At 45.4% G+C, this 121,896-nt stretch overlaps 259 pseudogenes; all 259 read right to left on the bottom strand.

The window, feature by feature from the left end:
* LOC140099395 (5S ribosomal RNA) overlaps positions 1–104 on the bottom strand; it is a 119-nt pseudogene extending 15 nt beyond the window's left edge.
* Positions 105–174: 70 nt separating this feature from the next.
* LOC140084198 (5S ribosomal RNA) lies at positions 175–293 on the bottom strand (annotated as a pseudogene).
* Positions 294–552: 259 nt separating this feature from the next.
* On the bottom strand, positions 553–671 carry LOC140084199 (5S ribosomal RNA; annotated as a pseudogene).
* A 70-nt stretch (positions 672–741) lies between these two features.
* LOC140087849 (5S ribosomal RNA) lies at positions 742–860 on the bottom strand (annotated as a pseudogene).
* A 251-nt stretch (positions 861–1,111) lies between these two features.
* LOC140080200 (5S ribosomal RNA) lies at positions 1,112–1,230 on the bottom strand (annotated as a pseudogene).
* A 251-nt stretch (positions 1,231–1,481) lies between these two features.
* Positions 1,482–1,600, bottom strand: LOC140080201 (5S ribosomal RNA; annotated as a pseudogene).
* Positions 1,601–1,670: 70 nt separating this feature from the next.
* Positions 1,671–1,789, bottom strand: LOC140099396 (5S ribosomal RNA; annotated as a pseudogene).
* A 70-nt stretch (positions 1,790–1,859) lies between these two features.
* LOC140084200 (5S ribosomal RNA) lies at positions 1,860–1,978 on the bottom strand (annotated as a pseudogene).
* Positions 1,979–2,237: 259 nt separating this feature from the next.
* Positions 2,238–2,356, bottom strand: LOC140078643 (5S ribosomal RNA; annotated as a pseudogene).
* A 70-nt stretch (positions 2,357–2,426) lies between these two features.
* Positions 2,427–2,545, bottom strand: LOC140099397 (5S ribosomal RNA; annotated as a pseudogene).
* A 251-nt stretch (positions 2,546–2,796) lies between these two features.
* LOC140085234 (5S ribosomal RNA) lies at positions 2,797–2,915 on the bottom strand (annotated as a pseudogene).
* Positions 2,916–2,985: 70 nt separating this feature from the next.
* On the bottom strand, positions 2,986–3,104 carry LOC140096312 (5S ribosomal RNA; annotated as a pseudogene).
* Positions 3,105–3,355: 251 nt separating this feature from the next.
* Positions 3,356–3,474, bottom strand: LOC140080202 (5S ribosomal RNA; annotated as a pseudogene).
* Positions 3,475–42,363: 38,889 nt separating this feature from the next.
* LOC140089765 (5S ribosomal RNA) lies at positions 42,364–42,482 on the bottom strand (annotated as a pseudogene).
* Positions 42,483–42,552: 70 nt separating this feature from the next.
* Positions 42,553–42,671, bottom strand: LOC140091659 (5S ribosomal RNA; annotated as a pseudogene).
* A 70-nt stretch (positions 42,672–42,741) lies between these two features.
* On the bottom strand, positions 42,742–42,860 carry LOC140093652 (5S ribosomal RNA; annotated as a pseudogene).
* A 70-nt stretch (positions 42,861–42,930) lies between these two features.
* Positions 42,931–43,049, bottom strand: LOC140099398 (5S ribosomal RNA; annotated as a pseudogene).
* A 70-nt stretch (positions 43,050–43,119) lies between these two features.
* LOC140082273 (5S ribosomal RNA) lies at positions 43,120–43,238 on the bottom strand (annotated as a pseudogene).
* A 251-nt stretch (positions 43,239–43,489) lies between these two features.
* LOC140090637 (5S ribosomal RNA) lies at positions 43,490–43,608 on the bottom strand (annotated as a pseudogene).
* A 70-nt stretch (positions 43,609–43,678) lies between these two features.
* LOC140090638 (5S ribosomal RNA) lies at positions 43,679–43,797 on the bottom strand (annotated as a pseudogene).
* A 70-nt stretch (positions 43,798–43,867) lies between these two features.
* Positions 43,868–43,986, bottom strand: LOC140088189 (5S ribosomal RNA; annotated as a pseudogene).
* Positions 43,987–44,056: 70 nt separating this feature from the next.
* LOC140090639 (5S ribosomal RNA) lies at positions 44,057–44,175 on the bottom strand (annotated as a pseudogene).
* A 70-nt stretch (positions 44,176–44,245) lies between these two features.
* Positions 44,246–44,364, bottom strand: LOC140099399 (5S ribosomal RNA; annotated as a pseudogene).
* Positions 44,365–44,434: 70 nt separating this feature from the next.
* Positions 44,435–44,553, bottom strand: LOC140084201 (5S ribosomal RNA; annotated as a pseudogene).
* A 259-nt stretch (positions 44,554–44,812) lies between these two features.
* LOC140090091 (5S ribosomal RNA) lies at positions 44,813–44,931 on the bottom strand (annotated as a pseudogene).
* A 259-nt stretch (positions 44,932–45,190) lies between these two features.
* LOC140097497 (5S ribosomal RNA) lies at positions 45,191–45,309 on the bottom strand (annotated as a pseudogene).
* A 70-nt stretch (positions 45,310–45,379) lies between these two features.
* On the bottom strand, positions 45,380–45,498 carry LOC140094923 (5S ribosomal RNA; annotated as a pseudogene).
* A 70-nt stretch (positions 45,499–45,568) lies between these two features.
* On the bottom strand, positions 45,569–45,687 carry LOC140099401 (5S ribosomal RNA; annotated as a pseudogene).
* A 70-nt stretch (positions 45,688–45,757) lies between these two features.
* LOC140082274 (5S ribosomal RNA) lies at positions 45,758–45,876 on the bottom strand (annotated as a pseudogene).
* Positions 45,877–45,946: 70 nt separating this feature from the next.
* LOC140094924 (5S ribosomal RNA) lies at positions 45,947–46,065 on the bottom strand (annotated as a pseudogene).
* A 70-nt stretch (positions 46,066–46,135) lies between these two features.
* LOC140099402 (5S ribosomal RNA) lies at positions 46,136–46,254 on the bottom strand (annotated as a pseudogene).
* Positions 46,255–46,324: 70 nt separating this feature from the next.
* Positions 46,325–46,443, bottom strand: LOC140082275 (5S ribosomal RNA; annotated as a pseudogene).
* A 70-nt stretch (positions 46,444–46,513) lies between these two features.
* Positions 46,514–46,632, bottom strand: LOC140094925 (5S ribosomal RNA; annotated as a pseudogene).
* Positions 46,633–46,702: 70 nt separating this feature from the next.
* On the bottom strand, positions 46,703–46,821 carry LOC140099403 (5S ribosomal RNA; annotated as a pseudogene).
* Positions 46,822–46,891: 70 nt separating this feature from the next.
* Positions 46,892–47,010, bottom strand: LOC140082276 (5S ribosomal RNA; annotated as a pseudogene).
* Positions 47,011–47,261: 251 nt separating this feature from the next.
* Positions 47,262–47,380, bottom strand: LOC140090640 (5S ribosomal RNA; annotated as a pseudogene).
* A 70-nt stretch (positions 47,381–47,450) lies between these two features.
* Positions 47,451–47,569, bottom strand: LOC140090641 (5S ribosomal RNA; annotated as a pseudogene).
* Positions 47,570–47,639: 70 nt separating this feature from the next.
* On the bottom strand, positions 47,640–47,758 carry LOC140086080 (5S ribosomal RNA; annotated as a pseudogene).
* Positions 47,759–47,828: 70 nt separating this feature from the next.
* Positions 47,829–47,947, bottom strand: LOC140080204 (5S ribosomal RNA; annotated as a pseudogene).
* Positions 47,948–48,017: 70 nt separating this feature from the next.
* Positions 48,018–48,136, bottom strand: LOC140090642 (5S ribosomal RNA; annotated as a pseudogene).
* Positions 48,137–48,206: 70 nt separating this feature from the next.
* On the bottom strand, positions 48,207–48,325 carry LOC140099404 (5S ribosomal RNA; annotated as a pseudogene).
* A 251-nt stretch (positions 48,326–48,576) lies between these two features.
* Positions 48,577–48,695, bottom strand: LOC140099405 (5S ribosomal RNA; annotated as a pseudogene).
* A 251-nt stretch (positions 48,696–48,946) lies between these two features.
* On the bottom strand, positions 48,947–49,065 carry LOC140080206 (5S ribosomal RNA; annotated as a pseudogene).
* A 70-nt stretch (positions 49,066–49,135) lies between these two features.
* On the bottom strand, positions 49,136–49,254 carry LOC140099407 (5S ribosomal RNA; annotated as a pseudogene).
* A 251-nt stretch (positions 49,255–49,505) lies between these two features.
* On the bottom strand, positions 49,506–49,624 carry LOC140080207 (5S ribosomal RNA; annotated as a pseudogene).
* A 70-nt stretch (positions 49,625–49,694) lies between these two features.
* On the bottom strand, positions 49,695–49,813 carry LOC140099408 (5S ribosomal RNA; annotated as a pseudogene).
* A 70-nt stretch (positions 49,814–49,883) lies between these two features.
* LOC140091525 (5S ribosomal RNA) lies at positions 49,884–50,002 on the bottom strand (annotated as a pseudogene).
* A 259-nt stretch (positions 50,003–50,261) lies between these two features.
* Positions 50,262–50,380, bottom strand: LOC140095256 (5S ribosomal RNA; annotated as a pseudogene).
* Positions 50,381–50,638: 258 nt separating this feature from the next.
* LOC140089766 (5S ribosomal RNA) lies at positions 50,639–50,757 on the bottom strand (annotated as a pseudogene).
* Positions 50,758–50,828: 71 nt separating this feature from the next.
* On the bottom strand, positions 50,829–50,947 carry LOC140080208 (5S ribosomal RNA; annotated as a pseudogene).
* A 70-nt stretch (positions 50,948–51,017) lies between these two features.
* Positions 51,018–51,136, bottom strand: LOC140093653 (5S ribosomal RNA; annotated as a pseudogene).
* A 70-nt stretch (positions 51,137–51,206) lies between these two features.
* On the bottom strand, positions 51,207–51,325 carry LOC140099409 (5S ribosomal RNA; annotated as a pseudogene).
* Positions 51,326–51,395: 70 nt separating this feature from the next.
* Positions 51,396–51,514, bottom strand: LOC140082278 (5S ribosomal RNA; annotated as a pseudogene).
* A 251-nt stretch (positions 51,515–51,765) lies between these two features.
* On the bottom strand, positions 51,766–51,884 carry LOC140090644 (5S ribosomal RNA; annotated as a pseudogene).
* Positions 51,885–51,954: 70 nt separating this feature from the next.
* On the bottom strand, positions 51,955–52,073 carry LOC140090645 (5S ribosomal RNA; annotated as a pseudogene).
* A 70-nt stretch (positions 52,074–52,143) lies between these two features.
* Positions 52,144–52,262, bottom strand: LOC140082961 (5S ribosomal RNA; annotated as a pseudogene).
* Positions 52,263–52,332: 70 nt separating this feature from the next.
* LOC140095257 (5S ribosomal RNA) lies at positions 52,333–52,451 on the bottom strand (annotated as a pseudogene).
* Positions 52,452–52,710: 259 nt separating this feature from the next.
* Positions 52,711–52,829, bottom strand: LOC140099410 (5S ribosomal RNA; annotated as a pseudogene).
* Positions 52,830–53,088: 259 nt separating this feature from the next.
* LOC140091610 (5S ribosomal RNA) lies at positions 53,089–53,207 on the bottom strand (annotated as a pseudogene).
* Positions 53,208–53,277: 70 nt separating this feature from the next.
* On the bottom strand, positions 53,278–53,396 carry LOC140080209 (5S ribosomal RNA; annotated as a pseudogene).
* Positions 53,397–53,466: 70 nt separating this feature from the next.
* Positions 53,467–53,585, bottom strand: LOC140091435 (5S ribosomal RNA; annotated as a pseudogene).
* A 70-nt stretch (positions 53,586–53,655) lies between these two features.
* LOC140082279 (5S ribosomal RNA) lies at positions 53,656–53,774 on the bottom strand (annotated as a pseudogene).
* Positions 53,775–54,025: 251 nt separating this feature from the next.
* On the bottom strand, positions 54,026–54,144 carry LOC140090647 (5S ribosomal RNA; annotated as a pseudogene).
* Positions 54,145–54,214: 70 nt separating this feature from the next.
* On the bottom strand, positions 54,215–54,333 carry LOC140099412 (5S ribosomal RNA; annotated as a pseudogene).
* Positions 54,334–54,403: 70 nt separating this feature from the next.
* On the bottom strand, positions 54,404–54,522 carry LOC140099413 (5S ribosomal RNA; annotated as a pseudogene).
* A 70-nt stretch (positions 54,523–54,592) lies between these two features.
* LOC140090648 (5S ribosomal RNA) lies at positions 54,593–54,711 on the bottom strand (annotated as a pseudogene).
* A 70-nt stretch (positions 54,712–54,781) lies between these two features.
* On the bottom strand, positions 54,782–54,900 carry LOC140099414 (5S ribosomal RNA; annotated as a pseudogene).
* A 70-nt stretch (positions 54,901–54,970) lies between these two features.
* Positions 54,971–55,089, bottom strand: LOC140095258 (5S ribosomal RNA; annotated as a pseudogene).
* A 259-nt stretch (positions 55,090–55,348) lies between these two features.
* LOC140099415 (5S ribosomal RNA) lies at positions 55,349–55,467 on the bottom strand (annotated as a pseudogene).
* A 259-nt stretch (positions 55,468–55,726) lies between these two features.
* Positions 55,727–55,845, bottom strand: LOC140091611 (5S ribosomal RNA; annotated as a pseudogene).
* A 70-nt stretch (positions 55,846–55,915) lies between these two features.
* LOC140080210 (5S ribosomal RNA) lies at positions 55,916–56,034 on the bottom strand (annotated as a pseudogene).
* A 70-nt stretch (positions 56,035–56,104) lies between these two features.
* Positions 56,105–56,223, bottom strand: LOC140091436 (5S ribosomal RNA; annotated as a pseudogene).
* Positions 56,224–56,293: 70 nt separating this feature from the next.
* Positions 56,294–56,412, bottom strand: LOC140082280 (5S ribosomal RNA; annotated as a pseudogene).
* Positions 56,413–56,663: 251 nt separating this feature from the next.
* On the bottom strand, positions 56,664–56,782 carry LOC140090649 (5S ribosomal RNA; annotated as a pseudogene).
* A 70-nt stretch (positions 56,783–56,852) lies between these two features.
* LOC140090650 (5S ribosomal RNA) lies at positions 56,853–56,971 on the bottom strand (annotated as a pseudogene).
* A 70-nt stretch (positions 56,972–57,041) lies between these two features.
* LOC140099416 (5S ribosomal RNA) lies at positions 57,042–57,160 on the bottom strand (annotated as a pseudogene).
* A 70-nt stretch (positions 57,161–57,230) lies between these two features.
* Positions 57,231–57,349, bottom strand: LOC140099417 (5S ribosomal RNA; annotated as a pseudogene).
* A 70-nt stretch (positions 57,350–57,419) lies between these two features.
* On the bottom strand, positions 57,420–57,538 carry LOC140082281 (5S ribosomal RNA; annotated as a pseudogene).
* Positions 57,539–57,789: 251 nt separating this feature from the next.
* Positions 57,790–57,908, bottom strand: LOC140090651 (5S ribosomal RNA; annotated as a pseudogene).
* Positions 57,909–57,978: 70 nt separating this feature from the next.
* LOC140090652 (5S ribosomal RNA) lies at positions 57,979–58,097 on the bottom strand (annotated as a pseudogene).
* Positions 58,098–58,167: 70 nt separating this feature from the next.
* On the bottom strand, positions 58,168–58,286 carry LOC140086092 (5S ribosomal RNA; annotated as a pseudogene).
* Positions 58,287–58,356: 70 nt separating this feature from the next.
* LOC140080211 (5S ribosomal RNA) lies at positions 58,357–58,475 on the bottom strand (annotated as a pseudogene).
* Positions 58,476–58,545: 70 nt separating this feature from the next.
* LOC140090653 (5S ribosomal RNA) lies at positions 58,546–58,664 on the bottom strand (annotated as a pseudogene).
* A 70-nt stretch (positions 58,665–58,734) lies between these two features.
* LOC140099419 (5S ribosomal RNA) lies at positions 58,735–58,853 on the bottom strand (annotated as a pseudogene).
* A 251-nt stretch (positions 58,854–59,104) lies between these two features.
* On the bottom strand, positions 59,105–59,223 carry LOC140099420 (5S ribosomal RNA; annotated as a pseudogene).
* Positions 59,224–59,474: 251 nt separating this feature from the next.
* On the bottom strand, positions 59,475–59,593 carry LOC140080212 (5S ribosomal RNA; annotated as a pseudogene).
* Positions 59,594–59,663: 70 nt separating this feature from the next.
* On the bottom strand, positions 59,664–59,782 carry LOC140099421 (5S ribosomal RNA; annotated as a pseudogene).
* Positions 59,783–60,033: 251 nt separating this feature from the next.
* On the bottom strand, positions 60,034–60,152 carry LOC140080213 (5S ribosomal RNA; annotated as a pseudogene).
* A 70-nt stretch (positions 60,153–60,222) lies between these two features.
* LOC140099423 (5S ribosomal RNA) lies at positions 60,223–60,341 on the bottom strand (annotated as a pseudogene).
* A 70-nt stretch (positions 60,342–60,411) lies between these two features.
* Positions 60,412–60,530, bottom strand: LOC140091526 (5S ribosomal RNA; annotated as a pseudogene).
* Positions 60,531–60,789: 259 nt separating this feature from the next.
* On the bottom strand, positions 60,790–60,908 carry LOC140095260 (5S ribosomal RNA; annotated as a pseudogene).
* A 259-nt stretch (positions 60,909–61,167) lies between these two features.
* LOC140099424 (5S ribosomal RNA) lies at positions 61,168–61,286 on the bottom strand (annotated as a pseudogene).
* A 259-nt stretch (positions 61,287–61,545) lies between these two features.
* On the bottom strand, positions 61,546–61,664 carry LOC140091612 (5S ribosomal RNA; annotated as a pseudogene).
* Positions 61,665–61,734: 70 nt separating this feature from the next.
* On the bottom strand, positions 61,735–61,853 carry LOC140080214 (5S ribosomal RNA; annotated as a pseudogene).
* A 70-nt stretch (positions 61,854–61,923) lies between these two features.
* LOC140091437 (5S ribosomal RNA) lies at positions 61,924–62,042 on the bottom strand (annotated as a pseudogene).
* Positions 62,043–62,112: 70 nt separating this feature from the next.
* On the bottom strand, positions 62,113–62,231 carry LOC140099425 (5S ribosomal RNA; annotated as a pseudogene).
* Positions 62,232–62,301: 70 nt separating this feature from the next.
* LOC140082282 (5S ribosomal RNA) lies at positions 62,302–62,420 on the bottom strand (annotated as a pseudogene).
* Positions 62,421–62,671: 251 nt separating this feature from the next.
* Positions 62,672–62,790, bottom strand: LOC140090654 (5S ribosomal RNA; annotated as a pseudogene).
* Positions 62,791–62,860: 70 nt separating this feature from the next.
* LOC140090656 (5S ribosomal RNA) lies at positions 62,861–62,979 on the bottom strand (annotated as a pseudogene).
* Positions 62,980–63,049: 70 nt separating this feature from the next.
* On the bottom strand, positions 63,050–63,168 carry LOC140086105 (5S ribosomal RNA; annotated as a pseudogene).
* A 70-nt stretch (positions 63,169–63,238) lies between these two features.
* Positions 63,239–63,357, bottom strand: LOC140080216 (5S ribosomal RNA; annotated as a pseudogene).
* Positions 63,358–63,427: 70 nt separating this feature from the next.
* On the bottom strand, positions 63,428–63,546 carry LOC140090658 (5S ribosomal RNA; annotated as a pseudogene).
* A 70-nt stretch (positions 63,547–63,616) lies between these two features.
* On the bottom strand, positions 63,617–63,735 carry LOC140099426 (5S ribosomal RNA; annotated as a pseudogene).
* A 251-nt stretch (positions 63,736–63,986) lies between these two features.
* Positions 63,987–64,105, bottom strand: LOC140099427 (5S ribosomal RNA; annotated as a pseudogene).
* A 251-nt stretch (positions 64,106–64,356) lies between these two features.
* LOC140080217 (5S ribosomal RNA) lies at positions 64,357–64,475 on the bottom strand (annotated as a pseudogene).
* Positions 64,476–64,545: 70 nt separating this feature from the next.
* On the bottom strand, positions 64,546–64,664 carry LOC140099428 (5S ribosomal RNA; annotated as a pseudogene).
* A 251-nt stretch (positions 64,665–64,915) lies between these two features.
* LOC140080218 (5S ribosomal RNA) lies at positions 64,916–65,034 on the bottom strand (annotated as a pseudogene).
* A 259-nt stretch (positions 65,035–65,293) lies between these two features.
* LOC140095261 (5S ribosomal RNA) lies at positions 65,294–65,412 on the bottom strand (annotated as a pseudogene).
* A 70-nt stretch (positions 65,413–65,482) lies between these two features.
* Positions 65,483–65,601, bottom strand: LOC140080219 (5S ribosomal RNA; annotated as a pseudogene).
* Positions 65,602–65,860: 259 nt separating this feature from the next.
* LOC140089767 (5S ribosomal RNA) lies at positions 65,861–65,979 on the bottom strand (annotated as a pseudogene).
* A 70-nt stretch (positions 65,980–66,049) lies between these two features.
* Positions 66,050–66,168, bottom strand: LOC140080220 (5S ribosomal RNA; annotated as a pseudogene).
* A 70-nt stretch (positions 66,169–66,238) lies between these two features.
* On the bottom strand, positions 66,239–66,357 carry LOC140093654 (5S ribosomal RNA; annotated as a pseudogene).
* A 70-nt stretch (positions 66,358–66,427) lies between these two features.
* On the bottom strand, positions 66,428–66,546 carry LOC140099429 (5S ribosomal RNA; annotated as a pseudogene).
* Positions 66,547–66,616: 70 nt separating this feature from the next.
* On the bottom strand, positions 66,617–66,735 carry LOC140082283 (5S ribosomal RNA; annotated as a pseudogene).
* A 251-nt stretch (positions 66,736–66,986) lies between these two features.
* LOC140090659 (5S ribosomal RNA) lies at positions 66,987–67,105 on the bottom strand (annotated as a pseudogene).
* A 70-nt stretch (positions 67,106–67,175) lies between these two features.
* Positions 67,176–67,294, bottom strand: LOC140090660 (5S ribosomal RNA; annotated as a pseudogene).
* A 70-nt stretch (positions 67,295–67,364) lies between these two features.
* Positions 67,365–67,483, bottom strand: LOC140095262 (5S ribosomal RNA; annotated as a pseudogene).
* A 259-nt stretch (positions 67,484–67,742) lies between these two features.
* LOC140099431 (5S ribosomal RNA) lies at positions 67,743–67,861 on the bottom strand (annotated as a pseudogene).
* Positions 67,862–68,120: 259 nt separating this feature from the next.
* On the bottom strand, positions 68,121–68,239 carry LOC140091614 (5S ribosomal RNA; annotated as a pseudogene).
* A 70-nt stretch (positions 68,240–68,309) lies between these two features.
* Positions 68,310–68,428, bottom strand: LOC140080222 (5S ribosomal RNA; annotated as a pseudogene).
* A 70-nt stretch (positions 68,429–68,498) lies between these two features.
* On the bottom strand, positions 68,499–68,617 carry LOC140091438 (5S ribosomal RNA; annotated as a pseudogene).
* Positions 68,618–68,687: 70 nt separating this feature from the next.
* LOC140099432 (5S ribosomal RNA) lies at positions 68,688–68,806 on the bottom strand (annotated as a pseudogene).
* Positions 68,807–68,876: 70 nt separating this feature from the next.
* Positions 68,877–68,995, bottom strand: LOC140089411 (5S ribosomal RNA; annotated as a pseudogene).
* A 251-nt stretch (positions 68,996–69,246) lies between these two features.
* LOC140090661 (5S ribosomal RNA) lies at positions 69,247–69,365 on the bottom strand (annotated as a pseudogene).
* Positions 69,366–69,435: 70 nt separating this feature from the next.
* Positions 69,436–69,554, bottom strand: LOC140090662 (5S ribosomal RNA; annotated as a pseudogene).
* A 70-nt stretch (positions 69,555–69,624) lies between these two features.
* Positions 69,625–69,743, bottom strand: LOC140086117 (5S ribosomal RNA; annotated as a pseudogene).
* Positions 69,744–69,813: 70 nt separating this feature from the next.
* LOC140080223 (5S ribosomal RNA) lies at positions 69,814–69,932 on the bottom strand (annotated as a pseudogene).
* Positions 69,933–70,002: 70 nt separating this feature from the next.
* LOC140090663 (5S ribosomal RNA) lies at positions 70,003–70,121 on the bottom strand (annotated as a pseudogene).
* Positions 70,122–70,191: 70 nt separating this feature from the next.
* On the bottom strand, positions 70,192–70,310 carry LOC140099434 (5S ribosomal RNA; annotated as a pseudogene).
* Positions 70,311–70,561: 251 nt separating this feature from the next.
* Positions 70,562–70,680, bottom strand: LOC140099435 (5S ribosomal RNA; annotated as a pseudogene).
* Positions 70,681–70,931: 251 nt separating this feature from the next.
* On the bottom strand, positions 70,932–71,050 carry LOC140080224 (5S ribosomal RNA; annotated as a pseudogene).
* A 70-nt stretch (positions 71,051–71,120) lies between these two features.
* LOC140099436 (5S ribosomal RNA) lies at positions 71,121–71,239 on the bottom strand (annotated as a pseudogene).
* A 251-nt stretch (positions 71,240–71,490) lies between these two features.
* LOC140080225 (5S ribosomal RNA) lies at positions 71,491–71,609 on the bottom strand (annotated as a pseudogene).
* Positions 71,610–71,679: 70 nt separating this feature from the next.
* On the bottom strand, positions 71,680–71,798 carry LOC140099437 (5S ribosomal RNA; annotated as a pseudogene).
* A 70-nt stretch (positions 71,799–71,868) lies between these two features.
* LOC140091528 (5S ribosomal RNA) lies at positions 71,869–71,987 on the bottom strand (annotated as a pseudogene).
* A 259-nt stretch (positions 71,988–72,246) lies between these two features.
* On the bottom strand, positions 72,247–72,365 carry LOC140095264 (5S ribosomal RNA; annotated as a pseudogene).
* Positions 72,366–72,624: 259 nt separating this feature from the next.
* On the bottom strand, positions 72,625–72,743 carry LOC140099438 (5S ribosomal RNA; annotated as a pseudogene).
* A 259-nt stretch (positions 72,744–73,002) lies between these two features.
* Positions 73,003–73,121, bottom strand: LOC140093688 (5S ribosomal RNA; annotated as a pseudogene).
* A 70-nt stretch (positions 73,122–73,191) lies between these two features.
* On the bottom strand, positions 73,192–73,310 carry LOC140080226 (5S ribosomal RNA; annotated as a pseudogene).
* Positions 73,311–73,380: 70 nt separating this feature from the next.
* LOC140091439 (5S ribosomal RNA) lies at positions 73,381–73,499 on the bottom strand (annotated as a pseudogene).
* A 70-nt stretch (positions 73,500–73,569) lies between these two features.
* LOC140099439 (5S ribosomal RNA) lies at positions 73,570–73,688 on the bottom strand (annotated as a pseudogene).
* Positions 73,689–73,758: 70 nt separating this feature from the next.
* LOC140082284 (5S ribosomal RNA) lies at positions 73,759–73,877 on the bottom strand (annotated as a pseudogene).
* A 251-nt stretch (positions 73,878–74,128) lies between these two features.
* LOC140090664 (5S ribosomal RNA) lies at positions 74,129–74,247 on the bottom strand (annotated as a pseudogene).
* Positions 74,248–74,317: 70 nt separating this feature from the next.
* Positions 74,318–74,436, bottom strand: LOC140090665 (5S ribosomal RNA; annotated as a pseudogene).
* Positions 74,437–74,506: 70 nt separating this feature from the next.
* On the bottom strand, positions 74,507–74,625 carry LOC140080228 (5S ribosomal RNA; annotated as a pseudogene).
* Positions 74,626–74,695: 70 nt separating this feature from the next.
* On the bottom strand, positions 74,696–74,814 carry LOC140090666 (5S ribosomal RNA; annotated as a pseudogene).
* Positions 74,815–74,884: 70 nt separating this feature from the next.
* LOC140084202 (5S ribosomal RNA) lies at positions 74,885–75,003 on the bottom strand (annotated as a pseudogene).
* A 251-nt stretch (positions 75,004–75,254) lies between these two features.
* On the bottom strand, positions 75,255–75,373 carry LOC140080229 (5S ribosomal RNA; annotated as a pseudogene).
* Positions 75,374–75,443: 70 nt separating this feature from the next.
* Positions 75,444–75,562, bottom strand: LOC140099440 (5S ribosomal RNA; annotated as a pseudogene).
* A 251-nt stretch (positions 75,563–75,813) lies between these two features.
* Positions 75,814–75,932, bottom strand: LOC140080230 (5S ribosomal RNA; annotated as a pseudogene).
* Positions 75,933–76,002: 70 nt separating this feature from the next.
* Positions 76,003–76,121, bottom strand: LOC140099441 (5S ribosomal RNA; annotated as a pseudogene).
* Positions 76,122–76,191: 70 nt separating this feature from the next.
* LOC140091529 (5S ribosomal RNA) lies at positions 76,192–76,310 on the bottom strand (annotated as a pseudogene).
* A 259-nt stretch (positions 76,311–76,569) lies between these two features.
* On the bottom strand, positions 76,570–76,688 carry LOC140095265 (5S ribosomal RNA; annotated as a pseudogene).
* A 259-nt stretch (positions 76,689–76,947) lies between these two features.
* LOC140082043 (5S ribosomal RNA) lies at positions 76,948–77,066 on the bottom strand (annotated as a pseudogene).
* A 259-nt stretch (positions 77,067–77,325) lies between these two features.
* On the bottom strand, positions 77,326–77,444 carry LOC140089768 (5S ribosomal RNA; annotated as a pseudogene).
* A 70-nt stretch (positions 77,445–77,514) lies between these two features.
* On the bottom strand, positions 77,515–77,633 carry LOC140080231 (5S ribosomal RNA; annotated as a pseudogene).
* A 70-nt stretch (positions 77,634–77,703) lies between these two features.
* LOC140094459 (5S ribosomal RNA) lies at positions 77,704–77,822 on the bottom strand (annotated as a pseudogene).
* Positions 77,823–78,073: 251 nt separating this feature from the next.
* LOC140090669 (5S ribosomal RNA) lies at positions 78,074–78,192 on the bottom strand (annotated as a pseudogene).
* A 70-nt stretch (positions 78,193–78,262) lies between these two features.
* LOC140090670 (5S ribosomal RNA) lies at positions 78,263–78,381 on the bottom strand (annotated as a pseudogene).
* Positions 78,382–78,451: 70 nt separating this feature from the next.
* Positions 78,452–78,570, bottom strand: LOC140086129 (5S ribosomal RNA; annotated as a pseudogene).
* Positions 78,571–78,640: 70 nt separating this feature from the next.
* Positions 78,641–78,759, bottom strand: LOC140080232 (5S ribosomal RNA; annotated as a pseudogene).
* A 70-nt stretch (positions 78,760–78,829) lies between these two features.
* On the bottom strand, positions 78,830–78,948 carry LOC140099443 (5S ribosomal RNA; annotated as a pseudogene).
* A 70-nt stretch (positions 78,949–79,018) lies between these two features.
* LOC140095266 (5S ribosomal RNA) lies at positions 79,019–79,137 on the bottom strand (annotated as a pseudogene).
* Positions 79,138–79,396: 259 nt separating this feature from the next.
* Positions 79,397–79,515, bottom strand: LOC140099445 (5S ribosomal RNA; annotated as a pseudogene).
* A 259-nt stretch (positions 79,516–79,774) lies between these two features.
* Positions 79,775–79,893, bottom strand: LOC140091615 (5S ribosomal RNA; annotated as a pseudogene).
* Positions 79,894–79,963: 70 nt separating this feature from the next.
* LOC140080233 (5S ribosomal RNA) lies at positions 79,964–80,082 on the bottom strand (annotated as a pseudogene).
* A 70-nt stretch (positions 80,083–80,152) lies between these two features.
* On the bottom strand, positions 80,153–80,271 carry LOC140091441 (5S ribosomal RNA; annotated as a pseudogene).
* A 70-nt stretch (positions 80,272–80,341) lies between these two features.
* On the bottom strand, positions 80,342–80,460 carry LOC140099446 (5S ribosomal RNA; annotated as a pseudogene).
* Positions 80,461–80,530: 70 nt separating this feature from the next.
* On the bottom strand, positions 80,531–80,649 carry LOC140082285 (5S ribosomal RNA; annotated as a pseudogene).
* Positions 80,650–80,900: 251 nt separating this feature from the next.
* LOC140090671 (5S ribosomal RNA) lies at positions 80,901–81,019 on the bottom strand (annotated as a pseudogene).
* A 70-nt stretch (positions 81,020–81,089) lies between these two features.
* Positions 81,090–81,208, bottom strand: LOC140090672 (5S ribosomal RNA; annotated as a pseudogene).
* Positions 81,209–81,278: 70 nt separating this feature from the next.
* Positions 81,279–81,397, bottom strand: LOC140080234 (5S ribosomal RNA; annotated as a pseudogene).
* Positions 81,398–81,467: 70 nt separating this feature from the next.
* LOC140090673 (5S ribosomal RNA) lies at positions 81,468–81,586 on the bottom strand (annotated as a pseudogene).
* A 70-nt stretch (positions 81,587–81,656) lies between these two features.
* On the bottom strand, positions 81,657–81,775 carry LOC140099447 (5S ribosomal RNA; annotated as a pseudogene).
* Positions 81,776–82,207: 432 nt separating this feature from the next.
* On the bottom strand, positions 82,208–82,326 carry LOC140099448 (5S ribosomal RNA; annotated as a pseudogene).
* Positions 82,327–82,577: 251 nt separating this feature from the next.
* Positions 82,578–82,696, bottom strand: LOC140080235 (5S ribosomal RNA; annotated as a pseudogene).
* Positions 82,697–82,766: 70 nt separating this feature from the next.
* On the bottom strand, positions 82,767–82,885 carry LOC140099449 (5S ribosomal RNA; annotated as a pseudogene).
* A 251-nt stretch (positions 82,886–83,136) lies between these two features.
* LOC140080236 (5S ribosomal RNA) lies at positions 83,137–83,255 on the bottom strand (annotated as a pseudogene).
* A 70-nt stretch (positions 83,256–83,325) lies between these two features.
* LOC140099450 (5S ribosomal RNA) lies at positions 83,326–83,444 on the bottom strand (annotated as a pseudogene).
* Positions 83,445–83,514: 70 nt separating this feature from the next.
* LOC140091530 (5S ribosomal RNA) lies at positions 83,515–83,633 on the bottom strand (annotated as a pseudogene).
* A 259-nt stretch (positions 83,634–83,892) lies between these two features.
* LOC140095267 (5S ribosomal RNA) lies at positions 83,893–84,011 on the bottom strand (annotated as a pseudogene).
* Positions 84,012–84,270: 259 nt separating this feature from the next.
* On the bottom strand, positions 84,271–84,389 carry LOC140082044 (5S ribosomal RNA; annotated as a pseudogene).
* Positions 84,390–84,648: 259 nt separating this feature from the next.
* Positions 84,649–84,767, bottom strand: LOC140089769 (5S ribosomal RNA; annotated as a pseudogene).
* A 70-nt stretch (positions 84,768–84,837) lies between these two features.
* On the bottom strand, positions 84,838–84,956 carry LOC140081824 (5S ribosomal RNA; annotated as a pseudogene).
* Positions 84,957–85,026: 70 nt separating this feature from the next.
* Positions 85,027–85,145, bottom strand: LOC140093656 (5S ribosomal RNA; annotated as a pseudogene).
* Positions 85,146–85,215: 70 nt separating this feature from the next.
* Positions 85,216–85,334, bottom strand: LOC140099451 (5S ribosomal RNA; annotated as a pseudogene).
* A 70-nt stretch (positions 85,335–85,404) lies between these two features.
* On the bottom strand, positions 85,405–85,523 carry LOC140092567 (5S ribosomal RNA; annotated as a pseudogene).
* Positions 85,524–85,774: 251 nt separating this feature from the next.
* Positions 85,775–85,893, bottom strand: LOC140090674 (5S ribosomal RNA; annotated as a pseudogene).
* Positions 85,894–85,963: 70 nt separating this feature from the next.
* LOC140090675 (5S ribosomal RNA) lies at positions 85,964–86,082 on the bottom strand (annotated as a pseudogene).
* A 70-nt stretch (positions 86,083–86,152) lies between these two features.
* Positions 86,153–86,271, bottom strand: LOC140086141 (5S ribosomal RNA; annotated as a pseudogene).
* A 70-nt stretch (positions 86,272–86,341) lies between these two features.
* LOC140080238 (5S ribosomal RNA) lies at positions 86,342–86,460 on the bottom strand (annotated as a pseudogene).
* A 70-nt stretch (positions 86,461–86,530) lies between these two features.
* On the bottom strand, positions 86,531–86,649 carry LOC140090676 (5S ribosomal RNA; annotated as a pseudogene).
* Positions 86,650–86,719: 70 nt separating this feature from the next.
* On the bottom strand, positions 86,720–86,838 carry LOC140099452 (5S ribosomal RNA; annotated as a pseudogene).
* Positions 86,839–86,908: 70 nt separating this feature from the next.
* LOC140095268 (5S ribosomal RNA) lies at positions 86,909–87,027 on the bottom strand (annotated as a pseudogene).
* Positions 87,028–87,286: 259 nt separating this feature from the next.
* On the bottom strand, positions 87,287–87,405 carry LOC140099453 (5S ribosomal RNA; annotated as a pseudogene).
* A 259-nt stretch (positions 87,406–87,664) lies between these two features.
* On the bottom strand, positions 87,665–87,783 carry LOC140091616 (5S ribosomal RNA; annotated as a pseudogene).
* Positions 87,784–87,853: 70 nt separating this feature from the next.
* Positions 87,854–87,972, bottom strand: LOC140080240 (5S ribosomal RNA; annotated as a pseudogene).
* A 70-nt stretch (positions 87,973–88,042) lies between these two features.
* Positions 88,043–88,161, bottom strand: LOC140091443 (5S ribosomal RNA; annotated as a pseudogene).
* Positions 88,162–88,231: 70 nt separating this feature from the next.
* On the bottom strand, positions 88,232–88,350 carry LOC140099456 (5S ribosomal RNA; annotated as a pseudogene).
* Positions 88,351–88,420: 70 nt separating this feature from the next.
* On the bottom strand, positions 88,421–88,539 carry LOC140082286 (5S ribosomal RNA; annotated as a pseudogene).
* A 251-nt stretch (positions 88,540–88,790) lies between these two features.
* LOC140090677 (5S ribosomal RNA) lies at positions 88,791–88,909 on the bottom strand (annotated as a pseudogene).
* Positions 88,910–88,979: 70 nt separating this feature from the next.
* On the bottom strand, positions 88,980–89,098 carry LOC140090678 (5S ribosomal RNA; annotated as a pseudogene).
* A 70-nt stretch (positions 89,099–89,168) lies between these two features.
* On the bottom strand, positions 89,169–89,287 carry LOC140080241 (5S ribosomal RNA; annotated as a pseudogene).
* A 70-nt stretch (positions 89,288–89,357) lies between these two features.
* LOC140090681 (5S ribosomal RNA) lies at positions 89,358–89,476 on the bottom strand (annotated as a pseudogene).
* Positions 89,477–89,546: 70 nt separating this feature from the next.
* On the bottom strand, positions 89,547–89,665 carry LOC140099457 (5S ribosomal RNA; annotated as a pseudogene).
* Positions 89,666–89,916: 251 nt separating this feature from the next.
* LOC140099458 (5S ribosomal RNA) lies at positions 89,917–90,035 on the bottom strand (annotated as a pseudogene).
* Positions 90,036–90,286: 251 nt separating this feature from the next.
* Positions 90,287–90,405, bottom strand: LOC140080242 (5S ribosomal RNA; annotated as a pseudogene).
* A 70-nt stretch (positions 90,406–90,475) lies between these two features.
* LOC140099459 (5S ribosomal RNA) lies at positions 90,476–90,594 on the bottom strand (annotated as a pseudogene).
* A 251-nt stretch (positions 90,595–90,845) lies between these two features.
* Positions 90,846–90,964, bottom strand: LOC140080243 (5S ribosomal RNA; annotated as a pseudogene).
* Positions 90,965–91,034: 70 nt separating this feature from the next.
* Positions 91,035–91,153, bottom strand: LOC140099460 (5S ribosomal RNA; annotated as a pseudogene).
* A 70-nt stretch (positions 91,154–91,223) lies between these two features.
* Positions 91,224–91,342, bottom strand: LOC140091532 (5S ribosomal RNA; annotated as a pseudogene).
* Positions 91,343–91,601: 259 nt separating this feature from the next.
* Positions 91,602–91,720, bottom strand: LOC140095269 (5S ribosomal RNA; annotated as a pseudogene).
* Positions 91,721–91,979: 259 nt separating this feature from the next.
* LOC140082045 (5S ribosomal RNA) lies at positions 91,980–92,098 on the bottom strand (annotated as a pseudogene).
* Positions 92,099–92,357: 259 nt separating this feature from the next.
* LOC140089771 (5S ribosomal RNA) lies at positions 92,358–92,476 on the bottom strand (annotated as a pseudogene).
* A 70-nt stretch (positions 92,477–92,546) lies between these two features.
* On the bottom strand, positions 92,547–92,665 carry LOC140090836 (5S ribosomal RNA; annotated as a pseudogene).
* A 70-nt stretch (positions 92,666–92,735) lies between these two features.
* LOC140093658 (5S ribosomal RNA) lies at positions 92,736–92,854 on the bottom strand (annotated as a pseudogene).
* A 70-nt stretch (positions 92,855–92,924) lies between these two features.
* Positions 92,925–93,043, bottom strand: LOC140099461 (5S ribosomal RNA; annotated as a pseudogene).
* A 70-nt stretch (positions 93,044–93,113) lies between these two features.
* LOC140092568 (5S ribosomal RNA) lies at positions 93,114–93,232 on the bottom strand (annotated as a pseudogene).
* Positions 93,233–93,483: 251 nt separating this feature from the next.
* Positions 93,484–93,602, bottom strand: LOC140090682 (5S ribosomal RNA; annotated as a pseudogene).
* Positions 93,603–93,672: 70 nt separating this feature from the next.
* Positions 93,673–93,791, bottom strand: LOC140090683 (5S ribosomal RNA; annotated as a pseudogene).
* A 70-nt stretch (positions 93,792–93,861) lies between these two features.
* On the bottom strand, positions 93,862–93,980 carry LOC140086154 (5S ribosomal RNA; annotated as a pseudogene).
* A 70-nt stretch (positions 93,981–94,050) lies between these two features.
* Positions 94,051–94,169, bottom strand: LOC140080244 (5S ribosomal RNA; annotated as a pseudogene).
* A 70-nt stretch (positions 94,170–94,239) lies between these two features.
* On the bottom strand, positions 94,240–94,358 carry LOC140090684 (5S ribosomal RNA; annotated as a pseudogene).
* A 70-nt stretch (positions 94,359–94,428) lies between these two features.
* On the bottom strand, positions 94,429–94,547 carry LOC140099462 (5S ribosomal RNA; annotated as a pseudogene).
* A 70-nt stretch (positions 94,548–94,617) lies between these two features.
* Positions 94,618–94,736, bottom strand: LOC140095271 (5S ribosomal RNA; annotated as a pseudogene).
* Positions 94,737–94,995: 259 nt separating this feature from the next.
* Positions 94,996–95,114, bottom strand: LOC140099463 (5S ribosomal RNA; annotated as a pseudogene).
* Positions 95,115–95,184: 70 nt separating this feature from the next.
* LOC140091617 (5S ribosomal RNA) lies at positions 95,185–95,303 on the bottom strand (annotated as a pseudogene).
* A 70-nt stretch (positions 95,304–95,373) lies between these two features.
* LOC140080245 (5S ribosomal RNA) lies at positions 95,374–95,492 on the bottom strand (annotated as a pseudogene).
* Positions 95,493–95,562: 70 nt separating this feature from the next.
* LOC140091444 (5S ribosomal RNA) lies at positions 95,563–95,681 on the bottom strand (annotated as a pseudogene).
* Positions 95,682–95,751: 70 nt separating this feature from the next.
* LOC140099464 (5S ribosomal RNA) lies at positions 95,752–95,870 on the bottom strand (annotated as a pseudogene).
* A 70-nt stretch (positions 95,871–95,940) lies between these two features.
* LOC140082287 (5S ribosomal RNA) lies at positions 95,941–96,059 on the bottom strand (annotated as a pseudogene).
* Positions 96,060–96,310: 251 nt separating this feature from the next.
* On the bottom strand, positions 96,311–96,429 carry LOC140090685 (5S ribosomal RNA; annotated as a pseudogene).
* Positions 96,430–96,499: 70 nt separating this feature from the next.
* On the bottom strand, positions 96,500–96,618 carry LOC140090686 (5S ribosomal RNA; annotated as a pseudogene).
* A 70-nt stretch (positions 96,619–96,688) lies between these two features.
* On the bottom strand, positions 96,689–96,807 carry LOC140080246 (5S ribosomal RNA; annotated as a pseudogene).
* A 70-nt stretch (positions 96,808–96,877) lies between these two features.
* On the bottom strand, positions 96,878–96,996 carry LOC140090687 (5S ribosomal RNA; annotated as a pseudogene).
* A 70-nt stretch (positions 96,997–97,066) lies between these two features.
* LOC140099465 (5S ribosomal RNA) lies at positions 97,067–97,185 on the bottom strand (annotated as a pseudogene).
* A 251-nt stretch (positions 97,186–97,436) lies between these two features.
* On the bottom strand, positions 97,437–97,555 carry LOC140099468 (5S ribosomal RNA; annotated as a pseudogene).
* Positions 97,556–97,806: 251 nt separating this feature from the next.
* On the bottom strand, positions 97,807–97,925 carry LOC140080247 (5S ribosomal RNA; annotated as a pseudogene).
* A 70-nt stretch (positions 97,926–97,995) lies between these two features.
* Positions 97,996–98,114, bottom strand: LOC140099469 (5S ribosomal RNA; annotated as a pseudogene).
* A 251-nt stretch (positions 98,115–98,365) lies between these two features.
* On the bottom strand, positions 98,366–98,484 carry LOC140080248 (5S ribosomal RNA; annotated as a pseudogene).
* Positions 98,485–98,554: 70 nt separating this feature from the next.
* LOC140099470 (5S ribosomal RNA) lies at positions 98,555–98,673 on the bottom strand (annotated as a pseudogene).
* Positions 98,674–98,743: 70 nt separating this feature from the next.
* LOC140091533 (5S ribosomal RNA) lies at positions 98,744–98,862 on the bottom strand (annotated as a pseudogene).
* A 259-nt stretch (positions 98,863–99,121) lies between these two features.
* On the bottom strand, positions 99,122–99,240 carry LOC140095272 (5S ribosomal RNA; annotated as a pseudogene).
* Positions 99,241–99,499: 259 nt separating this feature from the next.
* LOC140082046 (5S ribosomal RNA) lies at positions 99,500–99,618 on the bottom strand (annotated as a pseudogene).
* A 259-nt stretch (positions 99,619–99,877) lies between these two features.
* Positions 99,878–99,996, bottom strand: LOC140089772 (5S ribosomal RNA; annotated as a pseudogene).
* Positions 99,997–100,066: 70 nt separating this feature from the next.
* LOC140080249 (5S ribosomal RNA) lies at positions 100,067–100,185 on the bottom strand (annotated as a pseudogene).
* Positions 100,186–100,255: 70 nt separating this feature from the next.
* Positions 100,256–100,374, bottom strand: LOC140093659 (5S ribosomal RNA; annotated as a pseudogene).
* Positions 100,375–100,444: 70 nt separating this feature from the next.
* Positions 100,445–100,563, bottom strand: LOC140099471 (5S ribosomal RNA; annotated as a pseudogene).
* A 70-nt stretch (positions 100,564–100,633) lies between these two features.
* Positions 100,634–100,752, bottom strand: LOC140084204 (5S ribosomal RNA; annotated as a pseudogene).
* A 259-nt stretch (positions 100,753–101,011) lies between these two features.
* Positions 101,012–101,130, bottom strand: LOC140099472 (5S ribosomal RNA; annotated as a pseudogene).
* Positions 101,131–101,200: 70 nt separating this feature from the next.
* On the bottom strand, positions 101,201–101,319 carry LOC140091618 (5S ribosomal RNA; annotated as a pseudogene).
* A 70-nt stretch (positions 101,320–101,389) lies between these two features.
* Positions 101,390–101,508, bottom strand: LOC140080251 (5S ribosomal RNA; annotated as a pseudogene).
* A 70-nt stretch (positions 101,509–101,578) lies between these two features.
* On the bottom strand, positions 101,579–101,697 carry LOC140091445 (5S ribosomal RNA; annotated as a pseudogene).
* A 70-nt stretch (positions 101,698–101,767) lies between these two features.
* LOC140099473 (5S ribosomal RNA) lies at positions 101,768–101,886 on the bottom strand (annotated as a pseudogene).
* Positions 101,887–101,956: 70 nt separating this feature from the next.
* Positions 101,957–102,075, bottom strand: LOC140082289 (5S ribosomal RNA; annotated as a pseudogene).
* A 251-nt stretch (positions 102,076–102,326) lies between these two features.
* Positions 102,327–102,445, bottom strand: LOC140090688 (5S ribosomal RNA; annotated as a pseudogene).
* Positions 102,446–102,515: 70 nt separating this feature from the next.
* LOC140090689 (5S ribosomal RNA) lies at positions 102,516–102,634 on the bottom strand (annotated as a pseudogene).
* A 70-nt stretch (positions 102,635–102,704) lies between these two features.
* Positions 102,705–102,823, bottom strand: LOC140082091 (5S ribosomal RNA; annotated as a pseudogene).
* Positions 102,824–102,893: 70 nt separating this feature from the next.
* On the bottom strand, positions 102,894–103,012 carry LOC140090691 (5S ribosomal RNA; annotated as a pseudogene).
* Positions 103,013–121,896: the final 18,884 nt, after the last annotated feature.

Genomic DNA, 121,896 nt, shown 5'->3' on the forward strand with positions numbered 1-121,896 from the left:
GGATTCCCAGCCAGTCTCCCATGCTGGTACTTGCCAAGCCTTAAGCTGCATTGCTGCTGCGATCTGACGAGAGCAGGCACATTCAGCTTAGAATGGCCGTTGACAGCAGCTGTTCAATTTGAACCTTCTTTTACTATCTCATAGAGAAACTAACACAATTTTCAGGTTCAAAAAGGTCAACGGAACTTGGGATTCCCAGCCAGTCTCCCATGCTGGTACTTGCCAAGCCTTAAGCTGCATTGATGCTGCGATCTGACGAGAGCAGGCACATTCAGCTTAGAATGGCCGTTGACAGCAGCTGTTCAGTTTGAACCTTCTTTTACTATCTCATAGAGAAACTAACACAATTTTCAGGTTCAAAAAGGTCAACGGAACTTGGGATTCGCAGCCAGTCTCCCATGCTGGTACTTGCCAAGCCTTAAGCTGCATCGCTGCTGTGATCCGACAAGAGCACGCACATTCAGCTTAGAATGGCCGTTGACAGCAGCTGTTCAATTTGAACCTTCCTTTACTATCTCATAGAGAAACTAACACAATTTTCAGGTTCAAAAAGGTCAACGGAACTTGGGATTCCCAGCCAGTCTCCCATGCTGGTACTTGCCAAGCCTTAAGCTGCATTGATGCTGCGATCTGACGAGAGCAGGCACATTCAGCTTAGAATGGCCGTTGACAGCAGCTGTTCAATTTGAACCTTCTTTTACTATCTCATAGAGAAACTAACACAATTTTCAGGTTCAAAAAGGTCAACAGAACTTGGAATTCCCAGCCAGTCTCCCATGCTTGTACTTGCCAAGCCTTAAGCTGCATTGCTGCTGCGATCTGACGAGAGCAGGCACATTCAGCTTAGAATGGCTGTTGACAGCAGCTCTTCAATTTGAACCTTCTTTTACTATCTCATAGAGAAACTAACACAATTTTCAGGTTCAAAAAGGTCAACGGAACTTGGGATTCCCAGCCAGTCTCCCATGCTGGTACTTGCCAAGCCTTAAGCTGCTGCGATCTGACGAGAGCAGGCACATTCAGCTTAGAATGGCCGTTGACAGCAGCTGTTCAATTTGAACCTTCTTTTACTATCTCATAGAGAAACTAACACAATTTTCAGGTTCAAAAAGGTCAACAGAACTTGGGATTCCCAGCCAGTCTCCCATGCTGGTACTTGCCAAGCCTTAAGCTGCATTGCTGCTGCGATCTGACGAGAGCAGGCACATTCAGCTTAGAATGGCCGTTGACAGCAGCTGTTCAGTTTGAACCTTCTTTTACTATCTCATAGAGAAACTAACACAATTTTCAGGTTCAAAAAGGTCAACGGAACTTGGGATTCCCAGTCAGTCTCCCATGCTGGTACTTGCCAAGCCTTAATCTGCTGCGATCTGATGAGAGCAGGCACATTCAGCTTAGAATGGCCGTTGACAGCAGCTGTTCAATTTGAACCTTCTTTTACTATCTCATAGAGAAACTAACACAATTTTCAGGTTCAAAAAGGTCAACAGAACTTGGGATTCCCAGCCAGTCTCCCATGCTGGTACTTGCCAAGCCTTAAGCTGCATTGCTGCTGCGATCTGACGAGAGCAGGCACATTCAGCTTAGAATGGCCGTTGACAGCAGCTGCCTAATTTCTACTTTCTTTTACTATCTCATAGAGAAACTAACACAATTTTCAGGTTCAAAAAGGTCAACGGAACTTGGGATTCCCAGCCAGTCTCCCATGCTGGTACTTGCCAAGCCTTAAGCTGCATTGCTGCTGCGATCTGACGAGAGCAGGCACATTCAGCTTAGAATGGCCGTTGACAGCAGCTGTTCAATTTGAACCTTCTTTTACTATCTCATAGAGAAACTAACACAATTTTCAGGTTCAAAAAGGTCAACGGAACTTGGGATTCCCAGCCAGTCTCCCATGCTGGTACTTGCCAAGCCTTAAGCTGCATTGATGCTGCGATCTGACGAGAGCAGGCACATTCAGCTTAGAATGGCCGTTGACAGCCGCTGTTCAGTTTGAACCTTCTTTTACTATCCCATAGAGAAACTAACACAATTTTCAGGTTCAAAAAGGTCAACGGAACTTGGGATTCGCAGCCAGTCTCCCATGCTGGTACTTGCCAAGCCTTAAGCTGCATCGCTGCTGTGATCCGACAAGAGCACGCACATTCAGCTTAGAATGGCCGTTGACAGCAGCTGTTCAATTTGAACCTTCTTTTACTATCTCATAGAGAAACTAACACAATTTTCAGGTTCAAAAAGGTCAACAGAACTTGGAATTCCCAGCCAGTCTCCCATGCTGGTACTTGCCAAGCCTTAAGCTGCATTGCTGCTGCGATCTGACGAGAGCAGGCACATTCAGCTTAGAATGGCTGTTGACAGCAGCTGTTCAATTTGAACCTTCTTTTACTATCTCATAGAGAAACTAACACAATTTTCAGGTTCAAAAAGGTCAACGGAACTTGGGATTCCCAGCCAGTCTCCCATGCTGGTACTTGCCAAGCCTTAAGCTGCATTGCTGCTGCGATCTGACGAGAGCAGGCACATTCAGCTTAGAATGGCCGTTGACAGCAGCTGTTCAGTTTGAACCTTCTTTTACTATCTCATAGAGAAACTAACACAATTTTCAGGTTCAAAAAGGTCAACGGAACTTGGGATTCCCAGCCAGTCTCCCATGCTGGTACTTGCCAAGCCTTAAGCTGCTGCGATCTGACGAGAGCAGGCACATTCAGCTTAGAATGGCCGTTGACAGCAGCTGTTCATTTTGAACCTTCTTTTACTATCTCATAGAGAAACTAACACAATTTTCAGGTTCAAAAAGGTCAACAGAACTTGGGATTCCCAGCCAGTATCCCATGCTGGTACTTGCCAAGCCTTAAGCTGCATTGCTGCTGCGATCTGACGAGAGCAGGCACATTCAGCTTAGAATGGCCGTTGACAGCAGCTGCCTAATTTCTACTTTCTTTTACTATCTCATAGAGAAACTAACGCAATTTTCAGGTTCAAAAAGGTCAACGGAACTTGGGATTCCCAGCCAGTCTCCCATGCTGGTACTTGCCAAACCTTAAGCTGCATTGCTGCTGCTATCTGACGAGAGCAGGCACATTCAGCTTAGAATGGCCGTTGACAGCAGCTGTTCAATTTGAACCTTCTTTTACTATCTCATAGAGAAACTAACACAATTTTCAGGTTCAAAAAGGTCAACGGAACTTGGGATTCCCAGCCAGTCTCCCATGCTGGTACTTGCCAAGCCTTAAGCTGCTGCGATCTGATGAGAGCAGGCACATTCAGCTTAGAATGGCCGTTGACAGCAGCTGTTCAATTTGAACCTTCTTTTACTATCTCATAGAGAAACTAACACAATTTTCAGGTTCAAAAAGGTCAACAGAACTTGGGATTCCCAGCCAGTCTCCCATGCTGGTACTTGCCAAGCCTTAAGCTGCATTGCTGCTGCGATCTGACGAGAGCAGGCACATTCAGCTTAGAATGGCCGTTGACAGCAGCTGTTCAGTTTGAACCTTCTTTTACTATCTCATAGAGAAACTAACACAATTTTCAGGTTCAAAAAGGTCAACGGAACTTGGGATTCCCAGTCAGTCTCCCATGCTGGTACTTGCCAAGCCTTAATCTGCTGCGATCTGATGAGAGCAGGCACATTCAGCTTAGAATGGCCGTTGACAGCAGCTGTTCAATTTGAACCTTCTTTTACTATCTCATAGAGAAACTAACACAATTTTCAGGTTCAAAAAGGTCAACAGAACTTGGGATTCCCAGCCAGTCTCCCATGCTGGTACTTGCCAAGCCTTAAGCTGCATTGCTGCTGCGATCTGACGAGAGCAGGCACATTCAGCTTAGAATGGCCGTTGACAGCAGCTGCCTAATTTCTACTTTCTTTTACTATCTCATAGAGAAACTAACACAATTTTCAGGTTCAAAAAGGTCAACGGAACTTGGGATTCCCAGCCAGTCTCCCATGCTGGTACTTGCCAAGCCTTAAGCTGCATTGCTGCTGCGATCTGACGAGAGCAGGCACATTCAGCTTAGAATGGCCGTTGACAGCAGCTGTTCAATTTGAACCTTCTTTTACTATCTCATAGAGAAACTAACACAATTTTCAGGTTCAAAAAGGTCAACGGAACTTGGGATTCCCAGCCAGTCTCCCATGCTGGTACTTGCCAAGCCTTAAGCTGCATTGATGCTGCGATCTGACGAGAGCAGGCACATTCAGCTTAGAATGGCCGTTGACAGCAGCTGTTCAGTTTGAACCTTCTTTTACTATCTCATAGAGAAACTAACACAATTTTCAGGTTCAAAAAGGTCAACGGAACTTGGGATTCGCAGCCAGTCTCCCATGCTGGTACTTGCCAAGCCTTAAGCTGCATCGCTGCTGTGATCCGACAAGAGCACGCACATTCAGCTTAGAATGGCCGTTGACAGCAGCTGTTCAATTTGAACCTTCCTTTACTATCTCATAGAGAAACTAACACAATTTTCAGGTTCAAAAAGGTCAACGGAACTTGGGATTCCCAGCCAGTCTCCCATGCTGGTACTTGCCAAGCCTTAAGCTGCATTGATGCTGCGATCTGACGAGAGCAGGCACATTCAGCTTAGAATGGCCGTTGACAGCAGCTGTTCAATTTGAACCTTCTTTTACTATCTCATAGAGAAACTAACACAATTTTCAGGTTCAAAAAGGTCAACAGAACTTGGAATTCCCAGCCAGTCTCCCATGCTTGTACTTGCCAAGCCTTAAGCTGCATTGCTGCTGCGATCTGACGAGAGCAGGCACATTCAGCTTAGAATGGCTGTTGACAGCAGCTCTTCAATTTGAACCTTCTTTTACTATCTCATAGAGAAACTAACACAATTTTCAGGTTCAAAAAGGTCAACGGAACTTGGGATTCCCAGCCAGTCTCCCATGCTGGTACTTGCCAAGCCTTAAGCTGCTGCGATCTGACGAGAGCAGGCACATTCAGCTTAGAATGGCCGTTGACAGCAGCTGTTCAATTTGAACCTTCTTTTACTATCTCATAGAGAAACTAACACAATTTTCAGGTTCAAAAAGGTCAACAGAACTTGGGATTCCCAGCCAGTCTCCCATGCTGGTACTTGCCAAGCCTTAAGCTGCATTGCTGCTGCGATCTGACGAGAGCAGGCACATTCAGCTTAGAATGGCCGTTGACAGCAGCTGTTCAGTTTGAACCTTCTTTTACTATCTCATAGAGAAACTAACACAATTTTCAGGTTCAAAAAGGTCAACGGAACTTGGGATTCCCAGTCAGTCTCCCATGCTGGTACTTGCCAAGCCTTAATCTGCTGCGATCTGATGAGAGCAGGCACATTCAGCTTAGAATGGCCGTTGACAGCAGCTGTTCAATTTGAACCTTCTTTTACTATCTCATAGAGAAACTAACACAATTTTCAGGTTCAAAAAGGTCAACAGAACTTGGGATTCCCAGCCAGTCTCCCATGCTGGTACTTGCCAAGCCTTAAGCTGCATTGCTGCTGCGATCTGACGAGAGCAGGCACATTCAGCTTAGAATGGCCGTTGACAGCAGCTGCCTAATTTCTACTTTCTTTTACTATCTCATAGAGAAACTAACACAATTTTCAGGTTCAAAAAGGTCAACGGAACTTGGGATTCCCAGCCAGTCTCCCATGCTGGTACTTGCCAAGCCTTAAGCTGCATTGCTGCTGCGATCTGACGAGAGCAGGCACATTCAGCTTAGAATGGCCGTTGACAGCAGCTGTTCAATTTGAACCTTCTTTTACTATCTCATAGAGAAACTAACACAATTTTCAGGTTCAAAAAGGTCAACGGAACTTGGGATTCCCAGCCAGTCTCCCATGCTGGTACTTGCCAAGCCTTAAGCTGCATTGATGCTGCGATCTGACGAGAGCAGGCACATTCAGCTTAGAATGGCCGTTGACAGCCGCTGTTCAGTTTGAACCTTCTTTTACTATCCCATAGAGAAACTAACACAATTTTCAGGTTCAAAAAGGTCAACGGAACTTGGGATTCGCAGCCAGTCTCCCATGCTGGTACTTGCCAAGCCTTAAGCTGCATCGCTGCTGTGATCCGACAAGAGCACGCACATTCAGCTTAGAATGGCCGTTGACAGCAGCTGTTCAATTTGAACCTTCTTTTACTATCTCATAGAGAAACTAACACAATTTTCAGGTTCAAAAAGGTCAACAGAACTTGGAATTCCCAGCCAGTCTCCCATGCTGGTACTTGCCAAGCCTTAAGCTGCATTGCTGCTGCGATCTGACGAGAGCAGGCACATTCAGCTTAGAATGGCTGTTGACAGCAGCTGTTCAATTTGAACCTTCTTTTACTATCTCATAGAGAAACTAACACAATTTTCAGGTTCAAAAAGGTCAACGGAACTTGGGATTCCCAGCCAGTCTCCCATGCTGGTACTTGCCAAGCCTTAAGCTGCATTGCTGCTGCGATCTGACGAGAGCAGGCACATTCAGCTTAGAATGGCCGTTGACAGCAGCTGTTCAGTTTGAACCTTCTTTTACTATCTCATAGAGAAACTAACACAATTTTCAGGTTCAAAAAGGTCAACGGAACTTGGGATTCCCAGCCAGTCTCCCATGCTGGTACTTGCCAAGCCTTAAGCTGCTGCGATCTGACGAGAGCAGGCACATTCAGCTTAGAATGGCCGTTGACAGCAGCTGTTCATTTTGAACCTTCTTTTACTATCTCATAGAGAAACTAACACAATTTTCAGGTTCAAAAAGGTCAACAGAACTTGGGATTCCCAGCCAGTATCCCATGCTGGTACTTGCCAAGCCTTAAGCTGCATTGCTGCTGCGATCTGACGAGAGCAGGCACATTCAGCTTAGAATGGCCGTTGACAGCAGCTGCCTAATTTCTACTTTCTTTTACTATCTCATAGAGAAACTAACGCAATTTTCAGGTTCAAAAAGGTCAACGGAACTTGGGATTCCCAGCCAGTCTCCCATGCTGGTACTTGCCAAACCTTAAGCTGCATTGCTGCTGCTATCTGACGAGAGCAGGCACATTCAGCTTAGAATGGCCGTTGACAGCAGCTGTTCAATTTGAACCTTCTTTTACTATCTCATAGAGAAACTAACACAATTTTCAGGTTCAAAAAGGTCAACGGAACTTGGGATTCCCAGCCAGTCTCCCATGCTGGTACTTGCCAAGCCTTAAGCTGCATTGCTGCTGCGATCTGACGAGAGCAGGCACATTCAGCTTAGAATGGCCGTTGACAGCAGCTGTTCAGTTTGAACCTTCTTTTACTATCTCATAGAGAAACTAACACAATTTTCAGGTTCAAAAAGGTCAACGGAACTTGGGATTCCCAGCCAGTCTCCCATGCTGGTACTTGCCAAGCCTTAAGCTGCTGCGATCTGATGAGAGCAGGCACATTCAGCTTAGAATGGCCGTTGACAGCAGCTGTTCAATTTGAACCTTCTTTTACTATCTCATAGAGAAACTAACACAATTTTCAGGTTCAAAAAGGTCAACAGAACATGGGATTCCCAGCCAGTCTCCCATGCTGGTACTTGCCAAGCCTTAAGCTGCATTGCTGCTGCGATCTGACGAGAGCAGGCACATTCAGCTTAGAATGGCCGTTGACAGCAGCTGTTCAATTTGAACCTTCTTTTACTATCTCATAGAGAAACTAACACAATTTTCAGGTTCAAAAAGGTCAACAGAACATGGGATTCCCAGCCAGTCTCCCATGCTGGTACTTGCCAAGCCTTAAGCTGCATTGCTGCTGCGATCTGACGAGAGCAGGCACATTCAGCTTAGAATGGCCGTTGACAGCAGCTGCCTAATTTCTACTTTCTTTTACTATCTCATAGAGAAACTAACACAATTTTCAGGTTCAAAAAGGTCAACGGAACTTGGGATTCCCAGCCAGTCTCCCATGCTGGTACTTGCCAAGCCTTAAGCTGCATTGCTGCTGCGATCTGACGAGAGCAGGCACATTCAGCTTAGAATGGCCGTTGACAGCAGCTGTTCAGTTTGAACCTTCTTTTACTATCTCATAGAGAAACTAACACAATTTTCAGGTTCAAAAAGGTCAACGGAACTTGGGATTCCCAGCCAGTCTCCCATGCTGGTACTTGCCAAGCCTTAATCTGCTGCGATCTGATGAGAGCAGGCACATTCAGCTTAGAATGGCCGTTGACAGCAGCTGTTCAATTTGAACCTTCTTTTACTATCTCATAGAGAAACTAACACAATTTTCAGGTTCAAAAAGGTCAACAGAACTTGGGATTCCCAGCCAGTCTCCCATGCTGGTACTTGCCAAGCCTTAAGCTGCATTGCTGCTGCGATCTGACGAGAGCAGGCACATTCAGCTTAGAATGGCCGTTGACAGCAGCTGCCTAATTTCTACTTTCTTTTACTATCTCATAGAGAAACTAACACAATTTTCAGGTTCAAAAAGGTCAACGGAACTTGGGATTCCCAGCCAGTCTCCCATGCTGGTACTTGCCAAGCCTTAAGCTGCATTGCTGCTGCGATCTGACGAGAGCAGGCACATTCAGCTTAGAATGGCCGTTGACAGCAGCTGTTCAATTTGAACCTTCTTTTACTATCTCATAGAGAAACTAACACAATTTTCAGGTTCAAAAAGGTCAACGGAACTTGGGATTCCCAGCCAGTCTCCCATGCTGGTACTTGCCAAGCCTTAAGCTGCATTGATGCTGCGATCTGACGAGAGCAGGCACATTCAGCTTAGAATGGCCGTTGACAGCAGCTGTTCAGTTTGAACCTTCTTTTACTATCTCATAGAGAAACTAACACAATTTTCAGGTTCAAAAAGGTCAACGGAACTTGGGATTCGCAGCCAGTCTCCCATGATGGTACTTGCCAAGCCTTAAGCTGCATCGCTGCTGCGATCTGACAAGAGCACACACATTCAGCTTAGAAAGGCCGTTGACAGCAGCTGTTCAATTTGAACCTTCTTTTACTATCTCATAGAGAAACTAACACAATTTTCAGGTTCAAAAAGGTCAACGGAACTTGGGATTCCCAGCCAGTCTCCCATGCTGGTACTTGCCAAGCCTTAAGCTGCATTGATGCTGCGATCTGACGAGAGCAGGCACATTCAGCTTAGAATGGCTGTTGACAGCAGCTGTTCAGTTTGAACCTTCTTTTACTATCTCATAGAGAAACTAACACAATTTTCAGGTTCAAAAAGGTCAACGGAACTTGGGATTCGCAGCCAGTCTCCCATGCTGGTACTTGCCAAGCCTTAAGCTGCATCGCTGCTGTGATCCGACAAGAGCACGCACATTCAGCTTAGAATGGCCGTTGACAGCAGCCGTTCAATTTGAACCTTCTTTTACTATCTCATAGAGAAACTAACACAATTTTCAGGTTCAAAAAGGTCAACGGAACTTGGGATTCCCAGCCAGTCTCCCATGCTGGTACTTGCCAAGCCTTAAGCTGCTGCGATCTGACGAGAGCAGGCACATTCAGCTTAGAATGGCCATTGACAGCAGCTGTTCAATTTGAACTTTCTTTTACTATCTCATAGAAAAACTAACACAATTTTCAGATTCAAAAAGGTCAACAGAACTTGGGATTTCCAGCCAGTCTCCCATGCTGGTACTTGCCAAGCCTTAAGCTGCATTGCTGCTGCGATCTGACGAGAGCAGGCACATTCAGCTTAGAATGGCCGTTGACAGCAGCTGTTCAATTTGAACTTTCTTTTACTATCTCATAGAAAAACTAACACAATTTTCAGATTCAAAAAGGTCAACAGAACTTGGGATTTCCAGCCAGTCTCCCATGCTGGTACTTGCCAAGCCTTAAGCTGCATTGCTGCTGCGATCTGACGAGAGCAGGCACATTCAGCTTAGAATGGCCGTTGACAGCAGCTGTTCAATTTGAACCTTCTTTTACTATCCCATAGAGAAACTAACACAATTTTCAGGTTCAAAAAGGTCAACGGAACTTGGGATTCCCAGCCAGTCTCCCATGCTGGTACTTGCCAAGCCTTAAGCTGCATTGTTGCTGCGATCTGACGAGAGCAGGCACATTCAGCTTAGAATGGCCGTTGACAGCAGCTGTTCAATTTGAACCTTCTTTTACTATCTCATAGAGAAACTAACACAATTTTCAGGTTCAAAAAGGTCAACAGAACTTGGGATTCCCAGCCAGTCTCCCATGCTGGTACTTGCCAAGCCTTAAGCTGCATTGCTGCTGCGATCTGACGAGAGCAGGCACATTCAGCTTAGAATGGCCGTTGACAGCAGCTGTTCAATTTGAACTTTCTTTTACTATCTCATAGAAAAACTAACACAATTTTCAGATTCAAAAAGGTCAACAGAACTTGGGATTTCCAGCCAGTCTCCCATGCTGGTACTTGCCAAGCCTTAAGCTGCATTGCTGCTGCGATCTGACGAGAGCAGGCACATTCAGCTTAGAATGGCCGTTGACAGCAGCTGTTCAATTTGAACCTTCTTTTACTATCCCATAGAGAAACTAACACAATTTTCAGGTTCAAAAAGGTCAACGGAACTTGGGATTCCCAGCCAGTCTCCCATGCTGGTACTTGCCAAGCCTTAAGCTGCATTGCTGCTGCGATCTGACGAGAGCAGGCACATTCAGCTTAGAATGGCCGTTGACAGCAGCTGTTCAATTTGAACCTTCTTTTACTATCTCATAGAGAAACTAACACAATTTTCAGGTTCAAAAAGGTCAACGGAACTTGGGATTCCCAGCCAGTCTCCCATGCTGGTACTTGCCAAGCCTTAAGCTGCTGCGATCTGACGAGAGCAGGCACATTCAGCTTAGAATGGCTGTTGACAGCAGCTGTTCAATTTGAACCTTCTTTTACTATCTCATAGAGAAACTAACACAATTTTCAGGTTCAAAAAGGTCAACGGAACTTGGGATTCCCAGCCAGTCTCCCATGCTGGTACTTGCCAAGCCTTAAGCTGCTGCGATCTGACGAGAGCAGGCACATTCAGCTTAGAATGGCTGTTGACAGCAGCTGTTCAATTTGAACCTTCTTTTACTATCTCATAGAGAAACTAACACAATTTTCAGGTTCAAAAAGGTCAACGGAACTTGGGATTCCCAGCCAGTCTCCCATGCTGGTACTTGCCAAGCCTTAAGCTGCTGCGATCTGATGAGAGCAGGCACATTCAGCTTAGAATGGCCGTTGACAGCAGCTGTTCAATTTGAACCTTCTTTTACTATCTCATAGAGAAACTAACACAATTTTCAGGTTCAAAAAGGTCAACAGAACTTGGGATTCCCAGCCAGTCTCCCATGCTGGTACTTGCCAAGCCTTAAGCTGCATTGCTGCTGCGATCTGACGAGAGCAGGCACATTCAGCTTAGAATGGCCGTTGACAGCAGCTGCCTAATTTCTACTTTCTTTTACTATCTCATAGAGAAACTAACACAATTTTCAGGTTCAAAAAGGTCAACGGAACTTGGGATTCCCAGCCAGTCTCCCATGCTGGTACTTGCCAAGCCTTAAGCTGCATTGCTGCTGCGATCTGACGAGAGCAGGCACATTCAGCTTAGAATGGCCGTTGACAGCAGCTGTTCAGTTTGAACCTTCTTTTACTATCTCATAGAGAAACTAACACAATTTTCAGGTTCAAAAAGGTCAACGGAACTTGGGATTCCCAGCCAGTCTCCCATGCTGGTACTTGCCAAGCCTTAATCTGCTGCGATCTAATGAGAGCAGGCACATTCAGCTTAGAATGGCCGTTGACAGCAGCTGTTCAATTTGAACCTTCTTTTACTATCTCATAGAGAAACTAACACAATTTTCAGGTTCAAAAAGGTCAACAGAACTTGGGATTCCCAGCCAGTCTCCCATGCTGGTACTTGCCAAGCCTTAAGCTGCATTGCTGCTGCGATCTGACGAGAGCAGGCACATTCAGCTTAGAATGGCCGTTGACAGCAGCTGCCTAATTTCTACTTTCTTTTACTATCTCATAGAGAAACTAACACAATTTTCAGGTTCAAAAAGGTCAACGGAACTTGGGATTCCCAGCCAGTCTCCCATGCTGGTACTTGCCAAGCCTTAAGCTGCATTGCTGCTGCGATCTGACGAGAGCAGGCACATTCAGCTTAGAATGGCCGTTGACAGCAGCTGTTCAGTTTGAACCTTCTTTTACTATCTCATAGAGAAACTAACACAATTTTCAGGTTCAAAAAGGTCAACGGAACTTGGGATTCCCAGCCAGTCTCCCATGCTGGTACTTGCCAAGCCTTAAGCTGCATCGCTGCTGTGATCCGACAAGAGCACGCACATTCAGCTTAGAATGGCCGTTGACAGCAGCTGTTCAATTTGAACCTTCTTTTACTATCTCATAGAGAAACTAACACAATTTTCAGGTTCAAAAAGGTCAACGGAACTTGGGATTCCCAGCCAGTCTCCCATGCTGGTACTTGCCAAGCCTTAAGCTGCATTGCTGCTGCTATCTGACGAGAGCATGCACATTCAGCTTAGAATGGCCGTTGACAGCAGCTGTTCAATTTGAACCTTCTTTTACTATCTCATAGAGAAACTAACACAATTTTCAGGTTCAAAAAGGTCAACAGAACTTGGGATTCCCAGCCAGTCTCCCATGCTGGTACTTGCCAAGCCTTAAGCTGCATTGCTGCTGCGATCTGACGAGAGCAGGCACATTCAGCTTAGAATGGCCGTTGACAGCAGCTGTTCAATTTGAACCTTCTTTTACTATCTCATAGAGAAACTAACACAATTCTCAGGTTCAAAAAGGTCAACGGAACTTGGGATTCCCAGCCAGTCTCCCATGCTGTTACTTGCCAAGCCTTAAGCTGCATTGCTGCTGCGATCTGACGAGAGCAGGCACATTCAGCTTAGAATGGCCGTTGACAGCAGCTGTTCAATTTGAACCTTCTTTTACCATCTTTGACAGAGAAACTAACAATTTTCAGGTTCAAAAAGGTCAACGGAACTTGGGATTCCCAGCCAGTCTCCCATGCTGGTACTTGCCAAGCCTTAAGCTGCATTGCTGCTGCGATCTGACGAGAGCAGGCACATTCAGCTTAGAATGGCCGTTGACAGCAGCTGTTCAATTTGAACCTTCTTTTACTATCTCATAGAGAAACTAACACAATTTTCAGGTTCAAAAAGGTCAACGGAACTTGGGATTCCCAGCCAGTCTCCCATGCTGGTACTTGCCAAGCCTTAAGCTACATTGCTGCTGCGATCTGATGAGAGCAGGCACATTCAGCTTAGAATGGCCGTTGACAGCAGCTGTTCAATTTGAACCTTCTTTTACTATCTCATAGAGAAACTAACACAATTTTCAGGTTCAAAAAGGTCAACGGAACTTGGGATTCCCAGCCAGTCTCCCATGCTGGTACTTGCCAAGCCTTAAGCTGCTGCGATCTGACGAGAGCAGGCACATTCAGCTTAGAATGGCTGTTGACAGCAGCTGTTCAATTTGAACCTTCTTTTACTATCTCATAGAGAAACTAACACAATTTTCAGGTTCAAAAAGGTCAACGGAACTTGGGATTCCCAGCCAGTCTCCCATGCTGGTACTTGCCAAGCCTTAAGCTGCATTGCTGCTGCGATCTGACGAGAGCAGGCACATTCAGCTTAGAATGGCCGTTGACAGCAGCTGTTCAGTTTGAACCTTCTTTTACTATCTCATAGAGAAACTAACACAATTTTCAGGTTCAAAAAGGTCAACGGAACTTGGGATTCCCAGCCAGTCTCCCATGCTGGTACTTGCCAAGCCTTAAGCTGCTGCGATCTGATGAGAGCAGGCACATTCAGCTTAGAATGGCCGTTGACAGCAGCTGTTCAATTTGAACCTTCTTTTACTATCTCATAGAGAAACTAACAAAATTTTCAGGTTCAAAAAGGTCAACAGAACTTGGGATTCCCAGCCAGTCTCCCATGCTGGTACTTGCCAAGCCTTAAGCTGCATTGCTGCTGCGATCTGACGAGAGCAGGCACATTCAGCTTAGAATGGCCGTTGACAGCAGCTGCCTAATTTCTACTTTCTTTTACTATCTCATAGAGAAACTAACACAATTTTCAGGTTCAAAAAGGTCAACGGAACTTGGGATTCCCAGCCAGTCTCCCATGCTGGTACTTGCCAAGCCTTAAGCTGCATTGCTGCTGCGATCTGACGAGAGCAGGCACATTCAGCTTAGAATGGCCGTTGACAGCAGCTGTTCAGTTTGAACCTTCTTTTACTATCTCATAGAGAAACTAACACAATTTTCAGGTTCAAAAAGGTCAACGGAACTTGGGATTCCCAGCCAGTCTCCCATGCTGGTACTTGCCAAGCCTTAATCTGCTGCGATCTGATGAGAGCAGGCACATTCAGCTTAGAATGGCCGTTGACAGCAGCTGTTCAATTTGAACCTTCTTTTACTATCTCATAGAGAAACTAACACAATTTTCAGGTTCAAAAAGGTCAACAGAACTTAGGATTCCCAGCCAGTCTCCCATGCTGGTACTTGCCAAGCCTTAAGCTGCATTGCTGCTGCGATCTGACGAGAGCAGGCACATTCAGCTTAGAATGGCCGTTGACAGCAGCTGCCTAATTTCTACTTTCTTTTACTATCTCATAGAGAAACTAACACAATTTTCAGGTTCAAAAAGGTTAACGGAACTTGGGATTCCCAGCCAGTCTCCCATGCTGGTACTTGCCAAGCCTTAAGCTGCATTGCTGCTGCGATCTGACGAGAGCAGGCACATTCAGCTTAGAATGGCCGTTGACAGCAGCTGTTCAATTTGAACCTTTTTTTACTATCTCATAGAGAAACTAACACAATTTTCAGGTTCAAAAAGGTCAACGGAACTTGGGATTCCCAGCCAGTCTCCCATGCTGGTACTTGCCAAGCCTTAAGCTGCATTGCTGCTGCGATCTGACGAGAGCAGGCACATTCAGCTTAGAATGGCCGTTGACAGCAGCTGTTCAATTTGAACCTTCTTTTACTATCTCATAGAGAAACTAACACAATTTTCAGGTTCAAAAAGGTCAACAGAACTTGGGATTCCCAGCCAGTCTCCCATGCTGGTACTTGCCAAGCCTTAAGCTGCATTGCTGCTGCGATCTGACGAGAGCAGGCACATTCAGCTTAGAATGGCCGTTGACAGCAGCTGTTCAATTTGAACTTTCTTTTACTATCTCATAGAAAAACTAACACAATTTTCAGATTCAAAAAGGTCAACAGAACTTGGGATTTCCAGCCAGTCTCCCATGCTGGTACTTGCCAAGCCTTAAGCTGCATTGCTGCTGCGATCTGACGAGAGCAGGCACATTCAGCTTAGAATGGCCATTGACAGCAGCTGTTCAATTTGAACCTTCTTTTACTATCCCATAGAGAAACTAACACAATTTTCAGGTTCAAAAAGGTCAACGGAACTTGGGATTCCCAGCCAGTCTCCCATGCTGGTACTTGCCAAGCCTTAAGCTGCATTGCTGCTGCGATCTGACGAGAGCAGGCACATTCAGCTTAGAATGGCCGTTGACAGCAGCTGTTCAATTTGAACCTTCTTTTACTATCTCATAGAGAAACTAACACAATTTTCAGGTTCAAAAAGGTCAACGGAACTTGGGATTCCCAGCCAGTCTCCCATGCTGGTACTTGCCAAGCCTTAAGCTGCTGCGATCTGACGAGAGCAGGCACATTCAGCTTAGAATGGCTGTTGACAGCAGCTGTTCAATTTGAACCTTCTTTTACTATCTCATAGAGAAACTAACACAATTTTCAGGTTCAAAAAGGTCAACGGAACTTGGGATTCCCAGCCAGTCTCCCATGCTGGTACTTGCCAAGCCTTAAGCTGCATTGCTGCTGCGATCTGACGAGAGCAGGCACATTCAGCTTAGAATGGCCGTTGACAGCAGCTGTTCAGTTTGAACCTTCTTTTACTATCTCATAGAGAAACTAACACAATTTTCAGGTTCAAAAAGGTCAACGGAACTTGGGATTCCCAGCCAGTCTCCCATGCATGTACTTGCCAAGCCTTAAGCTAATGCGATCTGATGAGAGCAGGCACATTCAGCTTAGAATGGCCGTTGACAGCAGCTGTTCAATTTGAACCTTCTTTTACTATCTCATAGAGAAACTAACAAAATTTTCAGGTTCAAAAAGGTCAACAGAACTTGGGATTCCCAGCCAGTCTCCCATGCTGGTACTTGCCAAGCCTTAAGCTGCATTGCTGCTGCGATCTGACGAGAGCAGGCACATTCAGCTTAGAATGGCCGTTGACAGCAGCTGCCTAATTTCTACTTTCTTTTACTATCTCATAGAGAAACTAACACAATTTTCAGGTTCAAAAAGGTCAACGGAACTTGGGATTCCCAGCCAGTCTCCCATGCTGGTACTTGCCAAGCCTTAATCTGCTGCGATCTGATGAGAGCAGGCACATTCAGCTTAGAATGGCCGTTGACAGCAGCTGTTCAATTTGAACCTTCTTTTACTATCTCATAGAGAAACTAACACAATTTTCAGGTTCAAAAAGGTCAACAGAACTTGGGATTCCCAGCCAGTCTCCCATGCTGGTACTTGCCAAGCCTTAAGCTGCATTGCTGCTGCGATCTGACGAGAGCAGGCACATTCAGCTTAGAATGGCCGTTGACAGAAGCTGCCTAATTTCTACTTTCTTTTACTATCTCATAGAGAAACTAACACAATTTTCAGGTTCAAAAAGGTTAACGGAACTTGGGATTCCCAGCCAGTCTCCCATGCTGGTACTTGCCAAGCCTTAAGCTGCATTGCTGCTGCGATCTGACGAGAGCAGGCACATTCAGCTTAGAATGGCCGTTGACAGCAGCTGTTCAATTTGAACCTTTTTTTACTATCTCATAGAGAAACTAACACAATTTTCAGGTTCAAAAAGGTCAACGGAACTTGGGATTCCCAGCCAGTCTCCCATGCTGGTACTTGCCAAGCCTTAAGCTGCATTGCTGCTGCGATCTGACGAGAGCAGGCACATTCAGCTTAGAATGGCCGTTGACAGCAGCTGTTCAATTTGAACCTTCTTTTACTATCTCATAGAGAAACTAACACAATTTTCAGGTTCAAAAAGGTCAACAGAACTTGGGATTCCCAGCCAGTCTCCCATGCTGGTACTTGCCAAGCCTTAAGCTGCATTGCTGCTGCGATCTGACGAGAGCAGGCACATTCAGCTTAGAATGGCCGTTGACAGCAGCTGTTCAATTTGAACTTTCTTTTACTATCTCATAGAAAAACTAACACAATTTTCAGATTCAAAAAGGTCAACAGAACTTGGGATTTCCAGCCAGTCTCCCATGCTGGTACTTGCCAAGCCTTAAGCTGCATTGCTGCTGCGATCTGACGAGAGCAGGCACATTCAGCTTAGAATGGCCATTGACAGCAGCTGTTCAATTTGAACCTTCTTTTACTATCCCATAGAGAAACTAACACAATTTTCAGGTTCAAAAAGGTCAACGGAACTTGGGATTCCCAGCCAGTCTCCCATGCTGGTACTTGCCAAGCCTTAAGCTGCATTGCTGCTGCGATCTGACGAGAGCAGGCACATTCAGCTTAGAATGGCCGTTGACAGCAGCTGTTCAATTTGAACCTTCTTTTACTATCTCATAGAGAAACTAACACAATTTTCAGGTTCAAAAAGGTCAACGGAACTTGGGATTCCCAGCCAGTCTCCCATGCTGGTACTTGCCAAGCCTTAAGCTGCTGCGATCTGACGAGAGCAGGCACATTCAGCTTAGAATGGCTGTTGACAGCAGCTGTTCAATTTGAACCTTCTTTTACTATCTCATAGAGAAACTAACACAATTTTCAGGTTCAAAAAGGTCAACGGAACTTGGGATTCCCAGCCAGTCTCCCATGCTGGTACTTGCCAAGCCTTAAGCTGCATTGCTGCTGCGATCTGACGAGAGCAGGCACATTCAGCTTAGAATGGCCGTTGACAGCAGCTGTTCAGTTTGAACCTTCTTTTACTATCTCATAGAGAAACTAACACAATTTTCAGGTTCAAAAAGGTCAACGGAACTTGGGATTCCCAGCCAGTCTCCCATGCTGGTACTTGCCAAGCCTTAAGCTAATGCGATCTGATGAGAGCAGGCACATTCAGCTTAGAATGGCCGTTGACAGCAGCTGTTCAATTTGAACCTTCTTTTACTATCTCATAGAGAAACTAACAAAATTTTCAGGTTCAAAAAGGTCAACAGAACTTGGGATTCCCAGCCAGTCTCCCATGCTGGTACTTGCCAAGCCTTAAGCTGCATTGCTGCTGCGATCTGACGAGAGCAGGCACATTCAGCTTAGAATGGCCGTTGACAGCAGCTGCCTAATTTCTACTTTCTTTTACTATCTCATAGAGAAACTAACACAATTTTCAGGTTCAAAAAGGTCAACGGAACTTGGGATTCCCAGCCAGTCTCCCATGCTGGTACTTGCCAAGCCTTAAGCTGCATTGCTGCTGCGATCTGACGAGAGCAGGCACATTCAGCTTAGAATGGCCGTTGACAGCAGCTGTTCAGTTTGAACCTTCTTTTACTATCTCATAGAGAAACTAACACAATTTTCAGGTTCAAAAAGGTCAACGGAACTTGGGATTCCCAGCCAGTCTCCCATGCTGGTACTTGCCAAGCCTTAATCTGCTGCGATCTGATGAGAGCAGGCACATTCAGCTTAGAATGGCCGTTGACAGCAGCTGTTCAATTTGAACCTTCTTTTACTATCTCATAGAGAAACTAACACAATTTTCAGGTTCAAAAAGGTCAACAGAACTTGGGATTCCCAGCCAGTCTCCCATGCTGGTACTTGCCAAGCCTTAAGCTGCATTGCTGCTGCGATCTGACGAGAGCAGGCACATTCAGCTTAGAATGGCCGTTGACAGCAGCTGCCTAATTTCTACTTTCTTTTACTATCTCATAGAGAAACTAACACAATTTTCAGGTTCAAAAAGGTCAACGGAACTTGGGATTCCCAGCCAGTCTCCCATGCTGGTACTTGCCAAGCCTTAAGCTGCATTGCTGCTGCGATCTGACGAGAGCAGGCACATTCAGCTTAGAATGGCCGTTGACAGCAGCTGTTCAGTTTGAACCTTCTTTTACTATCTCATAGAGAAACTAACACAATTTTCAGGTTCAAAAAGGTCAACGGAACTTGGGATTCCCAGCCAGTCTCCCATGCTGGTACTTGCCAAGCCTTAAGCTGCTGCGATCTGACGAGAGCAGGCACATTCAGCTTAGAATGGCTGTTGACAGCAGCTGTTCAATTTGAACCTTCTTTTACTATCTCATAGAGAAACTAACACAATTTTCAGGTTCAAAAAGGTCAACGGAACTTGGGATTCCCAGCCAGTCTCCCATGCTGGTACTTGCCAAGCCTTAAGCTGCATTGCTGCTGCGATCTGACGAGAGCAGGCACATTCAGCTTAGAATGGCCGTTGACAGCAGCTGTTCAGTTTGAACCTTCTTTTACTATCTCATAGAGAAACTAACACAATTTTCAGGTTCAAAAAGGTCAACGGAACTTGGGATTCCCAGCCAGTCTCCCATGCTGGTACTTGCCAAGCCTTAAGCTAATGCGATCTGATGAGAGCAGGCACATTCAGCTTAGAATGGCCGTTGACAGCAGCTGTTCAATTTGAACCTTCTTTTACTATCTCATAGAGAAACTAACAAAATTTTCAGGTTCAAAAAGGTCAACAGAACTTGGGATTCCCTGCCAGTCTCCCATGCTGGTACTTGCCAAGCCTTAAGCTGCATTGCTGCTGCGATCTGACGAGAGCAGGCACATTCAGCTTAGAATGGCCGTTGACAGCAGCTGCCTAATTTCTACTTTCTTTTACTATCTCATAGAGAAACTAACACAATTTTCAGGTTCAAAAAGGTCAACGGAACTTGGGATTCCCAGCCAGTCTCCCATGCTGGTACTTGCCAAGCCTTAAGCTGCATTGCTGCTGCGATCTGACGAGAGCAGGCACATTCAGCTTAGAATGGCCGTTGACAGCAGCTGTTCAGTTTGAACCTTCTTTTACTATCTCATAGAGAAACTAACACAATTTTCAGGTTCAAAAAGGTCAACGGAACTTGGGATTCCCAGCCAGTCTCCCATGCTGGTACTTGCCAAGCCTTAATCTGCTGCGATCTGATGAGAGCAGGCACATTCAGCTTAGAATGGCCGTTGACAGCAGCTGTTCAATTTGAACCTTCTTTTACTATCTCATAGAGAAACTAACACAATTTTCAGGTTCAAAAAGGTCAACAGAACTTGGGATTCCCAGCCAGTCTCCCATGCTGGTACTTGCCAAGCCTTAAGCTGCATTGCTGCTGCGATCTGACGAGAGCAGGCACATTCAGCTTAGAATGGCCGTTGACAGCAGCTGCCTAATTTCTACTTTCTTTTACTATCTCATAGAGAAACTAACACAATTTTCAGGTTCAAAAAGGTTAACGGAACTTGGGATTCCCAGCCAGTCTCCCATGCTGGTACTTGCCAAGCCTTAAGCTGCATTGCTGCTGCGATCTGACGAGAGCAGGCACATTCAGCTTAGAATGGCCGTTGACAGCAGCTGTTCAATTTGAACCTTTTTTTACTATCTCATAGAGAAACTAACACAATTTTCAGGTTCAAAAAGGTCAACGGAACTTGGGATTCCCAGCCAGTCTCCCATGCTGGTACTTGCCAAGCCTTAAGCTGCATTGCTGCTGCGATCTGACGAGAGCAGGCACATTCAGCTTAGAATGGCCGTTGACAGCAGCTGTTCAGTTTGAACCTTCTTTTACTATCTCATAGAGAAACTAACACAATTTTCAGGTTCAAAAAGGTCAACGGAACTTGGGATTCGCAGCCAGTCTCCCATGATGGTACTTGCCAAGCCTTAAGCTGCATCGCTGCTGCGATCTGACAAGAGCACACACATTCAGCTTAGAAAGGCCGTTGACAGCAGCTGTTCAATTTGAACCTTCTTTTACTATCTCATAAAGAAACTAACACAATTTTCAGGTTCAAAAAGGTCAACGGAACTTGGGATTCCCAGCCAGTCTCCCATGCTGGTACTTGCCAAGCCTTAAGCTGCATTGATGCTGCGATCTGACGAGAGCAGGCACATTCAGCTTAGAATGGCTGTTGACAGCAGCTGTTCAGTTTGAACCTTCTTTTACTATCTCATAGAGAAACTAACACAATTTTCAGGTTCAAAAAGGTCAACGGAACTTGGGATTCGCAGCCAGTCTCCCATGCTGGTACTTGCCAAGCCTTAAGCTGCATCGCTGCTGTGATCCGACAAGAGCACGCACATTCAGCTTAGAATGGCCGTTGACAGCAGCTGTTCAATTTGAACCTTCTTTTACTATCTCATAGAGAAACTAACACAATTTTCAGGTTCAAAAAGGTCAACAGAACTTGGGATTCCCAGCCAGTCTCCCATGCTGGTACTTGCCAAGCCTTAAGCTGCATTGCTGCTGCGATCTGACGAGAGCAGGCACATTCAGCTTAGAATGGCCGTTGACAGCAGCTGTTCAGTTTGAACCTTCTTTTACTATCTCATAGAGAAACTAACACAATTTTCAGGTTCAAAAAGGTCAACGGAACTTGGGATTCGCAGCCAGTCTCCCATGCTGGTACTTGCCAAGCCTTAAGCTGCATCGCTGCTGTGATCCGACAAGAGCACGCACATTCAGCTTAGAATGGCCGTTGACAGCAGCTGTTCAATTTGAACCTTCTTTTACTATCTCATAGAGAAACTAACACAATTTTCAGGTTCAAAAAGGTCAACGGAACTTGGGATTCCCAGCCAGTCTCCCATGCTGGTACTTGCCAAGCCTTAAGCTGCATTGCTGCTGCTATCTGACGAGAGCAGGCACATTCAGCTTAGAATGGCCGTTGACAGCAGCTGTTCAATTTGAACCTTCTTTTACTATCTCATAGAGAAACTAACACAATTTTCAGGTTCAAAAAGGTCAACAGAACTTGGGATTCCCAGCCAGTCTCCCATGCTGGTACTTGCCAAGCCTTAAGCTGCATTGCTGCTGCGATCTGACGAGAGCAGGCACATTCAGCTTAGAACGGCCGTTGACAGCAGCTGTTCAATTTGAACCTTCTTTTACTATCTCATAGAGAAACTAACACAATTTTCAGGTTCAAAAAGGTCAACGGAACTTGGGATTCCCAGCCAGTCTCCCATGCTGTTACTTGCCAAGCCTTAAGCTGCATTGCTGCTGCGATCTGACGAGAGCAGGCACATTCAGCTTAGAATGGCCGTTGACAGCAGCTGTTCAATTTGAACCTTCTTTTACCATCTTTGACAGAGAAACTAACAATTTTCAGGTTCAAAAAGGTCAACGGAACTTGGGATTCCCAGCCAGTCTCCCATGCTGGTACTTGCCAAGCCTTAAGCTGCATTGCTGCTGCGATCTGACGAGAGCAGGCACATTCAGCTTAGAATGGCCGTTGACAGCAGCTGTTCAATTTGAACCTTCTTTTACTATCTCATAGAGAAACTAACACAATTTTCAGGTTCAAAAAGGTCAACGGAACTTGGGATTCCCAGCCAGTCTCCCATGCTGGTACTTGCCAAGCCTTAAGCTACATTGCTGCTGCGATCTGATGAGAGCAGGCACATTCAGCTTAGAATGGCCGTTGACAGCAGCTGTTCAATTTGAACCTTCTTTTACTATCTCATAGAGAAACTAACACAATTTTCAGGTTCAAAAAGGTCAACGGAACTTGGGATTCCCAGCCAGTCTCCCATGCTGGTACTTGCCAAGCCTTAAGCTGCTGCGATCTGACGAGAGCAGGCACATTCAGCTTAGAATGGCCATTGACAGCAGCTGTTCAATTTGAACTTTCTTTTACTATCTCATAGAAAAACTAACACAATTTTCAGATTCAAAAAGGTCAACAGAACTTGGGATTTCCAGCCAGTCTCCCATGCTGGTACTTGCCAAGCCTTAAGCTGCATTGCTGCTGCGATCTGACGAGAGCAGGCACATTCAGCTTAGAATGGCCGTTGACAGCAGCTGTTCAATTTGAACTTTCTTTTACTATCTCATAGAAAAACTAACACAATTTTCAGATTCAAAAAGGTCAACAGAACTTGGGATTTCCAGCCAGTCTCCCATGGTGGTACTTGCCAAGCCTTAAGCTGCATTGCTGCTGCGATCTGACGAGAGCAGGCACATTCAGCTTAGAATGGCCGTTGACAGCAGCTGTTCAATTTGAACCTTCTTTTACTATCCCATAGAGAAACTAACACAATTTTCAGGTTCAAAAAGGTCAACGGAACTTGGGATTCCCAGCCAGTCTCCCATGCTGGTACTTGCCAAGCCTTAAGCTGCATTGTTGCTGCGATCTGACGAGAGCAGGCACATTCAGCTTAGAATGGCCGTTGACAGCAGCTGTTCAATTTGAACCTTCTTTTACTATCTCATAGAGAAACTAACACAATTTTCAGGTTCAAAAAGGTCAACAGAACTTGGGATTCCCAGCCAGTCTCCCATGCTGGTACTTGCCAAGCCTTAAGCTGCATTGCTGCTGCGATCTGACGAGAGCAGGCACATTCAGCTTAGAATGGCCGTTGACAGCAGCTGTTCAATTTGAACTTTCTTTTACTATCTCATAGAAAAACGAACACAATTTTCAGATTCAAAAAGGTCAACAGAACTTGGGATTTCCAGCCAGTCTCCCATGCTGGTACTTGCCAAGCCTTAAGCTGCATTGCTGCTGCGATCTGACGAGAGCAGGCACATTCAGCTTAGAATGGCCGTTGACAGCAGCTGCCTAATTTCTACTTTCTTTTACTATCTCATAGAGAAACTAACACAATTTTCAGGTTCAAAAAGGTCAACGGAACTTGGGATTCCCAGCCAGTCTCCCATGCTGGTACTTGCCAAGCCTTAAGCTGCATTGCTGCTGCGATCTGACGAGAGCAGGCACATTCAGCTTAGAATGGCCGTTGACAGCAGCTGTTCAATTTGAACCTTCTTTTACTATCTCATAGAGAAACTAACACAATTTTCAGGTTCAAAAAGGTCAACGGAACTTGGGATTCCCAGCCAGTGTCCCATGCTGGTACTTGCCAAGCCTTAAGCTGCATTGATGCTGCGATCTGACGAGAGCAGGCACATTCAGCTTAGAATGGCCGTTGACAGCAGCTGTTCAGTTTGAACCTTCTTTTACTATCTCATAGAGAAACTAACACAATTTTCAGGTTCAAAAAGGTCAACGGAACTTGGGATTCGCAGCCAGTCTCCCATGATGGTACTTGCCAAGCCTTAAGCTGCATCGCTGCTGCGATCTGACAAGAGCACACACATTCAGCTTAGAAAGGCCGTTGACAGCAGCTGTTCAATTTGAACCTTCTTTTACTATCTCATAGAGAAACTAACACAATTTTCAGGTTCAAAAAGGTCAACGGAACTTGGGATTCCCAGCCAGTCTCCCATGCTGGTACTTGCCAAGCCTTAAGCTGCATTGATGCTGCGATCTGACGAGAGCAAGCACATTCAGCTTAGAATGGCTGTTGACAGCAGCTGTTCAGTTTGAACCTTCTTTTACTATCTCATAGAGAAACTAACACAATTTTCAGGTTCAAAAAGGTCAACGGAACTTGGGATTCGCAGCCAGTCTCCCATGCTGGTACTTGCCAAGCCTTAAGCTGCATCGCTGCTGTGATCCGACAAGAGCACGCACATTCAGCTTAGAATGGCCGTTGACAGCAGCTGTTCAATTTGAACCTTCTTTTACTATCTCATAGAGAAACTAACACAATTTTCAGGTTCAAAAAGGTCAACGGAACTTGGGATTCCCAGCCAGTCTCCCATGCTGGTACTTGCCAAGCCTTAAGCTGCATTGATGCTGCGATCTGACGAGAGCAGGCATATTCAGCTTAGAATGGCCGTTGACAGCAGCTGTTCAGTTTGAACCTTCTTTTACTATCTCATAGAGAAACTAACACAATTTTCAGGTTCAAAAAGGTCAACGGAACTTGGGATTCGCAGCCAGTCTCCCATGCTGGTACTTGCCAAGCCTTAAGCTGCATCGCTGCTGTGATCCGACAAGAGCACGCACATTCAGCTTAGAATGGCCGTTGACAGCAGCTGTTCAATTTGAACCTTCTTTTACTATCTCATAGAGAAACTAACACAATTTTCAGGTTCAAAAAGGTCAACGGAACTTGGGATTCCCAGCCAGTCTCCCATGCTGGTACTTGCCAAGCCTTAAGCTCCATTGCTGCTGCTATCTGACGAGAGCAGGCACATTCAGCTTAGAATGGCCGTTGACAGCAGCTGTTCAATTTGAACCTTCTTTTACTATCTCATAGAGAAACTAACACAATTTTCAGGTTCAAAAAGGTCAACAGAACTTGGGATTCCCAGCCAGTCTCCCATGCTGGTACTTGCCAAGCCTTAAGCTGCATTGCTGCTGCGATCTGACGAGAGCATGCACATTCAGCTTAGAATGGCCGTTGACAGCAGCTGTTCAATTTGAACCTTCTTTTACTATCTCATAGAGAAACTAACACAATTTTCAGGTTCAAAAAGGTCAACGGAACTTGGGATTCCCAGCCAGTCTCCCATGCTGTTACTTGTCAAGCCTTAAGCTGCATTGCTGCTGCGATCTGACGAGAGCAGGCACATTCAGCTTAGAATGGCCGTTGACAGCAGCTGTTCAATTTGAACCTTCTTTTACTATCTCATAGAGAAACTAACACAATTTTCAGGTTCAAAAAGGTCAACAGAACTTGGGATTCCCAGCCAGTCTCCCATGCTGGTACTTGCCAAGCCTTAAGCTGCATTGCTGCTGCGATCTGACGAGAGCAGGCACATTCAGCTTAGAATGGCCGTTGACAGCAGCTGTTCAATTTGAACTTTCTTTTACTATCTCATAGAAAAACTAACACAATTTTCAGATTCAAAAAGGTCAACAGAACTTGGGATTTCCAGCCAGTCTCCCATGCTGGTACTTGCCAAGCCTTAAGCTGCATTGCTGCTGCGATCTGACGAGAGCAGGCACATTCAGCTTAGAATGGCCGTTGACAGCAGCTGTTCAATTTGAACCTTCTTTTACTATCCCATAGAGAAACTAACACAATTTTCAGGTTCAAAAAGGTCAACGGAACTTGGGATTCCCAGCCAGTCTCCCATGCTGGTACTTGCCAAGCCTTAAGCTGCATTGCTGCTGCGATCTGACGAGAGCAGGCACATTCAGCTTAGAATGGCCGTTGACAGCAGCTGTTCAATTTGAACCTTCTTTTACTATCTCATAGAGAAACTAACACAATTTTCAGGTTCAAAAAGGTCAACGGAACTTGGGATTCCCAGCCAGTCTCCCATGCTGGTACTTGCCAAGCCTTAAGCTGCTGCGATCTGACGAGAGCAGGCACATTCAGCTTAGAATGGCTGTTGACAGCAGCTGTTCAATTTGAACCTTCTTTTACTATCTCATAGAGAAACTAACACAATTTTCAGGTTCAAAAAGGTCAACGGAACTTGGGATTTCCAGCCAGTCTCCCATGCTGGTACTTGCCAAGCCTTAAGCTGCATTGCTGCTGCGATCTGACGAGAGCAGGCACATTCAGCTTAGAATGGCCGTTGACAGCAGCTGTTCAGTTTGAACCTTCTTTTACTATCTCATAGAGAAACTAACACAATTTTCAGGTTCAAAAAGGTCAACGGAACTTGGGATTCCCAGCCAGTCTCCCATGCTGGTACTTGCCAAGCCTTAAGCTGCTGCGATCTGATGAGAGCAGGCACATTCAGCTTAGAATGGCCGTTGACAGCAGCTGTTCAATTTGAACCTTCTTTTACTATCTCATAGAGAAACTAACACAATTTTCAGGTTCAAAAAGGTCAACAGAACTTGGGATTCCCAGCCAGTCTCCCATGCTGGTACTTGCCAAGCCTTAAGCTGCATTGCTGCTGCGATCTGACGAGAGCAGGCACATTCAGCTTAGAATGGCCGTTGACAGCAGCTGCCTAATTTCTACTTTCTTTTACTATCTCATAGAGAAACTAACACAATTTTCAGGTTCAAAAAGGTCAACGGAACTTGGGATTCCCAGCCAGTCTCCCATGCTGGTACTTGCCAAGCCTTAAGCTGCATTGCTGCTGCGATCTGACGAGAGCAGGCACATTCAGCTTAGAATGGCCGTTGACAGCAGCTGTTCAGTTTGAACCTTCTTTTACTATCTCATAGAGAAACTAACACAATTTTCAGGTTCAAAAAGGTCAACGGAACTTGGGATTCCCAGCCAGTCTCCCATGCTGGTACTTGCCAAGCCTTAATCTGCTGCGAACTGATGAGAGCAGGCACATTCAGCTTAGAATGGCCGTTGACAGCAGCTGTTCAATTTGAACCTTCTTTTACTATCTCATAGAGAAACTAACACAATTTTCAGGTTCAAAAAGGTCAACAGAACTTGGGATTCCCAGCCAGTCTCCCATGCTGGTACTTGCCAAGCCTTAAGCTGCATTGCTGCTGCGATCTGACGAGAGCAGGCACATTCAGCTTAGAATGGCCGTTGACAGCAGCTGCCTAATTTCTACTTTCTTTTACTATCTCATAGAGAAACTAACACAATTTTCAGGTTCAAAAAGGTCAACGGAACTTGGGATTCCCAGCCAGTCTCCCATGCTGGTACTTGCCAAGCCTTAAGCTGCATTGCTGCTGCGATCTGACGAGAGCAGGCACATTCAGCTTAGAATGGCCGTTGACAGCAGCTGTTCAATTTGAACCTTCTTTTACTATCTCATAGAGAAACTAACACAATTTTCAGGTTCAAAAAGGTCAACGGAACTTGGGATTCCCAGCCAGTCTCCCATGCTGGTACTTGCCAAGCCTTAAGCTGCATTGATGCTGCGATCTGACGAGAGCAGGCACATTCAGCTTAGAATGGCCGTTGACAGCAGCTGTTCAGTTTGAACCTTCTTTTACTATCTCATAGAGAAACTAACACAATTTTCAGGTTCAAAAAGGTCAACGGAATTTGGGATTCGCAGCCAGTCTCCCATGATGGTACTTGCCAAGCCTTAAGCTGCATCGCTGCTGCGATCTGACAAGAGCACACACATTCAGCTTAGAAAGGCCGTTGACAGCAGCTGTTCAATTTGAACCTTCTTTTACTATCTCATAGAGAAACTAACACAATTTTCAGGTTCAAAAAGGTCAACGGAACTTGGGATTCCCAGCCAGTCTCCCATGCTGGTACTTGCCAAGCCTTAAGCTGCATTGATGCTGCGATCTGACGAGAGCAGGCACATTCAGCTTAGAATGGCTGTTGACAGCAGCCGTTCAGTTTGAACCTTCTTTTACTATCTCATAGAGAAACTAACACAATTTTCAGGTTCAAAAAGGTCAACGGAACTTGGGATTCGCAGCCAGTCTCCCATGCTGGTACTTGCCAAGCCTTAAGCTGCATCGCTGCTGTGATCCGACAAGAGCACGCACATTCAGCTTAGAATGGCCGTTGACAGCAGCTGTTCAATTTGAACCTTCTTTTACTATCTCATAGAGAAACTAACACAATTTTCAGGTTCAAAAAGGTCAACAGAACTTGGGATTCCCAGCCAGTCTCCCATGCTGGTACTTGCCAAGCCTTAAGCTGCATTGCTGCTGCTATCTGACGAGAGCAGGCACATTCAGCTTAGAATGGCCGTTGACAGCAGCTGTTCAATTTGAACCTTCTTTTACTATCTCATAGAGAAACTAACACAATTTTCAGGTTCAAAAAGGTCAACAGAACTTGGGATTCCCAGCCAGTCTCCCATGCTGGTACTTGCCAAGCCTTAAGCTGCATTGCTGCTGCGATCTGACGAGAGCAGGCACATTCAGCTTAGAATGGCCGTTGACAGCAGCTGTTCAATTTGAACCTTCTTTTACTATCTCATAGAGAAACTAACACAATTTTCAGGTTCAAAAAGGTCAACGGAACTTGGGATTCCCAGCCAGTCTCCCATGCTGTTACTTGCCAAGCCTTAAGCTGCATTGCTGCTGCGATCTGACGAGAGCAGGCACATTCAGCTTAGAATGGCCGTTGACAGCAGCTGTTCAATTTGAACCTTCTTTTACCATCTTTGACAGAGAAACTAACAATTTTCAGGTTCAAAAAGGTCAACGGAACTTGGGATTCCCAGCCAGTCTCCCATGCTGGTACTTGCCAAGCCTTAAGCTGCATTGCTGCTGCGATCTGACGAGAGCAGGCACATTCAGCTTAGAATGGCCGTTGACAGCAGCTGTTCAATTTGAACCTTCTTTTACTATCTCATAGAGAAACTAACACAATTTTCAGGTTCAAAAAGGTCAACGGAACTTGGGATTCCCAGCCAGTCTCCCATGCTGGTACTTGCCAAGCCTTAAGCTACATTGCTGCTGCGATCTGATGAGAGCAGGCACATTCAGCTTAGAATGGCCGTTGACAGCAGCTGTTCAATTTGAACCTTCTTTTACTATCTCATAGAGAAACTAACACAATTTTCAGGTTCAAAAAGGTCAACGGAACTTGGGATTCCCAGCCAGTCTCCCATGCTGGTACTTGCCAAGCCTTAAGCTGCTGCGATCTGACGAGAGCAGGCACATTCAGCTTAGAATGGCCATTGACAGCAGCTGTTCAATTTGAACTTTCTTTTACTATCTCATAGAAAAACTAACACAATTTTCAGATTCAAAAAGGTCAACAGAACTTGGGATTTCCAGCCAGTCTCCCATGCTGGTACTTGCCAAGCCTTAAGCTGCATTGCTGCCGCGATCTGACGAGAGCAGGCACATTCAGCTTAGAATGGCCGTTGACAGCAGCTGTTCAATTTGAACTTTCTTTTACTATCTCATAGAAAAACTAACACAATTTTCAGATTCAAAAAGGTCAACAGAACTTGGGATTTCCAGCCAGTCTCCCATGCTGGTACTTGCCAAGCCTTAAGCTGCATTGCTGCTGCGATCTGACGAGAGCAGGCACATTAAGCTTAGAATGGCCGTTGACAGCAGCTGTTCAATTTGAACCTTCTTTTACTATCCCATAGAGAAACTAACACAATTTTCAGGTTCAAAAAGGTCAACGGAACTTGGGATTCCCAGCCAGTCTCCCATGCTGGTACTTGCCAAGCCTTAAGCTGCATTGTTGCTGCGATCTGACGAGAGCAGGCACATTCAGCTTAGAATGGCCGTTGACAGCAGCTGTTCAATTTGAACCTTCTTTTACTATCTCATAGAGAAACTAACACAATTTTCAGGTTCAAAAAGGTCAACAGAACTTGGGATTCCCAGCCAGTCTCCCATGCTGGTACTTGCCAAGCCTTAAGCTGCATTGCTGCTGCGATCTGACGAGAGCAGGCACATTCAGCTTAGAATGGCCGTTGACAGCAGCTGTTCAATTTGAACTTTCTTTTACTATCTCATAGAAAAACTAACACAATTTTCAGATTCAAAAAGGTCAACAGAACTTGGGATTTCCAGCCAGTCTCCCATGCTGGTACTTGCCAAGCCTTAAGCTGCATTGCTGCTGCGATCTGACGAGAGCAGGCACATTCGGCTTAGAATGGCCGTTGACAGCAGCTGTTCAATTTGAACCTTCTTTTACTATCCCATAGAGAAACTAACACAATTTTCAGGTTCAAAAAGGTCAACGGAACTTGGGATTCCCAGCCAGTCTCCCATGCTGGTACTTGCCAAGCCTTAAGCTGCATTGCTGCTGCGATCTGACGAGAGCAGGCACATTCAGCTTAGAATGGCCGTTGACAGCAGCTGTTCAATTTGAACCTTCTTTTACTATCTCATAGAGAAACTAACACAATTTTCAGGTTCAAAAAGGTCAACGGAACTTGGGATTCCCAGCCAGTCTCCCATGCTGGTACTTGCCAAGCCTTAAGCTGCTGCGATCTGACGAGAGCAGGCACATTCAGCTTAGAATGGCTGTTGACAGCAGCTGTTCAATTTGAACCTTCTTTTACTATCTCATAGAGAAACTAACACAATTTTCAGGTTCAAAAAGGTCAACGGAACTTGGGATTCCCAGCCAGTGTCCCATGCTGGTACTTGCCAAGCCTTAAGCTGCATTGATGCTGCGATCTGACGAGAGCAGGCACATTCAGCTTAGAATGGCCGTTGACAGCAGCTGTTCAGTTTGAACCTTCTTTTACTATCTCATAGAGAAACTAACACAATTTTCAGGTTCAAAAAGGTCAACGGAACTTGGGATTCGCAGCCAGTCTCCCATGATGGTACTTGCCAAGCCTTAAGCTGCATCGCTGCTGCGATCTGACAAGAGCACACACATTCAGCTTAGAAAGGCCGTTGACAGCAGCTGTTCAATTTGAACCTTCTTTTACTATCTCATAGAGAAACTAACACAATTTTCAGGTTCAAAAAGGTCAACGGAACTTGGGATTCCCAGCCAGTCTCCCATGCTGGTACTTGCCAAGCCTTAAGCTGCATTGATGCTGCGATCTGACGAGAGCAGGCACATTCAGCTTAGAATGGCTGTTGACAGCAGCTGTTCAGTTTGAACCTTCTTTTACTATCTCATAGAGAAACTAACACAATTTTCAGGTTCAAAAAGGTCAACGGAACTTGGGATTCGCAGCCAGTCTCCCATGCTGGTACTTGCCAAGCCTTAAGCTGCATCGCTGCTGTGATCCGACAAGAGCACGCACATTCAGCTTAGAATGGCCGTTGACAGCAGCTGTTCAATTTGAACCTTCTTTTACTATCTCATAGAGAAACTAACACAATTTTCAGGTTCAAAAAGGTCAACGGAACTTGGGATTCCCAGCCAGTCTCCCATGCTGGTACTTGCCAAGCCTTAAGCTGCATTGATGCTGCGATCTGACGAGAGCAGGCACATTCAGCTTAGAATGGCCGTTGACAGCAGCTGTTCAGTTTGAACCTTCTTTTACTATCTCATAGAGAAACTAACACAATTTTCAGGTTCAAAAAGGTCAACGGAACTTGGGATTCGCAGCCAGTCTCCCATGCTGGTACTTGCCAAGCCTTAAGCTGCATCGCTGCTGTGATCCGACAAGAGCACGCACATTCAGCTTAGAATGGCCGTTGACAGCAGCTGTTCAATTTGAACCTTCTTTTACTATCTCATAGAGAAACTAACACAATTTTCAGGTTCAAAAAGGTCAACGGAACTTGGGATTCCCAGCCAGTCTCCCATGCTGGTACTTGCCAAGCCTTAAGCTCCATTGCTGCTGCTATCTGACGAGAGCAGGCACATTCAGCTTAGAATGGCCGTTGACAGCAGCTGTTCAATTTGAACCTTCTTTTACTATCTCATAGAGAAACTAACACAATTTTCAGGTTCAAAAAGGTCAACAGAACTTGGGATTCCCAGCCAGTCTCCCATGCTGGTACTTGCCAAGCCTTAAGCTGCATTGCTGCTGCGATCTGACGAGAGCATGCACATTCAGCTTAGAATGGCCGTTGACAGCAGCTGTTCAATTTGAACCTTCTTTTACTATCTCATAGAGAAACTAACACAATTTTCAGGTTCAAAAAGGTCAACGGAACTTGGGATTCCCAGCCAGTCTCCCATGCTGTTACTTGTCAAGCCTTAAGCTGCATTGCTGCTGCGATCTGACGAGAGCAGGCACATTCAGCTTAGAATGGCCGTTGACAGCAGCTGTTCAATTTGAACCTTCTTTTACTATCTCATAGAGAAACTAACACAATTTTCAGGTTCAAAAAGGTCAACAGAACTTGGGATTCCCAGCCAGTCTCCCATGCTGGTACTTGCCAAGCCTTAAGCTGCATTGCTGCTGCGATCTGACGAGAGCAGGCACATTCAGCTTAGAATGGCCGTTGACAGCAGCTGTTCAATTTGAACTTTCTTTTACTATCTCATAGAAAATCTAACACAATTTTCAGATTCAAAAAGGTCAACAGAACTTGGGATTTCCAGCCAGTCTCCCATGCTGGTACTTGCCAAGCCTTAAGCTGCATTGCTGCTGCGATCTGACGAGAGCAGGCACATTCAGCTTAGAATGGCCGTTGACAGCAGCTGTTCAATTTGAACCTTCTTTTACTATCCCATAGAGAAACTAACACAATTTTCAGGTTCAAAAAGGTCAACGGAACTTGGGATTCCCAGCCAGTCTCCCATGCTGGTACTTGCCAAGCCTTAAGCTGCATTGCTGCTGCGATCTGACGAGAGCAGGCACATTCAGCTTAGAATGGCCGTTGACAGCAGCTGTTCAATTTGAACCTTCTTTTACTATCTCATAGAGAAACTAACACAATTTTCAGGTTCAAAAAGGTCAACGGAACTTGGGATTCCCAGCCAGTCTCCCATGCTGGTACTTGCCAAGCCTTAAGCTGCTGCGATCTGACGAGAGCAGGCACATTCAGCTTAGAATGGCTGTTGACAGCAGCTGTTCAATTTGAACCTTCTTTTACTATCTCATAGAGAAACTAACACAATTTTCAGGTTCAAAAAGGTCAACGGAACTTGGGATTTCCAGCCAGTCTCCCATGCTGGTACTTGCCAAGCCTTAAGCTGCATTGCTGCTGCGATCTGACGAGAGCAGGCACATTCAGCTTAGAATGGCCGTTGACAGCAGCTGTTCAGTTTGAACCTTCTTTTACTATCTCATAGAGAAACTAACACAATTTTCAGGTTCAAAAAGGTCAACGGAACTTGGGATTCCCAGCCAGTCTCCCATGCTGGTACTTGCCAAGCCTTAAGCTGCTGCGATCTGATGAGAGCAGGCACATTCAGCTTAGAATGGCCGTTGACAGCAGCTGTTCAATTTGAACCTTCTTTTACTATCTCATAGAGAAACTAACACAATTTTCAGGTTCAAAAAGGTCAACAGAACTTGGGATTCCCAGCCAGTCTCCCATGCTGGTACTTGCCAAGCCTTAAGCTGCATTGCTGCTGCGATCTGACGAGAGCATGCACATTCAGCTTAGAATGGCCGTTGACAGCAGCTGTTCAATTTGAACCTTCTTTTACTATCTCATAGAGAAACTAACACAATTTTCAGGTTCAAAAAGGTCAACGGAACTTGGGATTCCCAGCCAGTCTCCCATGCTGTTACTTGTCAAGCCTTAAGCTGCATTGCTGCTGCGATCTGACGAGAGCAGGCACATTCAGCTTAGAATGGCCGTTGACAGCAGCTGTTCAATTTGAACCTTCTTTTACTATCTCATAGAGAAACTAACACAATTTTCAGGTTCAAAAAGGTCAACGGAACTTGGGATTCCCAGCCAGTCTCCCATGCTGTTACTTGTCAAGCCTTAAGCTGCATTGCTGCTGCGATCTGACGAGAGCAGGCACATTCAGCTTAGAATGGCCGTTGACAGCAGCTGTTCAATTTGAACCTTCTTTTACTATCTCATAGAGAAACTAACACAATTTTCAGGTTCAAAAAGGTCAACAGAACTTGGGATTCCCAGCCAGTCTCCCATGCTGGTACTTGCCAAGCCTTAAGCTGCATTGCTGCTTCGATCTGACGAGAGCAGGCACATTCAGCTTAGAATGGCCGTTGACAGCAGCTGTTCAATTTGAACTTTCTTTTACTATCTCATAGAAAATCTAACACAATTTTCAGATTCAAAAAGGTCAACAGAACTTGGGATTTCCAGCCAGTCTCCCATGCTGGTACTTGCCAAGCCTTAAGCTGCATTGCTGCTGCGATCTGACGAGAGCAGGCACATTCAGCTTAGAATGGCCGTTGACAGCAGCTGTTCAATTTGAACCTTCTTTTACTATCCCATAGAGAAACTAACACAATTTTCAGGTTCAAAAAGGTCAACGGAACTTGGGATTCCCAGCCAGTCTCCCATGCTGGTACTTGCCAAGCCTTAAGCTGCATTGCTGCTGCGATCTGACGAGAGCAGGCACATTCAGCTTAGAATGGCCGTTGACAGCAGCTGTTCAATTTGAACCTTCTTTTACTATCTCATAGAGAAACTAACACAATTTTCAGGTTCAAAAAGGTCAACGGAACTTGGGATTCCCAGCCAGTCTCCCATGCTGGTACTTGCCAAGCCTTAAGCTGCTGCGATCTGACGAGAGCAGGCACATTCAGCTTAGAATGGCTGTTGACAGCAGCTGTTCAATTTGAACCTTCTTTTACTATCTCATAGAGAAACTAACACAATTTTCAGGTTCAAAAAGGTCAACGGAACTTGGGATTTCCAGCCAGTCTCCCATGCTGGTACTTGCCAAGCCTTAAGCTGCATTGCTGCTGCGATCTGACGAGAGCAGGCACATTCAGCTTAGAATGGCCGTTGACAGCAGCTGTTCAGTTTGAACCTTCTTTTACTATCTCATAGAGAAACTAACACAATTTTCAGGTTCAAAAAGGTCAACGGAACTTGGGATTCCCAGCCAGTCTCCCATGCTGGTACTTGCCAAGCCTTAAGCTGCTGCGATCTGATGAGAGCAGGCACATTCAGCTTAGAATGGCCGTTGACAGCAGCTGTTCAATTTGAACCTTCTTTTACTATCTCATAGAGAAACTAACACAATTTTCAGGTTCAAAAAGGTCAACAGAACTTGGGATTCCCAGCCAGTCGCCCATGCTGGTACTTGCCAAGCCTTAAGCTGCATTGCTGCTGCGATCTGACGAGAGCAGGCACATTCAGCTTAGAATGGCCGTTGACAGCAGCTGCCTAATTTCTACTTTCTTTTACTATCTCATAGAGAAACTAACACAATTTTCAGGTTCAAAAAGGTCAACGGAACTTGGGATTCCCAGCCAGTCTCCCATGCTGGTACTTGCCAAGCCTTAAGCTGCATTGCTGCTGCGATCTGACGAGAGCAGGCACATTCAGCTTAGAATGGCCGTTGACAGCAGCTGCCTAATTTCTACTTTCTTTTACTATCTCATAGAGAAACTAACACAATTTTCAGGTTCAAAAAGGTCAACGGAACTTGGGATTCCCAGCCAGTCTCCCATGCTGGTACTTGCCAAGCCTTAAGCTGCATTGCTGCTGCGATCTGACGAGAGCAGGCACATTCAGCTTAGAATGGCCGTTGACAGCAGCTGCCTAATTTCTACTTTCTTTTACTATCTCATAGAGAAACTAACACAATTTTCAGGTTCAAAAAGGTCAACGGAACTTGGGATTCCCAGCCAGTCTCCCATGCTGGTACTTGCCAAGCCTTAAGCTGCATTGCTGCTGCGATCTGACGAGAGCAGGCACATTCAGCTTAGAATGGCCGTTGACAGCAGCTGTTCAGTTTGAACCTTCTTTTACTATCTCATAGAGAAACTAACACAATTTTCAGGTTCAAAAAGGTCAACGGAACTTGGGATTCCCAGCCAGTCTCCCATGCTGGTACTTGCCAAGCCTTAATCTGCTGCGAACTGATGAGAGCAGGCACATTCAGCTTAGAATGGCCGTTGACAGCAGCTGTTCAATTTGAACCTTCTTTTACTATCTCATAGAGAAACTAACACAATTTTCAGGTTCAAAAAGGTCAACAGAACTTGGGATTCCCAGCCAGTCTCCCATGCTGGTACTTGCCAAGCCTTAAGCTGCATTGCTGCTGCGATCTGACGAGAGCAGGCACATTCAGCTTAGAATGGCCGTTGACAGCAGCTGCCTAATTTCTACTTTCTTTTACTATCTCATAGAGAAACTAACACAATTTTCAGGTTCAAAAAGGTCAACGGAACTTGGGATTCCCAGCCAGTCTCCCATGCTGGTACTTGCCAAGCCTTAAGCTGCATTGCTGCTGCGATCTGACGAGAGCAGGCACATTCAGCTTAGAATGGCCGTTGACAGCAGCTGTTCAATTTGAACCTTCTTTTACTATCTCATAGAGAAACTAACACAATTTTCAGGTTCAAAAAGGTCAACGGAACTTGGGATTCCCAGCCAGTCTCCCATGCTGGTACTTGCCAAGCCTTAAGCTGCATTGATGCTGCGATCTGACGAGAGCAGGCACATTCAGCTTAGAATGGCCGTTGACAGCAGCTGTTCAGTTTGAACCTTCTTTTACTATCTCATAGAGAAACTAACACAATTTTCAGGTTCAAAAAGGTCAACGGAATTTGGGATTCGCAGCCAGTCTCCCATGATGGTACTTGCCAAGCCTTAAGCTGCATCGCTGCTGCGATCTGACAAGAGCACACACATTCAGCTTAGAAAGGCCGTTGACAGCAGCTGTTCAATTTGAACCTTCTTTTACTATCTCATAGAGAAACTAACACAATTTTCAGGTTCAAAAAGGTCAACGGAACTTGGGATTCCCAGCCAGTCTCCCATGCTGGTACTTGCCAAGCCTTAAGCTGCATTGATGCTGCGATCTGACGAGAGCAGGCACATTCAGCTTAGAATGGCTGTTGACAGCAGCTGTTCAGTTTGAACCTTCTTTTACTATCTCATAGAGAAACTAACACAATTTTCAGGTTCAAAAAGGTCAACGGAACTTGGGATTCGCAGCCAGTCTCCCATGCTGGTACTTGCCAAGCCTTAAGCTGCATCGCTGCTGTGATCCGACAAGAGCACGCACATTCAGCTTAGAATGGCCGTTGACAGCAGCTGTTCAATTTGAACCTTCTTTTACTATCTCATAGAGAAACTAACACAATTTTCAGGTTCAAAAAGGTCAACAGAACTTGGGATTCCCAGCCAGTCTCCCATGCTGGTACTTGCCAAGCCTTAAGCTGCATTGCTGCTGCTATCTGACGAGAGCAGGCACATTCAGCTTAGAATGGCCGTTGACAGCAGCTGTTCAATTTGAACCTTCTTTTACTATCTCATAGAGAAACTAACACAATTTTCAGGTTCAAAAAGGTCAACAGAACTTGGGATTCCCAGCCAGTCTCCCATGCTGGTACTTGCCAAGCCTTAAGCTGCATTGCTGCTGCGATCTGACGAGAGCAGGCACATTCAGCTTAGAATGGCCGTTGACAGCAGCTGTTCAATTTGAACCTTCTTTTACTATCTCATAGAGAAACTAACACAATTTTCAGGTTCAAAAAGGTCAACGGAACTTGGGATTCCCAGCCAGTCTCCCATGCTGTTACTTGCCAAGCCTTAAGCTGCATTGCTGCTGCGATCTGACGAGAGCAGGCACATTCAGCTTAGAATGGCCGTTGACAGCAGCTGTTCAATTTGAACCTTCTTTTACCATCTTTGACAGAGAAACTAACAATTTTCAGGTTCAAAAAGGTCAACGGAACTTGGGATTCCCAGCCAGTCTCCCATGCTGGTACTTGCCAAGCCTTAAGCTGCATTGCTGCTGCGATCTGACGAGAGCAGGCACATTCAGCTTAGAATGGCCGTTGACAGCAGCTGTTCAATTTGAACCTTCTTTTACTATCTCATAGAGAAACTAACACAATTTTCAGGTTCAAAAAGGTCAACGGAACTTGGGATTCCCAGCCAGTCTCCCATGCTGGTACTTGCCAAGCCTTAAGCTACATTGCTGCTGCGATCTGATGAGAGCAGGCACATTCAGCTTAGAATGGCCGTTGACAGCAGCTGTTCAATTTGAACCTTCTTTTACTATCTCATAGAGAAACTAACACAATTTTCAGGTTCAAAAAGGTCAACGGAACTTGGGATTCCCAGCCAGTCTCCCATGCTGGTACTTGCCAAGCCTTAAGCTGCTGCGATCTGACGAGAGCAGGCACATTCAGCTTAGAATGGCCATTGACAGCAGCTGTTCAATTTGAACTTTCTTTTACTATCTCATAGAAAAACTAACACAATTTTCAGATTCAAAAAGGTCAACAGAACTTGGGATTTCCAGCCAGTCTCCCATGCTGGTACTTGCCAAGCCTTAAGCTGCATTGCTGCTGCGATCTGACGAGAGCAGGCACATTCAGCTTAGAATGGCCGTTGACAGCAGCTGTTCAATTTGAACTTTCTTTTACTATCTCATAGAAAAACTAACACAATTTTCAGATTCAAAAAGGTCAACAGAACTTGGGATTTCCAGCCAGTCTCCCATGCTGGTACTTGCCAAGCCTTAAGCTGCATTGCTGCTGCGATCTGACGAGAGCAGGCACATTCAGCTTAGAATGGCCGTTGACAGCAGCTGTTCAATTTGAACCTTCTTTTACTATCCCATAGAGAAACTAACACAATTTTCAGGTTCAAAAAGGTCAACGGAACTTGGGATTCCCAGCCAGTCTCCCATGCTGGTACTTGCCAAGCCTTAAGCTGCATTGTTGCTGCGATCTGACGAGAGCAGGCACATTCAGCTTAGAATGGCCGTTGACAGCAGCTGTTCAATTTGAACCTTCTTTTACTATCTCATAGAGAAACTAACACAATTTTCAGGTTCAAAAAGGTCAACAGAACTTGGGATTCCCAGCCAGTCTCCCATGCTGGTACTTGCCAAGCCTTAAGCTGCATTGCTGCTGCGATCTGACGAGAGCAGGCACATTCAGCTTAGAATGGCCGTTGACAGCAGCTGTTCAATTTGAACTTTCTTTTACTATCTCATAGAAAAACTAACACAATTTTCAGATTCAAAAAGGTCAAAAGAACTTGGGATTTCCAGCCAGTCTCCCATGCTGGTACTTGCCAAGCCTTAAGCTGCATTGCTGCTGCGATCTGACGAGAGCAGGCACATTCGGCTTAGAATGGCCGTTGACAGCAGCTGTTCAATTTGAACCTTCTTTTACTATCCCATAGAGAAACTAACACAATTTTCAGGTTCAAAAAGGTCAACGGAACTTGGGATTCCCAGCCAGTCTCCCATGCTGGTACTTGCCAAGCCTTAAGCTGCATTGCTGCTGCGATCTGACGAGAGCAGGCACATTCAGCTTAGAATGGCCGTTGACAGCAGCTGTTCAATTTGAACCTTCTTTTACTATCTCATAGAGAAACTAACACAATTTTCAGGTTCAAAAAGGTCAACGGAACTTGGGATTCCCAGCCAGTCTCCCATGCTGGTACTTGCCAAGCCTTAAGCTGCTGCGATCTGACGAGAGCAGGCACATTCAGCTTAGAATGGCTGTTGACAGCAGCTGTTCAATTTGAACCTTCTTTTACTATCTCATAGAGAAACTAACACAATTTTCAGGTTCAAAAAGGTCAACGGAACTTGGGATTCCCAGCCAGTCTCCCATGCTGGTACTTGCCAAGCATTAAGCTGCATTGCTGCTGCGATCTGACGAGAGCAGGCACATTCAGCTTAGAATGGCCGTTGACAGCAGCTGTTCAGTTTGAACCTTCTTTTACTATCTCATAGAGAAACTAACACAATTTTCAGGTTCAAAAAGGTCAACGGAACTTGGGATTCCCAGCCAGTCTCCCATGCTGGTACTTGCCAAGCCTTAAGCTGCTGCGATCTGATGAGAGCAGGCACATTCAGCTTAGAATGGCCGTTGACAGCAGCTGTTCAATTTGAACCTTCTTTTACTATCTCATAGAGAAACTAACAAAATTTTCAGGTTCAAAAAGGTCAACAGAACTTGGGATTCCCAGCCAGTCTCCCATGCTGGTACTTGCCAAGCCTTAAGCTGCATTGCTGCTGCGATCTGACGAGAGCAGGCACATTCAGCTTAGAATGGCCGTTGACAGCAGCTGCCTAATTTCTACTTTCTTTTACTATCTCATAGAGAAACTAACACAATTTTGAGGTTCAAAAAGGTCAACGGAACTTGGGATTCCCAGCCAGTCTCCCATGCTGGTACTTGCCAAGCCTTAAGCTGCATTGCTGCTGCGATCTGACGAGAGCAGGCACATTCAGCTTAGAATGGCCGTTGACAGCAGCTGTTCAGTTTGAACCTTCTTTTACTATCTCATAGAGAAACTAACACAATTTTCAGGTTCAAAAAGGTCAACGGAACTTGGGATTCCCAGCCAGTCTCCCATGCTGGTACTTGCCAAGCCTTAATCTGCTGCGATCTGATGAGAGCAGGCACATTCAGCTTAGAATGGCCGTTGACAGCAGCTGTTCAATTTGAACCTTCTTTTACTATCTCATAGAGAAACTAACACAATTTTCAGGTTCAAAAAGGTCAACAGAACTTGGGATTCCCAGCCAGTCTCCCATGCTGGTACTTGCCAAGCCTTAAGCTGCATTGCTGCTGCGATCTGACGAGAGCAGGCACATTCAGCTTAGAATGGCCGTTGACAGCAGCTGCCTAATTTCTACTTTCTTTTACTATCTCATAGAGAAACTAACACAATTTTCAGGTTCAAAAAGGTCAACGGAACTTGGGATTCCCAGCCAGTCTCCCATGCTGGTACTTGCCAAGCCTTAAGCTGCATTGCTGCTGCGATCTGACGAGAGCAGGCACATTCAGCTTAGAATGGCCGTTGACAGCAGCTGTTCAATTTGAACCTTCTTTTACTATCTCATAGAGAAACTAACACAATTTTCAGGTTCAAAAAGGTCAACGGAACTTGGGATTCCCAGCCAGTGTCCCATGCTGGTACTTGCCAAGCCTTAAGCTGCATTGATGCTGCGATCTGACGAGAGCAGGCACATTCAGCTTAGAATGGCCGTTGACAGCAGCTGTTCAGTTTGAACCTTCTTTTACTATCTCATAGAGAAACTAACACAATTTTCAGGTTCAAAAAGGTCAACGGAACTTGGGATTCGCAGCCAGTCTCCCATGATGGTACTTGCCAAGCCTTAAGCTGCATCGCTGCTGCGATCTGACAAGAGCACACACATTCAGCTTAGAAAGGCCGTTGACAGCAGCTGTTCAATTTGAACCTTCTTTTACTATCTCATAGAGAAACTAACACAATTTTCAGGTTCAAAAAGGTCAACGGAACTTGGGATTCCCAGCCAGTCTCTCATGCTGTTACTTGCCAAGCCTTAAGCTGCATTGATGCTGCGATCTGACGAGAGCAGGCACATTCAGCTTAGAATGGCTGTTGACAGCAGCTGTTCAGTTTGAACCTTCTTTTACTATCTCATAGAGAAACTAACACAATTTTCAGGTTCAAAAAGGTCAACGGAACTTGGGATTCGCAGCCAGTCTCCCATGCTGGTACTTGCCAAGCCTTAAGCTGCATCGCTGCTGTGATCCGACAAGAGCACGCACATTCAGCTTAGAATGGCCGTTGACAGCAGCTGTTCAATTTGAACCTTCTTTTACTATCTCATAGAGAAACTAACACAATTTTCAGGTTCAAAAAGGTCAACGGAACTTGGGATTCCCAGCCAGTCTCCCATGCTGGTACTTGCCAAGCCTTAAGCTGCATTGATGCTGCGATCTGACGAGAGCAGGCACATTCAGCTTAGAATGGCCGTTGACAGCAGCTGTTCAGTTTGAACCTTCTTTTACTATCTCATAGAGAAACTAACACAATTTTCAGGTTCAAAAAGGTCAACGGAACTTGGGATTCGCAGCCAGTCTCCCATGCTGGTACTTGCCAAGCCTTAAGCTGCATCGCTGCTGTGATCCGACAAGAGCACGCACATTCAGCTTAGAATGGCCGTTGACAGCAGCTGTTCAATTTGAACCTTCTTTTACTATCTCATAGAGAAACTAACACAATTTTCAGGTTCAAAAAGGTCAACGGAACTTGGGATTCCCAGCCAGTCTCCCATGCTGGTACTTGCCAAGCCTTAAGCTGCATTGCTGCTGCTATCTGACGAGAGCAGGCACATTCAGCTTAGAATGGCCGTTGACAGCAGCTGTTCAATTTGAACCTTCTTTTACTATCTCATAGAGAAACTAACACAATTTTCAGGTTCAAAAAGGTCAACAGAACTTGGGATTCCCAGCCAGTCTCCCATGCTGGTACTTGCCAAGCCTTAAGCTGCATTGCTGCTGCGATCTGACGAGAGCATGCACATTCAGCTTAGAATGGCCGTTGACAGCAGCTGTTCAATTTGAACCTTCTTTTACTATCTCATAGAGAAACTAACACAATTTTCAGGTTCAAAAAGGTCAACGGAACTTGGGATTCCCAGCCAGTCTCCCATGCTGTTACTTGTCAAGCCTTAAGCTGCATTGCTGCTGCGATCTGACGAGAGCAGGCACATTCAGCTTAGAATGGCCGTTGACAGCAGCTGTTCAATTTGAACCTTCTTTTACCATCTTTGACAGAGAAACTAACAATTTTCAGGTTCAAAAAGGTCAACGGAACTTGGGATTCCCAGCCAGTCTCCCATGCTGGTACTTGCCAAGCCTTAAGCTGCATTGCTGCTGCGATCTGACGAGAGCAGGCACATTCAGCTTAGAATGGCCGTTGACAGCAGCTGTTCAATTTGAACCTTCTTTTACTATCTCATAGAGAAACTAACACAATTTTCAGGTTCAAAAAGGTCAACGGAACTTGGGATTCCCAGCCAGTCTCCCATGCTGGTACTTGCCAAGCCTTAAGCTACATTGCTGCTGCGATCTGATGAGAGCAGGCACATTCAGCTTAGAATGGCCGTTGACAGCAGCTGTTCAATTTGAACCTTCTTTTACTATCTCATAGAGAAACTAACACAATTTTCAGGTTCAAAAAGGTCAACGGAACTTGGGATTCCCAGCCAGTCTCCCATGCTGGTACTTGCCAAGCCTTAAGCTGCTGCGATCTGACGAGAGCAGGCACATTCAGCTTAGAATGGCCATTGACAGCAGCTGTTCAATTTGAACTTTCTTTTACTATCTCATAGAAAAACTAACACAATTTTCAGATTCAAAAAGGTCAACAGAACTTGGGATTTCCAGCCAGTCTCCCATGCTGGTACTTGCCAAGCCTTAAGCTGCATTGCTGCTGCGATCTGACGAGAGCAGGCACATTCAGCTTAGAATGGCCGTTGACAGCAGCTGTTCAATTTGAACTTTCTTTTACTATCTCATAGAAAAACTAACACAATTTTCAGATTCAAAAAGGTCAACAGAACTTGGGATTTCCAGCCAGTCTCCCATGCTGGTACTTGCCAAGCCTTAAGCTGCATTGCTGCTGCGATCTGACGAGAGCAGGCACATTCAGCTTAGAATGGCCGTTGACAGCAGCTGTTCAATTTGAACCTTCTTTTACTATCTCATAGAGAAACTAACACAATTTTCAGGTTCAAAAAGGTCAACAGAACTTGGGATTCCCAGCCAGTCTCCCATGCTTGTACTTGCCAAGCCTTAAGCTGCATTGCTGCTGCGATCTGACGAGAGCAGGCACATTCAGCTTAGAATGGCCGTTGACAGCAGCTGTTCAATTTGAACTTTCTTTTACTATCTCATAGAAAAACTAACACAATTTTCAGATTCAAAAAGGTCAACAGAACTTGGGATTTCCAGCCAGTCTCCCATGCTGGTACTTGCCAAGCCTTAAGCTGCATTGCTGCTGCGATCTGACGAGAGCAGGCACATTCAGCTTAGAATGGCCGTTGACAGCAGCTGTTCAATTTGAACCTTCTTTTACTATCCCATAGAGAAACTAACACAATTTTCAGGTTCAAAAAGGTCAACGGAACTTGGGATTCCCAGCCAGTCTCCCATGCTGGTACTTGCCAAGCCTTAAGCTGCATTGCTGCTGCGATCTGACGAGAGCAGGCACATTCAGCTTAGAATGGCCGTTGACAGCAGCTGCCTAATTTCTACTTTCTTTTACTATCTCATAGAGAAACTAACACAATTTTCAGGTTCAAAAAGGTCAACGGAACTTGGGATTCCCAGCCAGTCTCCCATGCTGGTACTTGCCAAGCCTTAAGCTGCATTGATGCTGCGATCTGACGAGAGCAGGCACATTCAGCTTAGAATGGCCGTTGACAGCAGCTGTTCAGTTTGAACCTTCTTTTACTATCTCATAGAGAAACTAACACAATTTTCAGGTTCAAAAAGGTCAACGGAACTTGGGATTCGCAGCCAGTCTCCCATGCTGGTACTTGCCAAGCCTTAAGCTGCATCGCTGCTGTGATCCGACAAGAGCACGCACATTCAGCTTAGAATGGCCGTTGACAGCAGCTGTTCAATTTGAACCTTCTTTTACTATCTCATAGAGAAACTAACACAATTTTCAGGTTCAAAAAGGTCAACGGAACTTGGGATTCCCAGCCAGTCTCCCATGCTGGTACTTGCCAAGCCTTAAGCTGCATTGCTGCTGCGATCTGACGAGAGCAGGCACATTCAGCTTAGAATGGCTGTTGACAGCAGCTGTTCAGTTTGAACCTTCTTTTACTATCTCATAGAGAAACTAACACAATTTTCAGGTTCAAAAAGGTCAACGGAACTTGGGATTCGCAGACAGTCTCCCATGCTGGTACTTGCCAAGCCTTAAGCTGCATCGCTGCTGTGATCCGACAAGAGCACGCACATTCAGCTTAGAATGGCCGTTGACAGCAGCTGTTCAATTTGAACCTTCTTTTACTATCTCATAGAGAAACTAACACAATTTTCAGGTTCAAAAAGGTCAACGGAACTTGGGATTCCCAGCCAGTCTCCCATGCTGGTACTTGCCAAGCCTTAAGCTGCATTGCTGCTGTTATCTGACGAGAGCAGGCACATTCAGCTTAGAATGGCCGTTGACAGCAGCTGTTCAATTTGAACCTTCTTTTACTATCTCATAGAGAAACTAACACAATTTTCAGGTTCAAAAAGGTCAACGGAACTTGGGATTCCCAGCCAGTCTCCCATGCTGTTACTTGCCAAGCCTTAAGCTGCATTGCTGCTGCGATCTGACGAGAGCAGGCACATTCAGCCTAGAATGGCCGTTGACAGCAGCTGTTCAATTTGAACCTTCTTTTACCATCTTTGACAGAGAAACTAACAATTTTCAGGTTCAAAAAGGTCAACGGAACTTGGGATTCCCAGCCAGTCTCCCATGCTGGTACTTGCCAAGCCTTAAGCTGCATTGCTGCTGCGATCTGACGAGAGCAGGCACATTCAGCTTAGAATGGCCGTTGACAGCAGCTGTTCAATTTGAACCTTCTTTTACTATCTCATAGAGAAACTAACACAATTTTCAGGTTCAAAAAGGTCAACGGAACTTGGGATTCCCAGCCAGTCTCCCATGCTGGTACTTGCCAAGCCTTAAGCTACATTGCTGCTGCGATCTGATGAGAGCAGGCACATTCAGCTTAGAATGGCCGTTGACAGCAGCTGTTCAATTTGAACCTTCTTTTACTATCTCATAGAGAAACTAACACAATTTTCAGGTTCAAAAAGGTCAACGGAACTTGGGATTCCCAGCCAGTCTCCCATGCTGTTACTTGCCAAGCCTTAAGCTGCATTGCTGCTGCGATCTGACGAGAGCAGGCACATTCAGCCTAGAATGGCCGTTGACAGCAGCTGTTCAATTTGAACCTTCTTTTACCATCTTTGACAGAGAAACTAACAATTTTCAGGTTCAAAAAGGTCAACGGAACTTGGGATTCCCAGCCAGTCTCCCATGCTGGTACTTGCCAAGCCTTAAGCTGCATTGCTGCTGCGATCTGACGAGAGCAGGCACATTCAGCTTAGAATGGCCGTTGACAGCAGCTGTTCAATTTGAACCTTCTTTTACTATCTCATAGAGAAACTAACACAATTTTCAGGTTCAAAAAGGTCAACGGAACTTGGGATTCCCAGCCAGTCTCCCATGCTGGTACTTGCCAAGCCTTAAGCTACATTGCTGCTGCGATCTGATGAGAGCAGGCACATTCAGCTTAGAATGGCCGTTGACAGCAGCTGTTCAATTTGAACCTTCTTTTACTATCTCATAGAGAAACTAACACAATTTTCAGGTTCAAAAAGGTCAACGGAACTTGGGATTCCCAGCCAGTCTCCCATGCTGTTACTTGCCAAGCCTTAAGCTGCATTGCTGCTGCGATCTGACGAGAGCAGGCACATTCAGCCTAGAATGGCCGTTGACAGCAGCTGTTCAATTTGAACCTTCTTTTACCATCTTTGACAGAGAAACTAACAATTTTCAGGTTCAAAAAGGTCAACGGAACTTGGGATTCCCAGCCAGTCTCCCATGCTGGTACTTGCCAAGCCTTAAGCTGCATTGCTGCTGCGATCTGACGAGAGCAGGCACATTCAGCTTAGAATGGCCGTTGACAGCAGCTGTTCAATTTGAACCTTCTTTTACTATCTCATAGAGAAACTAACACAATTTTCAGGTTCAAAAAGGTCAACGGAACTTGGGATTCCCAGCCAGTCTCCCATGCTGGTACTTGCCAAGCCTTAAGCTACATTGCTGCTGCGATCTGATGAGAGCAGGCACATTCAGCTTAGAATGGCCGTTGACAGCAGCTGTTCAATTTGAACCTTCTTTTACTATCTCATAGAGAAACTAACACAATTTTCAGGTTCAAAAAGGTCAACGGAACTTGGGATTCCCAGCCAGTCTCCCATGCTGGTACTTGCCAAGCCTTAAGCTGCTGCGATCTGACGAGAGCAGGCACATTCAGCTTAGAATGGCCATTGACAGCAGCTGTTCAATTTGAACTTTCTTTTACTATCTCATAGAAAAACTAACACAATTTTCAGATTCAAAAAGGTCAACAGAACTTGGGATTTCCAGCCAGTCTCCCATGCTGGTACTTGCCAAGCCTTAAGCTGCATTGCTGCTGCGATCTGACGAGAGCAGGCACATTCAGCTTAGAATGGCCGTTGACAGCAGCTGTTCAATTTGAACTTTCTTTTACTATCTCATAGAAAAACTAACACAATTTTCAGATTCAAAAAGGTCAACAGAACTTGGGATTTCCAGCCAGTCTCCCATGCTGGTACTTGCCAAGCCTTAAGCTGCATTGCTGCTGCGATCTGACGAGAGCAGGCACATTCAGCTTAGAATGGCCGTTGACAGCAGCTGTTCAATTTGAACCTTCTTTTACTATCCCATAGAGAAACTAACACAATTTTCAGGTTCAAAAAGGTCAACGGAACTTGGGATTCCCAGCCAGTCTCCCATGCTGGTACTTGCCAAGCCTTAAGCTGCATTGTTGCTGCGATCTGACGAGAGCAGGCACATTCAGCTTAGAATGGCCGTTGACAGCAGCTGTTCAATTTGAACCTTCTTTTACTATCTCATAGAGAAACTAACACAATTTTCAGGTTCAAAAAGGTCAACAGAACTTGGGATTCCCAGCCAGTCTCCCATGCTGGTACTTGCCAAGCCTTAAGCTGCATTGCTGCTGCGATCTGACGAGAGCAGGCACATTCAGCTTAGAATGGCCGTTGACAGCAGCTGTTCAATTTGAACTTTCTTTTACTATCTCATAGAAAAACTAACACAATTTTCAGATTCAAAAAGGTCAACAGAACTTGGGATTTCCAGCCAGTCTCCCATGCTGGTACTTGCCAAGCCTTAAGCTGCATTGCTGCTGCGATCTGACGAGAGCAGGCACATTCAGCTTAGAATGGCCGTTGACAGCAGCTGTTCAATTTGAACCTTCTTTTACTATCCCATAGAGAAACTAACACAATTTTCAGGTTCAAAAAGGTCAACGGAACTTGGGATTCCCAGCCAGTCTCCCATGCTGGTACTTGCCAAGCCTTAAGCTGCATTGCTGCTGCGATCTGACGAGAGCAGGCACATTCAGCTTAGAATGGCCGTTGACAGCAGCTGTTCAATTTGAACCTTCTTTTACTATCTCATAGAGAAACTAACACAATTTTCAGGTTCAAAAAGGTCAACGGAACTTGGGATTCCCAGCCAGTCTCCCATGCTGGTACTTGCCAAGCCTTAAGCTGCTGCGATCTGACGAGAGCAGGCACATTCAGCTTAGAATGGCTGTTGACAGCAGCTGTTCAATTTGAACCTTCTTTTACTATCTCATAGAGAAACTAACACAATTTTCAGGTTCAAAAAGGTCAACGGAACTTGGGATTCCCAGCCAGTCTCCCATGCTGGTACTTGCCAAGCCTTAAGCTGCATTGCTGCTGCGATCTGACGAGAGCAGGCACATTCAGCTTAGAATGGCCGTTGACAGCAGCTGTTCAGTTTGAACCTTCCTTTACTATCTCATAGAGAAACTAACACAATTTTCAGGTTCAAAAAGGTCAACGGAACTTGGGATTCCCAGCCAGTCTCCCATGCTGGTACTTGCCAAGCCTTAAGCTGCTGCGATCTGATGAGAGCAGGCACATTCAGCTTAGAATGGCCGTTGACAGCAGCTGTTCATTTTGAACCTTCTTTTACTATCTCATAGAGAAACTAACAAAATTTTCAGGTTCAAAAAGGTCAACAGAACTTGGGATTCCCAGCCAGTCTCCCATGCTGGTACTTGCCAAGCCTTAAGCTGCATTGCTGCTGCGATCTGACGAGAGCAGGCACATTCAGCTTAGAATGGCCGTTGACAGCAGCTGCCTAATTTCTACTTTCTTTTACTATCTCATAGAGAAACTAACACAATTTTCAGGTTCAAAAAGGTCAACGGAACTTGGGATTCCCAGCCAGTCTCCCATGCTGGTACTTGCCAAGCCTTAAGCTGCATTGCTGCTGCGATCTGACGAGAGCAGGCACATTCAGCTTAGAATGGCCGTTGACAGCAGCTGTTCAGTTTGAACCTTCTTTTACTATCTCATAGAGAAACTAACACAATTTTCAGGTTCAAAAAGGTCAACGGAACTTGGGATTCCCAGCCAGTCTCCCATGCTGGTACTTGCCAAGCCTTAATCTGCTGCGATCTGATGAGAGCAGGCACATTCAGCTTAGAATGGCCGTTGACAGCAGCTGTTCAATTTGAACCTTCTTTTACTATCTCATAGAGAAACTAACACAATTTTCAGGTTCAAAAAGGTCAACAGAACTTGGGATTCCCAGCCAGTCTCCCATGCTGGTACTTGCCAAGCCTTAAGCTGCATTGCTGCTGCGATCTGACGAGAGCAGGCACATTCAGCTTAGAATGGCCGTTGACAGCAGCTGCCTAATTTCTACTTTCTTTTACTATCTCATAGAGAAACTAACACAATTTTCAGGTTCAAAAAGGTCAACGGAACTTGGGATTCCCAGCCAGTCTCCCATGCTGGTACTTGCCAAGCCTTAAGCTGCATTGCTGCTGCGATCTGACGAGAGCAGGCACATTCAGCTTAGAATGGCCGTTGACAGCAGCTGTTCAATTTGAACCTTCTTTTACTATCTCATAGAGAAACTAACACAATTTTCAGGTTCAAAAAGGTCAACGGAACTTGGGATTCCCAGCCAGTGTCCCATGCTGGTACTTGCCAAGCCTTAAGCTGCATTGATGCTGCGATCTGACGAGAGCAGGCACATTCAGCTTAGAATGGCCGTTGACAGCAGCTGTTCAGTTTGAACCTTCTTTTACTATCTCATAGAGAAACTAACACAATTTTCAGGTTCAAAAAGGTCAACGGAACTTGGGATTCGCAGCCAGTCTCCCATGATGGTACTTGCCAAGCCTTAAGCTGCATCGCTGCTGCGATCTGACAAGAGCACACACATTCAGCTTAGAAAGGCCGTTGACAGCAGCTGTTCAATTTGAACCTTCTTTTACTATCTCATAGAGAAACTAACACAATTTTCAGGTTCAAAAAGGTCAACGGAACTTGGGATTCCCAGCCAGTCTCCCATGCTGGTACTTGCCAAGCCTTAAGCTGCATTGATGCTGCGATCTGACGAGAGCAGGCACATTCAGCTTAGAATGGCTGTTGACAGCAGCTGTTCAGTTTGAACCTTCTTTTACTATCTCATAGAGAAACTAACACAATTTTCAGGTTCAAAAAGGTCAACGGAACTTGGGATTCGCAGCCAGTCTCCCATGCTGGTACTTGCCAAGCCTTAAGCTGCATCGCTGCTGTGATCCGACAAGAGCAAGCACATCAGCTTAGAATGGCCGTTGACAGCAGCTGTTCAATTTGAACCTTCTTTTACTATCTCATAGAGAAACTAACACAATTTTCAGGTTCAAAAAGGTCAACGGAACTTGGGATTCCCAGCCAGTCTCCCATGCTGGTACTTGCCAAGCCTTAAGCTGCATTGCTGCTGCTATCTGACGAGAGCAGGCACATTCAGCTTAGAATGGCCGTTGACCAGCAGCTGTTCAATTTGAACCTTCTTTTACTATCTCATAGAGAAACTAACACAATTTTCAGGTTCAAAAAGGTCAACAGAACTTGGGATTCCCAGCCAGTCTCCCATGCTGGTACTTGCCAAGCCTTAAGCTGCATTGCTGCTGCGATCTGACGAGAGCAGGCACATTCAGCTTAGAATGGCCGTTGACAGCAGCTGTTCAATTTGAACCTTCTTTTACTATCTCATAGAGAAACTAACACAATTTTCAGGTTCAAAAAGGTCAACGGAACTTGGGATTCCCAGCCAGTCTCCCATGCTGTTACTTGTCAAGCCTTAAGCTGCATTGCTGCTGCGATCTGACGAGAGCAGGCACATTCAGCTTAGAATGGCCGTTGACAGCAGCTGTTCAATTTGAACCTTCTTTTACCATCTTTGACAGAGAAACTAACAATTTTCAGGTTCAAAAAGGTCAACGGAACTTGGGATTCCCAGCCAGTCTCCCATGCTGGTACTTGCCAAGCCTTAAGCTGCATTGCTGCTGCGATCTGACGAGAGCAGGCACATTCAGCTTAGAATGGCCGTTGACAGCAGCTGTTCAATTTGAACCTTCTTTTACTATCTCATAGAGAAACTAACACAATTTTCAGGTTCAAAAAGGTCAACGGAACTTGGGATTCCCAGCCAGTCTCCCATGCTGGTACTTGCCAAGCCTTAAGCTACATTGCTGCTGCGATCTGATGAGAGCAGGCACATTCAGCTTAGAATGGCCGTTGACAGCAGCTGTTCAATTTGAACCTTCTTTTACTATCTCATAGAGAAACTAACACAATTTTCAGGTTCAAAAAGGTCAACGGAACTTGGGATTCCCAGCCAGTCTCCCATGCTGGTACTTGCCAAGCCTTAAGCTGCTGCGATCTGACGAGAGCAGGCACATTCAGCTTAGAATGGCCATTGACAGCAGCTGTTCAATTTGAACTTTCTTTTACTATCTCATAGAAAAACTAACACAATTTTCAGATTCAAAAAGGTCAACAGAACTTGGGATTTCCAGCCAGTCTCCCATGCTGGTACTTGCCAAGCCTTAAGCTGCATTGCTGCTGCGATCTGACGAGAGCAGGCACATTCAGCTTAGAATGGCCGTTGACAGCAGCTGTTCAATTTGAACTTTCTTTTACTATCTCATAGAAAAACTAACACAATTTTCAGATTCAAAAAGGTCAACAGAACTTGGGATTTCCAGCCAGTCTCCCATGCTGGTACTTGCCAAGCCTTAAGCTGCATTGCTGCTGCGATCTGACGAGAGCAGGCACATTCAGCTTAGAATGGCCGTTGACAGCAGCTGTTCAATTTGAACCTTCTTTTACTATCCCATAGAGAAACTAACACAATTTTCAGGTTCAAAAAGGTCAACGGAACTTGGGATTCCCAGCCAGTCTCCCATGCTGGTACTTGCCAAGCCTTAAGCTGCATTGCTGCTGCGATCTGAAGAGAGCAGGCACATTCAGCTTAGAATGGCCGTTGACAGCAGCTGCCTAATTTCTACTTTCTTTTACTATCTCATAGAGAAACTAACACAATTTTCAGGTTCAAAAAGGTCAACGGAACTTGGGATTCCCAGCCAGTCTCCCATGCTGGTACTTGCCAAGCCTTAAGCTGCATTGATGCTGCGATCTGACGAGAGCAGGCACATTCAGCTTAGAATGGCTGTTGACAGCAGCTGTTCAGTTTGAACCTTCTTTTACTATCTCATAGAGAAACTAACACAATTTTCAGGTTCAAAAAGGTCAACGGAACTTGGGATTCGCAGCCAGTCTCCCATGCTGGTACTTGCCAAGCCTTAAGCTGCATCGCTGCTGTGATCCGACAAGAGCACGCACATTCAGCTTAGAATGGCCGTTGACAGCAGCTGTTCAATTTGAACCTTCTTTTACTATCTCATAGAGAAACTAACACAATTTTCAGGTTCAAAAAGGTCAACGGAACTTGGGATTCCCAGCCAGTCTCCCATGCTGGTACTTGCCAAGCCTTAAGCTGCATTGCTGCTGCGATCTGACGAGAGCAGGCACATTCAGCTTAGAATGGCCGTTGACAGCAGCTGTTCAGTTTGAACCTTCTTTTACTATCTCATAGAGAAACTAACACAATTTTCAGGTTCAAAAAGGTCAACGGAACTTGGGATTCGCAGCCAGTCTCCCATGCTGGTACTTGCCAAGCCTTAAGCTGCATCGCTGCTGTGATCCGACAAGAGCACGCACATTCAGCTTAGAATGGCCGTTGACAGCAGCTGTTCAATTTGAACCTTCTTTTACTATCTCATAGAGAAACTAACACAATTTTCAGGTTCAAAAAGGTCAACAGAACTTGGGATTCCCAGCCAGTCTCCCATGCTGGTACTTGCCAAGCCTTAAGCTGCATTGCTGCTGCTATCTGACGAGAGCAGGCACATTCAGCTTAGAATGGCCGTTGACAGCAGCTGTTCAATTTGAACCTTCTTTTACTATCTCATAGAGAAACTAACACAATTTTCAGGTTCAAAAAGGTCAACAGAACTTGGGATTCCCAGCCAGTCTCCCATGCTGGTACTTGCCAAGCCTTAAGCTGCATTGCTGCTGCGATCTGACGAGAGCAGGCACATTCAGCTTAGAATGGCCGTTGACAGCAGCTGTTCAATTTGAACCTTCTTTTACTATCTCATAGAGAAACTAACACAATTTTCAGGTTCAAAAAGGTCAACGGAACTTGGGATTCCCAGCCAGTCTCCCATGCTGTTACTTGCCAAGCCTTAAGCTGCATTGCTGCTGCGATCTGACGAGAGCAGGCACATTCAGCTTAGAATGGCCGTTGACAGCAGCTGTTCAATTTGAACCTTCTTTTACCATCTTTGACAGAGAAACTAACAATTTTCAGGTTCAAAAAGGTCAACGGAACTTGGGATTCCCAGCCAGTCTCCCATGCTGGTACTTGCCAAGCCTTAAGCTACATTGCTGCTGCGATCTGATGAGAGCAGGCACATTCAGCTTAGAATGGCCGTTGACAGCAGCTGTTCAATTTGAACCTTCTTTTACTATCTCATAGAGAAACTAACACAATTTTCAGGTTCAAAAAGGTCAACGGAACTTGGGATTCCCAGCCAGTCTCCCATGCTGGTACTTGCCAAGCCTTAAGCTGCTGCGATCTGACGAGAGCAGGCACATTCAGCTTAGAATGGCCATTGACAGCAGCTGTTCAATTTGAACTTTCTTTTACTATCTCATAGAAAAACTAACACAATTTTCAGATTCAAAAAGGTCAACAGAACTTGGGATTTCCAGCCAGTCTCCCATGCTGGTACTTGCCAAGCCTTAAGCTGCATTGCTGCTGCGATCTGACGAGAGCAGGCACATTCAGCTTAGAATGGCCGTTGACAGCAGCTGTTCAATTTGAACCTTCTTTTACTATCCCATAGAGAAACTAACACAATTTTCAGGTTCAAAAAGGTCAACGGAACTTGGGATTCCCAGCCAGTCTCCCATGCTGGTACTTGCCAAGCCTTAAGCTGCATTGCTGCTGCGATCTGACGAGAGCAGGCACATTCAGCTTAGAATGGCCGTTGACAGCAGCTGCCTAATTTCTACTTTCTTTTACCATCTCATAGAGAAACTAACACAATTTTCAGGTTCAAAAAGGTCAACGGAACTTGGGATTCCCAGCCAGTCTCCCATGCTGGTACTTGCCAAGCCTTAAGCTGCATTGCTGCTGCGATCTGACGAGAGCAGGCACATTCAGCTTAGAATGGCCGTTGACAGCAGCTGTTCAATTTGAACTTTCTTTTACTATCTCATAGAAAAACTAACACAATTTTCAGATTCAAAAAGGTCAACAGAACTTGGGATTTCCAGCCAGTCTCCCATGCTGGTACTTGCCAAGCCTTAAGCTGCATTGCTGCTGCGATCTGACGAGAGCAGGCACATTCAGCTTAGAATGGCCGTTGACAGCAGCTGTTCAATTTGAACCTTCTTTTACTATCCCATAGAGAAACTAACACAATTTTCAGGTTCAAAAAGGTCAACGGAACTTGGGATTCCCAGCCAGTCTCCCATGCTGGTACTTGCCAAGCCTTAAGCTGCATTGCTGCTGCGATCTGACGAGAGCAGGCACATTCAGCTTAGAATGGCCGTTGACAGCAGCTGCCTAATTTCTACTTTCTTTTACTATCTCATAGAGAAACTAACACAATTTTCAGGTTCAAAAAGGTCAACGGAACTTGGGATTCCCAGCCAGTCTCCCATGCTGGTACTTGCCAAGCCTTAAGCTGCATTGATGCTGCGATCTGACGAGAGCAGGCACATTCAGCTTAGAATGGCTGTTGACAGCAGCTGTTCAGTTTGAACCTTCTTTTACTATCTCATAGAGAAACTAACACAATTTTCAGGTTCAAAAAGGTCAACGGAACTTGGGATTCGCAGCCAGTCTCCCATGCTGGTACTTGCCAAGCCTTAAGCTGCATCGCTGCTGTGATCCGACAAGAGCACGCACATTCAGCTTAGAATGGCCGTTGACAGCAGCTGTTCAATTTGAACCTTCTTTTACTATCTCATAGAGAAACTAACACAATTTTCAGGTTCAAAAAGGTCAACGGAACTTGGGATTCCCAGCCAGTCTCCCATGCTGGTACTTGCCAAGCCTTAAGCTGCATTGCTGCTGCGATCTGACGAGAGCAGGCACATTCAGCTTAGAATGGCCGTTGACAGCAGCTGTTCAGTTTGAACCTTCTTTTACTATCTCATAGAGAAACTAACACAATTTTCAGGTTCAAAAAGGTCAACGGAACTTGGGATTCGCAGCCAGTCTCCCATGCTGGTACTTGCCAAGCCTTAAGCTGCATCGCTGCTGTGATCCGACAAGAGCACGCACATTCAGCTTAGAATGGCCGTTGACAGCAGCTGTTCAATTTGAACCTTCTTTTACTATCTCATAGAGAAACTAACACAATTTTCAGGTTCAAAAAGGTCAACAGAACTTGGGATTCCCAGCCAGTCTCCCATGCTGGTACTTGCCAAGCCTTAAGCTGCATTGCTGCTGCTATCTGACGAGAGCAGGCACATTCAGCTTAGAATGGCCGTTGACAGCAGCTGTTCAATTTGAACCTTCTTTTACTATCTCATAGAGAAACTAACACAATTTTCAGGTTCAAAAAGGTCAACAGAACTTGGGATTCCCAGCCAGTCTCCCATGCTGGTACTTGCCAAGCCTTAAGCTGCATTGCTGCTGCGATCTGACGAGAGCAGGCACATTCAGCTTAGAATGGCCGTTGACAGCAGCTGTTCAATTTGAACCTTCTTTTACTATCTCATAGAGAAACTAACACAATTTTCAGGTTCAAAAAGGTCAACGGAACTTGGGATTCCCAGCCAGTCTCCCATGCTGTTACTTGCCAAGCCTTAAGCTGCATTGCTGCTGCGATCTGACGAGAGCAGGCACATTCAGCTTAGAATGGCCGTTGACAGCAGCTGTTCAATTTGAACCTTCTTTTACCATCTTTGACAGAGAAACTAACAATTTTCAGGTTCAAAAAGGTCAACGGAACTTGGGATTCCCAGCCAGTCTCCCATGCTGGTACTTGCCAAGCCTTAAGCTACATTGCTGCTGCGATCTGATGAGAGCAGGCACATTCAGCTTAGAATGGCCGTTGACAGCAGCTGTTCAATTTGAACCTTCTTTTACTATCTCATAGAGAAACTAACACAATTTTCAGGTTCAAAAAGGTCAACGGAACTTGGGATTCCCAGCCAGTCTCCCATGCTGGTACTTGCCAAGCCTTAAGCTGCTGCGATCTGACGAGAGCAGGCACATTCAGCTTAGAATGGCCATTGACAGCAGCTGTTCAATTTGAACTTTCTTTTACTATCTCATAGAAAAACTAACACAATTTTCAGATTCAAAAAGGTCAACAGAACTTGGGATTTCCAGCCAGTCTCCCATGCTGGTACTTGCCAAGCCTTAAGCTGCATTGCTGCTGCGATCTGACGAGAGCAGGCACATTCAGCTTAGAATGGCCGTTGACAGCAGCTGTTCAATTTGAACTTTCTTTTACTATCTCATAGAAAAACTAACACAATTTTCAGATTCAAAAAGGTCAACAGAACTTGGGATTTCCAGCCAGTCTCCCATGCTGGTACTTGCCAAGCCTTAAGCTGCATTGCTGCTGCGATCTGACGAGAGCAGGCACATTCAGCTTAGAATGGCCGTTGACAGCAGCTGTTCAATTTGAACCTTCTTTTACTATCCCATAGAGAAACTAACACAATTTTCAGGTTCAAAAAGGTCAACGGAACTTGGGATTCCCAGCCAGTCTCCCATGCTGGTACTTGCCAAGCCTTAAGCTGCATTGCTGCTGCGATCTGACGAGAGCAGGCACATTCAGCTTAGAATGGCCGTTGACAGCAGCTGCCTAATTTCTACTTTCTTTTACCATCTCATAGAGAAACTAACACAATTTTCAGGTTCAAAAAGGTCAACGGAACTTGGGATTCCCAGCCAGTCTCCCATGCTGGTACTTGCCAAGCCTTAAGCTGCATTGCTGCTGCGATCTGACGAGAGCAGGCACATTCAGCTTAGAATGGCCGTTGACAGCAGCTGTTCAATTTGAACCTTCTTTTACTATCTCATAGAGAAACTAACACAATTTTCAGGTTCAAAAAGGTCAACGGAACTTGGGATTCCCAGCCAGTCTCCCATGCTGGTACTTGCCAAGCCTTAAGCTACATTGCTGCTGCGATCTGATGAGAGCAGGCACATTCAGCTTAGAATGGCCGTTGACAGCAGCTGTTCAATTTGAACCTTCTTTTACTATCTCATAGAGAAACTAACACAATTTTCAGGTTCAAAAAGGTCAACGGAACTTGGGATTCCCAGCCAGTCTCCCATGCTGGTACTTGCCAAGCCTTAAGCTGCTGCGATCTGACGAGAGCAGGCACATTCAGCTTAGAATGGCCATTGACAGCAGCTGTTCAATTTGAACTTTCTTTTACTATCTCATAGAAAAACTAACACAATTTTCAGATTCAAAAAGGTCAACAGAACTTGGGATTTCCAGCCAGTCTCCCATGCTGGTACTTGCCAAGCCTTAAGCTGCATTGCTGCTGCGATCTGACGAGAGCAGGCACATTCAGCTTAGAATGGCCGTTGACAGCAGCTGTTCAATTTGAACTTTCTTTTACTATCTCATAGAAAAACTAACACAATTTTCAGATTCAAAAAGGTCAACAGAACTTGGGATTTCCAGCCAGTCTCCCATGCTGGTACTTGCCAAGCCTTAAGCTGCATTGCTGCTGCGATCTGACGAGAGCAGGCACATTCAGCTTAGAATGGCCGTTGACAGCAGCTGTTCAATTTGAACCTTCTTTTACTATCCCATAGAGAAACTAACACAATTTTCAGGTTCAAAAAGGTCAACGGAACTTGGGATTCCCAGCCAGTCTCCCATGCTGGTACTTGCCAAGCCTTAAGCTGCATTGTTGCTGCGATCTGACGAGAGCAGGCACATTCAGCTTAGAATGGCCGTTGACAGCAGCTGTTCAATTTGAACCTTCTTTTACTATCTCATAGAGAAACTAACACAATTTTCAGGTTCAAAAAGGTCAACAGAACTTGGGATTCCCAGCCAGTCTCCCATGCTGGTACTTGCCAAGCCTTAAGCTGCATTGCTGCTGCGATCTGACGAGAGCAGGCACATTCAGCTTAGAATGGCCGTTGACAGCAGCTGTTCAATTTGAACTTTCTTTTACTATCTCATAGAAAAACTAACACAATTTTCAGATTCAAAAAGGTCAACAGAACTTGGGATTTCCAGCCAGTCTCCCATGCTGGTACTTGCCAAGCCTTAAGCTGCATTGCTGCTGCGATCTGACGAGAGCAGGCACATTCAGCTTAGAATGGCCGTTGACAGCAGCTGTTCAATTTGAACCTTCTTTTACTATCCCATAGAGAAACTAACACAATTTTCAGGTTCAAAAAGGTCAACGGAACTTGGGATTCCCAGCCAGTCTCCCATGCTGGTACTTGCCAAGCCTTAAGCTGCATTGCTGCTGCGATCTGACGAGAGCAGGCACATTCAGCTTAGAATGGCCGTTGACAGCAGCTGTTCAATTTGAACCTTCTTTTACTATCTCATAGAGAAACTAACACAATTTTCAGGTTCAAAAAGGTCAACGGAACTTGGGATTCCCAGCCAGTCTCCCATGCTGGTACTTGCCAAGCCTTAAGCTGCTGCGATCTGACGAGAGCAGGCACATTCAGCTTAGAATGGCTGTTGACAGCAGCTGTTCAATTTGAACCTTCTTTTACTATCTCATAGAGAAACTAACACAATTTTCAGGTTCAAAAAGGTCAACGGAACTTGGGATTCCCAGCCAGTCTCCCATGCTGGTACTTGCCAAGCCTTAAGCTGCATTGCTGCTGCGATCTGACGAGAGCAGGCACATTCAGCTTAGAATGGCCGTTGACAGCAGCTGTTCAGTTTGAACCTTCTTTTACTATCTCATAGAGAAACTAACACAATTTTCAGGTTCAAAAAGGTCAACGGAACTTGGGATTCCCAGCCAGTCTCCCATGCTGGTACTTGCCAAGCCTTAAGCTGCTGCGATCTGATGAGAGCAGGCACATTCAGCTTAGAATGGCCGTTGACAGCAGCTGTTCATTTTGAACCTTCTTTTACTATCTCATAGAGAAACTAACAAAATTTTCAGGTTCAAAAAGGTCAACAGAACTTGGGATTCCCAGCCAGTCTCCCATGCTGGTACTTGCCAAGCCTTAAGCTGCATTGCTGCTGCGATCTGACGAGAGCAGGCACATTCAGCTTAGAATGGCCGTTGACAGCAGCTGCCTAATTTCTACTTTCTTTTACTATCTCATAGAGAAACTAACACAATTTTCAGGTTCAAAAAGGTCAACGGAACTTGGGATTCCCAGCCAGTCTCCCATGCTGGTACTTGCCAAGCCTTAAGCTGCATTGCTGCTGCGATCTGACGAGAGCAGGCACATTCAGCTTAGAATGGCCGTTGACAGCAGCTGTTCAGTTTGAACCTTCTTTTACTATCTCATAGAGAAACTAACACAATTTTCAGGTTCAAAAAGGTCAACGGAACTTGGGATTCCCAGCCAGTCTCCCATGCTGGTACTTGCCAAGCCTTAATCTGCTGCGATCTGATGAGAGCAGGCACATTCAGCTTAGAATGGCCGTTGACAGCAGCTGTTCAATTTGAACCTTCTTTTACTATCTCATAGAGAAACTAACACAATTTTCAGGTTCAAAAAGGTCAACAGAACTTGGGATTCCCAGCCAGTCTCCCATGCTGGTACTTGCCAAGCCTTAAGCTGCATTGCTGCTGCGATCTGACGAGAGCAGGCACATTCAGCTTAGAATGGCCGTTGACAGCAGCTGCCTAATTTCTACTTTCTTTTACTATCTCATAGAGAAACTAACACAATTTTCAGGTTCAAAAAGGTCAACGGAACTTGGGATTCCCAGCCAGTCTCCCATGCTGGTACTTGCCAAGCCTTAAGCTGCATTGCTGCTGCGATCTGACGAGAGCAGGCACATTCAGCTTAGAATGGCCGTTGACAGCAGCTGTTCAATTTGAACCTTCTTTTACTATCTCATAGAGAAACTAACACAATTTTCAGGTTCAAAAAGGTCAACGGAACTTGGGATTCCCAGCCAGTGTCCCATGCTGGTACTTGCCAAGCCTTAAGCTGCATTGATGCTGCGATCTGACGAGAGCAGGCACATTCAGCTTAGAATGGCCGTTGACAGCAGCTGTTCAGTTTGAACCTTCTTTTACTATCTCATAGAGAAACTAACACAATTTTCAGGTTCAAAAAGGTCAACGGAACTTGGGATTCGCAGCCAGTCTCCCATGATGGTACTTGCCAAGCCTTAAGCTGCATCGCTGCTGCGATCTGACAAGAGCACACACATTCAGCTTAGAAAGGCCGTTGACAGCAGCTGTTCAATTTGAACCTTCTTTTACTATCTCATAGAGAAACTAACACAATTTTCAGGTTCAAAAAGGTCAACGGAACTTGGGATTCCCAGCCAGTCTCCCATGCTGGTACTTGCCAAGCCTTAAGCTGCATTGATGCTGCGATCTGACGAGAGCAGGCACATTCAGCTTAGAATGGCTGTTGACAGCAGCTGTTCAGTTTGAACCTTCTTTTACTATCTCATAGAGAAACTAACACAATTTTCAGGTTCAAAAAGGTCAACGGAACTTGGGATTCGCAGCCAGTCTCCCATGCTGGTACTTGCCAAGCCTTAAGCTGCATCGCTGCTGTGATCCGACAAGAGCACGCACATTCAGCTTAGAATGGCCGTTGACAGCAGCTGTTCAATTTGAACCTTCTTTTACTATCTCATAGAGAAACTAACACAATTTTCAGGTTCAAAAAGGTCAACGGAACTTGGGATTCCCAGCCAGTCTCCCATGCTGGTACTTGCCAAGCCTTAAGCTGCATTGCTGCTGCGATCTGACGAGAGCAGGCACATTCAGCTTAGAATGGCCGTTGACAGCAGCTGTTCAGTTTGAACCTTCTTTTACTATCTCATAGAGAAACTAACACAATTTTCAGGTTCAAAAAGGTCAACGGAACTTGGGATTCGCAGCCAGTCTCCCATGCTGGTACTTGCCAAGCCTTAAGCTGCATCGCTGCTGTGATCCGACAAGAGCACACACATTCAGCTTAGAATGGCCGTTGACAGCAGCTGTTCAATTTGAACCTCCTTTTACTATCTCATAGAGAAACTAACACAATTTTCAGGTTCAAAAAGGTCAACAGAACTTGGGATTCCCAGCCAGTCTCCCATGCTGGTACTTGCCAAGCCTTAAGCTGCATTGCTGCTGCTATCTGACGAGAGCAGGCACATTCAGCTTAGAATGGCCGTTGACAGCAGCTGTTCAATTTGAACCTTCTTTTACTATCTCATAGAGAAACTAACACAATTTTCAGGTTCAAAAAGGTCAACAGAACTTGGGATTCCCAGCCAGTCTCCCATGCTGGTACTTGCCAAGCCTTAAGCTGCATTGCTGCTGCGATCTGACGAGAGCAGGCACATTCAGCTTAGAATGGCCGTTGACAGCAGCTGTTCATTTTGAACCTTCTTTTACTATCTCATAGAGAAACTAACACAATTTTCAGGTTCAAAAAGGTCAACGGAACTTGGGATTCCCAGCCAGTCTCCCATGCTGTTACTTGCCAAGCCTTAAGCTGCATTGCTGCTGCGATCTGACGAGAGCAGGCACATTCAGCTTAGAATGGCCGTTGACAGCAGCTTTTCAATTTGAACCTTCTTTTACCATCTTTGACAGAGAAACTAACAATTTTCAGGTTCAAAAAGGTCAACGGAACTTGGGATTCCCAGCCAGTCTCCCATGCTGGTACTTGCCAAGCCTTAAGCTGCATTGCTGCTGCGATCTGACGAGAGCAGGCACATTCAGCTTAGAATGGCCGTTGACAGCAGCTGTTCAATTTGAACCTTCTTTTACTATCTCATAGAGAAACTAACACAATTTTCAGGTTCAAAAAGGTCAACGGAACTTGGGATTCCCAGCCAGTCTCCCATGCTGGTACTTGCCAAGCCTTAAGCTACATTGCTGCTGCGATCTGATGAGAGCAGGCACATTCAGCTTAGAATGGCCGTTGACAGCAGCTGTTCAATTTGAACCTTCTTTTACTATCTCATAGAGAAACTAACACAATTTTCAGGTTCAAAAAGGTCAACGGAACTTGGGATTCCCAGCCAGTCTCCCATGCTGGTACTTGCCAAGCCTTAAGCTGCTGCGATCTGACGAGAGCAGGCACATTCAGCTTAGAATGGCCATTGACAGCAGCTGTTCAATTTGAACTTTCTTTTACTATCTCATAGAAAAACTAACACAATTTTCAGATTCAAAAAGGTCAACAGAACTTGGGATTTCCAGCCAGTCTCCCATGCTGGTACTTGCCAAGCCTTAAGCTGCATTGCTGCTGCGATCTGACGAGAGCAGGCACATTCAGCTTAGAATGGCCGTTGACAGCAGCTGTTCAATTTGAACTTTCTTTTACTATCTCATAGAAAAACTAACACAATTTTCAGATTCAAAAAGGTCAACAGAACTTGGGATTTCCAGCCAGTCTCCCATGCTGGTACTTGCCAAGCCTTAAGCTGCATTGCTGCTGCGATCTGACGAGAGCAGGCACATTCAGCTTAGAATGGCCGTTGACAGCAGCTGTTCAATTTGAACCTTCTTTTACTATCCCATAGAGAAACTAACACAATTTTCAGGTTCAAAAAGGTCAACGGAACTTGGGATTCCCAGCCAGTCTCCCATGCTGGTACTTGCCAAGCCTTAAGCTGCATTGTTGCTGCGATCTGACGAGAGCAGGCACATTCAGCTTAGAATGGCCGTTGACAGCAGCTGTTCAATTTGAACCTTCTTTTACTATCTCATAGAGAAACTAACACAATTTTCAGGTTCAAAAAGGTCAACAGAACTTGGGATTCCCAGCCAGTCTCCCATGCTGGTACTTGCCAAGCCTTAAGCTGCATTGCTGCTGCGATCTGACGAGAGCAGGCACATTCAGCTTAGAATGGCCGTTGACAGCAGCTGTTCAATTTGAACTTTCTTTTACTATCTCATAGAAAAACTAACACAATTTTCAGATTCAAAAAGGTCAACAGAACTTGGGATTTCCAGCCAGTCTCCCATGCTGGTACTTGCCAAGCCTTAAGCTGCATTGCTGCTGCGATCTGACGAGAGCAGGCACATTCAGCTTAGAATGGCCGTTGACAGCAGCTGTTCAATTTGAACCTTCTTTTACTATCCCATAGAGAAACTAACACAATTTTCAGGTTCAAAAAGGTCAACGGAACTTGGGATTCCCAGCCAGTCTCCCATGCTGGTACTTGCCAAGCCTTAAGCTGCATTGCTGCTGCGATCTGACGAGAGCAGGCACATTCAGCTTAGAATGGCCGTTGACAGCAGCTGTTCAATTTGAACCTTCTTTTACTATCTCATAGAGAAACTAACACAATTTTCAGGTTCAAAAAGGTCAACGGAACTTGGGATTCCCAGCCAGTCTCCCATGCTGGTACTTGCCAAGCCTTAAGCTGCTGCGATCTGACGAGAGCAGGCACATTCAGCTTAGAATGGCTGTTGACAGCAGCTGTTCAATTTGAACCTTCTTTTACTATCTCATAGAGAAACTAACACAATTTTCAGGTTCAAAAAGGTCAACGGAACTTGGGATTCCCAGCCAGTCTCCCATGCTGGTACTTGCCAAGCCTTAAGCTGCATTGCTGCTGCGATCTGACGAGAGCAGGCACATTCAGCTTAGAATGGCCGTTGACAGCAGCTGTTCAGTTTGAACCTTCTTTTACTATCTCATAGAGAAACTAACACAATTTTCAGGTTCAAAAAGGTCAACGGAACTTGGGATTCCCAGCCAGTCTCCCATGCTGGTACTTGCCAAGCCTTAAGCTGCTGCGATCTGATGAGAGCAGGCACATTCAGCTTAGAATGGCCGTTGACAGCAGCTGTTCATTTTGAACCTTCTTTTACTATCTCATAGAGAAACTAACAAAATTTTCAGGTTCAAAAAGGTCAACAGAACTTGGGATTCCCAGCCAGTCTCCCATGCTGGTACTTGCCAAGCCTTAAGCTGCATTGCTGCTGCGATCTGACGAGAGCAGGCACATTCAGCTTAGAATGGCCGTTGACAGCAGCTGCCTAATTTCTACTTTCTTTTACTATCTCATAGAGAAACTAACACAATTTTCAGGTTCAAAAAGGTCAACGGAACTTGGGATTCCCAGCCAGTCTCCCATGCTGGTACTTGCCAAGCCTTAAGCTGCATTGCTGCTGCGATCTGACGAGAGCAGGCACATTCAGCTTAGAATGGCCGTTGACAGCAGCTGTTCAGTTTGAACCTTCTTTTACTATCTCATAGAGAAACTAACACAATTTTCAGGTTCAAAAAGGTCAACGGAACTTGGGATTCCCAGCCAGTCTCCCATGCTGGTACTTGCCAAGCCTTAATCTGCTGCGATCTGATGAGAGCAGGCACATTCAGCTTAGAATGGCCGTTGACAGCAGCTGTTCAATTTGAACCTTCTTTTACTATCTCATAGAGAAACTAACACAATTTTCAGGTTCAAAAAGGTCAACAGAACTTGGGATTCCCAGCCAGTCTCCCATGCTGGTACTTGCCAAGCCTTAAGCTGCATTGCTGCTGCGATCTGACGAGAGCAGGCACATTCAGCTTAGAATGGCCGTTGACAGCAGCTGTTCAGTTTGAACCTTCTTTTACTATCTCATAGAGAAACTAACACAATTTTCAGGTTCAAAAAGGTCAACGGAACTTGGGATTCGCAGCCAGTCTCCCATGATGGTACTTGCCAAGCCTTAAGCTGCATCGCTGCTGCGATCTGACAAGAGCACACACATTCAGCTTAGAAAGGCCGTTGACAGCAGCTGTTCAATTTGAACCTTCTTTTACTATCTCATAGAGAAACTAACACAATTTTCAGGTTCAAAAAGGTCAACGGAACTTGGGATTCCCAGCCAGTCTCCCATGCTGGTACTTGCCAAGCCTTAAGCTGCATTGATGCTGCGATCTGACGAGAGCAGGCACATTCAGCTTAGAATGGCTGTTGACAGCAGCTGTTCAGTTTGAACCTTCTTTTACTATCTCATAGAGAAACTAACACAATTTTCAGGTTCAAAAAGGTCAACAGAACTTGGGATTCCCAGCCAGTCTCCCATGCTGGTACTTGCCAAGCCTTAAGCTGCATTGCTGCTGCGATCTGACGAGAGCAGGCACATTCAGCTTAGAATGGCCGTTGACAGCAGCTGCCTAATTTCTACTTTCTTTTACTATCTCATAGAGAAACTAACACAATTTTCAGGTTCAAAAAGGTCAACGGAACTTGGGATTCGCAGCCAGTCTCCCATGCTGGTACTTGCCAAGCCTTAAGCTGCATCGCTGCTGTGATCCGACAAGAGCACGCACATTCAGCTTAGAATGGCCGTTGACAGCAGCTGTTCAATTTGAACCTTCTTTTACTATCTCATAGAGAAACTAACACAATTTTCAGGTTCAAAAAGGTCAACGGAACTTGGGATTCCCAGCCAGTCTCCCATGCTGGTACTTGCCAAGCCTTAAGCTGCATTGCTGCTGCTATCTGACGAGAGCAGGCACATTCAGCTTAGAATGGCCGTTGACAGCAGCTGTTCAATTTGAACCTTCTTTTACTATCTCATAGAGAAACTAACACAATTTTCAGGTTCAAAAAGGTCAACAGAACTTGGGATTCCCAGCCAGTCTCCCATGCTGGTACTTGCCAAGCCTTAAGCTGCATTGCTGCTGCGATCTGACGAGAGCAGGCACATTCAGCTTAGAATGGCCGTTGACAGCAGCTGTTCAATTTGAACCTTCTTTTACTATCTCATAGAGAAACTAACACAATTTTCAGGTTCAAAAAGGTCAACGGAACTTGGGATTCCCAGCCAGTCTCCCATGCTGTTACTTGTCAAGCCTTAAGCTGCATTGCTGCTGCGATCTGACGAGAGCAGGCACATTCAGCTTAGAATGGCCGTTGACAGCAGCTGTTCAATTTGAACCTTCTTTTACCATCTTTGACAGAGAAACTAACAATTTTCAGGTTCAAAAAGGTCAACGGAACTTGGGATTCCCAGCCAGTCTCCCATGCTGGTACTTGCCAAGCCTTAAGCTGCATTGCTGCTGCGATCTGACGAGAGCAGGCACATTCAGCTTAGAATGGCCGTTGACAGCAGCTGTTCAATTTGAACCTTCTTTTACTATCTCATAGAGAAACTAACACAATTTTCAGGTTCAAAAAGGTCAACGGAACTTGGGATTCCCAGCCAGTCTCCCATGCTGGTACTTGCCAAGCCTTAAGCTACATTGCTGCTGCGATCTGATGAGAGCAGGCACATTCAGCTTAGAATGGCCGTTGACAGCAGCTGTTCAATTTGAACCTTCTTTTACTATCTCATAGAGAAACTAACACAATTTTCAGGTTCAAAAAGGTCAACGGAACTTGGGATTCCCAGCCAGTCTCCCATGCTGGTACTTGCCAAGCCTTAAGCTGCTGCGATCTGACGAGAGCAGGCACATTCAGCTTAGAATGGCCATTGACAGCAGCTGTTCAATTTGAACTTTCTTTTACTATCTCATAGAAAAACTAACACAATTTTCAGATTCAAAAAGGTCAACAGAACTTGGGATTTCCAGCCAGTCTCCCATGCTGGTACTTGCCAAGCCTTAAGCTGCATTGCTGCTGCGATCTGACGAGAGCAGGCACATTCAGCTTAGAATGGCCGTTGACAGCAGCTGTTCAATTTGAACTTTCTTTTACTATCTCATAGAAAAACTAACACAATTTTCAGATTCAAAAAGGTCAACAGAACTTGGGATTTCCAGCCAGTCTCCCATGCTGGTACTTGCCAAGCCTTAAGCTGCATTGCTGCTGCGATCTGACGAGAGCAGGCACATTCAGCTTAGAATGGCCGTTGACAGCAGCTGCCTAATTTCTACTTTCTTTTACTATCTCATAGAGAAACTAACACAATTTTCAGGTTCAAAAAGGTCAACGGAACTTGGGATTCCCAGCCAGTCTCCCATGCTGGTACTTGCCAAGCCTTAAGCTGCATTGATGCTGCGATCTGACGAGAGCAGGCACATTCAGCTTAGAATGGCTGTTGACAGCAGCTGTTCAGTTTGAACCTTCTTTTACTATCTCATAGAGAAACTAACACAATTTTCAGGTTCAAAAAGGTCAACGGAACTTGGGATTCGCAGCCAGTCTCCCATGCTGGTACTTGCCAAGCCTTAAGCTGCATCGCTGCTGTGATCCGACAAGAGCACGCACATTCAGCTTAGAATGGCCGTTGACAGCAGCTGTTCAATTTGAACCTTCTTTTACTATCTCATAGAGAAACTAACACAATTTTCAGGTTCAAAAAGGTCAACGGAACTTGGGATTCCCAGCCAGTCTCCCATGCTGGTACTTGCCAAGCCTTAAGCTGCATTGCTGCTGCGATCTGACGAGAGCAGGCACATTCAGCTTAGAATGGCCGTTGACAGCAGCTGTTCAGTTTGAACCTTCTTTTACTATCTCATAGAGAAACTAACACAATTTTCAGGTTCAAAAAGGTCAACGGAACTTGGGATTCGCAGCCAGTCTCCCATGCTGGTACTTGCCAAGCCTTAAGCTGCATCGCTGCTGTGATCCGACAAGAGCACGCACATTCAGCTTAGAATGGCCGTTGACAGCAGCTGTTCAATTTGAACCTTCTTTTACTATCTCATAGAGAAACTAACACAATTTTCAGGTTCAAAAAGGTCAACAGAACTTGGGATTCCCAGCCAGTCTCCCATGCTGGTACTTGCCAAGCCTTAAGCTGCATTGCTGCTGCTATCTGACGAGAGCAGGCACATTCAGCTTAGAATGGCCGTTGACAGCAGCTGTTCAATTTGAACCTTCTTTTACTATCTCATAGAGAAACTAACACAATTTTCAGGTTCAAAAAGGTCAACAGAACTTGGGATTCCCAGCCAGTCTCCCATGCTGGTACTTGCCAAGCCTTAAGCTGCATTGCTGCTGCGATCTGACGAGAGCAGGCACATTCAGCTTAGAATGGCCGTTGACAGCAGCTGTTCAATTTGAACCTTCTTTTACTATCTCATAGAGAAACTAACACAATTTTCAGGTTCAAAAAGGTCAACGGAACTTGGGATTCCCAGCCAGTCTCCCATGCTGTTACTTGCCAAGCCTTAAGCTGCATTGCTGCTGCGATCTGACGAGAGCAGGCACATTCAGCTTAGAATGGCCGTTGACAGCAGCTGTTCAATTTGAACCTTCTTTTACCATCTTTGACAGAGAAACTAACAATTTTCAGGTTCAAAAAGGTCAACGGAACTTGGGATTCCCAGCCAGTCTCCCATGCTGGTACTTGCCAAGCCTTAAGCTGCATTGCTGCTGCGATCTGACGAGAGCAGGCACATTCAGCTTAGAATGGCCGTTGACAGCAGCTGTTCAATTTGAACCTTCTTTTACTATCTCATAGAGAAACTAACACAATTTTCAGGTTCAAAAAGGTCAACGGAACTTGGGATTCCCAGCCAGTCTCCCATGCTGGTACTTGCCAAGCCTTAAGCTACATTGCTGCTGCGATCTGATGAGAGCAGGCACATTCAGCTTAGATTGGCCGTTGACAGCAGCTGTTCAATTTGAACCTTCTTTTACTATCTCATAGAGAAACTAACACAATTTTCAGGTTCAAAAAGGTCAACGGAACTTGGGATTCCCAGCCAGTCTCCCATGCTGGTACTTGCCAAGCCTTAAGCTGCTGCGATCTGACGAGAGCAGGCACATTCAGCTTAGAATGGCCATTGACAGCAGCTGTTCAATTTGAACTTTCTTTTACTATCTCATAGAAAAACTAACACAATTTTCAGATTCAAAAAGGTCAACAGAACTTGGGATTTCCAGCCAGTCTCCCATGCTGGTACTTGCCAAGCCTTAAGCTGCATTGCTGCTGCGATCTGACGAGAGCAGGCACATTCAGCTTAGAATGGCCGTTGACAGCAGCTGTTCAATTTGAACTTTCTTTTACTATCTCATAGAAAAACTAACACAATTTTCAGATTCAAAAAGGTCAACAGAACTTGGGATTTCCAGCCAGTCTCCCATGCTGGTACTTGCCAAGCCTTAAGCTGCATTGCTGCTGCGATCTGACGAGAGCAGGCACATTCAGCTTAGAATGGCCGTTGACAGCAGCTGTTCAATTTGAACCTTCTTTTACTATCCCATAGAGAAACTAACACAATTTTCAGGTTCAAAAAGGTCAACGGAACTTGGGATTCCCAGCCAGTCTCCCATGCTGGTACTTGCCAAGCCTTAAGCTGCATTGTTGCTGCGATCTGACGAGAGCAGGCACATTCAGCTTAGAATGGCCGTTGACAGCAGCTGTTCAATTTGAACCTTCTTTTACTATCTCATAGAGAAACTAACACAATTTTCAGGTTCAAAAAGGTCAACAGAACTTGGGATTCCCAGCCAGTCTCCCATGCTGGTACTTGCCAAGCCTTAAGCTGCATTGCTGCTGCGATCTGACGAGAGCAGGCACATTCAGCTTAGAATGGCCGTTGACAGCAGCTGTTCAATTTGAACTTTCTTTTACTATCTCATAGAAAAACTAACACAATTTTCAGATTCAAAAAGGTCAACAGAACTTGGGATTTCCAGCCAGTCTCCCATGCTGGTACTTGCCAAGCCTTAAGCTGCATTGCTGCTGCGATCTGACGAGAGCAGGCACATTCAGCTTAGAATGGCCGTTGACAGCAGCTGTTCAATTTGAACCTTCTTTTACTATCCCATAGAGAAACTAACACAATTTTCAGGTTCAAAAAGGTCAACGGAACTTGGGATTCCCAGCCAGTCTCCCATGCTGGTACTTGCCAAGCCTTAAGCTGCATTGCTGCTGCGATCTGACGAGAGCAGGCACATTCAGCTTAGAATGGCCGTTGACAGCAGCTGTTCAATTTGAACCTTCTTTTACTATCTCATAGAGAAACTAACACAATTTTCAGGTTCAAAAAGGTCAACGGAACTTGGGATTCCCAGCCAGTCTCCCATGCTGGTACTTGCCAAGCCTTAAGCTGCTGCGATCTGACGAGAGCAGGCACATTCAGCTTAGAATGGCTGTTGACAGCAGCTGTTCAATTTGAACCTTCTTTTACTATCTCATAGAGAAACTAACACAATTTTCAGGTTCAAAAAGGTCAACGGAACTTGGGATTCCCAGCCAGTCTCCCATGCTGGTACTTGCCAAGCCTTAAGCTGCATTGCTGCTGCGATCTGACGAGAGCAGGCACATTCAGCTTAGAATGGCCGTTGACAGCAGCTGTTCAGTTTGAACCTTCTTTTACTATCTCATAGAGAAACTAACACAATTTTCAGGTTCAAAAAGGTCAACGGAACTTGGGATTCCCAGCCAGTCTCCCATGCTGGTACTTGCCAAGCCTTAAGCTGCTGCGATCTGATGAGAGCAGGCACATTCAGCTTAGAATGGCCGTTGACAGCAGCTGTTCATTTTGAACCTTCTTTTACTATCTCATAGAGAAACTAACAAAATTTTCAGGTTCAAAAAGGTCAACAGAACTTGGGATTCCCAGCCAGTCTCCCATGCTGGTACTTGCCAAGCCTTAAGCTGCATTGCTGCTGCGATCTGACGAGAGCAGGCACATTCAGCTTAGAATGGCCGTTGACAGCAGCTGCCTAATTTCTACTTTCTTTTACTATCTCATAGAGAAACTAACACAATTTTCAGGTTCAAAAAGGTCAACGGAACTTGGGATTCCCAGCCAGTCTCCCATGCTGGTACTTGCCAAGCCTTAAGCTGCATTGCTGCTGCGATCTGACGAGAGCAGGCACATTCAGCTTAGAATGGCCGTTGACAGCAGCTGTTCAGTTTGAACCTTCTTTTACTATCTCATAGAGAAACTAACACAATTTTCAGGTTCAAAAAGGTCAACGGAACTTGGGATTCCCAGCCAGTCTCCCATGCTGGTACTTGCCAAGCCTTAATCTGCTGCGATCTGATGAGAGCAGGCACATTCAGCTTAGAATGGCCGTTGACAGCAGCTGTTCAATTTGAACCTTCTTTTACTATCTCATAGAGAAACTAACACAATTTTCAGGTTCAAAAAGGTCAACAGAACTTGGGATTCCCAGCCAGTCTCCCATGCTGGTACTTGCCAAGCCTTAAGCTGCATTGCTGCTGCGATCTGACGAGAGCAGGCACATTCAGCTTAGAATGGCCGTTGACAGCAGCTGCCTAATTTCTACTTTCTTTTACTATCTCATAGAGAAACTAACACAATTTTCAGGTTCAAAAAGGTCAACGGAACTTGGGATTCCCAGCCAGTCTCCCATGCTGGTACTTGCCAAGCCTTAAGCTGCATTGCTGCTGCGATCTGACGAGAGCAGGCACATTCAGCTTAGAATGGCCGTTGACAGCAGCTGTTCAATTTGAACCTTCTTTTACTATCTCATAGAGAAACTAACACAATTTTCAGGTTCAAAAAGGTCAACGGAACTTGGGATTCCCAGCCAGTGTCCCATGCTGGTACTTGCCAAGCCTTAAGCTGCATTGATGCTGCGATCTGACGAGAGCAGGCACATTCAGCTTAGAATGGCCGTTGACAGCAGCTGTTCAGTTTGAACCTTCTTTTACTATCTCATAGAGAAACTAACACAATTTTCAGGTTCAAAAAGGTCAACGGAACTTGGGATTCGCAGCCAGTCTCCCATGATGGTACTTGCCAAGCCTTAAGCTGCATCGCTGCTGCGATCTGACAAGAGCACACACATTCAGCTTAGAAAGGCCGTTGACAGCAGCTGTTCAATTTGAACCTTCTTTTACTATCTCATAGAGAAACTAACACAATTTTCAGGTTCAAAAAGGTCAACGGAACTTGGGATTCCCAGCCAGTCTCCCATGCTGGTACTTGCCAAGCCTTAAGCTGCATTGATGCTGCGATCTGACGAGAGCAGGCACATTCAGCTTAGAATGGCTGTTGACAGCAGCTGTTCAGTTTGAACCTTCTTTTACTATCTCATAGAGAAACTAACACAATTTTCAGGTTCAAAAAGGTCAACGGAACTTGGGATTCGCAGCCAGTCTCCCATGCTGGTACTTGCCAAGCCTTAAGCTGCATCGCTGCTGTGATCCGACAAGAGCACGCACATTCAGCTTAGAATGGCCGTTGACAGCAGCTGTTCAATTTGAACCTTCTTTTACTATCTCATAGAGAAACTAACACAATTTTCAGGTTCAAAAAGGTCAACGGAACTTGGGATTCCCAGCCAGTCTCCCATGCTGGTACTTGCCAAGCCTTAAGCTGCATTGCTGCTGCGATCTGACGAGAGCAGGCACATTCAGCTTAGAATGGCCGTTGACAGCAGCTGTTCAGTTTGAACCTTCTTTTACTATCTCATAGAGAAACTAACACAATTTTCAGGTTCAAAAAGGTCAACGGAACTTGGGATTCGCAGCCAGTCTCCCATGCTGGTACTTGCCAAGCCTTAAGCTGCATCGCTGCTGTGATCCGACAAGAGCACGCACATTCAGCTTAGAATGGCCGTTGACAGCAGCTGTTCAATTTGAACCTTCTTTTACTATCTCATAGAGAAACTAACACAATTTTCAGGTTCAAAAAGGTCAACAGAACTTGGGATTCCCAGCCAGTCTCCCATGATGGTACTTGCCAAGCCTTAAGCTGCATTGCTGCTGCTATCTGACGAGAGCAGGCACATTCAGCTTAGAATGGCCGTTGACAGCAGCTGTTCAATTTGAACCTTCTTTTACTATCTCATAGAGAAACTAACACAATTTTCAGGTTCAAAAAGGTCAACAGAACTTGGGATTCCCAGCCAGTCTCCCATGCTGGTACTTGCCAAGCCTTAAGCTGCATTGCTGCTGCGATCTGACGAGAGCAGGCACATTCAGCTTAGAATGGCCGTTGACAGCAGCTGTTCAATTTGAACCTTCTTTTACTATCTCATAGAGAAACTAACACAATTTTCAGGTTCAAAAAGGTCAACGGAACTTGGGATTCCCAGCCAGTCTCCCATGCTGTTACTTGCCAAGCCTTAAGCTGCATTGCTGCTGCGATCTGACGAGAGCAGGCACATTCAGCTTAGAATGGCCGTTGACAGCAGCTGTTCAATTTGAACCTTCTTTTACCATCTTTGACAGAGAAACTAACAATTTTCAGGTTCAAAAAGGTCAACGGAACTTGGGATTCCCAGCCAGTCTCCCATGCTGGTACTTGCCAAGCCTTAAGCTGCATTGCTGCTGCGATCTGACGAGAGCAGGCACATTCAGCTTAGAATGGCCGTTGACAGCAGCTGTTCAATTTGAACCTTCTTTTACTATCTCATAGAGAAACTAACACAATTTTCAGGTTCAAAAAGGTCAACGGAACTTGGGATTCCCAGCCAGTCTCCCATGCTGGTACTTGCCAAGCCTTAAGCTACATTGCTGCTGCGATCTGATGAGAGCAGGCACATTCAGCTTAGAATGGCCGTTGACAGCAGCTGTTCAATTTGAACCTTCTTTTACTATCTCATAGAGAAACTAACACAATTTTCAGGTTTAAAAAGGTCAACGGAACTTGGGATTCCCAGCCAGTCTCCCATGCTGGTACTTGCCAAGCCTTAAGCTGCTGCGATCTGACGAGAGCAGGCACATTCAGCTTAGAATGGCCATTGACAGCAGCTGTTCAATTTGAACTTTCTTTTACTATCTCATAGAAAAACTAACACAATTTTCAGATTCAAAAAGGTCAACAGAACTTGGGATTTCCAGCCAGTCTCCCATGCTGGTACTTGCCAAGCCTTAAGCTGCATTGCTGCTGCGATCTGACGAGAGCAGGCACATTCAGCTTAGAATGGCCGTTGACAGCAGCTGTTCAATTTGAACTTTCTTTTACTATCTCATAGAAAAACTAACACAATTTTCAGATTCAAAAAGGTCAACAGAACTTGGGATTTCCAGCCAGTCTCCCATGCTGGTACTTGCCAAGCCTTAAGCTGCATTGCTGCTGCGATCTGACGAGAGCAGGCACATTCAGCTTAGAATGGCCGTTGACAGCAGCTGTTCAATTTGAACCTTCTTTTACTATCCCATAGAGAAACTAACACAATTTTCAGGTTCAAAAAGGTCAACAGAACTTGGGATTCCCAGCCAGTCTCCCATGCTGGTACTTGCCAAGCCTTAAGCTGCATTGCTGCTGCGATCTGACGAGAGCAGGCACATTCAGCTTAGAATGGCCGTTGACAGCAGCTGTTCAATTTGAACTTTCTTTTACTATCTCATAGAAAAACTAACACAATTTTCAGATTCAAAAAGGTCAACAGAACTTGGGATTTCCAGCCAGTCTCCCATGCTGGTACTTGCCAAGCCTTAAGCTGCATTGCTGCTGCGATCTGACGAGAGCAGGCACATTCAGCTTAGAATGGCCGTTGACAGCAGCTGTTCAATTTGAACCTTCTTTTACTATCCCATAGAGAAACTAACACAATTTTCAGGTTCAAAAAGGTCAACGGAACTTGGGATTCCCAGCCAGTCTCCCATGCTGGTACTTGCCAAGCCTTAAGCTGCATTGATGCTGCGATCTGACGAGAGCAGGCACATTCAGCTTAGAATGGCCGTTGACAGCAGCTGTTCAGTTTGAACCTTCTTTTACTATCTCATAGAGAAACTAACACAATTTTCAGGTTCAAAAAGGTCAACGGAACTTGGGATTCCCAGCCAGTCTCCCATGCTGGTACTTGCCAAGCCTTAAGCTGCTGCGATCTGATGAGAGCAGGCACATTCAGCTTAGAATGGCCGTTGACAGCAGCTGTTCATTTTGAACCTTCTTTTACTATCTCATAGAGAAACTAACAAAATTTTCAGGTTCAAAAAGGTCAACAGAACTTGGGATTCCCAGCCAGTCTCCCATGCTGGTACTTGCCAAGCCTTAAGCTGCATTGCTGCTGCGATCTGACGAGAGCAGGCACATTCAGCTTAGAATGGCCGTTGACAGCAGCTGCCTAATTTCTACTTTCTTTTACTATCTCATAGAGAAACTAACACAATTTTCAGGTTCAAAAAGGTCAACGGAACTTGGGATTCCCAGCCAGTCTCCCATGCTGGTACTTGCCAAGCCTTAAGCTGCATTGCTGCTGCGATCTGACGAGAGCAGGCACATTCAGCTTAGAATGGCCGTTGACAGCAGCTGTTCAGTTTGAACCTTCTTTTACTATCTCATAGAGAAACTAACACAATTTTCAGGTTCAAAAAGGTCAACGGAACTTGGGATTCCCAGCCAGTCTCCCATGCTGGTACTTGCCAAGCCTTAATCTGCTGCGATCTGATGAGAGCAGGCACATTCAGCTTAGAATGGCCGTTGACAGCAGCTGTTCAATTTGAACCTTCTTTTACTATCTCATAGAGAAACTAACACAATTTTCAGGTTCAAAAAGGTCAACAGAACTTGGGATTCCCAGCCAGTCTCCCATGCTGGTACTTGCCAAGCCTTAAGCTGCATTGCTGCTGCGATCTGACGAGAGCAGGCACATTCAGCTTAGAATGGCCGTTGACAGCAGCTGCCTAATTTCTACTTTCTTTTACTATCTCATAGAGAAACTAACACAATTTTCAGGTTCAAAAAGGTCAACGGAACTTGGGATTCCCAGCCAGTCTCCCATGCTGGTACTTGCCAAGCCTTAAGCTGCATTGCTGCTGCGATCTGACGAGAGCAGGCACATTCAGCTTAGAATGGCCGTTGACAGCAGCTGTTCAATTTGAACCTTCTTTTACTATCTCATAGAGAAACTAACACAATTTTCAGGTTCAAAAAGGTCAACGGAACTTGGGATTCCCAGCCAGTGTCCCATGCTGGTACTTGCCAAGCCTTAAGCTGCATTGATGCTGCGATCTGACGAGAGCAGGCACATTCAGCTTAGAATGGCCGTTGACAGCAGCTGTTCAGTTTGAACCTTCTTTTACTATCTCATAGAGAAACTAACACAATTTTCAGGTTCAAAAAGGTCAACGGAACTTGGGATTCGCAGCCAGTCTCCCATGATGGTACTTGCCAAGCCTTAAGCTGCATCGCTGCTGCGATCTGACAAGAGCACACACATTCAGCTTAGAAAGGCCGTTGACAGCAGCTGTTCAATTTGAACCTTCTTTTACTATCTCATAGAGAAACTAACACAATTTTCAGGTTCAAAAAGGTCAACGGAACTTGGGATTCCCAGCCAGTCTCCCATGCTGGTACTTGCCAAGCCTTAAGCTGCATTGATGCTGCGATCTGACGAGAGCAGGCACATTCAGCTTAGAATGGCTGTTGACAGCAGCTGTTCAGTTTGAACCTTCTTTTACTATCTCATAGAGAAACTAACACAATTTTCAGGTTCAAAAAGGTCAACGGAACTTGGGATTCCCAGCCAGTCTCCCATGCTGGTACTTGCCAAGCCTTAAGCTGCATCGCTGCTGTGATCCGACAAGAGCACGCACATTCAGCTTAGAATGGCCGTTGACAGCAGCTGTTCAATTTGAACCTTCTTTTACTATCTCATAGAGAAACTAACACAATTTTCAGGTTCAAAAAGGTCAACGGAACTTGGGATTCCCAGCCAGTCTCCCATGCTGGTACTTGCCAAGCCTTAAGCTGCATTGATGCTGCGATCTGATGAGAGCAGGAACATTCAGCTTAGAATGGCCGTTGACAGCAGCTGTTCAGTTTGAACCTTCTTTTACTATCTCATAGAGAAACTAACACAATTTTCAGGTTCAAAAAGGTCAACGGAACTTGGGATTCGCAGCCAGTCTCCCATGCTGGTACTTGCCAAGCCTTAAGCTGCATCGCTGCTGTGATCCGACAAGAGCACGCACATTCAGCTTAGAATGGCCGTTGACAGCAGCTGTTCAATTTGAACCTTCTTTTACTATCTCATAGAGAAACTAACACAATTTTCAGGTTCAAAAAGGTCAACGGAACTTGGGATTCCCAGCCAGTCTCCCATGCTGGTACTTGCCAAGCCTTAAGCTGCATTGCTGCTGCTATCTGACGAGAGCAGGCACATTCAGCTTAGAATGGCCGTTGACAGCAGCTGTTCAATTTGAACCTTCTTTTACTATCTCATAGAGAAACTAACACAATTTTCAGGTTCAAAAAGGTCAACAGAACTTGGGATTCCCAGCCAGTCTCCCATGCTGGTACTTGCCAAGCCTTAAGCTGCATTGCTGCTGCGATCTGACGAGAGCAGGCACATTCAGCTTAGAATGGCCGTTGACAGCAGCTGTTCAATTTGAACCTTCTTTTACTATCTCATAGAGAAACTAACACAATTTTCAGGTTCAAAAAGGTCAACGGAACTTGGGATTCCCAACCAGTCTCCCATGCTGGTACTTGCCAAGCCTTAAGCTACATTGCTGCTGCGATCTGATAAGAGCAGGCACATTCAGCTTAGAATGGCCGTTGACAGCAGCTGTTCAATTTGAACCTTCTTTTACTATCTCATAGAGAAACTAACACAATTTTCAGGTTCAAAAAGGTCAACGGAACTTGGGATTCCCAGCCAGTCTCCCATGCTGGTACTTGCCAAGCCTTAAGCTGCTGCGATCTGACGAGAGCAGGCACATTCAGCTTAGAATGGCCATTGACAGCAGCTGTTCAATTTGAACTTTCTTTTACTATCTCATAGAAAAACTAACACAATTTTCAGATTCAAAAAGGTCAACAGAACTTGGGATTTCCAGCCAGTCTCCCATGCTGGTACTTGCCAAGCCTTAAGCTGCATTGCTGCTGCGATCTGACGAGAGCAGGCACATTCAGCTTAGAATGGCCGTTGACAGCAGCTGTTCAATTTGAACTTTCTTTTACTATCTCATAGAAAAACTAACACAATTTTCAGATTCAAAAAGGTCAACAGAACTTGGGATTTCCAGCCAGTCTCCCATGCTGGTACTTGCCAAGCCTTAAGCTGCATTGCTGCTGCGATCTGACGAGAGCAGGCACATTCAGCTTAGAATGGCCGTTGACAGCAGCTGTTCAATTTGAACCTTCTTTTACTATCCCATAGAGAAACTAACACAATTTTCAGGTTCAAAAAGGTCAACGGAACTTGGGATTCCCAGCCAGTCTCCCATGCTGGTACTTGCCAAGCCTTAAGCTGCATTGTTGCTGCGATCTGACGAGAGCAGGCACATTCAGCTTAGAATGGCCGTTGACAGCAGCTGTTCAATTTGAACCTTCTTTTACTATCTCATAGAGAAACTAACACAATTTTCAGGTTCAAAAAGGTCAACAGAACTTGGGATTCCCAGCCAGTCTCCCATGCTGGTACTTGCCAAGCCTTAAGCTGCATTGCTGCTGCGATCTGACGAGAGCAGGCACATTCAGCTTAGAATGGCCGTTGACAGCAGCTGTTCAATTTGAACCTTCTTTTACTATCCCATAGAGAAACTAACACAATTTTCAGGTTCAAAAAGGTCAACGGAACTTGGGATTCCCAGCCAGTCTCCCATGCTGGTACTTGCCAAGCCTTAAGCTGCATTGCTGCTGCGATCTGACGAGAGCAGGCACATTCAGCTTAGAATGGCCGTTGACAGCAGCTGCCTAATTTCTACTTTCTTTTACTATCTCATAGAGAAACTAACACAATTTTCAGGTTCAAAAAGGTCAACGGAACTTGGGATTCCCAGCCAGTCTCCCATGCTGGTACTTGCCAAGCCTTAAGCTGCATTGATGCTGCGATCTGACGAGAGCAGGCACATTCAGCTTAGAATGGCTGTTGACAGCAGCTGTTCAGTTTGAACCTTCTTTTACTATCTCATAGAGAAACTAACACAATTTTCAGGTTCAAAAAGGTCAACGGAACTTGGGATTCGCAGCCAGTCTCCCATGCTGGTACTTGCCAAGCCTTAAGCTGCATCGCTGCTGTGATCCGACAAGAGCACGCACATTCAGCTTAGAATGGCCGTTGACAGCAGCTGTTCAATTTGAACCTTCTTTTACTATCTCATAGAGAAACTAACACAATTTTCAGGTTCAAAAAGGTCAACGGAACTTGGGATTCCCAGCCAGTCTCCCATGCTGGTACTTGCCAAGCCTTAAGCTGCATTGCTGCTGCGATCTGACGAGAGCAGGCACATTCAGCTTAGAATGGCCGTTGACAGCAGCTGTTCAGTTTGAACCTTCTTTTACTATCTCATAGAGAAACTAACACAATTTTCAGGTTCAAAAAGGTCAACGGAACTTGGGATTCGCAGCCAGTCTCCCATGCTGGTACTTGCCAAGCCTTAAGCTGCATCGCTGCTGTGATCCGACAAGAGCACGCACATTCAGCTTAGAATGGCCGTTGACAGCAGCTGTTCAATTTGAACCTTCTTTTACTATCTCATAGAGAAACTAACACAATTTTCAGGTTCAAAAAGGTCAACAGAACTTGGGATTCCCAGCCAGTCTCCCATGCTGGTACTTGCCAAGCCTTAAGCTGCATTGCTGCTGCTATCTGACGAGAGCAGGCACATTCAGCTTAGAATGGCCGTTGACAGCAGCTGTTCAATTTGAACCTTCTTTTACTATCTCATAGAGAAACTAACACAATTTTCAGGTTCAAAAAGGTCAACAGAACTTGGGATTCCCAGCCAGTCTCCCATGCTGGTACTTGCCAAGCCTTAAGCTGCATTGCTGCTGCGATCTGACGAGAGCAGGCACATTCAGCTTAGAATGGCCGTTGACAGCAGCTGTTCAATTTGAACCTTCTTTTACTATCTCATAGAGAAACTAACACAATTTTCAGGTTCAAAAAGGTCAACGGAACTTGGGATTCCCAGCCAGTCTCCCATGCTGTTACTTGCCAAGCCTTAAGCTGCATTGCTGCTGCGATCTGACGAGAGCAGGCACATTCAGCTTAGAATGGCCGTTGACAGCAGCTGTTCAATTTGAACCTTCTTTTACCATCTTTGACAGAGAAACTAACAATTTTCAGGTTCAAAAAGGTCAACGGAACTTGGGATTCCCAGCCAGTCTCCCATGCTGGTACTTGCCAAGCCTTAAGCTGCATTGCTGCTGCGATCTGACGAGAGCAGGCACATTCAGCTTAGAATGGCCGTTGACAGCAGCTGTTCAATTTGAACCTTCTTTTACTATCTCATAGAGAAACTAACACAATTTTCAGGTTCAAAAAGGTCAACGGAACTTGGGATTCCCAGCCAGTCTCCCATGCTGGTACTTGCCAAGCCTTAAGCTACATTGCTGCTGCGATCTGATGAGAGCAGGCACATTCAGCTTAGAATGGCCGTTGACAGCAGCTGTTCAATTTGAACCTTCTTTTACTATCTCATAGAGAAACTAACACAATTTTCAGGTTTAAAAAGGTCAACAGAACTTGGGATTCCCAGCCAGTCTCCCATGCTGGTACTTGCCAAGCCTTAAGCTGCTGCGATCTGACGAGAGCAGGCACATTCAGCTTAGAATGGCCATTGACAGCAGCTGTTCAATTTGAACTTTCTTTTACTATCTCATAGAAAAACTAACACAATTTTCAGATTCAAAAAGGTCAACAGAACTTGGGATTTCCAGCCAGTCTCCCATGCTGGTACTTGCCAAGCCTTAAGCTGCATTGCTGCTGCGATCTGACGAGAGCAGGCACATTCAGCTTAGAATGGCCGTTGACAGCAGCTGTTCAATTTGAACTTTCTTTTACTATCTCATAGAAAAACTAACACAATTTTCAGATTCAAAAAGGTCAACAGAACTTGGGATTTCCAGCCAGTCTCCCATGCTGGTACTTGCCAAGCCTTAAGCTGCATTGCTGCTGCGATCTGACGAGAGCAGGCACATTCAGCTTAGAATGGCCGTTGACAGCAGCTGTTCAATTTGAACCTTCTTTTACTATCCCATAGAGAAACTAACACAATTTTCAGGTTCAAAAAGGTCAACAGAACTTGGGATTCCCAGCCAGTCTCCCATGCTGGTACTTGCCAAGCCTTAAGCTGCATTGCTGCTGCGATCTGACGAGAGCAGGCACATTCAGCTTAGAATGGCCGTTGACAGCAGCTGTTCAATTTGAACTTTCTTTTACTATCTCATAGAAAAACTAACACAATTTTCAGATTCAAAAAGGTCAACAGAACTTGGGATTTCCAGCCAGTCTCCCATGCTGGTACTTGCCAAGCCTTAAGCTGCATTGCTGCTGCGATCTGACGAGAGCAGGCACATTCAGCTTAGAATGGCCGTTGACAGCAGCTGTTCAATTTGAACCTTCTTTTACTATCCCATAGAGAAACTAACACAATTTTCAGGTTCAAAAAGGTCAACGGAACTTGGGATTCCCAGCCAGTCTCCCATGCTGGTACTTGCCAAGCCTTAAGCTGCATTGCTGCTGCGATCTGACGAGAGCAGGCACATTCAGCTTAGAATGGCCGTTGACAGCAGCTGTTCAATTTGAACCTTCTTTTACTATCTCATAGAGAAACTAACACAATTTTCAGGTTCAAAAAGGTCAACGGAACTTGGGATTCCCAGCCAGTCTCCCATGCTGGTACTTGCCAAGCCTTAAGCTGCTGCGATCTGACGAGAGCAGGCACATTCAGCTTAGAATGGCTGTTGACAGCAGCTGTTCAATTTGAACCTTCTTTTACTATCTCATAGAGAAACTAACACAATTTTCAGGTTCAAAAAGGTCAACGGAACTTGGGATTCCCAGCCAGTCTCCCATGCTGGTACTTGCCAAGCCTTAAGCTGCTGCGATCTGACGAGAGCAGGCACATTCAGCTTAGAATGGCTGTTGACAGCAGCTGTTCAATTTGAACCTTCTTTTACTATCTCATAGAGAAACTAACTCAATTTTCAGGTTCAAAAAGGTCAACGGAACTTGGGATTCCCAGCCAGTCTCCCATGCTGGTACTTGCCAAGCCTTAAGCTGCATTGCTGCTGCGATCTGACGAGAGCAGGCACATTCAGCTTAGAATGGCCGTTGACAGCAGCTGTTCAGTTTGAACCTTCTTTTACTATCTCATAGAGAAACTAACACAATTTTCAGGTTCAAAAAGGTCAACGGAACTTGGGATTCCCAGCCAGTCTCCCATGCTGGTACTTGCCAAGCCTTAAGCTGCTGCGATCTGATGAGAGCAGGCACATTCAGCTTAGAATGGCCGTTGACAGCAGCTGTTCATTTTGAACCTTCTTTTACTATCTCATAGAGAAACTAACAAAATTTTCAGGTTCAAAAAGGTCAACAGAACTTGGGATTCCCAGCCAGTCTCCCATGCTGGTACTTGCCAAGCCTTAAGCTGCATTGCTGCTGCGATCTGACGAGAGCAGGCACATTCAGCTTAGAATGGCCGTTGACAGCAGCTGCCTAATTTCTACTTTCTTTTACTATCTCATAGAGAAACTAACACAATTTTCAGGTTCAAAAAGGTCAACGGAACTTGGGATTCCCAGCCAGTCTCCCATGCTGGTACTTGCCAAGCCTTAAGCTGCATTGCTGCTGCGATCTGACGAGAGCAGGCACATTCAGCTTAGAATGGCCGTTGACAGCAGCTGTTCAGTTTGAACCTTCTTTTACTATCTCATAGAGAAACTAACACAATTTTCAGGTTCAAAAAGGTCAACGGAACTTGGGATTCCCAGCCAGTCTCCCATGCTGGTACTTGCCAAGCCTTAATCTGCTGCGATCTGATGAGAGCAGGCACATTCAGCTTAGAATGGCCGTTGACAGCAGCTGTTCAATTTGAACCTTCTTTTACTATCTCATAGAGAAACTAACACAATTTTCAGGTTCAAAAAGGTCAACAGAACTTGGGATTCCCAGCCAGTCTCCCATGCTGGTACTTGCCAAGCCTTAAGCTGCATTGCTGCTGCGATCTGACGAGAGCAGGCACATTCAGCTTAGAATGGCCGTTGACAGCAGCTGCCTAATTTCTACTTTCTTTTACTATCTCATAGAGAAACTAACACAATTTTCAGGTTCAAAAAGGTCAACGGAACTTGGGATTCCCAGCCAGTCTCCCATGCTGGTACTTGCCAAGCCTTAAGCTGCATTGCTGCTGCGATCTGACGAGAGCAGGCACATTCAGCTTAGAATGGCCGTTGACAGCAGCTGTTCAATTTGAACCTTCTTTTACTATCTCATAGAGAAACTAACACAATTTTCAGGTTCAAAAAGGTCAACGGAACTTGGGATTCCCAGCCAGTGTCCCATGCTGGTACTTGCCAAGCCTTAAGCTGCATTGATGCTGCGATCTGACGAGAGCAGGCACATTCAGCTTAGAATGGCCGTTGACAGCAGCTGTTCAGTTTGAACCTTCTTTTACTATCTCATAGAGAAACTAACACAATTTTCAGGTTCAAAAAGGTCAACGGAACTTGGGATTCGCAGCCAGTCTCCCATGATGGTACTTGCCAAGCCTTAAGCTGCATCGCTGCTGCGATCTGACAAGAGCACACACATTCAGCTTAGAAAGGCCGTTGACAGCAGCTGTTCAATTTGAACCTTCTTTTACTATCTCATAGAGAAACTAACACAATTTTCAGGTTCAAAAAGGTCAACGGAACTTGGGATTCCCAGCCAGTCTCCCATGCTGGTACTTGCCAAGCCTTAAGCTGCATTGATGCTGCGATCTGACGAGAGCAGGCACATTCAGCTTAGAATGGCTGTTGACAGCAGCTGTTCAGTTTGAACCTTCTTTTACTATCTCATAGAGAAACTAACACAATTTTCAGGTTCAAAAAGGTCAACGGAACTTGGGATTCGCAGCCAGTCTCCCATGCTGGTACTTGCCAAGCCTTAAGCTGCATCGCTGCTGTGATCCGACAAGAGCACGCACATTCAGCTTAGAATGGCCGTTGACAGCAGCTGTTCAATTTGAACCTTCTTTTACTATCTCATAGAGAAACTAACACAATTTTCAGGTTCAAAAAGGTCAACGGAACTTGGGATTCCCAGCCAGTCTCCCATGCTGGTACTTGCCAAGCCTTAAGCTGCATTGATGCTGCGATCTGATGAGAGCAGGAACATTCAGCTTAGAATGGCCGTTGACAGCAGCTGTTCAGTTTGAACCTTCTTTTACTATCTCATAGAGAAACTAACACAATTTTCAGGTTCAAAAAGGTCAACGGAACTTGGGATTCGCAGCCAGTCTCCCATGCTGGTACTTGCCAAGCCTTAAGCTGCATCGCTGCTGTGATCCGACAAGAGCACGCACATTCAGCTTAGAATGGCCGTTGACAGCAGCTGTTCAATTTGAACCTTCTTTTACTATCTCATAGAGAAACTAACACAATTTTCAGGTTCAAAAAGGTCAACGGAACTTGGGATTCCCAGCCAGTCTCCCATGCTGGTACTTGCCAAGCCTTAAGCTGCATTGCTGCTGCTATCTGACGAGAGCAGGCACATTCAGCTTAGAATGGCCGTTGACAGCAGCTGTTCAATTTGAACCTTCTTTTACTATCTCATAGAGAAACTAACACAATTTTCAGGTTCAAAAAGGTCAACAGAACTTGGGATTCCCAGCCAGTCTCCCATGCTGGTACTTGCCAAGCCTTAAGCTGCATTGCTGCTGCGATCTGACGAGAGCAGGCACATTCAGCTTAGAATGGCTGTTGACAGCAGCTGTTCAATTTGAACCTTCTTTTACTATCTCATAGAGAAACTAACACAATTTTCAGGTTCAAAAAGGTCAACGGAACTTGGGATTCCCAGCCAGTCTCCCATGCTGTTACTTGTCAAGCCTTAAGCTGCATTGCTGCTGCGATCTGACGAGAGCAGGCACATTCAGCTTAGAATGGCCGTTGACAGCAGCTGTTCAATTTGAACCTTCTTTTACCATCTTTGACAGAGAAACTAACAATTTTCAGGTTCAAAAAGGTCAACGGAACTTGGGATTCCCAGCCAGTCTCCCATGCTGGTACTTGCCAAGCCTTAAGCTGCATTGCTGCTGCGATCTGACGAGAGCAGGCACATTCAGCTTAGAATGGCCGTTGACAGCAGCTGTTCAATTTGAACCTTCTTTTACTATCTCATAGAGAAACTAACACAATTTTCAGGTTCAAAAAGGTCAACGGAACTTGGGATTCCCAGCCAGTCTCCCATGCTGGTACTTGCCAAGCCTTAAGCTACATTGCTGCTGCGATCTGATAAGAGCAGGCACATTCAGCTTAGAATGGCCGTTGACAGCAGCTGTTCAATTTGAACCTTCTTTTACTATCTCATAGAGAAACTAACACAATTTTCAGGTTCAAAAAGGTCAACGGAACTTGGGATTCCCAGCCAGTCTCCCATGCTGGTACTTGCCAAGCCTTAAGCTGCTGCGATCTGACGAGAGCAGGCACATTCAGCTTAGAATGGCCATTGACAGCAGCTGTTCAATTTGAACTTTCTTTTACTATCTCATAGAAAAACTAACACAATTTTCAGATTCAAAAAGGTCAACAGAACTTGGGATTTCCAGCCAGTCTCCCATGCTGGTACTTGCCAAGCCTTAAGCTGCATTGCTGCTGCGATCTGACGAGAGCAGGCACATTCAGCTTAGAATGGCCGTTGACAGCAGCTGTTCAATTTGAACTTTCTTTTACTATCTCATAGAAAAACTAACACAATTTTCAGATTCAAAAAGGTCAACAGAACTTGGGATTTCCAGCCAGTCTCCCATGCTGGTACTTGCCAAGCCTTAAGCTGCATTGCTGCTGCGATCTGACGAGAGCAGGCACATTCAGCTTAGAATGGCCGTTGACAGCAGCTGTTCAATTTGAACCTTCTTTTACTATCCCATAGAGAAACTAACACAATTTTCAGGTTCAAAAAGGTCAACGGAACTTGGGATTCCCAGCCAGTCTCCCATGCTGGTACTTGCCAAGCCTTAAGCTGCATTGTTGCTGCGATCTGACGAGAGCAGGCACATTCAGCTTAGAATGGCCGTTGACAGCAGCTGTTCAATTTGAACCTTCTTTTACTATCTCATAGAGAAACTAACACAATTTTCAGGTTCAAAAAGGTCAACAGAACTTGGGATTCCCAGCCAGTCTCCCATGCTGGTACTTGCCAAGCCTTAAGCTGCATTGCTGCTGCGATCTGACGAGAGCAGGCACATTCAGCTTAGAATGGCCGTTGACAGCAGCTGTTCAATTTGAACTTTCTTTTACTATCTCATAGAAAAACTAACACAATTTTCAGATTCAAAAAGGTCAACAGAACTTGGGATTTCCAGCCAGTCTCCCATGCTGGTACTTGCCAAGCCTTAAGCTGCATTGCTGCTGCGATCTGACGAGAGCAGGCACATTCAGCTTAGAATGGCCGTTGACAGCAGCTGTTCAATTTGAACCTTCTTTTACTATCCCATAGAGAAACTAACACAATTTTCAGGTTCAAAAAGGTCAACGGAACTTGGGATTCCCAGCCAGTCTCCCATGCTGGTACTTGCCAAGCCTTAAGCTGCATTGCTGCTGCGATCTGACGAGAGCAGGCACATTCAGCTTAGAATGGCCGTTGACAGCAGCTGCCTAATTTCTACTTTCTTTTACTATCTCATAGAGAAACTAACACAATTTTCAGGTTCAAAAAGGTCAACGGAACTTGGGATTCCCAGCCAGTCTCCCATGCTGGTACTTGCCAAGCCTTAAGCTGCATTGATGCTGCGATCTGACGAGAGCAGGCACATTCAGCTTAGAATGGCTGTTGACAGCAGCTGTTCAGTTTGAACCTTCTTTTACTATCTCATAGAGAAACTAACACAATTTTCAGGTTCAAAAAGGTCAACGGAACTTGGGATTCGCAGCCAGTCTCCCATGCTGGTACTTGCCAAGCCTTAAGCTGCATCGCTGCTGTGATCCGACAAGAGCACGCACATTCAGCTTAGAATGGCCGTTGACAGCAGCTGTTCAATTTGAACCTTCTTTTACTATCTCATAGAGAAACTAACACAATTTTCAGGTTCAAAAAGGTCAACGGAACTTGGGATTCCCAGCCAGTCTCCCATGCTGGTACTTGCCAAGCCTTAAGCTGCATTGCTGCTGCGATCTGACGAGAGCAGGCACATTCAGCTTAGAATGGCCGTTGACAGCAGCTGTTCAGTTTGAACCTTCTTTTACTATCTCATAGAGAAACTAACACAATTTTCAGGTTCAAAAAGGTCAACGGAACTTGGGATTCGCAGCCAGTCTCCCATGCTGGTACTTGCCAAGCCTTAAGCTGCATCGCTGCTGTGATCCGACAAGAGCACGCACATTCAGCTTAGAATGGCCGTTGACAGCAGCTGTTCAATTTGAACCTTCTTTTACTATCTCATAGAGAAACTAACACAATTTTCAGGTTCAAAAAGGTCAACAGAACTTGGGATTCCCAGCCAGTCTCCCATGCTGGTACTTGCCAAGCCTTAAGCTGCATTGCTGCTGCTATCTGACGAGAGCAGGCACATTCAGCTTAGAATGGCCGTTGACAGCAGCTGTTCAATTTGAACCTTCTTTTACTATCTCATAGAGAAACTAACACAATTTTCAGGTTCAAAAAGGTCAACAGAACTTGGGATTCCCAGCCAGTCTCCCATGCTGGTACTTGCCAAGCCTTAAGCTGCATTGCTGCTGCGATCTGACGAGAGCAGGCACATTCAGCTTAGAATGGCCGTTGACAGCAGCTGTTCAATTTGAACCTTCTTTTACTATCTCATAGAGAAACTAACACAATTTTCAGGTTCAAAAAGGTCAACGGAACTTGGGATTCCCAGCCAGTCTCCCATGCTGTTACTTGCCAAGCCTTAAGCTGCATTGCTGCTGCGATCTGACGAGAGCAGGCACATTCAGCTTAGAATGGCCGTTGACAGCAGCTGTTCAATTTGAACCTTCTTTTACCATCTTTGACAGAGAAACTAACAATTTTCAGGTTCAAAAAGGTCAACGGAACTTGGGATTCCCAGCCAGTCTCCCATGCTGGTACTTGCCAAGCCTTAAGCTGCATTGCTGCTGCGATCTGACGAGAGCAGGCACATTCAGCTTAGAATGGCCGTTGACAGCAGCTGTTCAATTTGAACCTTCTTTTACTATCTCATAGAGAAACTAACACAATTTTCAGGTTCAAAAAGGTCAACGGAACTTGGGATTCCCAGCCAGTCTCCCATGCTGGTACTTGCCAAGCCTTAAGCTACATTGCTGCTGCGATCTGATGAGAGCAGGCACATTCAGCTTAGAATGGCCGTTGACAGCAGCTGTTCAATTTGAACCTTCTTTTACTATCTCATAGAGAAACTAACACAATTTTCAGGTTCAAAAAGGTCAACGGAACTTGGGATTCCCAGCCAGTCTCCCATGCTGGTACTTGCCAAGCCTTAAGCTGCTGCGATCTGACGAGAGCAGGCACATTCAGCTTAGAATGGCCATTGACAGCAGCTGTTCAATTTGAACTTTCTTTTACTATCTCATAGAAAAACTAACACAATTTTCAGATTCAAAAAGGTCAACAGAACTTGGGATTTCCAGCCAGTCTCCCATGCTGGTACTTGCCAAGCCTTAAGCTGCATTGCTGCTGCGATCTGACGAGAGCAGGCACATTCAGCTTAGAATGGCCGTTGACAGCAGCTGTTCAATTTGAACTTTCTTTTACTATCTCATAGAAAAACTAACACAATTTTCAGATTCAAAAAGGTCAACAGAACTTGGGATTTCCAGCCAGTCTCCCATGCTGGTACTTGCCAAGCCTTAAGCTGCATTGCTGCTGCGATCTGACGAGAGCAGGCACATTCAGCTTAGAATGGCCGTTGACAGCAGCTGTTCAATTTGAACCTTCTTTTACTATCCCATAGAGAAACTAACACAATTTTCAGGTTCAAAAAGGTCAACAGAACTTGGGATTCCCAGCCAGTCTCCCATGCTGGTACTTGCCAAGCCTTAAGCTGCATTGCTGCTGCGATCTGACGAGAGCAGGCACATTCAGCTTAGAATGGCCGTTGACAGCAGCTGTTCAATTTGAACTTTCTTTTACTATCTCATAGAAAAACTAACACAATTTTCAGATTCAAAAAGGTCAACAGAACTTGGGATTTCCAGCCAGTCTCCCATGCTGGTACTTGCCAAGCCTTAAGCTGCATTGCTGCTGCGATCTGACGAGAGCAGGCACATTCAGCTTAGAATGGCCGTTGACAGCAGCTGTTCAATTTGAACCTTCTTTTACTATCCCATAGAGAAACTAACACAATTTTCAGGTTCAAAAAGGTCAACGGAACTTGGGATTCCCAGCCAGTCTCCCATGCTGGTACTTGCCAAGCCTTAAGCTGCATTGCTGCTGCGATCTGACGAGAGCAGGCACATTCAGCTTAGAATGGCCGTTGACAGCAGCTGTTCAATTTGAACCTTCTTTTACTATCTCATAGAGAAACTAACACAATTTTCAGGTTCAAAAAGGTCAACGGAACTTGGGATTCCCAGCCAGTCTCCCATGCTGGTACTTGCCAAGCCTTAAGCTGCTGCGATCTGACGAGAGCAGGCACATTCAGCTTAGAATGGCTGTTGACAGCAGCTGTTCAATTTGAACCTTCTTTTACTATCTCATAGAGAAACTAACACAATTTTCAGGTTCAAAAAGGTCAACGGAACTTGGGATTCCCAGCCAGTCTCCCATGCTGGTACTTGCCAAGCCTTAAGCTGCATTGCTGCTGCGATCTGACGAGAGCAGGCACATTCAGCTTAGAATGGCCGTTGACAGCAGCTGTTCAGTTTGAACCTTCTTTTACTATCTCATAGAGAAACTAACACAATTTTCAGGTTCAAAAAGGTCAACGGAACTTGGGATTCCCAGCCAGTCTCCCATGCTGGTACTTGCCAAGCCTTAAGCTGCTGCGATCTGATGAGAGCAGGCACATTCAGCTTAGAATGGCCGTTGACAGCAGCTGTTCATTTTGAACCTTCTTTTACTATCTCATAGAGAAACTAACAAAATTTTCAGGTTCAAAAAGGTCAACAGAACTTGGGATTCCCAGCCAGTCTCCCATGCTGGTACTTGCCAAGCCTTAAGCTGCATTGCTGCTGCGATCTGACGAGAGCAGGCACATTCAGCTTAGAATGGCCGTTGACAGCAGCTGCCTAATTTCTACTTTCTTTTACTATCTCATAGAGAAACTAACACAATTTTCAGGTTCAAAAAGGTCAACGGAACTTGGGATTCCCAGCCAGTCTCCCATGCTGGTACTTGCCAAGCCTTAAGCTGCATTGCTGCTGCGATCTGACGAGAGCAGGCACATTCAGCTTAGAATGGCCGTTGACAGCAGCTGTTCAGTTTGAACCTTCTTTTACTATCTCATAGAGAAACTAACACAATTTTCAGGTTCAAAAAGGTCAACGGAACTTGGGATTCCCAGCCAGTCTCCCATGCTGGTACTTGCCAAGCCTTAATCTGCTGCGATCTGATGAGAGCAGGCACATTCAGCTTAGAATGGCCGTTGACAGCAGCTGTTCAATTTGAACCTTCTTTTACTATCTCATAGAGAAACTAACACAATTTTAAGGTTCAAAAAGGTCAACAGAACTTGGGATTCCCAGCCAGTCTCCCATGCTGGTACTTGCCAAGCCTTAAGCTGCATTGCTGCTGCGATCTGACGAGAGCAGGCACATTCAGCTTAGAATGGCCGTTGACAGCAGCTGCCTAATTTCTGCTTTCTTTTACTATCTCATAGAGAAACTAACACAATTTTCAGGTTCAAAAAGGTCAACGGAACTTGGGATTCCCAGCCAGTCTCCCATGCTGGTACTTGCCAAGCCTTAAGCTGCATTGCTGCTGCGATCTGACGAGAGCAGGCACATTCAGCTTAGAATGGCCGTTGACAGCAGCTGTTCAATTTGAACCTTCTTTTACTATCTCATAGAGAAACTAACACAATTTTCAGGTTCAAAAAGGTCAACGGAACTTGGGATTCCCAGCCAGTGTCCCATGCTGGTACTTGCCAAGCCTTAAGCTGCATTGATGCTGCGATCTGACGAGAGCAGGCACATTCAGCTTAGAATGGCCGTTGACAGCAGCTGTTCAGTTTGAACCTTCTTTTACTATCTCATAGAGAAACTAACACAATTTTCAGGTTCAAAAAGGTCAACGGAACTTGGGATTCGCAGCCAGTCTCCCATGATGGTACTTGCCAAGCCTTAAGCTGCATCGCTGCTGCGATCTGACAAGAGCACACACATTCAGCTTAGAAAGGCCGTTGACAGCAGCTGTTCAATTTGAACCTTCTTTTACTATCTCATAGAGAAACTAACACAATTTTCAGGTTCAAAAAGGTCAACGGAACTTGGGATTCCCAGCCAGTCTCCCATGCTGGTACTTGCCAAGCCTTAAGCTGCATTGATGCTGCGATCTGACGAGAGCAGGCACATTCAGCTTAGAATGGCTGTTGACAGCAGCTGTTCAGTTTGAACCTTCTTTTACTATCTCATAGAGAAACTAACACAATTTTCAGGTTCAAAAAGGTCAACGGAACTTGGGATTCGCAGCCAGTCTCCCATGCTGGTACTTGCCAAGCCTTAAGCTGCATCGCTGCTGTGATCCGACAAGAGCACGCACATTCAGCTTAGAATGGCCGTTGACAGCAGCTGTTCAATTTGAACCTTCTTTTACTATCTCATAGAGAAACTAACACAATTTTCAGGTTCAAAAAGGTCAACGGAACTTGGGATTCCCAGCCAGTCTCCCATGCTGGTACTTGCCAAGCCTTAAGCTGCATTGATGCTGCGATCTGATGAGAGCAGGAACATTCAGCTTAGAATGGCCGTTGACAGCAGCTGTTCAGTTTGAACCTTCTTTTACTATCTCATAGAGAAACTAACACAATTTTCAGGTTCAAAAAGGTCAACGGAACTTGGGATTCGCAGCCAGTCTCCCATGCTGGTACTTGCCAAGCCTTAAGCTGCATCGCTGCTGTGATCCGACAAGAGCACGCACATTCAGCTTAGAATGGCCGTTGACAGCAGCTGTTCAATTTGAACCTTCTTTTACTATCTCATAGAGAAACTAACACAATTTTCAGGTTCAAAAAGGTCAACGGAACTTGGGATTCCCAGCCAGTCTCCCATGCTGGTACTTGCCAAGCCTTAAGCTGCATTGCTGCTGCTATCTGACGAGAGCAGGCACATTCAGCTTAGAATGGCCGTTGACAGCAGCTGTTCAATTTGAACCTTCTTTTACTATCTCATAGAGAAACTAACACAATTTTCAGGTTCAAAAAGGTCAACAGAACTTGGGATTCCCAGCCAGTCTCCCATGCTGGTATTTGCCAAGCCTTAAGCTGCATTGCTGCTGCGATCTGACGAGAGCAGGCACATTCAGCTTAGAATGGCCGTTGACAGCAGCTGTTCAATTTGAACCTTCTTTTACTATCTCATAGAGAAACTAACACAATTTTCAGGTTCAAAAAGGTCAACGGAACTTGGGATTCCCAGCCAGTCTCCCATGCTGTTACTTGTCAAGCCTTAAGCTGCATTGCTGCTGCGATCTGACGAGAGCAGGCACATTCAGCTTAGAATGGCCGTTGACAGCAGCTGTTCAATTTGAACCTTCTTTTACCATCTTTGACAGAGAAACTAACAATTTTCAGGTTCAAAAAGGTCAACGGAACTTGGGATTCCCAGCCAGTCTCCCATGCTGGTACTTGCCAAGCCTTAAGCTGCATTGCTGCTGCGATCTGACGAGAGCAGGCACATTCAGCTTAGAATGGCCGTTGACAGCAGCTGTTCAATTTGAACCTTCTTTTACTATCTCATAGAGAAACTAACACAATTTTCAGGTTCAAAAAGGTCAACGGAACTTGGGATTCCCAGCCAGTCTCCCATGCTGGTACTTGCCAAGCCTTAAGCTACATTGCTGCTGCGATCTGATAAGAGCAGGCACATTCAGCTTAGAATGGCCGTTGACAGCAGCTGTTCAATTTGAACCTTCTTTTACTATCTCATAGAGAAACTAACACAATTTTCAGGTTCAAAAAGGTCAACGGAACTTGGGATTCCCAGCCAGTCTCCCATGCTGGTACTTGCCAAGCCTTAAGCTGCTGCGATCTGACGAGAGCAGGCACATTCAGCTTAGAATGGCCATTGACAGCAGCTGTTCAATTTGAACTTTCTTTTACTATCTCATAGAAAAACTAACACAATTTTCAGATTCAAAAAGGTCAACAGAACTTGGGATTTCCAGCCAGTCTCCCATGCTGGTACTTGCCAAGCCTTAAGCTGCATTGCTGCTGCGATCTGACGAGAGCAGGCACATTCAGCTTAGAATGGCCGTTGACAGCAGCTGTTCAATTTGAACTTTCTTTTACTATCTCATAGAAAAACTAACACAATTTTCAGATTCAAAAAGGTCAACAGAACTTGGGATTTCCAGCCAGTCTCCCATGCTGGTACTTGCCAAGCCTTAAGCTGCATTGCTGCTGCGATCTGACGAGAGCAGGCACATTCAGCTTAGAATGGCCGTTGACAGCAGCTGTTCAATTTGAACCTTCTTTTACTATCCCATAGAGAAACTAACACAATTTTCAGGTTCAAAAAGGTCAACGGAACTTGGGATTCCCAGCCAGTCTCCCATGCTGGTACTTGCCAAGCCTTAAGCTGCATTGTTGCTGCGATCTGACGAGAGCAGGCACATTCAGCTTAGAATGGCCGTTGACAGCAGCTGTTCAATTTGAACCTTCTTTTACTATCTCATAGAGAAACTAACACAATTTTCAGGTTCAAAAAGGTCAACAGAACTTGGGATTCCCAGCCAGTCTCCCATGCTGGTACTTGCCAAGCCTTAAGCTGCATTGCTGCTGCGATCTGACGAGAGCAGGCACATTCAGCTTAGAATGGCCGTTGACAGCAGCTGTTCAATTTGAACTTTCTTTTACTATCTCATAGAAAAACTAACACAATTTTCAGATTCAAAAAGGTCAACAGAACTTGGGATTTCCAGCCAGTCTCCCATGCTGGTACTTGCCAAGCCTTAAGCTGCATTGCTGCTGCGATCTGACGAGAGCAGGCACATTCAGCTTAGAATGGCCGTTGACAGCAGCTGTTCAATTTGAACCTTCTTTTACTATCCCATAGAGAAACTAACACAATTTTCAGGTTCAAAAAGGTCAACGGAACTTGGGATTCCCAGCCAGTCTCCCATGCTGGTACTTGCCAAGCCTTAAGCTGCATTGCTGCTGCGATCTGACGAGAGCAGGCACATTCAGCTTAGAATGGCCGTTGACAGCAGCTGCCTAATTTCTACTTTCTTTTACTATCTCATAGAGAAACTAACACAATTTTCAGGTTCAAAAAGGTCAACGGAACTTGGGATTCCCAGCCAGTCTCCCATGCTGGTACTTGCCAAGCCTTAAGCTGCATTGATGCTGCGATCTGACGAGAGCAGGCACATTCAGCTTAGAATGGCTGTTGACAGCAGCTGTTCAGTTTGAACCTTCTTTTACTATCTCATAGAGAAACTAACACAATTTTCAGGTTCAAAAAGGTCAACGGAACTTGGGATTCGCAGCCAGTCTCCCATGCTGGTACTTGCCAAGCCTTAAGCTGCATCGCTGCTGTGATCCGACAAGAGCACGCACATTCAGCTTAGAATGGCCGTTGACAGCAGCTGTTCAATTTGAACCTTCTTTTACTATCTCATAGAGAAACTAACACAATTTTCAGGTTCAAAAAGGTCAACGGAACTTGGGATTCCCAGCCAGTCTCCCATGCTGGTACTTGCCAAGCCTTAAGCTGCATTGCTGCTGCGATCTGACGAGAGCAGGCACATTCAGCTTAGAATGGCCGTTGACAGCAGCTGTTCAGTTTGAACCTTCTTTTACTATCTCATAGAGAAACTAACACAATTTTCAGGTTCAAAAAGGTCAACAGAACTTGGGATTCCCAGCCAGTCTCCCATGCTGGTACTTGCCAAGCCTTAAGCTGCATTGCTGCTGCTATCTGACGAGAGCAGGCACATTCAGCTTAGAATGGCCGTTGACAGCAGCTGTTCAATTTGAACCTTCTTTTACTATCTCATAGAGAAACTAACACAATTTTCAGGTTCAAAAAGGTCAACAGAACTTGGGATTCCCAGCCAGTCTCCCATGCTGGTACTTGCCAAGCCTTAAGCTGCATTGCTGCTGCGATCTGACGAGAGCAGGCACATTCAGCTTAGAATGGCCGTTGACAGCAGCTGTTCAATTTGAACCTTCTTTTACTATCTCATAGAGAAACTAACACAATTTTCAGGTTCAAAAAGGTCAACGGAACTTGGGATTCCCAGCCAGTCTCCCATGCTGTTACTTGCCAAGCCTTAAGCTGCATTGCTGCTGCGATCTGACGAGAGCAGGCACATTCAGCTTAGAATGGCCGTTGACAGCAGCTGTTCAATTTGAACCTTCTTTTACCATCTTTGACAGAGAAACTAACAATTTTCAGGTTCAAAAAGGTCAACGGAACTTGGGATTCCCAGCCAGTCTCCCATGCTGGTACTTGCCAAGCCTTAAGCTGCATTGCTGCTGCGATCTGACGAGAGCAGGCACATTCAGCTTAGAATGGCCGTTGACAGCAGCTGTTCAATTTGAACCTTCTTTTACTATCTCATAGAGAAACTAACACAATTTTCAGGTTCAAAAAGGTCAACGGAACTTGGGATTCCCAGCCAGTCTCCCATGCTGGTACTTGCCAAGCCTTAAGCTACATTGCTGCTGCGATCTGATGAGAGCAGGCACATTCAGCTTAGAATGGCCGTTGACAGCAGCTGTTCAATTTGAACCTTCTTTTACTATCTCATAGAGAAACTAACACAATTTTCAGGTTCAAAAAGGTCAACGGAACTTGGGATTCCCAGCCAGTCTCCCATGCTGGTACTTGCCAAGCCTTAAGCTGCTGCGATCTGACGAGAGCAGGCACATTCAGCTTAGAATGGCCATTGACAGCAGCTGTTCAATTTGAACTTTCTTTTACTATCTCATAGAAAAACTAACACAATTTTCAGATTCAAAAAGGTCAACAGAACTTGGGATTTCCAGCCAGTCTCCCATGCTGGTACTTGCCAAGCCTTAAGCTGCATTGCTGCTGCGATCTGACGAGAGCAGGCACATTCAGCTTAGAATGGCCGTTGACAGCAGCTGTTCAATTTGAACTTTCTTTTACTATCTCATAGAAAAACTAACACAATTTTCAGATTCAAAAAGGTCAACAGAACTTGGGATTTCCAGCCAGTCTCCCATGCTGGTACTTGCCAAGCCTTAAGCTGCATTGCTGCTGCGATCTGACGAGAGCAGGCACATTCAGCTTAGAATGGCCGTTGACAGCAGCTGTTCAATTTGAACCTTCTTTTACTATCCCATAGAGAAACTAACACAATTTTCAGGTTCAAAAAGGTCAACAGAACTTGGGATTCCCAGCCAGTCTCCCATGCTGGTACTTGCCAAGCCTTAAGCTGCATTGCTGCTGCGATCTGACGAGAGCAGGCACATTCAGCTTAGAATGGCCGTTGACAGCAGCTGTTCAATTTGAACTTTCTTTTACTATCTCATAGAAAAACTAACACAATTTTCAGATTCAAAAAGGTCAACAGAACTTGGGATTTCCAGCCAGTCTCCCATGCTGGTACTTGCCAAGCCTTAAGCTGCATTGCTGCTGCGATCTGACGAGAGCAGGCACATTCAGCTTAGAATGGCCGTTGACAGCAGCTGTTCAATTTGAACCTTCTTTTACTATCCCATAGAGAAACTAACACAATTTTCAGGTTCAAAAAGGTCAACGGAACTTGGGATTCCCAGCCAGTCTCCCATGCTGGTACTTGCCAAGCCTTAAGCTGCATTGCTGCTGCGATCTGACGAGAGCAGGCACATTCAGCTTAGAATGGCCGTTGACAGCAGCTGTTCAATTTGAACCTTCTTTTACTATCTCATAGAGAAACTAACACAATTTTCAGGTTCAAAAAGGTCAACGGAACTTGGGATTCCCAGCCAGTCTCCCATGCTGGTACTTGCCAAGCCTTAAGCTGCTGCGATCTGACGAGAGCAGGCACATTCAGCTTAGAATGGCTGTTGACAGCAGCTGTTCAATTTGAACCTTCTTTTACTATCTCATAGAGAAACTAACACAATTTTCAGGTTCAAAAAGGTCAACGGAACTTGGGATTCCCAGCCAGTCTCCCATGCTGGTACTTGCCAAGCCTTAAGCTGCATTGCTGCTGCGATCTGACGAGAGCAGGCACATTCAGCTTAGAATGGCCGTTGACAGCAGCTGTTCAGTTTGAACCTTCTTTTACTATCTCATAGAGAAACTAACACAATTTTCAGGTTCAAAAAGGTCAACGGAACTTGGGATTCCCAGCCAGTCTCCCATGCTGGTACTTGCCAAGCCTTAAGCTGCTGCGATCTGATGAGAGCAGGCACATTCAGCTTAGAATGGCCGTTGACAGCAGCTGTTCATTTTGAACCTTCTTTTACTATCTCATAGAGAAACTAACAAAATTTTCAGGTTCAAAAAGGTCAACAGAACTTGGGATTCCCAGCCAGTCTCCCATGCTGGTACTTGCCAAGCCTTAAGCTGCATTGCTGCTGCGATCTGACGAGAGCAGGCACATTCAGCTTAGAATGGCCGTTGACAGCAGCTGCCTAATTTCTACTTTCTTTTACTATCTCATAGAGAAACTAACACAATTTTCAGGTTCAAAAAGGTCAACGGAACTTGGGATTCCCAGCCAGTCTCCCATGCTGGTACTTGCCAAGCCTTAAGCTGCATTGCTGCTGCGATCTGACGAGAGCAGGCACATTCAGCTTAGAATGGCCGTTGACAGCAGCTGTTCAGTTTGAACCTTCTTTTACTATCTCATAGAGAAACTAACACAATTTTCAGGTTCAAAAAGGTCAACGGAACTTGGGATTCCCAGCCAGTCTCCCATGCTGGTACTTGCCAAGCCTTAATCTGCTGCGATCTGATGAGAGCAGGCACATTCAGCTTAGAATGGCCGTTGACAGCAGCTGTTCAATTTGAACCTTCTTTTACTATCTCATAGAGAAACTAACACAATTTTAAGGTTCAAAAAGGTCAACAGAACTTGGGATTCCCAGCCAGTCTCCCATGCTGGTACTTGCCAAGCCTTAAGCTGCATTGCTGCTGCGATCTGACGAGAGCAGGCACATTCAGCTTAGAATGGCCGTTGACAGCAGCTGCCTAATTTCTACTTTCTTTTACTATCTCATAGAGAAACTAACACAATTTTCAGGTTCAAAAAGGTCAACGGAACTTGGGATTCCCAGCCAGTCTCCCATGCTGGTACTTGCCAAGCCTTAAGCTGCATTGCTGCTGCGATCTGACGAGAGCAGGCACATTCAGCTTAGAATGGCCGTTGACAGCAGCTGTTCAATTTGAACCTTCTTTTACTATCTCATAGAGAAACTAACACAATTTTCAGGTTCAAAAAGGTCAACGGAACTTGGGATTCCCAGCCAGTGTCCCATGCTGGTACTTGCCAAGCCTTAAGCTGCATTGATGCTGCGATCTGACGAGAGCAGGCACATTCAGCTTAGAATGGCCGTTGACAGCAGCTGTTCAGTTTGAACCTTCTTTTACTATCTCATAGAGAAACTAACACAATTTTCAGGTTCAAAAAGGTCAACGGAACTTGGGATTCGCAGCCAGTCTCCCATGATGGTACTTGCCAAGCCTTAAGCTGCATCGCTGCTGCGATCTGACAAGAGCACACACATTCAGCTTAGAAAGGCCGTTGACAGCAGCTGTTCAATTTGAACCTTCTTTTACTATCTCATAGAGAAACTAACACAATTTTCAGGTTCAAAAAGGTCAACGGAACTTGGGATTCCCAGCCAGTCTCCCATGCTGGTACTTGCCAAGCCTTAAGCTGCATTGATGCTGCGATCTGACGAGAGCAGGCACATTCAGCTTAGAATGGCTGTTGACAGCAGCTGTTCAGTTTGAACCTTCTTTTACTATCTCATAGAGAAACTAACACAATTTTCAGGTTCAAAAAGGTCAACGGAACTTGGGATTCGCAGCCAGTCTCCCATGCTGGTACTTGCCAAGCCTTAAGCTGCATCGCTGCTGTGATCCGACAAGAGCACGCACATTCAGCTTAGAATGGCCGTTGACAGCAGCTGTTCAATTTGAACCTTCTTTTACTATCTCATAGAGAAACTAACACAATTTTCAGGTTCAAAAAGGTCAACGGAACTTGGGATTCCCAGCCAGTCTCCCATGCTGGTACTTGCCAAGCCTTAAGCTGCATTGATGCTGCGATCTGATGAGAGCAGGAACATTCAGCTTAGAATGGCCGTTGACAGCAGCTGTTCAGTTTGAACCTTCTTTTACTATCTCATAGAGAAACTAACACAATTTTCAGGTTCAAAAAGGTCAACGGAACTTGGGATTCGCAGCCAGTCTCCCATGCTGGTACTTGCCAAGCCTTAAGCTGCATCGCTGCTGTGATCCGACAAGAGCACGCACATTCAGCTTAGAATGGCCGTTGACAGCAGCTGTTCAATTTGAACCTTCTTTTACTATCTCATAGAGAAACTAACACAATTTTCAGGTTCAAAAAGGTCAACGGAACTTGGGATTCCCAGCCAGTCTCCCATGCTGGTACTTGCCAAGCCTTAAGCTGCATTGCTGCTGCTATCTGACGAGAGCAGGCACATTCAGCTTAGAATGGCCGTTGACAGCAGCTGTTCAATTTGAACCTTCTTTTACTATCTCATAGAGAAACTAACACAATTTTCAGGTTCAAAAAGGTCAACAGAACTTGGGATTCCCAGCCAGTCTCCCATGCTGGTACTTGCCAAGCCTTAAGCTGCATTGCTGCTGCGATCTGACGAGAGCAGGCACATTCAGCTTAGAATGGCCGTTGACAGCAGCTGTTCAATTTGAACCTTCTTTTACTATCTCATAGAGAAACTAACACAATTTTCAGGTTCAAAAAGGTCAACGGAACTTGGGATTCCCAGCCAGTCTCCCATGCTGTTACTTGTCAAGCCTTAAGCTGCATTGCTGCTGCGATCTGACGAGAGCAGGCACATTCAGCTTAGAATGGCCGTTGACAGCAGCTGTTCAATTTGAACCTTCTTTTACCATCTTTGACAGAGAAACTAACAATTTTCAGGTTCAAAAAGGTCAACGGAACTTGGGATTCCCAGCCAGTCTCCCATGCTGGTACTTGCCAAGCCTTAAGCTGCATTGCTGCTGCGATCTGACGAGAGCAGGCACATTCAGCTTAGAATGGCCGTTGACAGCAGCTGTTCAATTTGAACCTTCTTTTACTATCTCATAGAGAAACTAACACAATTTTCAGTTTCTAAAAGGTCAACGGAACTTGGGATTCCCAGCCAGTCTCCCATGCTGGTACTTGCCAAGCCTTAAGCTGCATTGATGCTGCGATCTGACGAGAGCAGGCACATTCAGCTTAGAATGGCCGTTGACAGCAGCTGTTCAGTTTGAACCTTCTTTTACTATCTCATAGAGAAACTAACACAATTTTCAGGTTCAAAAAGGTCAACAGAACTTGGGATTCGCAGCCAGTCTCCCATGCTGGTACTTGCCAAGCCTTAAGCTGCATCGCTGCTGTGATCCGACAAGAGCACGCACATTCAGCTTAGAATGGCCGTTGACAGCAGCTGTTCAGTTTGAACCTTCTTTTACTATCTCATAGAGAAACTAACACAATTTTCAGGTTCAAAAAGGTCAACGGAACTTGGGATTCCCAGCCAGTCTCCCATGCTGGTACTTGCCAAGCCTTAAGCTGCATTGCTGCTGCGATCTGACGAGAGCAGGCACATTCAGCTTAGAATGGCCGTTGACAGCAGCTGTTCAGTTTGAACCTTCTTTTACTATCTCATAGAGAAACTAACACAATTTTCAGGTTCAAAAAGGTCAACAGAACTTGGGATTCCCAGCCAGTCTCCCATGCTGGTACTTGCCAAGCCTTAAGCTGCATTGCTGCTGCTATCTGACGAGAGCAGGCACATTCAGCTTAGAATGGCCGTTGACAGCAGCTGTTCAATTTGAACCTTCTTTTACTATCTCATAGAGAAACTAACACAATTTTCAGGTTCAAAAAGGTCAACAGAACTTGGGATTCCCAGCCAGTCTCCCATGCTGGTACTTGCCAAGCCTTAAGCTGCATTGCTGCTGCGATCTGACGAGAGCAGGCACATTCAGCTTAGAATGGCCGTTGACAGCAGCTGTTCAATTTGAACCTTCTTTTACTATCTCATAGAGAAACTAACACAATTTTCAGGTTCAAAAAGGTCAACGGAACTTGGGATTCCCAGCCAGTCTCCCATGCTGTTACTTGCCAAGCCTTAAGCTGCATTGCTGCTGCGATCTGACGAGAGCAGGCACATTCAGCTTAGAATGGCCGTTGACAGCAGCTGTTCAATTTGAACCTTCTTTTACCATCTTTGACAGAGAAACTAACAATTTTCAGGTTCAAAAAGGTCAACGGAACTTGGGATTCCCAGCCAGTCTCCCATGCTGGTACTTGCCAAGCCTTAAGCTGCATTGCTGCTGCGATCTGACGAGAGCAGGCACATTCAGCTTAGAATGGCCGTTGACAGCAGCTGTTCAATTTGAACCTTCTTTTACTATCTCATAGAGAAACTAACACAATTTTCAGGTTCAAAAAGGTCAACGGAACTTGGGATTCCCAGCCAGTCTCCCATGCTGGTACTTGCCAAGCCTTAAGCTACATTGCTGCTGCGATCTGATGAGAGCAGGCACATTCAGCTTAGAATGGCCGTTGACAGCAGCTGTTCAATTTGAACCTTCTTTTACTATCTCATAGAGAAACTAACACAATTTTCAGGTTCAAAAAGGTCAACGGAACTTGGGATTCCCAGCCAGTCTCCCATGCTGGTACTTGCCAAGCCTTAAGCTGCTGCGATCTGACGAGAGCAGGCACATTCAGCTTAGAATGGCCATTGACAGCAGCTGTTCAATTTGAACTTTCTTTTACTATCTCATAGAAAAACTAACACAATTTTCAGATTCAAAAAGGTCAACAGAACTTGGGATTTCCAGCCAGTCTCCCATGCTGGTACTTGCCAAGCCTTAAGCTGCATTGCTGCTGCGATCTGACGAGAGCAGGCACATTCAGCTTAGAATGGCCGTTGACAGCAGCTGTTCAATTTGAACTTTCTTTTACTATCTCATAGAAAAACTAACACAATTTTCAGATTCAAAAAGGTCAACAGAACTTGGGATTTCCAGCCAGTCTCCCATGCTGGTACTTGCCAAGCCTTAAGCTGCATTGCTGCTGCGATCTGACGAGAGCAGGCACATTCAGCTTAGAATGGCCGTTGACAGCAGCTGTTCAATTTGAACCTTCTTTTACTATCCCATAGAGAAACTAACACAATTTTCAGGTTCAAAAAGGTCAACAGAACTTGGGATTCCCAGCCAGTCGCCCATGCTGGTACTTGCCAAGCCTTAAGCTGCATTGCTGCTGCGATCTGACGAGAGCAGGCACATTCAGCTTAGAATGGCCGTTGACAGCAGCTGTTCAATTTGAACTTTCTTTTACTATCTCATAGAAAAACTAACACAATTTTCAGATTCAAAAAGGTCAACAGAACTTGGGATTTCCAGCCAGTCTCCCATGCTGGTACTTGCCAAGCCTTAAGCTGCATTGCTGCTGCGATCTGACGAGAGCAGGCACATTCAGCTTAGAATGGCCGTTGACAGCAGCTGTTCAATTTGAACCTTCTTTTACTATCCCATAGAGAAACTAACACAATTTTCAGGTTCAAAAAGGTCAACGGAACTTGGGATTCCCAGCCAGTCTCCCATGCTGGTACTTGCCAAGCCTTAAGCTGCATTGCTGCTGCGATCTGACGAGAGCAGGCACATTCAGCTTAGAATGGCCGTTGACAGCAGCTGTTCAATTTGAACCTTCTTTTACTATCTCATAGAGAAACTAACACAATTTTCAGGTTCAAAAAGGTCAACGGAACTTGGGATTCCCAGCCAGTCTCCCATGCTGGTACTTGCCAAGCCTTAAGCTGCTGCGATCTGACGAGAGCAGGCACATTCAGCTTAGAATGGCTGTTGACAGCAGCTGTTCAATTTGAACCTTCTTTTACTATCTCATAGAGAAACTAACACAATTTTCAGGTTCAAAAAGGTCAACGGAACTTGGGATTCCCAGCCAGTCTCCCATGCTGGTACTTGCCAAGCCTTAAGCTGCATTGCTGCTGCGATCTGACGAGAGCAGGCACATTCAGCTTAGAATGGCCGTTGACAGCAGCTGTTCAGTTTGAACCTTCTTTTACTATCTCATAGAGAAACTAACACAATTTTCAGGTTCAAAAAGGTCAACGGAACTTGGGATTCCCAGCCAGTCTCCCATGCTGGTACTTGCCAAGCCTTAAGCTGCTGCGATCTGATGAGAGCAGGCACATTCAGCTTAGAATGGCCGTTGACAGCAGCTGTTCATTTTGAACCTTCTTTTACTATCTCATAGAGAAACTAACAAAATTTTCAGGTTCAAAAAGGTCAACAGAACTTGGGATTCCCAGCCAGTCTCCCATGCTGGTACTTGCCAAGCCTTAAGCTGCATTGCTGCTGCGATCTGACGAGAGCAGGCACATTCAGCTTAGAATGGCCGTTGACAGCAGCTGCCTAATTTCTACTTTCTTTTACTATCTCATAGAGAAACTAACACAATTTTCAGGTTCAAAAAGGTCAACGGAACTTGGGATTCCCAGCCAGTCTCCCATGCTGGTACTTGCCAAGCCTTAAGCTGCATTGCTGCTGCGATCTGACGAGAGCAGGCACATTCAGCTTAGAATGGCCGTTGACAGCAGCTGTTCAGTTTGAACCTTCTTTTACTATCTCATAGAGAAACTAACACAATTTTCAGGTTCAAAAAGGTCAACGGAACTTGGGATTCCCAGCCAGTCTCCCATGCTGGTACTTGCCAAGCCTTAATCTGCTGCGATCTGATGAGAGCAGGCACATTCAGCTTAGAATGGCCGTTGACAGCAGCTGTTCAATTTGAACCTTCTTTTACTATCTCATAGAGAAACTAACACAATTTTAAGGTTCAAAAAGGTCAACAGAACTTGGGATTCCCAGCCAGTCTCCCATGCTGGTACTTGCCAAGCCTTAAGCTGCATTGCTGCTGCGATCTGACGAGAGCAGGCACATTCAGCTTAGAATGGCCGTTGACAGCAGCTGCCTAATTTCTACTTTCTTTTACTATCTCATAGAGAAACTAACACAATTTTCAGGTTCAAAAAGGTCAACGGAACTTGGGATTCCCAGCCAGTCTCCCATGCTGGTACTTGCCAAGCCTTAAGCTGCATTGCTGCTGCGATCTGACGAGAGCAGGCACATTCAGCTTAGAATGGCCGTTGACAGCAGCTGTTCAATTTGAACCTTCTTTTACTATCTCATAGAGAAACTAACACAATTTTCAGGTTCAAAAAGGTCAACGGAACTTGGGATTCCCAGCCAGTGTCCCATGCTGGTACTTGCCAAGCCTTAAGCTGCATTGATGCTGCGATCTGACGAGAGCAGGCACATTCAGCTTAGAATGGCCGTTGACAGCAGCTGTTCAGTTTGAACCTTCTTTTACTATCTCATAGAGAAACTAACACAATTTTCAGGTTCAAAAAGGTCAACGGAACTTGGGATTCGCAGCCAGTCTCCCATGATGGTACTTGCCAAGCCTTAAGCTGCATCGCTGCTGCGATCTGACAAGAGCACACACATTCAGCTTAGAAAGGCCGTTGACAGCAGCTGTTCAATTTGAACCTTCTTTTACTATCTCATAGAGAAACTAACACAATTTTCAGGTTCAAAAAGGTCAACGGAACTTGGGATTCCCAGCCAGTCTCCCATGCTGGTACTTGCCAAGCCTTAAGCTGCATTGATGCTGCGATCTGACGAGAGCAGGCACATTCAGCTTAGAATGGCTGTTGACAGCAGCTGTTCAGTTTGAACCTTCTTTTACTATCTCATAGAGAAACTAACACAATTTTCAGGTTCAAAAAGGTCAACGGAACTTGGGATTCGCAGCCAGTCTCCCATGCTGGTACTTGCCAAGCCTTAAGCTGCATCGCTGCTGTGATCCGACAAGAGCACGCACATTCAGCTTAGAATGGCCGTTGACAGCAGCTGTTCAATTTGAACCTTCTTTTACTATCTCATAGAGAAACTAACACAATTTTCAGGTTCAAAAAGGTCAACGGAACTTGGGATTCCCAGCCAGTCTCCCATGCTGGTACTTGCCAAGCCTTAAGCTGCATTGATGCTGCGATCTGATGAGAGCAGGAACATTCAGCTTAGAATGGCCGTTGACAGCAGCTGTTCAGTTTGAACCTTCTTTTACTATCTCATAGAGAAACTAACACAATTTTCAGGTTCAAAAAGGTCAACGGAACTTGGGATTCGCAGCCAGTCTCCCATGCTGGTACTTGCCAAGCCTTAAGCTGCATCGCTGCTGTGATCCGACAAGAGCACGCACATTCAGCTTAGAATGGCCGTTGACAGCAGCTGTTCAATTTGAACCTTCTTTTACTATCTCATAGAGAAACTAACACAATTTTCAGGTTCAAAAAGGTCAACGGAACTTGGGATTCCCAGCCAGTCTCCCATGCTGGTACTTGCCAAGCCTTAAGCTGCATTGCTGCTGCTATCTGACGAGAGCAGGCACATTCAGCTTAGAATGGCCGTTGACAGCAGCTGTTCAATTTGAACCTTCTTTTACTATCTCATAGAGAAACTAACACAATTTTCAGGTTCAAAAAGGTCAACAGAACTTGGGATTCCCAGCCAGTCTCCCATGCTGGTACTTGCCAAGCCTTAAGCTGCATTGCTGCTGCGATCTGACGAGAGCAGGCACATTCAGCTTAGAATGGCCGTTGACAGCAGCTGTTCAATTTGAACCTTCTTTTACTATCTCATAGAGAAACTAACACAATTTTCAGGTTCAAAAAGGTCAACGGAACTTGGGATTCCCAGCCAGTCTCCCATGCTGTTACTTGTCAAGCCTTAAGCTGCATTGCTGCTGCGATCTGACGAGAGCAGGCACATTCAGCTTAGAATGGCCGTTGACAGCAGCTGTTCAATTTGAACCTTCTTTTACCATCTTTGACAGAGAAACTAACAATTTTCAGGTTCAAAAAGGTCAACGGAACTTGGGATTCCCAGCCAGTCTCCCATGCTGGTACTTGCCAAGCCTTAAGCTGCATTGCTGCTGCGATCTGACGAGAGCAGGCACATTCAGCTTAGAATGGCCGTTGACAGCAGCTGTTCAATTTGAACCTTCTTTTACTATCTCATAGAGAAACTAACACAATTTTCAGGTTCAAAAAGGTCAACGGAACTTGGGATTCCCAGCCAGTCTCCCATGCTGGTACTTGCCAAGCCTTAAGCTACATTGCTGCTGCGATCTGATGAGAGCAGGCACATTCAGCTTAGAATGGCCGTTGACAGCAGCTGTTCAATTTGAACCTTCTTTTACTATCTCATAGAGAAACTAACACAATTTTCAGGTTCAAAAAGGTCAACGGAACTTGGGATTCCCAGCCAGTCTCCCATGCTGGTACTTGCCAAGCCTTAAGCTGCTGCGATCTGACGAGAGCAGGCACATTCAGCTTAGAATGGCCATTGACAGCAGCTGTTCAATTTGAACTTTCTTTTACTATCTCATAGAAAAACTAACACAATTTTCAGATTCAAAAAGGTCAACAGAACTTGGGATTTCCAGCCAGTCTCCCATGCTGGTACTTGCCAAGCCTTAAGCTGCATTGCTGCTGCGATCTGACGAGAGCAGGCACATTCAGCTTAGAATGGCCGTTGACAGCAGCTGTTCAATTTGAACTTTCTTTTACTATCTCATAGAAAAACTAACACAATTTTCAGATTCAAAAAGGTCAACAGAACTTGGGATTTCCAGCCAGTCTCCCATGCTGGTACTTGCCAAGCCTTAAGCTGCATTGCTGCTGCGATCTGACGAGAGCAGGCACATTCAGCTTAGAATGGCCGTTGACAGCAGCTGTTCAATTTGAACCTTCTTTTACTATCCCATAGAGAAACTAACACAATTTTCAGGTTCAAAAAGGTCAACGGAACTTGGGATTCCCAGCCAGTCTCCCATGCTGGTACTTGCCAAGCCTTAAGCTGCATTGTTGCTGCGATCTGACGAGAGCAGGCACATTCAGCTTAGAATGGCCGTTGACAGCAGCTGTTCAATTTGAACCTTCTTTTACTATCTCATAGAGAAACTAACACAATTTTCAGGTTCAAAAAGGTCAACAGAACTTGGGATTCCCAGCCAGTCTCCCATGCTGGTACTTGCCAAGCCTTAAGCTGCATTGCTGCTGCGATCTGACGAGAGCAGGCACATTCAGCTTAGAATGGCCGTTGACAGCAGCTGTTCAATTTGAACTTTCTTTTACTATCTCATAGAAAAACTAACACAATTTTCAGATTCAAAAAGGTCAACAGAACTTGGGATTTCCAGCCAGTCTCCCATGCTGGTACTTGCCAAGCCTTAAGCTGCATTGCTGCTGCGATCTGACGAGAGCAGGCACATTCAGCTTAGAATGGCCGTTGACAGCAGCTGTTCAATTTGAACCTTCTTTTACTATCCCATAGAGAAACTAACACAATTTTCAGGTTCAAAAAGGTCAACGGAACTTGGGATTCCCAGCCAGTCTCCCATGCTGGTACTTGCCAAGCCTTAAGCTGCATTGCTGCTGCGATCTGACGAGAGCAGGCACATTCAGCTTAGAATGGCCGTTGACAGCAGCTGCCTAATTTCTACTTTCTTTTACTATCTCATAGAGAAACTAACACAATTTTCAGGTTCAAAAAGGTCAACGGAACTTGGGATTCCCAGCCAGTCTCCCATGCTGGTACTTGCCAAGCCTTAAGCTGCATTGATGCTGCGATCTGACGAGAGCAGGCACATTCAGCTTAGAATGGCTGTTGACAGCAGCTGTTCAGTTTGAACCTTCTTTTACTATCTCATAGAGAAACTAACACAATTTTCAGGTTCAAAAAGGTCAACGGAACTTGGGATTCGCAGCCAGTCTCCCATGCTGGTACTTGCCAAGCCTTAAGCTGCATCGCTGCTGTGATCCGACAAGAGCACGCACATTCAGCTTAGAATGGCCGTTGACAGCAGCTGTTCAATTTGAACCTTCTTTTACTATCTCATAGAGAAACTAACACAATTTTCAGGTTCAAAAAGGTCAACGGAACTTGGGATTCCCAGCCAGTCTCCCATGCTGGTACTTGCCAAGCCTTAAGCTGCATTGCTGCTGCGATCTGACGAGAGCAGGCACATTCAGCTTAGAATGGCCGTTGACAGCAGCTGTTCAGTTTGAACCTTCTTTTACTATCTCATAGAGAAACTAACACAATTTTCAGGTTCAAAAAGGTCAACGGAACTTGGGATTCGCAGCCAGTCTCCCATGCTGGTACTTGCCAAGCCTTAAGCTGCATCGCTGCTGTGATCCGACAAGAGCACGCACATTCAGCTTAGAATGGCCGTTGACAGCAGCTGTTCAATTTGAACCTTCTTTTACTATCTCATAGAGAAACTAACACAATTTTCAGGTTCAAAAAGGTCAACAGAACTTGGGATTCCCAGCCAGTCTCCCATGCTGGTACTTGCCAAGCCTTAAGCTGCATTGCTGCTGCTATCTGACGAGAGCAGGCACATTCAGCTTAGAATGGCCGTTGACAGCAGCTGTTCAATTTGAACCTTCTTTTACTATCTCATAGAGAAACTAACACAATTTTCAGGTTCAAAAAGGTCAACAGAACTTGGGATTCCCAGCCAGTCTCCCATGCTGGTACTTGCCAAGCCTTAAGCTGCATTGCTGCTGCGATCTGACGAGAGCAGGCACATTCAGCTTAGAATGGCCGTTGACAGCAGCTGTTCAATTTGAACCTTCTTTTACTATCTCATAGAGAAACTAACACAATTTTCAGGTTCAAAAAGGTCAACGGAACTTGGGATTCCCAGCCAGTCTCCCATGCTGTTACTTGCCAAGCCTTAAGCTGCATTGCTGCTGCGATCTGACGAGAGCAGGCACATTCAGCTTAGAATGGCCGTTGACAGCAGCTGTTCAATTTGAACCTTCTTTTACCATCTTTGACAGAGAAACTAACAATTTTCAGGTTCAAAAAGGTCAACGGAACTTGGGATTCCCAGCCAGTCTCCCATGCTGGTACTTGCCAAGCCTTAAGCTGCATTGCTGCTGCGATCTGACGAGAGCAGGCACATTCAGCTTAGAATGGCCGTTGACAGCAGCTGTTCAATTTGAACCTTCTTTTACTATCTCATAGAGAAACTAACACAATTTTCAGGTTCAAAAAGGTCAACGGAACTTGGGATTCCCAGCCAGTCTCCCATGCTGGTACTTGCCAAGCCTTAAGCTGCATTGCTGCTGCGATCTGACGAGAGCAGGCACATTCAGCTTAGAATGGCCGTTGACAGCAGCTGTTCAGTTTGAACCTTCTTTTACTATCTCATAGAGAAACTAACACAATTTTCAGGTTCAAAAAGGTCAACGGAACTTGGGATTCCCAGCCAGTCTCCCATGCTGGTACTTGCCAAGCCTTAAGCTGCTGCGATCTGACGAGAGCAGGCACATTCAGCTTAGAATGGCCGTTGACAGCAGCTGTTCAATTTGAACCTTCTTTTACTATCTCATAGAGAAACTAACACAATTTTCAGGTTCAAAAAGGTCAACGGAACTTGGGATTCCCAGCCAGTCTCCCATGCTGGTACTTGCCAAGCCTTAAGCTGCTGCGATCTGACGAGAGCAGGCACATTCAGCTTAGAATGGCCATTGACAGCAGCTGTTCAATTTGAACTTTCTTTTACTATCTCATAGAAAAACTAACACAATTTTCAGATTCAAAAAGGTCAACAGAACTTGGGATTTCCAGCCAGTCTCCCATGCTGGTACTTGCCAAGCCTTAAGCTGCATTGCTGCTGCGATCTGACGAGAGCAGGCACATTCAGCTTAGAATGGCCGTTGACAGCAGCTGTTCAATTTGAACTTTCTTTTACTATCTCATAGAAAAACTAACACAATTTTCAGATTCAAAAAGGTCAACAGAACTTGGGATTTCCAGCCAGTCTCCCATGCTGGTACTTGCCAAGCCTTAAGCTGCATTGCTGCTGCGATCTGACGAGAGCAGGCACATTCAGCTTAGAATGGCCGTTGACAGCAGCTGTTCAATTTGAACCTTCTTTTACTATCCCATAGAGAAACTAACACAATTTTCAGGTTCAAAAAGGTCAACGGAACTTGGGATTCCCAGCCAGTCTCCCATGCTGGTACTTGCCAAGCCTTAAGCAGCATTGCTGCTGCGATCTGACGAGAGCAGGCACATTCAGCTTAGAATGGCCGTTGACAGCAGCTGTTCAATTTGAACCTTCTTTTACTATCTCATAGAGAAACTAACACAATTTTCAGGTTCAAAAAGGTCAACGGAACTTGGGATTCCCAGCCAGTCTCCCATGCTGGTACTTGCCAAGCCTTAAGCTGCTGCGATCTGACGAGAGCAGGCACATTCAGCTTAGAATGGCTGTTGACAGCAGCTGTTCAATTTGAACCTTCTTTTACTATCTCATAGAGAAACTAACACAATTTTCAGGTTCAAAAAGGTCAACGGAACTTGGGATTCCCAGCCAGTCTCCCATGCTGGTACTTGCCAAGCCTTAAGCTGCATTGCTGCTGCGATCTGACGAGAGCAGGCACATTCAGCTTAGAATGGCCGTTGACAGCAGCTGTTCAGTTTGAACCTTCTTTTACTATCTCATAGAGAAACTAACACAATTTTCAGGTTCAAAAAGGTCAACGGAACTTGGGATTCCCAGCCAGTCTCCCATGCTGGTACTTGCCAAGCCTTAAGCTGCTGCGATCTGATGAGAGCAGGCACATTCAGCTTAGAATGGCCGTTGACAGCAGCTGTTCAATTTGAACCTTCTTTTACTATCTCATAGAGAAACTAACAAAATTTTCAGGTTCAAAAAGGTCAACAGAACTTGGGATTCCCAGCCAGTCTCCCATGCTGGTACTTGCCAAGCCTTAAGCTGCATTGCTGCTGCGATCTGACGAGAGCAGGCACATTCAGCTTAGAATGGCCGTTGACAGCAGCTGCCTAATTTCTACTTTCTTTTACTATCTCATAGAGAAACTAACACAATTTTCAGGTTCAAAAAGGTCAACGGAACTTGGGATTCCCAGCCAGTCTCCCATGCTGGTACTTGCCAAGCCTTAAGCTGCATTGCTGCTGCGATCTGACGAGAGCAGGCACATTCAGCTTAGAATGGCCGTTGACAGCAGCTGTTCAGTTTGAACCTTCTTTTACTATCTCATAGAGAAACTAACACAATTTTCAGGTTCAAAAAGGTCAACGGAACTTGGGATTCCCAGCCAGTCTCCCATGCTGGTACTTGCCAAGCCTTAATCTGCTGCGATCTGATGAGAACAGGCACATTCAGCTTAGAATGGCCGTTGACAGCAGCTGTTCAATTTGAACCTTCTTTTACTATCTCATAGAGAAACTAACACAATTTTCAGGTTCAAAAAGGTCAACAGAACTTGGAATTCCCAGCCAGTCTCCCATGCTGGTACTTGCCAAGCCTTAAGCTGCATTGCTGCTGCGATCTGACGAGAGCAGGAACATTCAGCTTAGAATGGCCGTTGACAGCAGCTGCCTAATTTCTACTTTCTTTTACTATCTCATAGAGAAACTAACACAATTTTCAGGTTCAAAAAGGTCAACGGAACTTGGGATTCCCAGCCAGTCTCCCATGCTGGTACTTGCCAAGCCTTAAGCTGCATTGATGCTGCGATCTGACGAGAGCAGGCACATTCAGCTTAGAATGGCCGTTGACAGCAGCTGTTCAGTTTGAACCTTCTTTTACTATCTCATAGAGAAACTAACACAATTTTCAGGTTCAAAAAGGTCAACGGAACTTGGGATTCCCAGCCAGTCTCCCATGCTGGTACTTGCCAAGCCTTAAGCTGCATTGATGCTGCGATCTGACGAGAGCAGGCACATTCAGCTTAGAATGGCCGTTGACAGCAGCTGTTCAGTTTGAACCTTCTTTTACTATCTCATAGAGAAACTAACACAATTTTCAGGTTCAAAAAGGTCAACGGAACTTGGGATTCCCAGCCAGTCTCCCATGCTGGTACTTGCCAAGCCTTAAGCTGCTGCGATCTGATGAGAGCAGGCACATTCAGCTTAGAATGGCCGTTGACAGCAGCTGTTCAATTTGAACCTTCTTTTACTATCTCATAGAGAAACTAACACAATTTTCAGGTTCAAAAAGGTCAACAGAACTTGGGATTCCCAGCCAGTCTCCCATGCTGGTACTTGCCAAGCCTTAAGCTGCATTGCTGCTGCGATCTGACGAGAGCAGGCACATTCAGCTTAGAATGGCCGTTGACAGCAGCTGCCTAATTTCTACTTTCTTTTACTATCTCATAGAGAAACTAACACAATTTTCAGGTTCAAAAAGGTCAACGGAACTTGGGATTCCCAGCCAGTCTCCCATGCTGGTACTTGCCAAGCCTTAAGCTGCATTGCTGCTGCGATCTGACGAGAGCAGGCACATTCAGCTTAGAATGGCCGTTGACAGCAGCTGTTCAGTTTGAACCTTCTTTTACTATCTCATAGAGAAACTAACACAATTTTCAGGTTCAAAAAGGTCAACGGAACTTGGGATTCCCAGCCAGTCTCCCATGCTGGTACTTGCCAAGCCTTAATCTGCTGCGATCTGATGAGAGCAGGCACATTCAGCTTAGAATGGCCGTTGACAGCAGCTGTTCAATTTGAACCTTCTTTTACTATCTCATAGAGAAACTAACACAATTTTCAGGTTCAAAAAGGTCAACAGAACTTGGGATTCCCAGCCAGTCTCCCATGCTGGTACTTGCCAAGCCTTAAGCTGCATTGCTGCTGCGATCTGACGAGAGCAGGCACATTCAGCTTAGAATGGCCGTTGACAGCAGCTGTTCAATTTGAACCTTCTTTTACTATCTCATAGAGAAACTAACACAATTTTCAGGTTCAAAAAGGTCAACGGAACTTGGGATTCCCAGCCAGTCTCCCATGCTGGTACTTGCCAAGCCTTAAGCTGCATTGATGCTGCGATCTGACGAGAGCAGGCACATTCAGCTTAGAATGGCCGTTGACAGCAGCTGTTCAGTTTGAACCTTCTTTTACTATCTCATACAGAAACTAACACAATTTTCAGGTTCAAAAAGGTCAACGGAACTTGGGATTCGCAGCCAGTCTCCCATGCTGGTACTTGCCAAGCCTTAAGCTGCATCGCTGCTGTGATCCGACAAGAGCACGCACATTCAGCTTAGAATGGCCGTTGACAGCAGCTGTTCAATTTGAACCTTCTTTTACTATCTCATAGAGAAACTAACACAATTTTCAGGTTCAAAAAGGTCAACAGAACTTGGGATTCCCAGCCAGTCTCCCATGCTGGTACTTGCCAAGCCTTAAGCTGCATTGCTGCTGCGATCTGACGAGAGCAGGCACATTCAGCTTAGAATGGCTGTTGACAGCAGCTGTTCAATTTGAACCTTCTTTTACTATCTCATAGAGAAACTAACACAATTTTCAGGTTCAAAAAGGTCAACGGAACTTGGGATTCCCAGCCAGTCTCCCATGCTGGTACTTGCCAAGCCTTAAGCTGCATTGCTGCTGCGATCTGACGAGAGCAGGCACATTCAGCTTAGAATGGCCGTTGACAGCAGCTGTTCAGTTTGAACCTTCTTTTACTATCTCATAGAGAAACTAACACAATTTTCAGGTTCAAAAAGGTCAACGGAACTTGGGATTCCCAGCCAGTCTCCCATGCTGGTACTTGCCAAGCCTTAAGCTGCTGCGATCTGACGAGAGCAGGCACATTCAGCTTAGAATGGCCGTTGACCGCAGCTGTTCAATTTGAACCTTCTTTTACTATCTCATAGAGAAACTAACACAATTTTCAGGTTCAAAAAGGTCAACAGAACTTGGGATTCCCAGCCAGTCTCCCATGCTGGTACTTGCCAAGCCTTAAGCTGCTGCGATCTGATGAGAGCAGGCACATTCAGCTTAGAATGGCCGTTGACAGCAGCTGTTCAATTTGAACCTTCTTTTACTATCTCATAGAGAAACTAACACAATTTTCAGGTTCAAAAAGGTCAACAGAACTTGGGATTCCCAGCCAGTCTCCCATGCTGGTACTTGCCAAGCCTTAAGCTGCATTGCTGCTGCGATCTGACGAGAGCAGGCACATTCAGCTTAGAATGGCCGTTGACAGCAGCTGCCTAATTTCTACTTTCTTTTACTATCTCAAAGAGAAACTAACACAATTTTCAGGTTCAAAAAGGTCAACGGAACTTGGGATTCCCAGCCAGTCTCCCATGCTGGTACTTGCCAAGCCTTAAGCTGCATTGATGCTGCGATCTGACGAGAGCAGGCACATTCAGCTTAGAATGGCCGTTGACAGCAGCTGTTCAGTTTGAACCTTCTTTTACTATCTCATAGAGAAACTAACACAATTTTCAGGTTCTAAAAGGTCAACGGAACTTGGGATTCGCAGCCAGTCTCCCATGCTGGTACTTGCCAAGCCTTAAGCTGCATCGCTGCTGTGATCCGACAAGAGCACGCACATTCAGCTTAGAATGGCCGTTGACAGCAGCTGTTCAATTTGAACCTTCTTTTACTATCTCATAGAGAAACTAACACAATTTTCAGGTTCAAAAAGGTCAACGGAACTTGGGATTCCCAGCCAGTCTCCCATGCTGGTACTTGCCAAGCCTTAAGCTGCATTGATGCTGCGATCTGACGAGAGCAGGCACATTCAGCTTAGAATGGCCGTTGACAGCAGCTGTTCAGTTTGAACCTTCTTTTACTATCTCATAGAGAAACTAACACAATTTTCAGGTTCTAAAAGGTCAACGGAACTTGGGATTCGCAGCCAGTCTCCCATGCTGGTACTTGCCAAGCCTTAAGCTGCATCGCTGCTGTGATCCGACAAGAGCACGCACATTCAGCTTAGAATGGCCGTTGACAGCAGCTGTTCAATTTGAACCTTCTTTTACTATCTCATAGAGAAACTAACACAATTTTCAGGTTCAAAAAGGTCAACGGAACTTGGGATTCCCAGCCAGTCTCCCATGCTGGTACTTGCCAAGCCTTAAGCTGCATTGCTGCTGCGATCTGACGAGAGCAGGCACATTCAGCTTAGAATGGCCGTTGACAGCAGCTGTTCAATTTGAACCTTCTTTTACTATCTCATAGAGAAACTAACACGATTTTCAGTTTCTAAAAGGTCAACGGAACTTGGGATTCCCAGCCAGTCTCCCATGCTGGTACTTGCCAAGCCTTAAGCTGCATTGATGCTGCGATCTGACGAGAGCAGGCACATTCAGCTTAGAATGGCCGTTGACAGCAGCTGTTCAGTTTGAACCTTCTTTTACTATCTCATAGAGAAACTAACACAATTTTCAGGTTCAAAAAGGTCAACAGAACTTGGGATTCCCAGCCAGTCTCCCATGCTGGTACTTGCCAAGCCTTAAGCTGCATTGCTGCTGCGATCTGTCGAGAGCAGGCACATTCAGCTTAGAATGGCCGTTGACAGCAGCTGTTCAATTTGAACCTTCTTTTACTATCTCATAGAGAAACTAACACAATTTTCAGGTTCAAAAAGGTCAACGGAACTTGGGATTCCCAGCCAGTCTCCCATGCTGGTACTTGCCAAGCCTTAAGCTGCATTGCTGCTGCGATCTGACGAGAGCAGGCACATTCAGCTTAGAATGGCCGTTGACAGCAGCTGTTCAGTTTGAACCTTCTTTTACTATCTCATAGAGAAACTAACACAATTTTAAGGTTCTAAAAGGTCAACGGAACTTGGGATTCCCAGCCAGTCTCCCATGCTGGTACTTGCCAAGCCTTAAGCTGCATTGATGCTGCGATCTGACGAGAGCAGGCACATTCAGCTTAGAATGGCCGTTGACAGCAGCTGTTCAGTTTGAACCTTCTTTTACTATCTCATAGAGAAACTAACACAATTTTCAGGTTCAAAAAGGTCAACAGAACTTGGGATTCGCTGCCAGTCTCCCATGCTGGTACTTGCCAAGCCTTAAGCTGCATCGCTGCTGTGATCCGACAAGAGCACGCACATTCAGCTTAGAATGGCCGTTGACAGCAGCTGTTCAATTTGAACCTTCTTTTACTATCTCATAGAGAAACTAACACAATTTTCAGGTTCAAAAAGGTCAACGGAACTTGGGATTCCCAGCCAGTCTCCCATGCTGGTACTTGCCAAGCCTTAAGCTGCATTGCTGCTGCTATCTGACGAGAGCAGGCACATTCAGCTTAGAATGGCCGTTGACAGCAGCTGTTCAATTTGAACCTTCTTTTACTATCTCATAGAGAAACTAACACAATTTTCAGGTTCAAAAAGGTCAACGGAACTTGGGATTCCCAGCCAGTCTCCCATGCTGGTACTTGCCAAGCCTTAAGCTGCATTGCTGCTGCGATCTGACGAGAGCAGGCACATTCAGCTTAGAATGGCCGTTGACAGCAGCTGTTCAGTTTGAACCTTCTTTTACTATCTCATAGAGAAACTAACACAATTTTCAGGTTCAAAAAGGTCAACGGAACTTGGGATTCCCAGCCAGTCTCCCATGCTGGTACTTGCCAAGCCTTAAGCTGCATTGCTGCTGCAATCTGACGAGAGCAGGCACATTCAGCTTAGAATGGCCGTTGACAGCAGCTGCCTAATTTCTACTTTCTTTTACTATCTCATAGAGAAACTAACACAATTTTCAGGTTCAAAAAGGTCAACGGAACTTGGGATTCCCAGCCAGTCTCCCATGCTGGTACTTGCCAAGCCTTAAGCTGCATTGCTGCTGCGATCTGACGAGAGCAGGCACATTCAGCTTAGAATGGCCGTTGACAGCAGCTGTTCAATTTGAACCTTCTTTTACTATCTCATAGAGAAACTAACACAATTTTCAGTTTCTAAAAGGTCAACGGAACTTGGGATTCCCAGCCAGTCTCCCATGCTGGTACTTGCCAAGCCTTAAGCTGCATTGATGCTGCGATCTGACGAGAGCAGGCACATTCAGCTTAGAATGGCCGTTGACAGCAGCTGTTCAGTTTGAACCTTCTTTTACTATCTCATAGAGAAACTAACACAATTTTCAGGTTCAAAAAGGTCAACAGAACTTGGGATTCGCAGCCAGTCTCCCATGCTGGTACTTGCCAAGCCTTAAGCTGCATCGCTGCTGTGATCCGACAAGAGCACGCACATTCAGCTTAGAATGGCCGTTGACAGCAGCTGTTCAGTTTGAACCTTCTTTTACTATCTCATAGAGAAACTAACACAATTTTCAGGTTCAAAAAGGTCAACGGAACATGGGATTCCCAGCCAGTCTCCCATGCTGGTACTTGCCAAGCCTTAAGCTGCATTGCTGCTGCTATCTGACGAGAGCAGGCACATTCAGCTTAGAATGGCCGTTGACAGCAGCTGTTCAATTTGAACCTTCTTTTACTATCTCATAGAGAAACTAACACAATTTTCATGTTCAAAAAGGTCAACAGAACTTGGGATTCCCAGCCAGTCTCCCATGCTGGTACTTGCCAAGCCTTAAGCTGCATTGCTGCTGCGATCTGACGAGAGCAGGCACATTCAGCTTAGAATGGCTGTTGACAGCAGCTGTTCAATTTGAACCTTCTTTTACTATCTCATAGAGAAAGTAACACAATTTTCAGGTTCAAAAAGGTCAACGGAACTTGGGATTCCCAGCCAGTCTCCCATGCTGGTACTTGCCAAGCCTTAAGCTGCATTGCTGCTGCAATCTGACGAGAGCAGGCACATTCAGCTTAGAATGGCCGTTGACAGCAGCTGTTCAGTTTGAACCTTCTTTTACTATCTCATAGAGAAACTAACACAATTTTCAGGTTCAAAAAGGTCAACGGAACTTGGGATTCCCAGCCAGTCTCCCATGCTGGTACTTGCCAAGCCTTAAGCTGCTGCGATCTGATGAGAGCAGGCACATTCAGCTTAGAATGGCCGTTGACAGGAGCTGTTCAATTTGAACCTTCTTTTACTATCTCATAGAGAAACTAACACAATTTTCAGGTTCAAAAAGGTCAACAGAACTTGGGATTCCCAGCCAGTCTCCCATGCTGGTACTTGCCAAGCCTTAAGCTGCATTGCTGCTGCGATCTGACGAGAGCAGGCACATTCAGCTTAGAATGGCCGTTGACAGCAGCTGTTCAGTTTGAACCTTCTTTTACTATCTCATAGAGAAACTAACACAATTTTCAGGTTCAAAAAGGTCAACGGAACTTGGGATTCCCAGCCAGTCTCCCATGCTGGTACTTGCCAAGCCTTAAGCTGCTGCGATCTGACGAGAGCAGGCACATTCAGCTTAGAATGGCCGTTGACCGCAGCTGTTCAATTTGAACCTTCTTTTACTATCTCATAGAGAAACTAACACAATTTTCAGGTTCAAAAAGGTCAACAGAACTTGGGATTCCCAGCCAGTCTCCCATGCTGGTACTTGCCAAGCCTTAAGCTGCTGCGATCTGATGAGAGCAGGCACATTCAGCTTAGAATGGCCGTTGACAGCAGCTGTTCAATTTGAACCTTCTTTTACTATCTCATAGAGAAACTAACACAATTTTCAGGTTCAAAAAGGTCAACAGAACTTGGGATTCCCAGCCAGTCTCCCATGCTGGTACTTGCCAAGCCTTAAGCTGCATTGCTGCTGCGATCTGACGAGAGCAGGCACATTCAGCTTAGAATGGCCGTTGACAGCAGCTGTTCAATTTGAACCTTCTTTTACTATCTCATAGAGAAACTAACACAATTTTCAGTTTCTAAAAGGTCAACGGAACTTGGGATTCCCAGCCAGTCTCCCATGCTGGTACTTGCCAAGCCTTAAGCTGCATTGCTGCTGCGATCTGACGAGAGCACGCACATTCAGCTTAGAATGGCCGTTGACAGCAGCTGTTCAATTTGAACCTTCTTTTACTATCTCATAGAGAAACTAACACAATTTTCAGGTTCAAAAAGGTCAACGGAACTTGGGATTCCCAGCCAGTCTCCCATGCTGGTACTTGCCAAGCCTTAAGCTGCATTGCTGCTGCGATCTGACGAGAGCAGGCACATTCAGCTTAGAATGGCCGTTGACAGCAGCTGTTCAATTTGAACCTTCTTTTACTATCTCATAGAGAAACTAACACAATTTTCAGTTTCTAAAAGGTCAACGGAACTTGGGATTCCCAGCCAGTCTCCCATGCTGGTACTTGCCAAGCCTTAAGCTGCATTGATGCTGCGATCTGACGAGAGCAGGCACATTCAGCTTAGAATGGCCGTTGACAGCAGCTGTTCAGTTTGAACCTTCTTTTACTATCTCATAGAGAAACTAACACAATTTTCAGGTTCAAAAAGGTCAACAGAACTTGGGATTCCCAGCCAGTCTCCCATGCTGGTACTTGCCAAGCCTTAAGCTGCATTGCTGCTGCGATCTGTCGAGAGCAGGCTTATTCAGCTTAGAATGGCCGTTGACAGCAGCTGTTCAATTTGAACCTTCTTTTACTATCTCATAGAGAAACTAACACAATTTTCAGGTTCAAAAAGGTCAACGGAACTTGGGATTCCCAGCCAGTCTCCCATGCTGGTACTTGCCAAGCCTTAAGCTGCATTGCTGCTGCGATCTGACGAGAGCAGGCACATTCAGCTTAGAATGGCCGTTGACAGCAGCTGTTCAGTTTGAACCTTCTTTTACTATCTCATAGAGAAACTAACACAATTTTCAGGTTCTAAAAGGTCAACGGAACTTGGGATTCCCAGCCAGTCTCCCATGCTGGTACTTGCCAAGCCTTAAGCTGCATTGATGCTGCGATCTGACGAGAGCAGGCACATTCAGCTTAGAATGGCCGTTGACAGCAGCTGTTCAGTTTGAACCTTCTTTTACTATCTCATAGAGAAACTAACACAATTTTCAGGTTCAAAAAGGTCAACAGAACTTGGGATTCGCAGCCAGTCTCCCATGCTGGTACTTGCCAAGCCTTAAGCTGCATCGCTGCTGTGATCCGACAAGAGCACGCACATTCAGCTTAGAATGGCCGTTGACAGCAGCTGTTCAATTTGAACCTTCTTTTACTATCTCATAGAGAAACTAACACAATTTTCAGGTTCAAAAAGGTCAACGGAACTTGGGATTCCCAGCCAGTCTCCCATGCTGGTACTTGCCAAGCCTTAAGCTGCATTGCTGCTGCAATATGACGAGAGCAGGCACATTCAGCTTAGAATGGCCGTTGACAGCAGCTGTTCAATTTGAACCTTCTTTTACTATCTCATAGAGAAACTAACACAATTTTCAGTTTCTAAAAGGTCAACGGAACTTGGGATTCCCAGCCAGTCTCCCATGCTGGTACTTGCCAAGCCTTAAGCTGCATTGATGCTGCGATCTGACGAGAGCAGGCACATTCAGCTTAGAATGGCCGTTGACAGCAGCTGTTCAGTTTGAACCTTCTTTTACTATCTCATAGAGAAACTAACACAATTTTCAGGTTCAAAAAGGTCAACAGAACTTGGGATTCCCAGCCAGTCTCCCATGCTGGTACTTGCCAAGCCTTAAGCTGCATTGCTGCTGCGATCTGACGAGAGCAGGCACATTCAGCTTAGAATGGCCGTTGACAGCAGCTGTTCAATTTGAACCTTCTTTTACTATCTCATAGAGAAACTAACACAATTTTCAGGTTCTAAAAGGTCAACGGAACTTGGGATTCCCAGCCAGTCTCCCATGCTGGTACTTGCCAAGCCTTAAGCTGCATTGATGCTGCGATCTGACGAGAGCAGGCACATTCAGCTTAGAATGGCCGTTGACAGCAGCTGTTCAGTTTGAACCTTCTTTTACTATCTCATAGAGAAACTAACACAATTTTCAGGTTCAAAAAGGTCAACAGAACTTGGGATTCGCAGCCAGTCTCCCATGCTGGTACTTGCCAAGCCTTAAGCTGCATCGCTGCTGTGATCCGACAAGAGCACGCACATTCAGCTTAGAATGGCCGTTGACAGCAGCTGTTCAATTTGAACCTTCTTTTACTATCTCATAGAGAAACTAACACAATTTTCAGGTTCAAAAAGGTCAACGGAACTTGGGATTCCCAGCCAGTCTCCCATGCTGGTACTTGCCAAGCCTTAAGCTGCATTGCTGCTGCTATCTGACGAGAGCAGGCACATTCAGCTTAGAATGGCCGTTGACAGCAGCTGTTCAATTTGAACCTTCTTTTACTATCTCATAGAGAAACTAACACAATTTTCAGGTTCAAAAAGGTCAACAGAACTTGGGATTCCCAGCCAGTCTCCCATGCTGGTACTTGCCAAGCCTTAAGCTGCATTGCTGCTGCGATCTGACGAGAGCAGGCACATTCAGCTTAGAATGGCTGTTGACAGCAGCTGTTCAATTTGAACCTTCTTTTACTATCTCATAGAGAAACTAACACAATTTTCAGGTTCAAAAAGGTCAACGGAACTTGGGATTCCCAGCCAGTCTCCCATGCTGG

The sequence above is a fragment of the Engystomops pustulosus genome, chromosome 9, assembly GCF_040894005.1.
Source record: "Engystomops pustulosus chromosome 9, aEngPut4.maternal, whole genome shotgun sequence".
NCBI lineage: Eukaryota > Metazoa > Chordata > Amphibia > Anura > Leptodactylidae > Engystomops > Engystomops pustulosus.